Below are 144,179 nucleotides of genomic sequence, written 5' to 3'. Positions count from 1 at the left end.
TTGTTATGGGGTTGGCTACCACTCTGTTTATTGCTTGATGATGTCCAATGGTCTATGAATACAAGTCCCATGTCCGGTATTGTACCCCAAGCTTTCCATTAAATCTACAGTTACTTACTTTTCTTGTCCTAATCCATGTTTCCAGAGAATTGCATTTGTAATGTCTATCTTCCTGATCAGACTTTAGGTCATCACACTGGAAGGAGTTGACCAGCTGACCCCATTAGCACACACCCTGCATCATCCACCCACCCAGGTGCACGTTTTTTAAATGTAATGCAATCAATCAGTGATCACCCTTCTCACTAAATACAAAATCAGATTGCATAGTGTATGGCCATCTTTATAAAAGTACATAGGAGGGAGTGGACAGAAACACTCAAAACACTCAAAACACATGCATGTTTCTGTCCACTCCCTCCTATGTACTTTTATAAAGATGGCCATACACTATGCAATCTGATTTTGTATTTAGTGAGAAGGGTGATCACTGATTGATTGCATTACATTTAAAAACGTGCACCTGGGTGGGTGGATGATGCATGGTGTGTGCTAATGAGGTCAGCTGGTCAACTCCTTCCTGTGTCATGACCTACAGTCTGTAAGGAAGAAAGACATTGCTAATGGAAATGTCTGGAGACGTGGATTAGGACAAGAAAAGTAAGTGACTGTAGATTTAATGGAAAGCTTTGATATTTTTGCAAAAAACATGAATGCTATTTTGGTGCATAGGGGAGCTGAAATTTAGAAAAAAAGTGTACAAAGGTGAACTTACCCTTTAAGGAATTTACAGGTAAGTCAAAATTCCTGTTTTACTGCTTGTTCAGTGTGCATGATCTGGGCACAGGATCATTTTAAAGATTCTGCTTATATGTGATGATAATTTGACTTTTTTCTGGTCAATTCATTAAATTGAAGGTCATAGCTGGAATGCAGTAAAATAGCTGTGATGAGAGAAGTATATACACACAATAGAAAAAATCAATATACAGTTGTGCTCATAAGTTTACATACCCTGGCAGAATTTATGATTTCTTGGCCATTTTTCAGAGAATATGAATGCTAACACAAATACTTTTCTTTCACTCATGGATAGTGTTTGGCTGAAGCCATTTATTATCAATCAACTGTGTTTTAAATCATTATGAAAACAGAAAGTACCCAAATTACTCTGATCAAAAGTTTACATTCCCCAGTTCTTAATACCGTGTATTGCCCTCTTTAACATCAATGACAGCTTGAAGACTTTGTGGTATTTTTGGATGAGGCTCTTTATCTTCTCAGATGGTAAAGCTGCCCATTCCTCTTGGCAAAAAGCCTCCAGTTCCTGGAAATTCTTGGGCTATCTTGCATGAACTGCATGTTTGAGATCTCCCCAGAGTGGCCCAATGATATTGAGGTCAGGAGACTCAGATGGCCACTCCAGAACCTTCACTTTATTCTGCTGTATCCAATGACAGGTCGACTTGGCCTTGTGTTTTGAATCATTGTCATGTTGGATTGTCCAAGTATGCCCCATGCACATCTTCCTGGCTAATGAATCCAAATGTTCCTCTAGTATTTTTTGATAACATACTGCATTCATCTTGCCATCAATTTTGACCAAATTTCCTGTGCCTTTGTAGCTCACACATCCCCAAAACATCAGTGATCCACCTCCGTGTTCCACAGTAGGAATGGTGTACCTTTCATCATAAGCCTTGTTGACTTCTCTCCAAATGAAGTGTTTATGGTTGTGGCCAAAAAGCTAAATTGTGATCTCATCGCTCCAAAAGACTTTGTGGAAGAAAGTTTGAGGCTTGTCTCTGTGCTGTTTGGCGTATTGTAAGCAGAATGCTTTGTGGCATTTGCGTAGTAATGGCTTTCTTCTGGCGACTCGACCATTCGGCCCATCTTTCTTCAAGTGCCTCCTTATTATGCAACTTGAAACAGCACATGTTTTAAGAGAGCCCTGTATTTCACCTGAAGTTATTTGTGGGTTTTTCTTTGCATCCCAAACAATTTTCCTGGCAGTTATGGCTGAAGTTTTAGTTGGTCTACCTGACCGTGGTTTGGTTTCAACAGAACCCCTCATTTTCCTCTTCTTGATTAGAGTTTGAACACTGCTAATTGTTATTTTCAATTCCTTGGATATCTTTTTATATCCCTTTCTTGTTTTATACAGTTCAACTACCTTTTCCTGCAGATCCTTTAACAATTCTTTTGCTTTCCCCACGACTCAGAATCCAGAAATGTCAGTGCAGCGTGTGCGCTGCTCGCCCCCAGAGCCGATGCAAGTGCCCGGCGGTCGCGATCACTGCCGGGCTCCCGCGATCGCTGCTGACATACCGAGAACCGGATCTGTGTGTTCTCTGAAGAGAGAAGAGACTGATCGTCTGTTCATACAAAGTATGAACAGCGATCTGTCATCTCCCCTAGACAGTCCCCTCCCCCCTTCAGTTAGAACACAGAAAGGGAACACAATTAACCCCTTGATTGCCCCCCCTAGTGGTTAACCCCTTCCCTGCCAGTGACATTTTTACAGTAATCAGTGCATTTTTATAGCACCGATCGCTGTATAAATGCCAATGGTCCCAAAAATGTGTCAAAAGTGTCCGATGTGTCTGCCATAATGTCGCAGTCCCGATAAAAATCGCAGATCGCTGCCATTACTAGTAAAAAAAAAAAATAATAATAAAAATGCTATAAAACTATCCCCTATTTTGTAGACGCTATAACTTTTGCGCAAACCAATCAATATAAGCTTATTGCGATTTTTTTTACCAAAAATATGTAGAAGAATACATATCGGCCTAAACTGAGGGAAAAAATTGTTTTTTTATATATATTTTTGGGCGATATTTATTATAGGAAAAACTAAAAAATATTGTGTTTTTTTTTTCAAAATTGTCACTTTTTTTTGTTTATAGCGCAAAAAATAAAAACTGCAGAGGTGATCAAATACCACCAAAAGAAAGCTCTATTTGTGGGGAAAAAAAGGACGACAATTTTGTTTGGGTGCAACATCGCACGACCGCGCAATTGTCAGTTAAAGCGACACAGTGCCGAATCGCAAAAAGTGCTCTGGTCAGGAAGGGGGTAAAATCTTCTGGGGCTGAAGCGGTTAAACAATCTATGGGATGTCTTTTTCTGTTCAATCTTTTTTAATTTTTGTTTTTTTTTTTTAACAGAAAGTTTTTTATTTTTCATTAGAACAGAAAAAAAAACAGTTAAAGACAATAGGCAGTGGACATAAAAAACAATATAGGTGTGACAGCGCTATAAAAGTGAAATAAACAATTATGGTGATAAACACTGGTATTGTAATAATATGAAAAAAGTCCAAAAACATAAAATGAATGAATCCACGTTGTGCAAAAAAATGCAAAAAATACAAAACAAAAAAAACCCAAAAACAAGCTTGTGTGATATCTTCAGACAACCTCCATGAATGGAGTGCTCCCATCACCTCATGCAATGCTCACTCACCTCCTTTACATGACCCTGCACCCTGTGCAAATATCCGAGGCGTTAAAAATGAAACCACTCCACCCCAGCTAGTATTGAACTCACATTTAATGAAATTTTAAAAGCATTAAAAATGACATGACACTCTCACTCAGTAGTAGTAGTCCACCGCCAGGCTCCACCTCTACTAGTTTCACCACCTCCCGCGTGGCTTCATCTGGAGGGCATCCCCCCCCTCCTGAACTATACCAGGCCACATGCCCTCAACATGGGGAGGATGTCCCCATGTTGATGGGGACAAGGGTCTCATGCCCACAAGTCTTGCCCGGTGGTTGTGGGGGTCTACAGGCAGGGGGCTTATCGGAATCTGGAAGCCCCCTTTAACAAGGGGACCCCCAGATCCCACCCCCCATGTGAATTGGTAATGGGGTACAAATGTACCCCTACCATTTCACAAAAAAGTGTCAAAAATGTTAAAAAAGACAATAGGCGGTTTTTGACAATTCCTTTTTTAATGTCTTCTTCTTTACCCGCTTCTTCTTCCATCTTCTTCTGGTCTTCCTTCGGTTTTCTTCTTCTTCCTCCATCTTGTTCTTCCCCGCTTCTTCCTCTATCTTCCTCTGCTTCTTCCTTCGGTCTTCTCCTCCGGCATCTTCCTCCGGTCTTCTCGTCCGGCATCTTCCTCTGGCTTCTTCCCTGCTTCAACCTCCGGACGATCCTCCCCAATGGAAGGCTCTCGCTGTGTGACACTTCTGTTCTTGTGACAGCTCTTATATAACTGATGGTGGAGCCACCTGGTGACCCCGCCCCCCTCTGACACACGGGGACATCCCTATGGCTTCCCCCGTGGTGTCAGAGGGGGGCGGGGTCACCCGTCTACGTGACACTCTTCTCTTGGTAAAGGTAGCACAGTCTAGCTCTCACAACTGGGAACCATGAGGTGGTTTACAGAATAGTCTATTTTCTCATAGCTGATGACCTTGAGATAGCTCCAGAATAGTTAAAATCTCATAGCTGGGGGCCATAAGGCGGGTATCTCTGATTGCACTGTTTTAGGGAGTCAGTGAGGGTCTTTACTCACAAGTCCTATACAGCTATACCCGTAGACTTGATCCCTTGATAGAGAGGTCCAGCACTCAATCCATAGACGCTTCATAGTTACATAGTTAGGTTGAAAAAGTCCATCTAGTTCAACAAGAAAAGGGGAAAAAAATCCTTCCTGATCCTCTGAGAGGCAATCGGATATTCCCTGGATCAACCCAAGCAAGCAGCCCCCTAAAGCTCACAGATCCATGCCTAGCAGGGGAAAGACAATCTCCTCAAGGAAGGCAAAATTAAAGTATAACTAAAGGCAAAAATTTTATTTTGTTTTGGATAAAGTGGAGAGGGATTTGAACACATATTAGGCTTTTATTGCAGCCTGTGTCCCCGTTAGAGGGATTCACCTTCTCTGTTTGCCCTGTTTACCATTATTGAAAGTGAAAGTAAAATAAAGTCCCACATTTTGGATTGTCCCCAGAAAAGTAACAGTGGGAAAATCTTCCAATGGGGACAAACGTTCTGGTGACCTGGGGGTCCCGAAGGGAATCCCCTAATTTGAAGAGACTTTCACTTCCTGTTTTAGGTATGGAACAAGAAGTGAAGGTAAATCTCCCCAGTGAGAAACAGATTGCAAAATAAAATTCTTAAAAGGGTTAGAACCATTTCCTCATTCTGATATGACAAAAAATGTCTATAGTTCTACTTTAAGGTGGTTTTGGTGTTTTTTTTTAAGACAGCAAACAAATTAAAACAGAGATACACAAATATTAAACAAATAGACAAAAAATGGAAAAAAATTATCCAAAATGGAATTTTAATGAAATATGGGCAACAGCAAAGTTTGAAATTTTGCGGTGCGATCAATTTAGTTTAAATTACTTCTGTCATTCCTAATTATGAGTCACACTTAAATTGGGATTAAACCCAAAAGTTTTATTGCAGTTTACCAATTCTTAGATAAGATGACTGCATTTGTTTTCTTTTTTGACTTTCTTTCTTTTATTTTCACCTGGTGACCCATCGTCTGTCGTTTTTAAAAAACAAAAACAAAAAAAACAAGCTCTTCTGAAGATATAGTAGTTATAGGGATGAGATAAACCATTTAACACTAATGGGGTGTTTACAATGATCAACTTTTATTTATATATGTAAAACATTTATCCCAAAAGGAAAAAAAAGAACAGTTTGCTGTAGCTGCTTATAAAGTGTGAACTGGAGTTTGGCTTCAATGTGTTATGCCGCGTACACACGAGCGGACTTTCTATCCTACTTGGTCCGGCACACTTTCCGACGGACGAACACGCCCCCTAAAACGTCACAGTCCCAGCATGCCCAGGGACTGTGACATCATATGGGGGCGGGGTCTCCGCCTATATAAGTCACAACGCAGCCCTCAGAGACCAGTCCAGCCGGAGAGAGCGTCGTGTCAACATCTGGGGGAAGAGAAGAGAAGCCAAGAAGCCCAGAAGCCCAGAAGTCCGGACCTCCGCTCGCAATAGAGCTACATGAAGAGAGCGGAGGGGCCGGCCGAAGACCTGCGACACCGGGAGAAGAGGCCGGAGAGCGGAGAAGAACCAACCGGACGCCGGGAGAAGATGAAGCGGAGGGACCCCCGAAGCCGGAAGAAGACCCCCGAAGCCGGAGGAAGATCCCCCCCCCGGAGCTGTTTAATAAAATATTTTAAAAACCTGTGTAGTGTGTTTTATTACTTACACTTTTTTCCTAGGTAAATGGGTAGGGGTACCATGTACCCCATACTCATTTACATAGGGTGGGGGGCCGGGATCTGGGGGCCCCCTTATTAAAGGGGGCTCCCAGATTCCGATAAGCCCCCGCCCGCAGACCCCGACAACCAACGGCCAGGGTTGTCGGGAAGAGGCCCTTGTCCTCATCAACATGGGGACAAGGTGCTTTGGGGGGGGGGGCGCAGGGCGCCCCCCTCCCCCAAAGCGCCCACCCCCCATGTTGAGGGCATGCGGCCTGGTACGGTTCAGGAGGGGGGGGGCGCTCGCTCGTCCCCACCCCCTTTCCTGACCGGCCAGGCTGCGTGCTCGGATCGGGGTCTGGTATGGATTTTAGGGGGACCCCACGCCGTTTTTTCGGCGTAGCGGGGTTCCCCTTTATAATCCATACCAGACCTAAGGGCCTGGTATGCCCCGCGCTCGCCGCAATAGGAAGATTTGTTTTTCCTATTGCAGCGAGCGCGAGATGCAATACCATCCCCTCGTGTCGCATTTGGTCTGTCGGACCAGCCTACACACGAGCGGGCTTTCCGTCGGACCAGCACACACACGAGCGGACTTTCCGCCCGAAACTGAGTCCGACGGAAAGATTTCAAACATGTTTAAAATCTAGGTCCGGCGGGCTTTTGGGAAGAAGTCCGCCGGAAAAGTCCGCCGCCGCCCACACACGGGCGGATTGTCCGGCACACTCTGGTCCGCCGGACCAAGTATGCCGGAAAGTCCGACCGTGTGTACGCGGCATTAGTGTATCTAAATCTGCTAGGACATTCTACACTCTCCTTCCCCCAAAACTGACAATGCTGCTGTCCAAAGGCGCCCCTGTGCTCTTTCATCCAGCGTGGGGGCACTCTGATACAGGAGGTGTGTTACTTGACCAGATCACCAGGTGAAAACAGATGGAAAAAAATCTAGAAAAAATGACATTTTTGGCTTTGGGTTTAATACTGCTTTCATATAAAATTGTAAGATCGCAACTTGTGTTATAAATCTCTCCCTCTGCTGTTCAAATGTAGCATTAAGTTAACCAACTCTTCAACTCTAGCTGCCTATGGGTATCATTAGGTTTGCATGCAGGGTAAATTGTGCAAGTTTAATAGTACAGTTGCAGACTTTTGTAAATCTTTGACAGTTGGTTGCCCAGGACTGGAGCCACAGGGACACCAATACACATAGAAATCATTTCTGTATGCGATAAAGCTTGACTTACAGTAATTACGTGCCTGACTCTGTCAGAAACTCACTTTGATAAATATCCCTCTGAGTCTGTTGAATCGCTCTCTTCTGAGATTCTTTACATAACTGACATATATTTATCGCACAAAATACAGACAGTTGCTCATTTGGGTCGCCCCCACTAACATCCTGACTGGCACAAGCAAAGCTTAATTATGTGTATTTCATGCAAACAAAGCATTAATGAACCAGATGGCTCTATTTTAGTGATTATTTCGTTGAATTCATAATGAAGCCGAAATCAGAAAGCAACATTTCCACATAAAAAATTGAAAGTCTTACAGAAAATAGCTCATTCTTAAAGTGTCAACATAGGCATGGGGCTTATTACAGCTGAAATACTTACCTGCCAAAAAATGTTTAACAAGCTTCCTACTTTAGACACCCCTACTAGACAACATATGCCTTCCTCCCAACTTTCTGAGATGGGAAAGAGGGACACCTATTAGAAAAAGTGATGTGGGAAAAGAACACACCCCCATTACATGGAGAATAAATAAAAAAAAAAAAATTAGTTAAATGCACTTTTTTTTGTTGTTGTTGTTTTTTTTTAACCACTATTGTTCTTTCTCCTGGCTTTTGAAATTGACAAATGCAACAATTTAGAAATTGGATGAAAGGTTTAGCACTTTAAAACACTTTTTGATAAATAAATAGTGCTTTTTTAAACAGGTATATACAGTGCACCCGGAAAGTATTCACAGAGTTTCACTTTTTTCACATTTTCTTATGTTACAGCCTTATTAGAAAATTGATTAAATTAATTATTTTCCTTAGGATTCTACAAACAATACCCCATAATGACAATGTTTGAAATCTCTGCAACTTTATTAAAAAAAAAAAAAAAAAAAAACGAAAAAAATTCATGTTCATAAGTATTCAAAGCCTTTGCCACTCAGAATTGAGCTCAGGTGCATCCTGTTTCCACTGATCATCCTTGAGATGTTTCTACAACTTAATTGGAGTCCACCTGTGGTAAATTAATTTGATTGGACATGATTCAGAAAGGGAGACACCTGTCTATATAAGGTCGCACAGTTAACAGTGCATGTCAGAGCACAAACCAAGCCATGAAGTCCAAGGAATTGTCTGTAGACCTCCGAGACAGCATTGTATCGAGGCACAGATCTGGGGAAGGGTACAGAAAATTTTCGGTAGCATTGAAGGTCCCAATGAGCACAGTGGCCTCCATCATCTGTAAATGGAAGAAGTTTGGAACCACCAGGACTCTTCCTAGAGCAGGCCGCTTGGCCAAACTGAGCGATCAGGTGAGAAGGGCGTTAGTCAAGGAGGTGACCAACAACCCAATGATCACTCTGACAGCTCAACTCAAGTGTTTCTCTGTTGAGAGAGGAGAAACTTCCAGAAGAACAACCATCTCTGCAGCACTCCACCAATCAGGCCTGTATGGTAGAGTGGCCAGACGGAAGCCACTCCTCAGTAAAAGGCACATGACAGTCTGCCTGGAGTTTGCGAAAAGGCAACTGAAAGACTCTCAGACCATGACAAATACAATTCTCTGGTCTGATGAAACAAAGATTGAACTCTTTGTCCTGAATGGCAAGCATCATGTCCGGAGGAAACCAGGCATCACTCATCACCTAGTTAATACAATCCCTACAGTGAAGCATGGTAGTGGCAGCATCATGTTTTTCAGCAGCAGGAACTGGGAGACTAGTCAGGATTGAGGGAAAGATGAATGCAGCAATGTACAGAGACATCCTTGATACAAACCTGCTTCAGAGCGCTCTGGACCTCGGGAGGAAGGTTCATCTTCCAAAAGGACATCGACCCTAAGCACACAGCCAAGATAACAAAGGAGTGGCTACAGGACAACTCTGTGAATGTTTGTGACTTGTATCCAATTGAACATCTCTGGAGAGATCTGAAAATGGCTGTGCACAGACGCTCCCCATCCAACCTGATGGAGCTTGAGAGGTCCTGCAAAGAAGAATGGGAGAAACTGCTCAAAAATAGATGTGCCAAGCTTGTAGCATCATACTCAAAAAGACTTGAGGCTGTAATTGGTGCCCAAGGTGCTTCAACAAAGTATTGACCAAAGGCTGTGAATACTTATGTACAACATGTGATTTTTTTTGTTTTTTATTTTTAATACATTTGCTAAGACTTAAAACAAACTTCTTTCACATTGTCATTATGGGGTATTGTTTGTAGAATTTTGAGGAAAATAATGAATTTCATCCATTTTGGAAAAAGGCTGTAACTTAACAAAATGTGGAAAAAGTGAAGCGCTGTGAATACTTTCCAGATGCACTGTGTATCAGACAGGTGGACAAGATAATAAAAAACGTGGGAGAGAGAGAATTTGTTCCAAAAAATGGACAGTCCCTACAAATCAGGGACAGTTGAAAGCTGTGTATGAGATCCACTATACTTTTCTCCATTATAGTCAAAGCAGTTCAGCTTAGTTAAGACTGTGATTGGATAGTGAAAGAATGGCATCTCTGTGCTGTCTCCTCCAATCAGCAAGCATAATGCCTTATATTCGCATCACTGTGCAACTCAGTAAATCTTGATTGGCTTACGGTGCTGCTCCTGGTTATTTCAGTCTAAATGCTGATTTGTAGAGAACTGCAATAGCCCAGCACAAAGAATGAGTGATGAAATCTTTAACAATACTTTTAGAAAGAAAGTATATGTCAAAGAATGCATGACTGAATTAATTGCAGTTATTTATTATCTTCCTAGAGTTATGATTTAAAGTGGTTGTAAAGGCTGGATATTTTTAACCTTAATGTATTCCCTTTCATTAAGGTAAAAAATATCCCTGTATCTGTATCGCCATCTCACTCCTCTTATACTTACCTGAGCCCAATCTCAATCCAGCGCTGTGCCCATCTGCAGCGACTTTCTTCGCTCTCTCCGCTCACAGAAGCAGCAATAGGAGCCATTGGCTCCTGCTGCTGTCAATCAAATTCTGTAAGCAGAGAACAGGGGTGAGGCTGAGCCACGCTGTCTATGTCTATGGTCACAGATCAAATAAATTCTAATGGAACATTTCATTGCAAGAAAAACTGATGCATGCTTGGCCAGAATAAAAAAGCTTGCACATTAACTACAGCATAGATCAGAATGTAACATATGTGGGTAGCTTTACAAAAATATAAATTTTTTAACTGTCTGCTGCCACTTGGTGTTTTAGGATGGATGTTACTGATTTTTGAAACTTCCTACAAATAAAATCACACAATGGATGCATTCCTTGCCATCTCTCTAGTCCATGTAGTTCTTCGGAACTTCAGTTAGAGACAGGCCACCCACAAGTGAGTACTTACAGATGGGCTCTCTTATTGGAAAAACTATAGAGCTCAGCAAGCAGAGAGTCATGGAAGATTTCTTTGTTCAATGTTTGCAAAAAGATGGATTTCAAGTAATAATTAGAGTTGGGCGAACAGTTCAGGCCGAGCATAAGTTCAGCATAGCCTGCTCGCCAAACACCCGAATTTGCGGGGCGCTCGGCGGGATGTTAGCCCACCGAGCAACCCACAATGCATTGTACGCTGCACAGTGCATTCTAGGGCCCTAATTGGATGAAGCCTTGCACCTGACTGCTGGTCAGGTGCAAGGCTTTGCCAATTAGGTCACAGAGCACTGTCAGAGCTCTGTTCGGACAAAGTTATGTTGACTTTGTCCAATCACGGCTCAGTGCTAATAGTCCCACCCCACACTATAAAAGGTTCCTTCCCACAGAAAGATTTTCCAGTGTGTTGTTGGAGTGGAGATAGATAGAGCAGGGCTCAGTTTGCTACTAGCAAGTTATTGTGTTCACCTGTTGTGACTATGAGTGTATAGTGTTAGTGTAGTGTTAGTATAGTGTGAGTATAGTGTGTCAGTTTAGTATAAATATATATTTTTTTTTACCTGCCTGCCCCCTTTTTTTTTTTTAATTGTGAGCTGCAGTTTTTTTGACTGCGATGCTGGTGTTCCCCCTTTGTTATTTATTTAATTTTTTTTTTATAGTTTTTACATTTCAGTCAGTGTCAGTCCTCAATTTAAAGTGCATCAAACACCACTTTTTATTCAATAAAGTGCATCCAATCACACATTTCCCAGTTTCCATTAAATGTGAGTAATAAGCCCCCCCCCACCCATCATGTATGGGAGGCCAGTAAGGAGAGGCAGACTTTCCCATGCCACTATGAGGGGGCCAGCAGCGTCTGTGTCCTCAGGCAAAGGTGGACGTGGTCTATCCTCAGCAGGACACGTTTGTCTCTGTTTAGTGATGTTGCCCATGCTATCCAGAGCATGTAGAGGAGGTAGTGGACTGGCTTACTAAACCATCCTCATCCTCCTCATCCTCTATGATTCAAGCTGACACTAGTGCGCAATCCACCGCAGCTGCCATAGTGGCTTCTTCTGCCTCCTTGTCCACAGTTTCTCCTGCCATAGCCCAGCATTATGAATGGAAGACTCAGATGAATTATTTGAACACAGCATCAGCCACTTGCTTCTTGAGGATGTACAGACATTACTTGATTCTGATGTTGGTTCTGAGGTAAAGGAAGGGAGTAACATGAGCCTTTAGAGAGGGGAGAACACTGATAAACATCAAATTGGCAGTCATGTTCCCCAGCCACAGTTTTTTACAGCAAAGCCAATTATTGCTTTCATCAAGAGTACCTCTGTAGGGTTACGGTGTGATGGCACCACCAACACCCAAAGGCCAATTGTTCTGCACTTCTATCCAAAGATTGCAAAAGAGACACCAGACTTTAGCTAAAAAAAAAATGTTAATCTTGGCCTCAGTGTACTATAATTTGGCTTCTTCACATAAGGCTTGCTCACTGTGGTGCAAAACCTTGTTATTTCCATCCAAAGTCTTCCAAAGAGACACCTTGTTCCAAGTGCACTAAATCTTGTTCCAAGTGCACTAAATTGTGCCCTCATCATACAGACTGGCTCCCCAAGCTGTTGTTTAAAAAATAAAGAAAGCTTGCAGGAAAATCAATTTAAATGTCATTTTATTTTCTTTAGAAATATCAGTTTTGCTGCAGCAGGTTCTATACACACTACAGATGCACCACTTTACAGGCAGACTAAGGGGATCCCCCAGGAACTATACAGTATTTAAAGGACTTTTTCGTTTTTTATTGTTATACTTTAGGCATCATTAAAATCACTGCTCCTCCACTGATCTTTTTTAAAAGTTTTTTGCATTGGTACATGTCCCCCAGGGCAGTACCCAGGCCCCCATACCCTTTTTATGTCCAATAACTTGCATATAGAGTAAGCCTTAAAAATGGGCACTTTTTTTTGCAAAATTCGGGAGTTCTGACGCGAACCGAACTGGGGGGTGTTTGGCCCATCTCTAATAATAATGGAAAGGGACATAACAGATCAGATTATAAACATGTAAAAATTTAGATAAATTAACCAAAAGTGACAAACACTTTAATATGTATGTATAATATACAATATACTTGTATTTATTAAAGGAAATAGCTGCATATCCAAATAAGTCTTATGTGTAGTAGTTCTTCATTTTGCAGGTCACCTACAAGGTGGTCATGAATCTTACATAATCTCATGAATGCTTGTAAATGAGTTATACCAGAAGCATTTGTTCCAATATTAAGTAGGATATTTAATACAGTACCCTGTAACTTGTTAACAAGAATAGGCTGAAATTTAAAAAAATATATAATTTATTGATACCAAAAGCTTTTAACAGTTATGTTGGAAGCCATCTGTAGAATTTATCAGAAATAAGCACGATATATTAAAATGTCCTAAATGTTTTTATATTCCTATCATTGGAGGCCTGCATTTAATTTCAAATCTGTCATTTCTCCCTGTCATTCATCTGTCTGCTCATCTGAAAAAATATATGTGGGGAATGTGCAAAAGCACAAAGCAGATGGTCAACATTATCACACGGAAAATGCATGTGCTATACTGCCACCAGCTGGAAGAAACTCAGCACTGCAAAACACTTACTGATAAAACTTTAATATTAAAAAGAAAAGCTGCACCAGAAACGATTCACATTTAACTTGTAAATTCAGTATGTAAAATATTAAATATTTTTTATGTCTCGTGCAAAGCACTTTTCTGATCTGGAAACCACCCAGGACCCTTTAGAGTATTTTTGTGGTTTGGCAAAGTTTAGGCTTCTTGGAACAACCAGGCTTTACAGGATGAAAGCTACAGTACTCAAGGCCATACAAAAATTCTGCAGTTCTCTCAACAATCAGGCATAATAGATGATTGTTTTCATGTCACCAGCATTTTCTTCTATTACCTACAGTGAGATGAACTGTTAGGAAGGTACTGAGGAGTATATAACTATTCATCTCCCTTGTCCCAATTTTAACTACAGCGGGGACAGAAAGTATTAAGACCCCCTTAAATTTTTCACTCTTTGTTATATTGCAGTCATTTGCTAAAATCATTTAAGTTCATTTTTTCCTCATTAATGTACACACAGCACCCCATATTGACAGAAAAACACAGAGTTGTTGACATTTTTGCAGGTTTATTAAAAAGAAAAACTGAAATATCACATGGTCCTAAGTATTCAGACCCTTTGCTGTGACAATCATATATTTAACTCAGGTGCTGTACATTTCTTCTCATTATCCTTGAGATGGTTCTAAACCTTCATTTGAGTCTAGCTGTCTTTGATTATACTGATTGGACTTGATTAGGAAAGCCACACACCTGTCTATATAAGACCTCACAGCTCACAGTGCATGTCAGAGCAAATGAGAATCATGAGGTCAAAGGAACTGCCTGAAGAGCTCAGAGACAGAATTGTGGCAAGGCACAGATCTGGCCAAGGTTACAAAAAAATTTCTGCTGCACTTAAGGTTCCTAAGAGCACAGTGGACTCCATAATCCTTAAATGGAAGACGTTTGGGATGACCAGAACCCTTCCTAGAGCTGGCCGTACTGCCAAACTGAGCTAGCGGGGGAGAAGAGCCTTGGTGAGAGAGGTAAAGAAGAACCCAAAGATCACTGTGGCTGAGCTCCAGAGATGCAGTCGGGAGATGGGAGAAAGTTGTAGAAAGTCAACCATCACTGCAGCCCTCCACCAGTCAGGGCCTTATGGCAGAGTGGCCCGATGGAAGCCTCTCCTCAGTGCAAGAGACATGAAAGCCCGCATGGAGTTTGCTAAAAAACACCCAAAGGACTCCAAGATGGTGAGAAAAAAGATTCTCTGTTCTGATGAGACCAAGATAGAACTTTTTGGCCTTAATTCTAAGCGGTATGTGTGGAGAAAATCAGGCACTGCTCATCACCTGTCCAATACAGTCCCAACAGTGAAGCATGGTGGTGGCAGCATCATGTTGTGGGGGTGTGTTTCAGCTGCAGGGACAGGACGACTGGTTGCAATTGAGGGAAAGATGAATGCAGTCAAGTACAGGGATATCCTGGGTAAAAACCTTCTCCAATGACCCCAAGCACACAGATAAAATAATGAAGGAGTGGCTTCACAACAACTCCGTGACTGTTCTTGAATGGCCCAGCCAGAGCCCTGACTTAAACCCAATTGAGCATCTCTGGAGAGACCTAAAAATGTCTGTCCACCAACGTTTACCATCCAACCTGACAGAACTGGAGAGGTTCTGCAAGGAGGAATGGCAGAGGATCCCCAAATCCAGGTGTGAAAAACTTGTTGCATCTTTCCCAAAAAGACTCATGGCTGTATTAGATCAAAAGGGTGCTTCTATTAAATACTGAGCAAAGGGTCTGAATACTTAGGACCATGTGATATTTCAGTTTTTCTTTTTTAATAAATCTGCAAAAATTTCAACAATTCTGTGTTTTTCTGTCAATATGGGGTGCTGTGTGTACATTAATGAGGAAAAAAATGAACTTAAATGATTTTAGCAAATGGCTGCAATATAACAAAGAGTGAAAAAGGGGGTCTGAATACTTTCCGTCCCCACTGTATATACTGTATATAATTATAGATATAATATAATATCGCATAAGCTTCATGATTTCACAGCTACGTGTCAGGAATACTAATGCAATCAAGGACTGCCCAGAAAAATAAATGACTTTACAAGCTGAAGCAATACTAACTTTAACAATACTTTAAACGAAAAAAAAAACCTTTCCTTCTTTTAAAAGAATCTTTCACTGAAAAAAAAAAAATGCCATTGTGGCTGAGGACAGCATATATGACTTCCTCGTGAGCTGCAATCTAAGTCACTGTAACATTGTTCTAAAAGATAAATGAGGGCTGTCATTGCTGACCTCCTTCTAAAAATACTAGGTGCTGGCTGTCTCTGGGCTCCATACTTACTGAGTCACTGGCACAGAACAAGCATATGGAATAGAAAGTCAGAGTAAAGTCAAAACTCCTGCTCTGCGTACCTGATCCAGCACAATGCCGAAGAAAAGTATAAAACTGTTGAACTGGCATGACAACCAAGAAACAAGCATTTTCAGAAGCAGGTCTCAGCAATGACTGCTTCCATATTCTCTCAGTATAAATTTCAGCAAATACAATGTGTAACTGTCCACTTGTCACTTTAAACCTTTGTTCAGCACTGACTGACAGGTGGAACCTTTATTGCCTTCCTCTTGTTTCTCTGGGGAATGTTTTAATCATCAGACACTTCTTGCTTCCTTTAGTTTTGGAGAAAGGGGCTCTCATTAATTCAGCATTCACAGGCAGGTCAGCAGTACCTTGTGGGAAGGCGATTGCTTATGGAAGTTTTCTAAAGTTTAAAGTTTGCACCCCTTGGCAAACGGAGCAAGGTATACAGTAAAGGTGCATTGTCATTGTCAGTATATATATTTTTATAGACACAAATTGAGTCCATGCTGTTAGTTAAAAGATATGCTGTAGACAATCCATGTTTGAACATATAGTCATGTTTCCTTAAATGTTTAATGTTAATTTAGATATATGTGTGTAGATAATGGAACACCACTTTGTAACTCCACATTTGTGATTCTGTTGTAACCCTCTTTTGGTGATCCCTGTAAACTAATGTATTGTATGACATTTTACAGTTTTCACGGTGCTTACGGTGCTTATGGTGCTTATAGTGCTTACGGTGCTTAAAGTGTTTAAGGAGTCAAAGGGATTATCCTCTGTGGTGTTTAACCTTAATGCATGAATAAAAGTACTGCACCCGTCAGAAGCTCTCTTCTCGTTATTTACTCAAGCCAATCGGGCCGCTATAGTGAAAACTTGTCACTGGGGTGGAGACTCAACGCCACATTTCTGTCATCTACGGCTGTGTCGCTGTTTTCATCAAACTGTGAGCAAGGGATTCCCAACGCCTCGCAAGGACATGTGCGGATGCCATTTTAGCAACAGAGAATAGGCTGAAAAGGAAATGCGTCACATGGACATTTAAATATAGTGGGCTGCTTTATACATGGTCTGGAAATCGCCTTTAATTAGTATACGAACCAAATACTTTAGATTTTACTAAAGCAATTATTGTTATTATATTCGTGGTATGAGTGCCTAGTGTCTAGAGGCCTAGTGTCGAATTGTAAACAACACTATCTCCTAAGTTCCTAATGCACTAAGCCTATGCCGAAGACTTTGATACAAGAATAAAGGAGATTAAGGCCAAAGAAGCGTTAGTACACCAACAGTATAAGTCCATTTGCCGTAATCACTCCACTACCTCATACGTTGTTAAAAGAATGGATGCATGCATCACGTTAACAGCTGAAATCTGCAACCTCACCAGCAAACGACTAGAGAATGTGGAAGAAACCTTTAATGATCAACTTGAGAAGGAAAGAGTGAGGATGGTACTTAATAAAGAAGAGCACGAGTCAGTTTTTGGAAACACGGAAACAGAAACTGTCCTCTCAGAGTCATTATCAGACTCTAGCTCAAGCTTGAGAGCCACTTCCAGATCTTCTAGCAAACGCGCAGACACAGAAGCCGACCTTGCAGCCAAGATAGAACAGGCAAAGGAGATGCAACAGATGTGTGAGCAACAAGTTAAGCTGAGCAAAATGGAGGCAGAAACTAAACTTAAGTTAGATGAGGAAAAGACAAGACTGCAACAGCTACAAGCAGAAAATGAAGTCAAGGTAGCTGCAGCAAGAGTGAAAGCTTACAATGCCTATGATATTTTTGAATATTGTGAACAGAAGACAGACTACAAGGTACAAAACGTTTACAAAAAAAATGAACCACAAACCTTATTGAATCCGAAAGCTACACCGCTTGAAGTGTCAAGATCACAAGAAGAAGGTAGTCTAATTCCAGGACTCACAAGTCTGCTCCAACTGTCCCCGTATACCTGAACCAACCGTTTTTACAGGTGATCCTTTAAAGTTCATAGATTGGAAGATATCCTTTATGGTGCTTATTGATCAAAAACCAATCCCTGTGTGCGAAAAAATGCTGCACTTGAAGAGGTATCTCGGTGGTGAAGCTCATAGGGCAATGGAAGGTTTCTTCTATCCGAATTCAGAAGACGCTTATCTAGGTGCCTGGGGGATCCTACAGGACAGGTATGGAGGTCCATTCATAGTACAAAGAGCTTTCAGAGAAAGGCTGACTAAATGGCCAAGGATATCAGTAAACGACCCTGTAGCATTAAGAGAGTTTGCAGATTTCCTTCAAGGCTGTGTGGAAGGCATTCCCCATGTTAAAGGCCTAGCTATTCTAAATTATTGTGAAGAAAACCACAAGCTTCTCAAGAAACTGCCTGAATGGGTTGTGCGTAGATGGAGTCACATCGTTGTAGACGAATTAGACAAGCCTCAAGAATACCCAACCTTTGCTCGTTTCACAGAGTCCCTGCAGAAGGAAGCCAAGATAGCAGAAGAGGAGAAGCGTCACACAGCGGGAGCCTCTCATCATGCCATCATGTATGCGGAGCGGCTCGAGGAGAAGAAGGGAAGAAGACGCTGCGGAGGAAGATGCCGGACGAGAACACCGGAGGAAGAACCAGAAGAAGCAGAAGAAGAAGAAGATGGAGGAAGAAACCGAAGGAAGATAGAAGATAGAAGAAAGAAGATAGAAGAAAGAAGAAGCTTTTAAATAAAGGAATTGTCAAACTGTCTCTTGTCATTTTTAACATTCTTGACAGTTTTTTTGTGAAATGGTAGGGGTACTTTTGTACCCTCTTACCATTTTACACAGGGGGGAGGGCCGGGATCTGGGGGTCCCCTTGTTAAAGGGGTCTTCCAGATTCCGATAAGCCCCCCGCCCGCAGACCCCCACAACCACCGGGCAAGGTGATGAGGCCCTTGTCCCCATCAACACCAAAGCACCCTCCCAATGTTGAGGGCATGTGGCCTGGTACGGTTCAGGAGGGGGGGCGCTCTTTTGTCCCCCCTCTTTTCCCGCAGTCTGCCAGGTTGCGTGCTCGGATAAGGGTCTGGTATGGATTTTTGGGGGGACCCCACACCATTTTTTTTTTCATTTTTGGTTCAAGGTTCCCCTGTGGAGAATTCCCATGCCGTTTTTATCAATGAACTTTTATGTGTATTGTCGGACCGGCAATTCATTAATAGCCGCAAGTAGTTTTAAATGACTTTTTTTCCTTTGAAATGTCATTTTGCTGTCAGACTGTTCTAAACACGGGAAACATGCGCCCCTTTACAGGCATACTATAGACACCCCCCAGGTATGAAATTTAAGGGAATATTACATTTTAGACATTTTATTGTTTTACTTTAAGCATTATTAAAATCACTGCTCCCGAAAAAACGGCCGTTTTTAAGCCCGGGTTCACACCTATGCGAATTAGATGTGGCTTACACCGCATCTAATTCGCAGGACATTTTAAAATACATTCATATGAATGCATCTGGTTCACATATGTGCGTTGCATTCGCACTGCGCATTGCACAAAAAACGTGTGCGTTTTTTGGGCATTGCGGTGCGAACTACAAGCCTATTATCTCCTATGGGAACGCATCTGATTCGCAGATGCATTGCGTTCTGAACAAGGAATTTCTACTTCTCCTCACTACACCTCCTCCCTCCCCCTCTCCCTGCTCTCTAATCCTGAGCAAAAACGCAATGAATCCTTTGAACAGGAGATTTTTATCTCACCAGTGAAACCTGAGCTTCAATTCGCACCGCACAAGTGTGAAACAGGGCTAAAACTTTTTTTTGCATTGATCCATGTCCCCTGGGGCAGGACCCAGGTTCCCAAACACTTTTTATGACAATAACTTGCATATAAGCCTTTAAAATTAGCACTTTTGATTATTCATGCTCGTGTCCCATTGACTTTAACGGTGTTAGCCTGTTCGAACAAATTTTTTGCCTGTTCGCATTTTCTGGTGCGAACCAAACAGTCTGCAAAGACAAAGCGCACAGTGTCGCTAAATGTCTGACTTTTGCAGAAAGGACCATCGATGAAAGGAAGGCCTTCATTTATGAAAACCACCTCTGCTTTGGTTGCTTAAGAAAGGGCCATACTTCAAAAGACTGCAAAGGAAGACAGACATGTGGCATATGTAGTTGTTGTCATCAAACCTGTTTGCACATACAGAGAAACACTGAGCCTGTCAAAACACCAAACGATGACTCAACAGCTACGGGAGATAAGGTAAATGACAGCGTTCCCAAAGTTACGTCCCATACATTGACAAGGCATTCTCTTGCCACCTCCTGCATTGTTCCAGTTCTGTTGTCAGCTGCGGCGGAGCCTCAGAGAGAAATCCTCACTTACGCCTTACTTGACATGCAGAGTGATTCAACCTTCATTTTGGCAGACCTGGTATCTAAGCTATCTAAGGTCCCTAACTCACATTCATACATACTAGGGACAATTTAGACAGGATCCAATTAACCTACTAGCATGTCTTTGGAGTGTGGGAGGAAATCGGAGTACCTGGAGGAAACCCACGCAGGCACAGGGAGAATATGCAAACTCCAGGCAGGTAGTGTCATGGTTGGGATTCGAACCAGTGACCCTTCTTACTGCTAGGTTAAAGTGCTACCCACTACACCACTGTGCCACCCAGTTACAGTGGGACAAAAAAGTATTTAGTCAGCCACCAATTGTGCAAGTTCTCCCACTTAAAAAGATGAGAGAGGCCTGTAATTGTCATCATAGGTATACCTTAACTATGAGAGACAAAATGTGGAAACAAATCCAGACAATCACATTGTCTGATTTTTAAAAGAAATTCTTTGCAAATTATGGTGGAAAATAAGTATTTGGTCAATATCAAAAGTTCATCTCAATACTTTGTCATATATCCTTTGTTAGCAATTACAGGGGTCAAATGTTTTCTGTAAGTCTTCACAAGGTTGTCATACACTGTTGCTGGTATGTTGGCCCATTCCTCCATGCAGATCTCCTCTAGAGCAGTGATGTTTTGGGGCTGTCACTGGGCAACACGGACTTTTAACTCCCTCCAAAGGTTTTCTGTGGGGTTGAGATCTGGAGACTGGCTAGGCCACTCCAGGACCTTGAAATGCTTCTTGCAAAGCCACTCCTTCATTGCCCGGGCTGTGTGTTTGGGTTCATTGTCATGCTGAAAGACTCAGCCACGTTTCATCTTCAATGCCCTTGCTGATGGAAGGAGGTTTGCACTCAAAATCTCATGATACATGGCCCCATTCATTCTTTCATGTACACGGATAAGTCGTCCTGTTCCCCTTTCAGAGAAACAGCCCCAAAGCATGATGTTACCACCCCCATGCTTCACAGTAGGTATGGTGTTCTTTGGTTGCAACTCAGCATTCTCTCTCCTCCAAACACTACGAGTTGCGTTTCTACCAAACAGTTCTACTTTGGTTTCATCTGACCATATGACATTCTCCCAATCCTCTTCTGGATCATCCAAATGCTCTCTAGCAAACCTCAGACGGGCCTGGACATGTACTGGCTTAAGCAGGGGGACAAGTCTGGTACTGCAGGATCTGAGTCCCTTGCAGCGTAGTGTGTTACTGATGGTAGCCTTTGTTACATTGGTCCCAGCTCTCTGCAGGTCATTCACTAGGTCCCCCCGTGTGGTTCTGGGATTTTTGCTCACCGTTCTTGTGATCATTTTGACCCCACGGGGTGAGATCTTGCATGGAGCCCCAGATCGAGTGAGAGTGGTCTTGTATGTCTTCCATTTTCTAATTATTGCTCCCACAGTTGATTTCTTCACACCAAGCTGCTTACCTATTACAGATTCAGTCTTCCCAGCCTGGTGCAGGTCTATAATTTTGTTTCTGGTGTCCTTCGACAGCTCTTTGGTCTTCACCATAGTGGAGTTTAGAGTGTGCCTGTTTGAGGTTGTGGACAGGTGTCTTTTATACTGATAACAAGTTCAAACAGGTGCCATTAATACAGGTACTGAGTGGAGGACAGAGGAGCCTCTTAAAGAAGAAGATACAGGTCTGTGAGAGCCAGAAATTTTGCTTGTTTGCAGGTGACCAAATACTTATTTAATTTGCAAATAAATTCTTTCAAAAATCAGACAATGTGATTGTCTGGATTTGTTTCCACATTTTGTCTCTCATAGTTGATGTATACCTATGATGACAATTACAGGCCTCTCTCATCTTTTTAAGTGGGGGAAATTGCACAATTGTTGGCTGACTAAATACTTTTTTGCCCCACTGTATATCAAGCCAAATTGCTCACGGTCTATAAGTGCGTGGTTTCAACTCTAAAGCTATAGTCCAACTCCGTCAAGCCTATACGAGAGACTTCATTCCAGTAGATAAGTCTCACATCCCCACCAAGGAGACTGCACTTCAGTGGCCACACCTCAAGCATTTGGCAAAGAAGTTACAGCCACTTCAAGACTGCGAAGTAAGACTGCTGATCGGTTACGATTGCCCATCAGCACTGGCTCCCTTGATGAGCCCTTTGAGCAAAGATGAGCCCTTTGCTCAAAAACTATGCTCGGCTGGAGCATCATAGGATCAGCAAATCCACATCTTGATAGACAGGGTAGCCAAAGCTTCGTACACAGAGTTGCAGTAAAAGAAATGCCAATGCTTCCAGTCACTGATGTGTTGAAGGCTCTAGAAATGGACTTCTCTGAAAGAAATTATGAAGATAAGTATGTGTTACAAGATGACGTTTGTTTTGTTCAGTTTGTCTCTGAAACCATAATGAAAAGGAAAGATGGACACTGTGAGATGCCGTTACCCTTCAAAGACAACAGTCAACCAACACTACCAAACAATAAGAGGCTGGCCATTATTTGACTTCAACACCTAAAGAAAAGGTTAAAGGCCAATAAACAGTACTACGAACACTATACTGCATTCATGGAAGAAACGATCAGAAAAGGTGATGCAAAACCAGCCCTTTCATTATCAGAGGAAGAAACAGTGTGGTACATCCCACATCACGGGGTTTATCACCCCAAAAAGCCAGACAAGTTAAGAGTCATCTTTGATTGTTCAGCGAAGTTTCAAGGCAACTCCCTAAACAACACCTTAATGACAGGTCCCGACCTGATAAATTCTCTAGTGGGAGTCCTCTGTCTCTTCAGGAAGGAAGCACTTGCTGTGATATGCGACATTGAAAAGATGTTCCACTATTTCTACATCCCCCCAGAAATGCGCAATTACTTAAGGTTCCTTTGGTGGGAGAACGGCCAGTTAGAAACAGAACCAAAGGAATACAGAAAGGCAGTTCACCTCTTCTGTGCCAACTTTGGCCTCAAGTATCTTGCACAACAACAAAAGGCAGAATATCCTTCAGCATCAGCTTTCATTGAGAAGAACTTTTATGTCGACGACGGCCTAACCAGTGTTTCAACAATCAGTGGGGCTACAAATCTAATCCTCAAAGCGCAAGGATTGTGTAAAAATGCTGGCTTAAGACTGCATAAGTTCAACTCTAATAAAAGGGATGTCCTGTCTTGTGTAGCTCCATCAGAAAGAGCAACAACTAGTGAACCTCTCAAACTTAACCCAGACTCAACATCAGAAGGACAAGTACTTGGCATTCAGTGGTCAATTGAAAATGACACCTTCAGTTTCAGCATTGACATAAAGGATCGACCCTTTCGTGGTATCCTGTCAGTTGTAGCCTCTATTTATGATTAGGGATGAACTTCATGTTTGAGTCGAACCCATGTTCAACTCGAACATCGGCTGTTTGATTGTTCGCCAAAATGCGAACGATATGGGCCGTTCGCGCCAATTTGTGTGGCGCGTCACGAAACATAATTCACTGCGGCATCGCAGTGCATTGCTGGCTGATGATTAGCCAAGCATGCACTATGACCCGCATGCTTGGCCAATCACAGCGCCGTCAGTAGAGAGAGCTGTAATTGGCCAAAGCCAGGGTGGCTTTGGCCAATTATGGCTTAGGGGGTTTAGAACAAGCCCCACACTATATAAGGCCGCCTGCCCGGCGGCCCTGTGTAGTGTGTTCCAGCATGCTTAGAGAGAGATAGTGTCATTTCATTTGAGTTAGCTAGATTAGGCAGGACAGTTAGTGAGTTAGCTGCACTTACAGTGTATTGTGCATATATATATGCATCCCAGGTGTTGTGTATATATATATATATATATATATATATATATATATATATATATATATATATATACACTGTATTCAGTTTTTCAGTTTAGCTAGATCTATTCCTGTTATTTTCCTACTGGCAGGCAGGCTTGTCTTGTTACAGTATTTACAGCTACCTGAAGAAAATTGCTGGTGTTCTTTTGATCCTATTAGTACCACAGTCAAGCAGCTAGACTATTTACTATTTACAGTTAGTGTAGTGTGTCCTCCTCACAGTGTTCAGTTAAAGATACAAGTTAGTTTAGTGTGACCTCTGCACAGTGTTCAGCTAAAACTACAAGTTAGTGTAGTGCTTCCTCCTCACAGTGTTCAGCTAAAGCTACAAGTTAGTTTAGTGTGGCCTCTGCACAGTGTTCAGCTAAAGTTACAAGTTAGGGTAGTGCGTCCTCCTCACAGTGTTCAGCTAAAGCTACAAGTTAGTGTAGTGTGACTTCTGCAGTGTTCAGCTAAAGCTACAAGTTAGTGTAGTGTGTCCTCTGAACAGTGTTCAGCTAAAACTACAATTTAGTGTAGTGTGACCTCTGCACAGTGTTCAGCTAAAGCTACAAGTTAGTGTAGTGCGTCCTCTGAACAGTGTTCAGCTAAAACTACAAGTTAGTATAGTGCAACCTCTGCACAGTGTTCAGCTAAAGCTACAAGTTAGTGTAGTGCGTCCTCCTCACAGTGTTCAGCTAAAGCTACAAGTTAGTTTAGTGTGACCTCTGCACAGTGTTCAGCTAAAGCTACAAGTTAGGGTAGTGCGTCCTCCTCACAGTGTTCAGCTAAAGCTACAAGTTAGTGTAGTGCGTCCTCCTCACAGTGTTCAGCTAAAACTACAAGTTAGTGTAGTGCGACCTCTGCACAGTGTTCAGCTAAAGCTGCAAGTTAGTGTAGTGCGTCCTCCTCACAGTGTTCAGCTAAAACTACAAGTTAGTTTTTTGCGAGCTCTGCACTGTGTTCAGCTAAAGCTACCTGTAGAAGGTTGGTGGTGTTTTCCTGATCCTATCACTACCGCAGGCAGCTAAATAAGCTACAAGTTTGTTTTTTGCGAGCTCTGCACAGTGTTCACCTAAAGCTACCTGTAGAAGGTTGGTGGTGTTTTCCTGATCCTATCACTACCGCAGGCAGCTAAATAAGCTACAAGTTCGTTTTTTGCGAGCTCTGCACATTGTTCAGCTAAAACTACAAGTTAGTGTAGTGCGAGCTCTGCACAGTGTTCAGCTAAAGCTACCTGTAGAAGGTTGGTGGTGTTTTCCTGATCCTATCACTACCGCAGGCAGCTAAATAAGCTACAAGTTTGTTTTTTTGCGAGCTCTGCACAGTGTTCAGCTAAAACTACAAGTTAGTGTAGTGCGAGCTCTGCACAGTGTTCAGCTAAAGCTACCTGTATAAGGTTGGTGGTGGTTTCCTGATCCTATCACTACCGCAGGCAGCTAAATAAGCTACAAGTTTGTTTTTTGCGAGCTCTGCACAGTGTTCACCTAAAGCTACCTGTAGAAGGTTGGTGGTGTTTTCCTGATCCTATCACTACCGCAGGCAGCTAAATAAGCTACAAGTTAGTTTTTTGCAAGCTCTGCACAGTGTTCACCTAAAGCTACCTGTAAAAGGTTGGTGGTGCTTTCCTGATCCTATCACTACCGCAAGCAGCTAAATAAGCTACAAGTTATTTTTTTGCGAGCTCTGCACAGTGTTCACCTAAAGCTACCTGTAAAAGGTTGGTGGTGTTTTCCTGATCCTATCACTACTGCAGGCAGCTAAATAAGCTACAAGTTAGTTTTTTGCAAGCTCTGCACAGTGTTCACCTAAAGCTACCTGTAAAAGGTTGGTGGTGTTTTCCTGATCCTATCACTACCGCAAGCAGCTAAATAAGCTACAAGTTATTTTTTTGCCAGCTCTGCACAGTGTTCACCTAAAGCTACCTGTAAAAGGTTGGTGGTGTTTTCCTGATCCTATCACTACCGCAGGCAGCTAAATAAGCTACAAGTTATTTTTTTGCAAGCTCTGCACAGTGTTCACCTAAAGCTACCTGTAGAAGGTTGGTGGTGTTTTCCTGATCCTATCACTACCGCAGGCAGCTAAATAAGCTACAAGTTATTTTTTTGCGAGCTCTGCACAGTGTTCACCTAAAGCTACCTGTAGAAGGTTGTGTAGTGATCGGGTATATAAATGTATTGGGTGTATAGATATAGAGTGGGTATGATAATTAATATTTAGGTATTATTATAATGATGATGTAAGTACTCTTCCGCAGCAACCCAATTCTTCCAGAGAGATGCACTTTATTGACTTCCAACACAGAACAAAGTCCAAAGTCCACAGATGACAAAGAAATCCGACAGAGGAAATATAATTCAGAGACCCATATTATTCAGTCTTCCCATATAATTCAGTCTTCCCAGCCATGCACAGACAAGCCTCCCTCATACACAGACAAGCCTCACTTACCCCCCACTAAATGCCAGCTTGAATGTCCTCTATGAAATACTAGTCCACTAGGAGGGAGTTTCTGCTAGGTCAACCCAAAATACTCTTTGATCTTATTGTTACCCCCTCAAGTCTAATTACCATCAATAAATACTTCTTCTATGGTCCTTTAAACAATGTACCCTTTGAAATGTTCAATTAGGTTTCCAGACCATACCTCACCTCACACACCTAGGTAGACTTGCATAAGATCAACACATCAAAGAGTCTTCAGCTGTCCCCTTGATATGTTAAAATTCAGTTGGACAAATCAACCAGTCAATTGAATTCTGGCCTGGTCAATATTGACTGCATGTGTACATACACACAACAATGTCCCACATAAATCGGTGAACATATTACAACACATACAACATATACCCCCACTTGGGTCGGTTCTAACTACTAGAACTGACCCATAAATCAAACAACAAAAAATATCATTACGATTTAAGGTACTGGATGCTTTACAATGGCTCATATAAAATATGAAGTTGAAACTGGTTACATCTCTCTTCGCCAGCCTCTAAAATATCCCCATGAAACAGTTATTAGATAATATAACTTTTAGACCATGACTAGAAAAGGATTTGGTAAACATCAGTGGCCCATATAGCTGTTAGGCCTTATTATATCACATCAAGATCTTGAAAATTGCGCAAAGACGAGCTGATGTCACAGTCCATTCTTCGGTCTGACTTCATCACATCTCTCACCATCTCACTGAAAGTAAACTTGGTATGCTCTGGGAACTCCAATCCACAAGTCCAGGATTCTCTCATCTCCAGGCTCAAGCTTTTCATTTTTAAAGATGCTTTTACGCAAACACTCTACTTTCATCTTTATAGTAAGAAGAACCATCAATGTACCAGCACTCACTTTCAAGGTCAAAAGGTTAACTGTACTGCAAACTATTTCCTTGCACTTGACATTCATGAGTCCATCTTGCAAGCATTTTACAATTCACATCTGCTTCTTTCCATTTCCTATTTGAACAATGATGACTGGGATGTGTACCTGTCAAGTATCAGAATTTGTTGATTGCCAGCCACAATTTGCTTTTGTAGTTTGCTGTAGGCCGACCCCTCATTGCTTTCAATAGAGAAGTTACTTGGATCATTCAGTCCATAATTACACTTGAATGGTATACCAACATATACATATAGATATACCCCCACACGATGGTTCAGATAGAATCAGCTTGACATCAGTGTTTATCAGATCTTCTATCCAGACAAAGCGGCAGTGGAAATTCTTGCCAGTATCTTCACCATGAAAGGTAGAAAGGTCTTTTTCATCCATATATGTCATAGCCTTTAGCATATTATAAACAACTGAATCAACAAAGTTTCAAATCATGACTAGAGTGATGAATTTCACTCACCCCTCTTATAAATTTAGGAAAACCACCCAACATACTAAAATTTATGCTATGCCAAGCCATTGTGCAGCATCTCACCTTAGATGTCAAATATATTGATCAATACGCATTATGTAATATGTACAGATGTTATGAAAATTATTTTAGGTTAAAATGCTTCTCTTTGGTTTTAAGATAAAAGTTCAAGAAATAAAACATAAAGAAAATAAAAAAATGAAAAGCAAAATATATCAGGAAAAGGGAGAAAAATTAAAAATTAGGGCGTTGAAGAAAAAAGAAAAAAAGGTTCATTGCTTGATGAATTTCGAGAGAGTCCATGAATGCTTTATAATTCCATGTATAGTGATATATTGTCTATTCAGCATTTCTCCCATAATTCTCCCACACTAGCCAGCAATTTCAGACTGTGCTTCTGCTATTCACCGTCATTTAAATGTCAATATCTAAAAGACAAAAAAACTCTCCAACAAAACTAATTAGCAAGGTCCTTAAACATTGTTTGAAGTTAAAACAAAACACTATTTACACATATACAGTTTGAAACTAACTCACCCCCACTGCTAGAGAAGTGTCATTTGCATTCAAAAACAGATCTGGACAATATACATCTTGTACATTCATGACACCCTGTGCCCCCTTCAACTGCTGTAATAATTTATCACGTTCCCCTCTCATCTTGTCATACTCAATTTTCAGGTGGTCATATTTCTGTTTTAACTGAGAGAACGGTATCCAAGTCTTGGACTTTTTCTTATTATTATTTTGTTCAGCTCTGTTTTTCATATTAATATCACCTATGTTTGACCCGGTGTGTCCTCTCTGGGTGTTATCATAGGATATTATCTTCTGATCTTTATGTTCAGTATTTGTCCTAAACAATGTGGCTAAATCAATTTTGACAGCCTGCTCATTTGACTTTCTCCATAAATGGTCTGCTCTCAACAATATGTCTTTTAAATCATGAGGATTTGGGGTAACTAATAAAATATTTTGTTTGATATCTTCATGCAACGCATCTAGAAACATACTCATATGTATCAAGCCACCACACTCAAATGCAAGATTATTACTGACCAATAATTCCATAATAGTTGCTATCCTGTGTGACAATTCATAGGGAGATTCATTTTGCATTTGTTGGATCTTCCCATGAATAGTAACATCAGAACGTACACCATACAAAACACATAATAATTCCAGTAATATGTCCCTTGTCCTCAGAGGCTGAATACAGATTTGTTTAATTCTCATCCAAAGACCACTTCCTACGGAATGTTGCAAAACTCTTTCTAAGTCAGATGGGTTGAGATTGTACATATCTCTAACTTGCTGCACGTCACAAAACCATTTTAAAAATCTGTTTAAATCATGGTATGGAACCATTCCTATTTCTTTAAGAATTGCGTCTAATAATTTTGGTTTCAATGGCTTCATTACAAGCTGAACTTCACCTGTATTATTATTATTGTTATAAACTGTGGTAGTCACAGTGGGGGCAGCTGGTAATGAATTATCAGATTTAATATGAGGTTCTGTTTGCTGCAGATTGCTGAATCCAAGATTTGATGCATATCTGCATTCCTGAGATCTATTCTCTAATTCCATAATTCTTAATTTTAATCTCTCATTTTCCTCTGATAATTCATCACAATGTTTAGATTTTTCAAGTAAAGCTTCTCCAATGGTAACCGCATGCAATTTTAAATTTACTGTCTCAGTGTCTGATTGGTTTTGTAACCTCTCACAAACACTGTTGCTATTATCAACTGCCTTCTGTAACTGGGTAATTTCCTCAACCTTACCATTCAAAGAACTTTCCATTGTTAAACAGCAAGATAACAAGCCCTGTATAATGCAACCTTTTATTTTACTTTCTGAAATTTTGCTATCAAAAATATTTTTCTCTAAAAATTCCTTCATCATTGTCCATGTCTGCTTAAATTTTTCTGGAATTTCATAAGGACCGCCATGGCACTTAATACATTTTAATACCCATCTGTTAACTTTATCAGAACTGACACTAGCTTCACACTGAGTAAGCATTTTGACTATATTACTAATAATTAAAAAAAAGGAAATATTTTACTCACCGCATTAGTTACTCCTTCAGATTCCACTTCAGGTCTTCTGGTACACGACACAGTCCTTTTTTTGTTGTTGTTTCCAGTCTCCAGAGAATAATTCTGGGGTTCCCAACTTGTTAAATTTTGTAGACCAGACTCTTTTATGTCACAACCAGACATTAGAGTCACAGCACAGCTCTTGGTTCTTCATCAGACTTCTGTCCACCTCACAGGATTGTTGTCACCACCGACTTCTGTTACTAAGTCCGAAAATGCTCTTCTGGTCACTTGAACGGCACCAGTGTAGTGATCGAGTATATTAATATTATATTGGGTTATTATAATGATGATGATGTAAGTACTCTTCCGCAGCAACCCAATTCTTCCAGAGAGATGCACTTTATTGACTTCCAACACAGAACAAAGTCCAAAGTCCACAGATGACAAAGAAATCCGACAGAGGAAATATAATTCAGAGACCCATATTATTCAGTCTTCCCAGCCATGCACAGACAAGCCTCCCCTACACACAGACAAGCCTAACTTCCAAAACCTATAGACTGAATGCCGTGTTATATTCACCAGGCATTGAATGGCTGAGCAATTTGATTGGCCTTTCAATTCAGGACTTTGATTAGCTTTAGTCTTTCAAACAGACAACAACCCCCAGCCGTGAACAGCCGTGAACCACCCCAATTTGCACTCCCGCATATCAACATCAACAAGTCCTCTTTAGATATATGTAATTAGATTAGATTAACATACCACCTGAATACCCTTTGAAATGTTCAAATAGACTTGCATATGATTAACACATCAAAGAGTCTTCAGCTTTTCCCTTGCTATGTTAAAATTCAGTTGGACAATGCAACTGAATTTCTGGTCAGCATGGCACTCCAATACAATATTATACATAAATTGGCCAACATATTACAACATATAACATAGTGTAGTGATCGGGTATATAAATGTATTGGGTGTATAGATATAGAGTGGGTATGATAATTAATATTTAGGTATTATTAGGGGCGTGGTCTGGACATGGCCGTGTGAGGACGTGTTGCTGTGGAGCTCCCGGCCCGTCCCTGCCTTCCCGGCCCTTATTTCAGTAAAACCAACAGGAGAACAGCGGCATGTACTCTGCTGGGAGACGCAGAGGGCAGAGCGTCAAGCAGCACAAAAAATCACCGCCGAAAGCACAGCAGACCGCACAGCGGAACGGAGCCATCAGGCAGTACTTCCCTGACTCCAGAGAGACATCCCCCGCTCCAAAGATGGCGGCCGCCACGAGGACAAACGAACCTGTGAGTACCCCACAGCACTACTCACAGACAACATCCATGGCCCCCTGTACCTCAAACAGAGACATGACCACCCCTATACTGTTCAGAGATGACCTACAAGACACGCAGAATCAGCACAGTACACCCCTCACTTTACATGCAGATGAGGAATTGAGGGCACTGCTGCGGGCCTTACCGACCAGAGCAGATTTTGAATCACTGGCCAGCAGGCTAGAGGCATCTCATCGCAGGGACATAGCAGCGGTGCGCACAGACATTACTACCTTGTCAGAGCGCATGGGTGCAGGGGAAGCCACAGTAACAGATCTCTCACAGCGTTTAAAGCAGGTAGAAGATACCCAAGCAACTCAAACAAAATTAGTATTGACCCAGCAACTTCATCTGGAAGAGATTGAAGATCGCAGCAGGAGGAACAACCTGCGCATAAGGGGTCTACCTGAAGCCACGGGTACAGAAGATCTCCCAGCTACCGCTACAGCCATCTTTAGAGACATAGCGAGGGCTGACTTCCCCACTACGCTGACCTTTGATCGGATCCACAGAGCACTGGGACCGAAATCTACAGACCCGAACCGCCCAAGAGACGTGATCTGTAGAATTCACCAATATACCCACAAAGAGATCGTCTTGCGAAAAGCGTGGGAGATGAGAGATGTGGAGTTTGACGGAGCAACTCTCCAGATTATGCCTGATCTTTCAAGGGCCACCCTGCAACGAAGAGCAATGCTGAAACCAGTACTGGAGCTGGCTCAACATGCTGGTATCACATACCGCTGGGGATACCCAATATCAGTGACTTTTAAGAAGCGGTCACAATTCTTTACCCTACGATCCCATGTGGAGCTCCCTGCACTATTTGACTTCCTGGAGACTGACCCAGTGACTGTTCCAGACTGGCTGCAGCTGCTCCCAAGATCCACTCACCGCCTTGGGGGTCCGGGTCTACGAAGACCAGGTTCACCGAGACCACAACGTAGTCAACGTAGATCTCGGGTCACCTCTCCAGAAGGAGACAGAGAAGTTTAGAGATGGTCGCTGTGGTGAGAGTATATATGCTACCTCATTGATTTTGATTGTATTTTTTGTTCACCAGTGCACTTCTGACTGTTACACTTTTATTATTTTATCGGTTGAGCCCACCCAGATATGTTGTTGAATGTGTCAATTGTCCTCCCACCCCATGACAGGCAAGATATGAACCATCACATCCGCCCATCTGCCTGGTTTCCTTTGGGTCAGGTACAGTTGCTGTGGGGACGGGGATATCTGAAGGAAATACAGGTGGTGGAATATCTTAACACCTCATCTCCCCCTGGTAACTACAGACATATGGAACTTTCCGCAGCCTGTCAGTATAAAGACACTGCGTGTGTCGTAAGGTTTATGGGGACTCGTTACTAAATTACCTACAGATGGAGTTCCTTTTGGCGTTGGGACACTCCTACATTTTACCAGTATATCAACCTAGAAGAACTATCCTAGCAGAGGCCATATACCCTGGGGATCCATTGAGGGGTTCCCTCAGGGAACTACGACCCAGGATTTTGACAACTCGGAGTGGAATACTGTCTGTGACGGCAATTGCCTTCTCAAGAAGTGACCAAGCAGAAAGATCAGAATGTATCTGTCTTATTTAAGAATGCTTAGGCTGGAGGGAGGACAGAAACATTATTCAGGTTGAGGCAGGATGGGCCAGTTTGATTATTTCTGTTATTTGAATATAGAAGATAAGCACTAGGAATGAGGTAGACTATACAGGAGACGTTTATGGGAAGTTACTCATAGTAGTAATAACAAAGCTGTGTTTTATGTTTCTTTATCGGTTTATATGATAATGTTTTATACGCTCACAATGTGTACATGCCTATACTATGTCTAGGGGCGGGTGGGGGGGAGGGCCGGGGTTAGCTCCCCTGGTCGTAGTCTAACCTCATCCCCATTAGGACGAAGCACCTTCCCGGTGATAACTGGAGTGTGTTTCACTGCAAGGAATTGCACATAATTGTCCGCCGACAATTATTACTTGAAAAGACAGTCTAAAGGATTGATTGTCTACCTTTGGTTTCTTGAATTCTCTTCACTCTTCCCTCTCTTTCTTTTCTTCTTCTGGTCTATCCCTTTTAATCTATTTATTTTAAATTATTTCCTTTGATTTATCTTTAACCCCCTCTCCCCATTTATTTTGTTGTAGAATTTGGGTTTTGGCGTGGGCGCGATGGATCAAGTTACTATTTTTTCATTGAACGCCAAGGGGCTGAATGTGCCTGAGAAAAGACGCATGCTCCTGAATGATCTTAAAAGATCTAAGGCTGATATAGCGTTTATTCAGGAAACCCACTTTAAAAAGGGCGGACTGATGTGTTTGAAAAACCGTTATTTCCCTTTTGCATATCACGCTACCAACCCCTCAGCCAAATCGAAGGGAGTGTCTATACTTCTCGCAGAGAAAGTACCCTGGACATGCCGAGACACTAAAATTGACACAGAAGGGAGGTATGTGTTCCTTAAAGGAATGATAGGCGAGGTATTAGTAACTTTAGTGACGATCTACGCCCCAAATGATAGACAGGATTTTTTTATGTCTAAAACATTGACTGATCTGTTAACCTTTGCTGAAGGACAACTGATTATAGGCGGCGATTTTAATGTTACCTTGAACCCAAGGGTTGACTCGTCAACGGGAACCTCCTCACTGCGGGGAGTTGTACATAAACGTATCAATAAGACACTACATGAGGCCAGATTGATAGACGTGTGGAGACTTCTACATGCAGGGGAGAGGGACTACACGTTCTTCTCACCACCACACAAGTCATACTCCCGCATTGACTTTTTTCTTTTACCTCATAATCAACTGGAAGCGGTGAGGAGAGTGGACATAGGGACCATCACCTGGTCTGATCACGCACCAGTTACCCTACGCTACTCTCTCTCCAAGACAATGACGACAAAATCGAAATTCTGGAGACTGAATGAAAGTTTATTGCAGAACCCAACCGTATTAGCTGACGTCACAAAAGAACTTAAACAATACTTTCTGACGAATAATGTTGAGAGTTGTGACCCTGGGATACTCTGGGAAGCCCACAAGTCTGTGATTAGGGGGATTTTGATTAAGCACGGCACACATATTAAAAGGGAAAGGGAAAAACAGTTGTTGCTCCTTTTACAGAAAATCCATGATCTAGAAAAAACACACAAAAGTAATCCGACCCCAACAGTAGAAACAGAACTCCTCAATCTGCGAAGACAGACAGTTGACATATTACAATATCAAGCAAAAGCAGCACTACAATCATGCAGGAAACTCACATATGAATCGGGGAACAAATGTGGAAAGCTCCTGGCGAGAGCAGTTAGACAACAGAAATTACGGGCATATATACCTCAAATTATCTCCCCATCAGGGCAGAAAAAAGTGTTACCCACACAAATTGCTGAGGAATTCAGAAACTTTTACCACTCTCTTTATAACCTTCCGAAGGCAGGCGTCACTGACACTGCAATAGGGGATTATCTTAACCTATCTAACATATCCAAAATACCAGCAGAAGATGCAGAGGCCTTAGAAGAACCCATCACAATGGCAGAACTGCAAGATGCGCTTAAGCATATGAAACCGGGTAAAGCTCCTGGCCCTGACGGGCTAACTCTGCAGTACTATCAGACACTCTTACCGATACTAGGCCCACATATGCTGAAACTCTTTAACAATCTTACTGAGGGGGGTCACCTACAGAGAGACACCTTAAGCGCTCACATATCCCTTATACCTAAAGAAGGGAAGGATCCATCAGCATGCGGCAGCTACAGACCTATATCCCTCTTAAATATAGATCTAAAACTCCTCACCAAAATCTTAGCAAATAGACTATCCCAACATATGACAGGTCTAATACATTTGGATCAAGTGGGTTTTGTCCCTACGCGCGAAGCCAGGGACAACACCACGAAGGTGCTCAACCTGATACATAGAGCCAACACAACTAAAACGCCCTGTACCTTTCTCAGCACGGATGCCGAGAAAGCATTCGACCGGGTGAGTTGGGAATTCATGACGGCAGTACTTAAACACATAGGACTAGGTAACCATATGTTACAGTGGATTTCCAATGTCTACTCAACGCCATCCGCCCAAGTCAAAGCCAATGGAATCCTGTCTGATTCCTTTAATATTTCTAATGGTACCAGACAGGGATGCCCACTATCACCTCTTCTTTTCGCCTTAGTACTCGAGCCCTTTCTGAACACGATACGCAACAATCCAGATATCTCAGGGATTATTATAGATCGCCAGCAATACAAGATCTCAGCTTATGCCGATGATCTCCTATTCTCATTAACGAATCCGATCATATCTCTCCCAAATTTAATTAGAGAATTTCAGATATATGGGAACATTTCTAACTTAAAGATTAATTTTGACAAATCAACAGCAATAGAAATCAACATGTCGACAGAACAGTTATCCTTTTTGAAGACCAAGTTCAATTTTAAATGGTCAGACAGCCACTTTACCTATCTGGGCACTAATATACCTAGGGATCTGAAACGCACCTTTGAATTGAACTTTCCTCCAACTCTTTGCAAGGTCAAAGAGCTACTTGAAGAATGGGGCAAAGGTCTGCACTCGTGGTTTGGGAGATGCAATTTAATTAAAATGTGCATTCTCCCAAAATTCCTATACCTATTTCAAGCCTTGCCAATAAGGATACCCGCTAACTACTTTAAACAAATACACTCCTTATTTATAAAATTTGTGTGGTCACATTCGAAACCTAGAATTAAAAGACACTATATGACACTGCCGAAGAACTGTGGGGGTCTCGCCCTCCCTGACGCAAAACACTACTATCAAGCAGTACACTTAGGGAGGATCATTGACTGGCATAGACATGGAAAAGCCAAACTTTGGGTTCAAGTAGAGAACCACCAGGTTAATGTCCCCTTGAAAGGAGCTATATGGTGCTACGATCAACTACCCAGGGACATGACACTACATCCGACCATAGGGACCACGCTATATGTGGGCTCAGGCATACTTAAAACTACTTCGCTGACATCTGGACAATCTCCTTTATTTCCCATCTTGGGAAACCCAGCATTCAAACCAGGTCTAGACTACTTAGAATATGAGACACTCTGGAACACAGGTAAAGACTGTGCAACACATTATGTAGAAGATGGCCAATGGGCCTCAATTCAGTCCCTTACGAACGATAATGGGGGTTTTCAACTATCATTCTGGAAAGCGATTAGGTTACACCATTTCCTCCATTCAATTCCAGAACCTACAAGATTTAAACGAGACATGACAACTCTGGAAGAATATTGTAGAGGGGAGGGTACATTGTCTCAAGTGCTGTCCAAAACATACTCCCTACTCAACACACCAACGGAACAACCAGACTTACTATTTTTGCGAAAATGGGAAGGTGATCTTCAATGCAATTTTACAGCAGCACAAACACAGAACATAATCCATCTCACACTGAAATCATCTATCTGTACCAAAATTCAGGAGACAAATTATAAAATTCTCACCAGATGGTATTACACGCCTCAATTACTACACAAATTTTTCCCTAACACTTCGGATAGATGTTGGAGGTGCTGCTCAGATATAGGGACACTTCTACACATTTTTTGGACTTGTCCTCTACTACAAACTTTTTGGACAGCGGTTGAGACAATAGTCAAAAAATTTACAAGTCAAATAACGCGGAGAGATCCAGCAGTTTTCCTGTTACACGCTACCTCAAGCCCGATTAAAACATACAAGAAGTCAGTGGTCAGACACTTGCTTAACGCAGCCAAATCCTGCATTCCAGCTTTGTGGAAACAGAACACACCCCCCACAGTGGGAATGTGGCTGCGCAGAGTTGAGGAAATTAAAAAGATGGAAGACCTGGTACTTACTGCCCAACACAAACAAGATAAACATTCTAAAAACTGGCTGGCTTGGAATATGTATATTTTCTCAGATGAAGGACAAACTTTATTAAATTCTTGAGAAATCCCTTTGATGGGGCTCTACTGCAGGATGGTATCCTGGGTTGGTCCATCGCGCTCACGTCAAACATGTACCCCCCCCCCCCCTTTCCCCCCCCCCTTTTTTTTTTTTTTTCTCTCTCCTTCTTGTATTCTTTCTATCTACATGCTTTAGGTATTTAATTTTTTCTCTTTCAACTAGTGGTCTAATAATCAGATAATAAATGATCCCCCATTCACACAAGGGGTGTGGGAACTATGCAGAAGTAAACAATTATTTGGAATATGTTAGTTATGGTGTATAGCAATAGTGCATAGTTGTGGATATGTTCACAGATTACAAAAATAGATCTAAGAATTAAATGCAGTTCTGTGATGTTATAGATTAGTCTTTCTGCAGACAGAATGGGAACATCTTGTAGGGGAAAAAATATATGACTGTTATGTTCATCAGACGGATGTAAAAGACCACTGGTGTATTACTATACCTGTACAGTATCTTTTCTCTTTATGTTTATTTCTTTCTTTGCTGAAAACTTCCAATAAAAATTATATTTGAAAAAAAAAAAAAAAAAAAATATTTAGGTATTATTATAATGATGATGTAAGTACTCTTCCGCAGCAACCCAATTCTTCCAGAGAGATGCACTTTATTGACTTCCAACACAGAACAAAGTCCAAAGTCCACAGATGACAAAGAAATCCGACAGAGGAAATATAATTCAGAGACCCATATTATTCAGTCTTCCCATATAATTCAGTCTTCCCAGCCATGCACAGACAAGCCTCCCTCATACACAGACAAGCCTCACTTACCCCCCACTAAATGCCAGCTTGAATGTCCTCTATGAAATACTAGTCCACTAGGAGGGAGTTTCTGCTAGGTCAACCCAAAATACTCTTTGATCTTATTGTTACCCCCTCAAGTCTAATTACCATCAATAAATACTTCTTCTATGGTCCTTTAAACAATGTACCCTTTGAAATGTTCAATTAGGTTTCCAGACCATACCTCACCTCACACACCTAGGTAGACTTGCATAAGATCAACACATCAAAGAGTCTTCAGCTGTCCCCTTGATATGTTAAAATTCAGTTGGACAAATCAACCAGTCAATTGAATTCTGGCCTGGTCAATATTGACTGCATGTGTACATACACACAACAATGTCCCACATAAATCGGTGAACATATTACAACACATACAACATATACCCCCACTTGGGTCGGTTCTAACTACTAGAACTGACCCATAAATCAAACAACAAAAAATATCATTACGATTTAAGGTACTGGATGCTTTACAATGGCTCATATAAAATATGAAGTTGAAACTGGTTACATCTCTCTTCGCCAGCCTCTAAAATATCCCCATGAAACAGTTATTAGATAATATAACTTTTAGACCATGACTAGAAAAGGATTTGGTAAACATCAGTGGCCCATATAGCTGTTAGGCCTTATTATATCACATCAAGATCTTGAAAATCCGGGTCACGGCACCAGTGTAGTGATCGGGTATATAAATGTATTGGGTGTATAGATATAGAGTGGGTATGATAATTAATATTTAGGTATTATTATAATGATGATGTAAGTACTCTTCCGCAGCAACCCAATTCTTCCAGAGAGATGCACTTTATTGACTTCCAACACAGAACAAAGTCCAAAGTCCACAGATGACAAAGAAATCCGACAGAGGAAATATAATTCAGAGACCCATATTATTCAGTCTTCCCATATAATTCAGTCTTCCCAGCCATGCACAGACAAGCCTCCCTCATACACAGACAAGCCTCACTTACCCCCCACTAAATGCCAGCTTGAATGTCCTCTATGAAATACTAGTCCACTAGGAGGGAGTTTCTGCTAGGTCAACCCAAAATACTCTTTGATCTTATTGTTACCCCCTCAAGTCTAATTACCATCAATAAATACTTCTTCTATGGTCCTTTAAACAATGTACCCTTTGAAATGTTCAATTAGGTTTCCAGACCATACCTCACCTCACACACCTAGGTAGACTTGCATAAGATCAACACATCAAAGAGTCTTCAGCTGTCCCCTTGATATGTTAAAATTCAGTTGGACAAATCAACCAGTCAATTGAATTCTGGCCTGGTCAATATTGACTGCATGTGTACATACACACAACAATGTCCCACATAAATATGTGAACATATTACAACACATACAACAGGTTGGTGGTGTTTTCCTGATCCTATCACTACCGCAGGCAGCTAAATAAGCTACAAGTTCATTTTTTGCGAGCTCTGCACATTGTTCAGCTAAAACTACAAGTTAGTGTAGTGCGAGCTCTGCACAGTGTTCAGCTAAAGCTACCTGTAGAAGGTTGGTGGTGTTTTCCTGATCCTATCACTACCGCAGGCAGCTAAATAAGCTACAAGTTAGTTTTTTGCGAGCTCTGCACAGTGTTCAGCTAAAGCTACCTGTAGAAGGTTGGTGTTCTCATACTAAAGGCAGGCAGTTGATTTTGCTAGCTGCAGTATCAGTATATATATATATATATATATATATATATATATATATATATATATATATATATATATATATATATCCCAGCTTAGTGCAGCTACAGGCCATTAGAATGTCTGGAAGGCCAACAAGGAGAGGCAGACAGTCACAAGCCAATAAAAGAATAAAAGAGGGCAAGCAGGCTCTGTGTCTAGCAGGCTCTGTGTCTAGAGGCAACAGTGCTGGTCGTGGAGACGGTGCATCCTCATCAGCATGTGGCCGTGGGACACGCTTGGCCTTTTTTTCGGCAGCTGGCTGTGTTGAGCCGCAACATGTGTAAGACTTGGTCGAGTGTATGACCAAGCCATCCTCATCCTCCTCATCCTCTCTCACCCATGCTCAGGGTACTTTGTCTGGCAAAGCAGCTGCCAACACGGCCTCTTCCCTCGGCTCAATGGCATCAGTGACTCCTTCCCTAGCCCCACCATGTCCTCCTGAGGAGTCCCCCGAACTGATTGACCACAGTGTTGTGTACATGCTCCAGAGGATGCCCAGCGTTTAGAAGGCTCTGATGATGATACCGAGCTAGATGAAGGCAGTAACGTGAGCACGGACAGAGGGGGTGCCCAAGAAGGACAGCAATCTGGCATTAATGTTCCCCTTGCTGCAGCATACTGCCAGGTTTGCTCCAGTGATGAGGAGAGAGGGGATGATGAGGTCACTGACTCAACGTGGGTGCTTGATAGGAGAGAGGAGGAGGAGGCACATCACCAACGAGGCAGGATGCCCTCCTGGTGCCAGCATAAGGGGAGTACACTGACTGGATCACACCCCAAAGCTCCCCATGTGCAGGGCGCTGCTGTCTCTGCGCGTTATTCCAAAAGTTCTGTGTGGGCCTTTTTTGAGACGAGTGCATCAGATCGCACCGCTGCTATTTGCAACATATGTCTAAAGCGTATCTCGCGTGGCCAAAACATCTCCCGCTTGGGCACCACATGCTTGACCAGACATATGTTGACCTGCCATGCAGTTCGTTGGCGAGCGTATCTAAAAGACCCACACCAAAGAACAAAGAGGACCTCTCCTTGCTCCTCATCAGCTGAGATCTCCAACCCCACTATACCTTCAGTCCTCTCTGAGACCTGCACTGAGAGGAATGAAGGTGTAGAATTAGGTGTGTCACAGCCAAGTACTTGTGGGCAATCTGCTTTTGGTACACCGACATCAGATTGTACCAGGCAAATTTCCCTGCCCCAGCTGCTGCACCGCCGAAAGAAGTTCGCTTCCAGCCATCCACATGCCCAGAGGTTGAATGCTAGCTTGGCAAAATTGCTAGCACTTCAACTGCTGCCTTTTCAGTTGGTAGACTCTGCCCCCTTCCGTGAATTTGTGGAATGTGCGGTTCCTCAGTGGCAGGTACCCAAACGCCACTTTTTCTCACGAAAGGCGATTCCGGCTCTCTACTGGCATGTGGAAGGCAATGTCTTGGCCTTGCTGGACAGGGCGGTCAGTGGTAAGGTGCATATTACCACTGACTCATGGTCCAGCAGGCATGGACAGGGATGTTACCTAAGTTTCACCGCGCATTGGGTGACTCTGCTGGCAGCTGGGAAGGATGCAGGACAAGGTGCAGTAGTGTTGGAGGTTGTTCCGCCACCACGCCTCCAAAATGCCACTACTAATGATTGTGACACACCTCTCTCCTCCACCCCCTCCTCTTCTTCTTCCTCCATGGCCTCTTCCTGTGCTTTGTCCTCGGAACCAGCAGTGCTCCGTAGCCGTTCAAGGGGCTACGCAAGTATGCAGGCCAAATGATGCCATGCGGTGCTTGAGTTGGTGTGCTTGGGGGACAGGAGCCACACTGGGGCAGAGGTTCTGTCAGCTCTGCAGGGGCAGGTTCAAAGGTGGTTGACGCCACACCAACTTAAGGCAGGAATGGTGGTTTGCGACAATGGCACCAACCTCCTCTCTGCCCTCCGACAGGGACAAATGACCCATGTGCCTTGTTTGGCTCACGTCCTTAACTTGGTGGTGCAGTGGTTCTTGGACAGGTACCCAGGCTTACAGGATGTCCTGAGGCAGGCCAGGAAAGTCTGTGTGCATTTCCGCCGGTCATATAATACCAGTGCTCGGCTGGCAGACCTCCAAAAGGAGTTTAACCTGCACAAGAAACGCCTAATCTGTGACATGCCCACCAGGTGGAACTCAACGTTGGCCATGCTGCAGCGGCTGCACACACAGCAGAGGGCCATCAATGAGTACCTGGCACCAGGACAGGGTCAGGGGAGCTTGTTTTTTTTTCCCCACGCCAGTGGGCCATGATCAAGGATGCATGCACTGTCCTGTCACCATTTGAGGAGGCCACGAGGATGGTGAGCAGTGACAGTGCATGCATTAGTGACACTGTCCCCCTTGTCCACCTGTTGGAGCACATGCTGCGTGGAATAATGGACAGGGCACTTGAGGCAGAACAGAGGCAGGAAGAGGAGGACTTCCTTAGCTCTCAAGGCCCCCTTTATCCAGACAGTGTCCCTGTGTGCCTGCCGATCACACAGGAAGAGGACAAGGAGGAGGAGGATTGTGTCAGAATGGAGGTGGAGCCTGGCACTCAGCATCAGCAGCAGTCTTTAAGGGATCAGTCCCAAGAAACACATGGACTTGTACGTGGCTGGGAGAAGGTGGCTGCAGACCATGTCGTCCTTAGTGACCCAGAGGACTCCGGACCAAATGCCTCAGCAAACCTACGCTGCATGGCCTCCCTGATCCTGCAAAGCCTGCGGAAGGATCCTGGTATTCGTGGTATCAAGGAGAAGGACCAATACTGGCTGGCAACCCTCTTGATCCACGTTACAAGTGTAAGGTTGCGGACCTTATCTTGCCGTCGCAGAGGGAGCAGAGGATGAAACATCTTCGGGAGGCCTTGCAGAAAGGTCTGTGCAAGAGACTGGGAGGTTCCAAACTCCTGTTTCTGGACAACGTGTTGCTGAGGCTTCGGTCAGTCAAAGAAGGAGCGGTGGAGAAGGTGGCCGTCTGACTGATGCATTCAGACAATTTTTTAGTCCGCAGCCCCAAGGTATGATCGGTTCCAGCAACCATCGCCAGCGTCTGTTTTACATGGTGCAGGAATACCTAGGGGCAAGATCTGACTTGGACACCTTTCCCACCGAAAATCCTCTGGGTTACTGGGTCTTGAGGATGGATCACTGGCCAGAGCTTGCACAGTGTGCAATTGAGCTACTGGCCTGTCCTGCATCCAGCGTTCTTTCGGAACGCAATTCAGTGCTGCTGGAGGCTTTGTAACCGATCACAGGGTGCGTCTGTCCACCGACTCGGTCGATCGACTGACCTTCATAAAAATGAATCAGTCTTGGATCACCACCAGCTACCAAGCACCTGATGCTGATGTAACCGAATAATTTTTTTTGAAATCTCAGATCCCTTCAAAGACTGCCTGTGCTGATGCTGAGTGACTATCCTGAGTAATTATCCTCTTCCTCCTCAATGATCACGCTGATAGCTTGTAAGAACATTTTTGGTTCTGGGCGCCACCACCAGTGCCTAAGGCCCAATTTTTCAGCCTCTGTTTAACAGGGGTGTGTAATTACAATTTTTGATGCAATACTTTGCAGCAGGGCTCGTTCCTGCGTTCCAACTAGAGTATCTGTGAGAGGTTGCAGTGTTGTGGCACCAGCACCAGTGCCTAAGGCCCGATTTTTCAGCCCCTGTTCAACAGGGGCATGTAATTACAATTCTTGATCTAATATTTCACAGCAGGGCCCGTTTCTGCACCCACCAAGAGCGAGTGAGGACTTACAGTGTTGTGGCACCAGCACCACCACCACCACCAAAGGCCCAATTTTTCAGCCCCTGTTCAACAGGGGCATGTAATTACAATTCTTGATCTAATATTTCACAGCAGGGCCCTGTGAGGGCTTACAGTGTTGTGGCCACAACAACACCTAAGGCCCAAATTTCTGCTGAGTATATAGGGCAGGCCCCTTCTTTCAAACATCCAACTTACAAATGACTCCTACTTGCAAACGGAAGGAGACAACAGGAAGTGAGATGAAATCTACTCCTAGGAAGGGAAATTCTCTCCTGTAAGAGTTAATATGGGAAAAACATTTCTCCTTTCCACTGATGCTTTATCACCAATTTTTGTTTCACAAAAAACCCCAAATTTTCAAAAAACATTTGTCATTGGGACAAAAAGTGAGGTGAAATCTTCTGAGGAGCACAGACAGCAAAACAAATGTCACAGGGGTGATAACCCTTCCCTATGTTTTCCAAAAAGCTTAAAATATATTTTTTGGCTGGAGCTAAACACGTTAAAAATGTACCAAAATTCAAATTTACAAACAGATTCTACTTAACAACAAACCTACAGTCCCTGTCTTGTTTGCACCTCCTGTATACTGCTGTTCAGAGTACAGAGCCTGTATACTGCTGTTTCCTTTTTTAATTTGGGTGCGGGGTTCCCCTTAATATCCATACAAGACCCAAAGGGCCTGGTAATGGACTGGGGGGTACCCATGCCGTTTGTCTCACTGATTTTCATCCATATTGCCAGGACCCGACATTACATTAAAGCCGCAAGCAGTTTTAAATGACTTTTTTTCCTTTAAAAATGACATTTTGTGCAGGGACTGTTCTAAGCACGGGAAACACACACCACTTTACAGGCATACTATAGACACCCCCCAGGTATGATATTTAAAGGAATATTTCACTTTTTTTTTTTTTTACTTTAAGCATCATTAAAATCACTGCTCCCGAAAAAACAGCCGTTTTTAAAAGTGTTTTTTGCATTGATACATGTCCCTTGGGGCAGGACCCGGGTCCCCGAACCCTTTTTAGGACAATACTAAGCAAATTAGCCTTTAAAATTAGCACTTTTGATTTCGAACGTTCGAGTCCCATAGACGTCAATGGGGTTCTAACGTTCGTGCAAATTTTTGATCCGTTCGCAGGTTCTGGTGCAAACCGAACCGGGGGGGGTGTTCGGCTCATCCCTATTTATGATCTTCTAGGCTTCATAGCTCCCTTCATACTGACTGGCAAGTTCATTCTCTAGGAGCTTTGTCGCAGAGGCATCAGTTGGGATGAAGCACTTCCTGAGAGCTTAAGCCCATGGTGGGAGGCCTGGAAGAGTAGTCTGCAAGCTTTAAGGAAAATCAAGATACCCAGATGCTACCATCCTGACTTTGGTAACATAGTGAAGGTGGAACTACACCACTTTTCTTCTGCCAGCAAGGTAGGATATGGTGCCTGTTCTTACCTTAGGTACAAAAATGACAGAAGTCAAGTTCACTGCAGCTTCGTGATGGCTAAAGCAAGAGTCACGCCAACGAAGATCGTGAGCATCCCAAAGCTTGAACTCTCAGCTTGCAGTCAGTGCAGCAAGATTGACTGTCGTGTTGAAGGCAGAACTAGGCAGAAATAGAAATTGACGAAGAATTCTTCTGGATAGACTCCCAGGTAGTTTTGGCCTATATCAATAATGAAGCGAGAAGATGAAGCGAGAGATTACAGATACAATTCAGTGGCATTATGTGGATACAGCACAAAACCCAGCTGACCATGCATCCAAGGGTCTTCATATAGTGGATATCCCCCCTCAAGCTGGTTATCCGGCCCTAGTTTCCTATGGAAATCTGAAGTGCTCACATCTCCATCTTCAGCAGAACTGATCGTAGGTGACCACAAAGTCAAACCCATTACAACTCTTGCCTCACAAGTCAGTGGAAAAACTGACATTCTAAATCGTCTGAACAAGTTTTCCAGTTGGTTAATGCTCATCAAGGTAATTGCAAGAATCAAGAGAATACCGTTGAAGACCCATCTCTGCAGCAATCTTGTGACTGTGGAGGAATGAAAGAAGGCTGGGGAGGTAGCGATAGGTTTAGTTCAACAGCAAGTTTTTTTATCAAGAGCCAAAACTTCTTCAAAGAGGAGATAGTCTTCCAAGTTCAAGCCCTCTTAGTTACCTTGACCCCATTCTAGTTCAAGGACTTCTTCGTGTTGGTGTAAGGCTGTCAATCAACCCTTAGTCAAGAAACAAAACACCCAGTCATACTCCCAAGGGAAGGGCACATTACCCAGTTAGTCCTGTCCCATTACCATGCAGCCACTCATCACCAGGGCCGCAGCCAAACTATAACAGAACTCAGAGCAAATGGATTTTGGGTGCTTGGTGGAAGCAAGTCAGTTGCCAGTTTAGTGATACACTAGCATACCACCACGCAATTCAGTAGCCAGTCACAGAGATACCTACAAGCTACATTGTGTAAGACTCATGTTTTTATAGCGGCCATAGTTATGTTCTGCAAATAATGTATGACTCTAAGTCCTATTCGTCATAACATGATTTGGTGGGAGTGTAACTGTCCGCTTGTCACTTTAAACCTTTGTTGAGCACTGACTGACAGGTGGAACCTTTATTGCCGTCCTCTTGTTTCTCTGGGGAATGTTTTAATCATCAGACACTTCCTGCTTCCTTTAGTTTTGGAGAAAGGGGCCCTCATTAATTCAGCATTCACAGGCAAGTCAGCCCTACCTTGAGGGAAGGCGATAGCTTATGGAAGTTTTCTACAGTTTAAAGTTTGCACCCCTTGGCAAGCGGAGCAAGGTAAGCAGTAAAGGTGCATTGTCATTGTCAGTATATATGTTTTTAGACATAAATTGAGTCCACGCTGTTAGTTAAAAGATATGTTGTAGACAATCCACATGTTTGAACATATAGTCATGTTTCCTTAAATGTTTAAAGTGGATGTAAACCCGAAATTTTTTTTTTTTTTTAATATACTGTAGAGTATAAGATTTCCTATCATTTGAGCCCAGTCTTGCCACACAGAGTTAATCCATCTCTAAGCAATCCTCTTTTATTGTTCAGTGAAATAAATCTTGACAAACTGAGAAAAACTTTGTCAAATCCTCCCCCTTGCTGTGAGTGACAGGTGATTTGCATCTTGTGCACTAGCCTAAGAGACATGGATTATTTTTTAATTCCCTCCCCCACTCCTTTCTTTAGCAGCTCTGCAAGGATTGGCTGTTCCACACGTCAGCATGATTTGGCATGCTGAAGTCATGTGGTTACTTTCCTGTCTTTTCACTGGATGTTAGAGATCATAACAGAAGTTTAGTGTTAGAAATACACAGGAGAAATGCATATTGACAAGGGGAGTGTAGAGGTGGGCGGGGAGTCTACTGACATCACGACTCCACCCACCGAGCTCCAGACAACAGACCCACCCACAGAATATGCAGTTTTTCGGGTCTCATAACAGACAGAGGGGAGACATTTGACAGGTAAAGATACATGCAGGAGGCATGTATATCCTTATAGATAACCCCTATGGCAGTAGTTTAGAAAGGATGACATTGGGTTTACATCCACTTTAATGTTAAATTAGATATATGTGTGTAGATTATGGAACACCACTTTGTAACTCCACATTTGTGATTCTGTTGTAACCCTCTTTTGGTGATCTCTGTAAACTAATGTATTGTATGTCATTTTACAGTTTTCATAGTGCTTACGGTGCTTATGGTGTTTACGGTGCTTATGGTGCTTAAGGTGTTTAAGGAGTCAAAGGGATTAACCTCTGTGGTGTTCAACCTTAATGCACACCTTTGAGGCAAAAAATAAAAGTACTGCACCTATCAGAAGCCCTCTTCTCGTTATTTACTCAAGCCAATGGGGCCGCTACACAATGTGAAGGGAATGTACAGTGGTTTTGCTCATATAGTATTTGTTATATTAAAGCGGTTGTAAAGGTGTTTTTTTTTTTTTTTTAAAATAACAAACATGTTATACTTACCTTCACTGTGCAGCTCGTTCTGCACAGAGTGGCCCCGAACCTGGTCTTCTGGGGTCCCTCGGCGGCTGTTTCAGCTCCTCCCCGCAAGCATTCACCACCTTCATGCGAGCTCCCTCGCACGGTGGTGAGTGCTTGCGGGCGCGCTCCCGTGATACAGCCGGCGGCTATAGCCGCTCGCTGTATCACTCGGCCCCGCCCCCCGGCGCGTCGCGTCATCGGATGTGATTGACAGCAGCGCGAGCCAATGGCTGCGCTGCTTTCAATCCATCCACTGCAGCCAATCAGCGGCCAGGGTGAGCGGAGGAACAGATGTCGGGAACGCGAAGCTGACTTTCGAGGCGTCAGGTAAGTAAAACGGGGGGCCTGGGGGCGGCGGTTCTGTCAGAAGTTTTTTCACCTTAATGCATAGAATGCATTAAGGTGAAAAAATTTTTACCTTTACAACCCCTTTAAGACTAGATATTGAATGTTTAGGTAAATATGAATTTATTATGAATATTTTGTATTTTCATATGCAGCCACAGGTGATGCTTTAAGCTTCTGTTTACATTCTGCATATTGTCACCATCTTCTGTAGACAAAAGGATGTTGTTTGTAGAGCTCAATGGCTTAAGGTGAAATCTACACACACAAAGAAATTCCCCCTAACCTCGATCTTCAGGGCTTATATGTTTCAGAGAAAGCAAACAGTTTGGCACCTTTGAACACACAAATTATGTTACCCCATATGAATAGTAAAAATATAAGAAGTGCAGCGCAATCAAGCAATAAAACACAGTCCAAAATGCTGGTGAACAACAAGTCCTAGAAAGATGAAAAGATGACTCCACCAGTGAAGATCAGCAATTTAGATTATGGTGACAGACCCTCCACCTTCGATATAAGTTCTACGCTCACCTCAACGCATGGAATCCTGAGCTAACAGGTAGTCATGCAAGCAGGTCCCACACAAAAGGTAGGTAGCAAAACAGATCAAGTAGAACTTCTCCTCCAGATCGATTCTCTCATTGGGGGCATCAAACCGTATGTATATAAAGCAATGAATCCATGGAAATGAATCAGAGAAAATGGAGGACTTCTGATGGACCATGCATGTATCAAAAGGACCACTTTGACATCCTAACAGTCTGAAGCCCAACTCAGTAGTTACTTGGATTCCGAGTTTTTAGCATACTTCTGAGGGGGTATTAGGTCCCCTCACCAGCTCTTCTTAAAATCCCAACCTGGTCTGTAAAAATGTACAAACCGGGCGCATGCGCGGCGCCCAGTGTGATGGACGTCTGATGCTGTAGCTCCGTCTAGCTCGGGACTATAACGGCTTCCAGAGGGTCACAGTCACCCGACTAAACAGCGATTTTATCACCTCTCGAGCCCCTCAGACGTGGTGCATGCCTGCGAGGAAAAAGAAACCCCGAGGATCGTCTCAACACACTCTAACACACTATCTCCTCCGCACGCGGGAACTTGGCAGCATGTCCCAAAATGGCGCCGCAGGGAGAAGTAAGCCTCCTTCCCCTGCTTCCTCGCCACGATATTTGCCAGAGCAAGCAGCTGAACTGGACACTAATCGTGAGTACACAGCTACCCTCACTAAAACGGACCTGAAAACTAGCCTGGAAGCTATGTACTCTAGGCTGGCAACTAAGTTCCAGACAGAGCTGCATAAAACCTCCCATACGCTCTCCCAGGCAATTGCGGCCTTGGGCTCCAGAACGAAGAGGCTAGAAACCAAGCATGATGAGCTGGCGTTAGCTTACAATGACCTCACCAGAGAACATGAATCCTTAGCCTCAGCTTTTTCCCTGATTCAATCCCAAATCGAGGACCTCGACAATCGAAACCGACACAACAGTCTGCGCTTACGAGGTATCCCAGAATTGGAGACAGATCCCATTCCAACGGTGATCCGTCTATTCAAATCCCCTCTCCCAGACGTTGAGTCGGCAGCTTTCAAATGCGATCGCATACATAGAGCTCTCAGACCGAAACCACCAGATGATAAACCCCCTATGTATGTAGTTTTATGTATGAAAGATTTTCTGATTAAAGAAGATATCCTGAGAGCTGCCCGCAATAAGCAACGTATCTTACTCGATGATCATACCATTCAAATCTACCCGGACATCTCCCCCTGCCACCTTGGATAGGAGGCGGGGAATGAGAGAGGTTACTACAGCTCTTCAATCCGCTCACATTCGTTATAGATGGGGCTTTCCCTTTAAGCTGGTGATTCCCTACAACGGTACCACGTACTCAGCTACATTGATCCTAGAAGGTCAGGAGGTCTTGGTAAAATTAGGCCTTCTTGACGCCAATGTTATTCGCCGTCCACCATCTACACCCAGACCCTCACCGATTTGGCACACTCCTCCAACCAGGAGAGACAGAAGAAGGATCCGATACAACGTTGGTGATAGAAATGAGGAACACTTTCGCTGATCATCTCGGCTTCCACGCTTCTAACAAGTTTCGCAGCAACCTGCACTTCGTTCCATACTCCATTGGCTCAGATGTTGGTCCCTTGGAGTCATGACATGTTCGCCCCACACAGCCGTAGCCTCGCAGATTTTGACTTTTTCTTTATTTTTTTCAATTTTATCTCACATTTTTCACTTTTTGTTTTGCCATTACTGCCGGTAAGCTCTTCTCTGTTCATCATAGAACGGAGCTATGGATCGGCTGGGTTAGAGACCTAGTAGTCTCATTAGTTTTGTTTTCTCTTATCAGGTTTATTTCTTTTACCTGATCCAGTTCTAGGTTACAATGATTTTTACATGGTTATTAGACTTGTTCTTTTCTTTTTTCTTTTTTTTGCATATTTAGGTCAGCTTACTTACTGTTTGAGCAACTATCCTTTGCAGAAGCTCCATTTTTACAAATCGATGTCCTTTTCATTTAGAGTGGTCTACATGTTGTATATGTCAATACTCCTTGATTTCCTGTGCATGAGTATGGCGGCCCCCCTTATTAGATTTGGAAGACAGGGGTTTACTTCCCTCAATTTCATGATTATGAACTTCACTCGGTCTATAGAATTCTACAACATTCCCTATGGTGATTAACTGCGTATCACATAATGTGAAGGGTTTTAACTCCCAAGTTAAGAGGCGCAAAGCCTTTAACTTTTATAAGCAATTGGGTGCAAAAATTATCCTCTTACAGGAGACGCATTTTGCCCACTCCTCACATCCCAAATTTTTCCACAGAAACTTCCCTCAAGCTTTTTTATTCTCTGCACCAGTTGAAAAGCAGGGGCGCCGCCATACTCCTGCACTCCACCTTCCCTATGGAAGTAAAACAAGTGTATAAAGATAAGGACAGTAGGTATGTTATTATTAAGGGTCTTATTCACAATAGAGAACTGACCATTGCTAGTATTTACGACCCTAATGACTCCCCAGTCTCTTTCTTTAAATCTTTCTTTGACCGCCTATCTCTTTACACATCATCCCATATAATAATAGGGGGGGATTTTAATTTGGTGGCTAATTCCACTCTAGATAGATCTACCATGGCACCTACCTCTAAAACCTTTCTTCGAACATTCTCCAATGGTCTGCTGGAACATCAACTGGTAGACACCTGAAGAGCGCATAACATTGGAGCTAAGGAGTATACCTTTTACTCCCACCCCCATAATAGTTATGCGAGATTGGATTACATTTATACCACCCCCATTATTCTTGCTAACTCCACGGATGCGATTATTCATCCTTGTACCTGGTCGGACCATCATGTAACTGCCTTTGCTACTGAGTTTATCAGACTAGCTCCCACCACTCACTCATGGAGATTGAATGAGGCACTCCTCTCAGATAGAAACTGAGGTAGCACAAACTATAGAGGAATATTTTACCATCAATGCCATTCCAGAAACTCCCCTCTCCACGGTCTGAACTGCACATAAGGCGGTTGTAAGAGGAAAACTTATTAGTATAGCCTCTCTCCGGAACAAGAATGACAGACATAAAATTTTAGTCCTCACAAAAGAGCTGGATAGTCTTTATAAGAACACTAACTCCCTACATTTAGAATCCACTAGACGTTCGATAGATCAAAAAAGACTGGAATTAGACTCCATCCTATCGAAAAAAGTAGAAAAGGCTCTTCGATGGTCTAAAGCCAAATTTTTGCTCCACGAGGGCACCTCTTCTACTCTTTTCGCCCGCAAGCTGAATCAATCTACCCGTCCGCCCCATGTTTATAGAATAATGACTCTCCCTGGCCATATTACTTCTCATCCCCAGGAGGTCCTTAAAATATTTGAATAATTTTACTCGACCCTGCTGGCACAATCTCAATTCGGACCCTCACAGAGTGATGAAGCCTGGTTTCAAAATATCTCTATACCGAGTCTCACCCCCACACAACTGGAAATGTTGAATGCACCCATTACACCTTCGGAGGTCATGAATGTAATAAAATCTTTAAAATCAGGATCCGCTCCTGGCCCGGACGGATTCTCTTCTTTATACTATAAGAAATTTTCTGCCCCCCTTACTGTTAGATTGGTTCATCTCTTCAACTGGGTATTGCAAGGAGGTAGTTTCCCCGAAGAGATGTTATTGGCCAATATGTCCTTAATACCGAAACCGAATAAAAATCATACACTTCCCCAAAATTACAGACCCATATCTGTCATAAACAATGATCTAAAAATATTTAGTAGAATCCTAGCAGACAGATTGGCAAGTATAATTCCCTCACTTATATCCCCCTACCAGTCAGGTTTCATTCCCCACAGACTCATCACTGATAACATACGCTTAGCTACTAATATAATTCAGGATGCCAATTTGTTCTCGCGGAAGCTCTTTATGCTTAGCTTAGATATACAAAAGGCATTTGATAGTGTCTCTTGGGCCTATAATTTCCATACCAAACTTACTGCAGACCCTATCGAAGTTTGCAGGGATCTCTGGCCTCTCGATCAGTATGGCGAAGTCGGTAGCCTTGCCGGTGGGTTTTTCACCTGAGGAATTACACCACCTTAAACTATCCTATTCTTTCACATGGGCTGCATCTCACCTCTCATACTTAGGTATTAACCTGACCGGAGATTTCTGCAAACTTTTTGATGTTAATTTCCCCCCGATGATATCTAAACTGAAAGGGATTCTCAAACTATGGTCACACCTGCACATTTCATTTCTAGGCAGGGTTACCGCATTCTCCCCAAACTACTCTACCTTTTTAGATCCCTTCCAATCAGACTTTCCAAAAATTACCTGCACACTATCCAGACCCTTTTCAACAGATTTATTTGGCGTGACAGACCTCCACGATTTGCCAAGGAAGTTCTGTACCGCTCCTCTGAGAGGGGTGGTCTGGGTGTCCCTCAGATCTGGTTCTACTATTTAGCCAGCAGATATACGCAACAGGCCCAATGGAACATTAAAAACTCCTGAGTCCCCTGGGTCCAATTTGAACAAGACTCTATCACACCCCAATATCTCCCGAGTTTGATGTGGTCTAATAACTCTTCCAAGCCAGATCTGGGCTCTAAGAACTTGATCACCCAGGTAGGGCTACGGCTCTGGGATCAATATAAGAAAATGTATAACCTCATATCACCAACACCCTTAGGAGCCTCATTCCTGGGAGACCCTAGATTCCCCTCGGCATATGATAAACCTACTTCCTTCCAACTTTGGATTGATCTAAATCTAACCACGTTAGATAAGTTTCTTCTGAACTTAAAATTTACCTCTTTTTCACATTTACAAACGATCTATCATATCCCGGCTAGGGAATTTTACCACTTTTTGCAAATTCGACATTTTTTCCAACAGCACTATCCGGGTCCTGACTCACACTGTAATACACTGTATGAGCACCTATGCCACACATCCCCTCGTCAAAAAGGACTCATTTCAGTGGTCTATAAATTTTTAGAAGCAACAACAGAGAGGCCCGCTCTAAAGTATAGAATACAGTGGGAACGGGAACTCTGCCTTGAAGACGGTGATCTAGATTGGACAAAAGGCTGGCAGAATTTGCGCAGCTGTAACAAATCCACAATGGTGCGAGGGACTGCCATTAAGTTGGTGACTCGTTGGTACTATACCCCCGTACGCCTGAATAAAATTTTTCCACAATCCTCCCACTTATGCTTTAGGGGTTGTACCCACCAAGGCTCCTTTTTGCACCTTTTTTGGGAAAGCGAAAAATTACAGCCCACTTGGAATGAAATCCTGAAATTAATAGATAAGTTAGCAGGTAAACCCATTAGTTTGACTTACCAACACTGTATTTTATTTCAATCCCCGCCAGACTCTTCCAAACCTTTTGTAAAATTGATTCATTCAATCTGTATTGCTATGCACTGGGCGATTGCTCTACATTGGAAGACACCTTCGGTTCCATTTACACAGGTAGTCGCAAGAATTCACATGATGTTAGCAGACAAAATTTATCATACACTACATGACTCTATCCCTCATTATGATGCTAAATGGAACCCATGGTTCTTGTTTAGACTTCAAGTCTGACTGTTTTATTTAGGATATTATATTTGTTACAATTTTATTTTTATTTATTTATTTTATTTCTCTTTTCTTGTCTTTCCTCGCTGTATTTTTTTTTTGTTCTGTTAATGTAAGACATTCAAATTCCTTCTATAATGTCAATATGTATATCTGACTTGATGAATTTTTCTTTATGAACCTGACATCCATAAATACTGCGTATTACCTGTATTCTCTTACTCATTTTGATTTGATTGTCTTCATTTACCTATGTATACTTTTATTGCTTAATAAAAGCTTTTTGAAAAAAAAAAAAAAAAAATTGCGACCCTCGCACGCTCTGAACTTTGTTCTCTAGACTGTCCTCTTCTGGCCTAGCCAGTGCTGGTCCTGAGATAGGACCTCAACTTGCCAACTGTGGCCCGGGTTCCGGTGCTATCCGGCTTGCCAAAAGATGAAGCTCCCTAAAAGGGAATGCTACACTACACCTATCAGAGGTGGGCACAGCAAGCCCAGGCCCTAGCACTCACTTTGCCGTAACTGACGAGAGCATCACCCATGCCACTATGCGGCTGATGTCATTTGAAGCCTTAGCATAGAAACTGACACCAGCTCCGACTCCTGAACTACAGAGTCTCTGAAAATGCTCCTTAATACTGCGTCCACATTCTCCATTTACATTTTCATCCTTTTCGATATGGTCAAAAGAGCCCAGGCCGACTTTCGGGCTTTTCGCTGCATCTTCCAGGGAAGAGCGACATGCTTGCTCACCTGATCAATACCTCAGCCATTTAGAGAGGCAGCCTTTAGATGCTTCACATCTTTATCTCTGAATGGATAGAGCTTGGCCATCTTGCTCAGAAGGAAAGGATGTCTCGCGACCTTGCTCCGCTTATCCAAAATTATGTCCCCTAGTTCTGCTAAGAATGAGAATTTAGAACACTCTCTCTACGGCTATGTCTACAAGTCGTGCGATTCAGAGTGGGACCCCGATCCGACTCTGAGTGCAGCCCTGATCCTTCTTTACAGTCTCTTACATTAAAGTAACGCAGGAAACCCCTCAAAGTTGCTGCAACTCTAAGTTGCATAGATTGGAAAGGATGCCATTGAACTCAATGGACTGTGACCCGCCATGCGACCCCAAGTGTCCAAAGTCGCATGACAAGTCGTACTAGTGAAAACAGAGCCCAAAGGTGCTTACAGAACTTCCGCTTGCTTTGCAGGAGACTCTACCTTGGTTGGGACAGTTCCAGTTCTTCCTGGTCATTCTAGTGGGAGAACACTTTCCCGCACTGGCTGTTGGACTTCGTGTGTGGCTTGTATCCCACTCTTGAAGGGATTATTGCACCACGTGCCTCATTAGGGATTCCATTTGCTGGAAAACACCACCGCCTGGGCTTAGCATGGCTCACACAGAGACTTGCCCTCTTGGACCGGAGTCCCACATCCCCAGCAGGCTCCCTCCTTGGAGCAGCTGACATAGCGGTGGGTGCATAAAGGAGGATTCAGAGCTTCTGCTATGAAGTCTGGACCTTGACAGCGACCTATGACAAATACATCTGAAGAAAAATGTTGTGAGCTAATGATGTCTTTATCATCTTGTGCCGTGTATTGTCAACCTGACCTAGAAAGACTCACAAAAGCAAAATAGGATAGAAAGGAAATGGTTAGAGAACCCAAAAGAGCAGCAAGGAAAGGAAAGAGTTAAACCCACCCTCTCATACCTGCTACACCAGGGCTGGCCACACGGGGGGGCGGGGGGGGCGGGGAAACATCCAGTGTGCATGTGCTGGGCCCCTGGGCAGGAGCAACCCAGGGACACCCAGCCAGAAGAAAAAGGAGCTGCTTGGAACGCAAATGCTCTCCAGCTGCCATATACTGGAAGAAACTAGAGCCAGAGAAGAAACAGACAAACAGAAACACACAAACTGCTGCCATGGAATATCCAATATAAAAGTATACATCACCGCACATGGCAACTTCAATCCTGCTTCCATGATCAGACCAGGCCAAGTAGGTTGATAACACCAGACTTGGGGCAGATAGGGCCACCCGCTAACAGCTGGGCTATCTGGCCATTGCATCGCTTGTCTGCCAATGGCCAGGCTTTAGCTCTTCCAGCGCCATCTTCGTTTGCCTGCTCCATACCCTGTTAACAGCCAAGGCTTATCAGAGTATCTTCCGTTTAGCTCACTCTATACCCTGCTAATAGCCAGGGCTTATCGGAGTATCGCGACCTGTCTTCCCAGTGCTCGCCACCGGCTGGTCTTGATCGCAGAGAGGAAAAACTTCAGGTAGACTAATAACCAAACTGGTCCATAGGAGGAGGACAAAAAAGGAACACGGCCCCTGGCTTGGAGCATAGATTTATGGTAGAGGGGTCCTATAGGGGAGGAGTGGGGGCAGGGTTAACCCACACGTATGCTGCCATGGAGTCTGTCAGGAAATTCTTTTTTACATTTTGTTGGGGATATTTATTATAGCAAAAAGTAAAAAATATTATTTTTTTTTTCAAAATTGCTGCTCTTTTTTTGTTTATAGCGTAAAAAATAAAAAACGCAGAGGTGATAAAATACCAACCAAAAGAAACCTCTATTTGTGGGGAAAAAAGGACATAAATTTTGTTTGGGTACAATGTCGCACGACCGCACAGTTGTCAGTTAAAGCGGCTCAGTGCCGTATCGCAAAAAATGGCCTGTTAATTAAGGGGGCAAATCCTTCTGATCCTTAAGTGGTTAATCAATGGAAAGTGGTGTCACTTTAACTTGAGTACTCACTACACAGGCATACTCCACAGTATACTGCAGTAAAACTGTGCTGACACACTTCAATATACTGCAGTAAAACTGCACTGATGCACTTCAGCATACTGCAGTAAAAGTGCACTAATGCACTTCAATGTACTGCAGTAAAAGTGCACTAACGCACTTCAATATACTGCAGTAAAAGTGCACTAACGCACTTCAATATACTGCAATAAAAGTGCACTTACGCACTTCAATATACTGCCGTTCTGTCATTTTTCTGTCACAATTCTAAACTTGGAAGATATATATATAAGCAGCTGAGTAAAAAAAATATATATAAGTATCTATGTAATTGCTTGGGATCATAGAACACTGCATAGAATCAACTGCTTTTCAATTCTTTAATATCGGCATAACCTTCGTTACACATTTTTGAAGATTTATGCCTTTTTCTTTGCAGGATATGTATGCTTTAAGCGTGACCTTTTACCCTACACAAACATTTGTGCCTATAAATAGTGAGATGGAAACAGCTAGAGAAAAAGATAAAAAAAAATCTCCATATAAAAAAAGATTAAATATCTCGGCTTCTTTTCATTAAACTAAAGTACACTTTTCCTATGATGAAGAGCCATTGTGTTACTCCTGCATGAATTTTCCTAAGGTTAATTTCACCAATATGAATATGAGAACTCACAGATGTCCCTAAAGTGGTTCCTCCTCTATGCCTGTAAAGATGGAACCCCTGTAGAATATATCAAACATTCAATCCCAGTGTTCACAGAGAAACAGTATAGCTTTTTCAAAAAGCTGCACCCTCCTTATTCAAACACAGAATAATAAAAGCAATGGAAATGTTAAGACGTACATCAAGAAAAATGCAGCAGAAAAGAGACGGCAGTGGAGAAAGTCTGATACAGACAATATTATTTCTCACTAGCTCTTCATGGATTTGGTTTCTTCTTAACGTAAATGGAATTTTGCAGCTTTAAAATACTATAGATCTGTATTTTTGCATTACTCACAACTTATATCTTCTCGCTCAGTGATTAGAGATATGAATTTGCATTCTTTGAATAGACAGTGGTATGGAAAAGTTGGCTTCTGAGTTGGAGAGAAAATATCAACTTTGTTTTTAGCGCAAGTATGGTCATTGATCTAGACAGGTCTAAAAGAGGAGCTGCATGCTGACGTAACTTTAGTCCACTTACAACAACTAATATAGATAAATTTCTCTTTAGTTTCTGTATGTGTTCCTTTAAAAGTTATGAAAACCTTTTTTTAGTTTGGCTACTCATGAAGCTGGATATAGAAAGGTAGCTTGGTCTTTGCCACAGAGCATATTGAGAAACAATGGGTTACAGTAAACCAGTGTTTTTTTATTTATTACAGGTTCTTATATAGCGCCGTCAATTTACAAAGCACTTTACATATACTGTACAGCGGGTAAAATAAGTATTGAACACATCACCAATTTTCCAGGTAAATATATTTCTAAAGGTGCTATTGACAGGAAATTTTCATGACATGTCGGTAACAACCCATGCAATACATGCGAAGAAACCATGACATGTCGGTAACAACCCATGCAATACATGCAAAGAAACCAAAACAAATAAGTTCAGAATTTAAGTTATGTGTAATAAAATGGAATGACACAGGGAAAAAGTATTGAACACGTGAAGAAAAGGAGGTGCAAAAAGGCATAGAAAGCCAAGACACCAGCTGAACTCTAATGCCCTGTACACACGGTCGGATTTTCCGACGAAAAATGTGCGATCGGAGCTTGTTGTCGGGAATTCCGACCGTGTGTGGGCTCCATCGGACTTTTTCCATCGGATTTTCCGACACACAAAGTTTGAGAGCAGGCTATAAAATTTTCCGACAGCAAAATCCGATCGCGTCAATTCCGACCGTGTGTGGACAATTCCGACGCACAAAGTGCCACGCATGCTCGGAGTAAATTCCAAGACGGAACTGCTCGGTCTGGTAAAATTAGCGTTCGGAATGGATATAGCACTTTCGTCACGGTGCAATGTTTGAAATTGTTTAATGCAGCACACTCTCTTCTTCTTTATAATGCGAGAAGAATGAAGTTGTTTTGCTGCTCATATTCACACAGACTTCTCACAAACTTCTTTCTTTATTATTTATCGTGATTTCATCAATATATTTTGATTTGTCACATCTGACTAAAAAATTATCTGTTTTTTTTTTGTTTGTATTTTTTTCAAGCCTGATCTTTTTTTTTTTTTTATTTATTTTTTTTGTTTGTATTTTTGCCAAGCCTGATCTTTTGTTTTTTTTATTTTTTTTGTTTGTATTTTTTTCAAGCCTGATCTTTTGTTTTTTGGGGTTTTTTTTTCCCCAGAATAGTTTTGGGTGTGTTTTGTGTGTTAAGTTACCACAACACCATTATTATCTTGTATTATTTACTCTCAAGGAGGTTGCTTGGTGTTGGTGTCTCTTGTTAATTTCACATAGTATTTTTGAAATGTACCTGCCTCCTCACAAACAAACTGTCCTTTTTGAAGGAAAACACACATAGGCGAGTATAATTGAAACAAAAATTCCTCATAATTGGCTCATAACCAAAGAGGAAGGCAACGCTGGATAAACATCAGAAATTGGCGAAGCCTTTGGCCCCCAGGGCACACATCAATTGTTTTACTGCAAAATTGGTGGCCTGAGGAGTCCATATATAAGGGAGTACAGTCTGGTCCAGAAGTCCAAGAGATCATGAACAGCTGCAGATGACATGTATGTCCCCAGGCTGTGGTCATACAAGAGCCTGCATCTTTTGCCAGACCAGACTGAGCCCAGGGCCATCACTCTCTGGTCTTCCATACACGCTTCCTTCCTGGCTGTGGCTCTGGTGTTGGAGGTGTGGCAGGAGGAGGAGTAGGACCTGGAGAAGGAGGAGGAGGAGGACCTGGAGGAGGAGGACCATGGGTGAGCTCACAAATGTGGCTTTCGCATGTGAGTTGGCTCCTCAACCCCTTCTGTAGAGCTTCTAAAATGACACACTCACATAAGAGGCGTTGGCCCTCCTCCATTTGCAGCATTTTGCAGGCTGTTATGGCAGCAAAATCCTCTTCCACACTGTGGGGGGTTCTGAGGGCCTCAGTAGCCTTCCAAAATAGGCCTATTGCAGCCTCCTCCAGGTTACTCCTCTTCCTGCCACTTTTTCTTTGAAGGCGGAGGGGAGGGACCTGGGTATCAGGCAGCCTACTTGGCCAGGTCACCTCCTGGCTGAGACTTCCCTGTTTATGAAAAAGGGACATCGTTTTAGAAATTAGTACTCCAAAGTAACATATATTTAACATCATTAATTTGACAACCAGAAATATTTAGAAGAATGCTATACCTGGCTCAAGCTGGGCTCCTCCACATGCTGCTGCCTGGAAGGCCCAGGTTGGAGGTCAGAAGCCTCAGCTGAGGTGGAAGGAAGCGTGGAAGAAAGACTGGAGAGTGCTGGCCTGGGTTCAGTCTGACCTGCCAGAAAATGCAGTCTGTCATAGTACCACAGCCTGGGGACATAAATGTCATCTACAGCTCCTGATCTCAGGGAATCCTGGACCTTCTTGTGCTCCCTTAGATAAGTGCTCCTTATGCCACCAATTAGGATCCTCAAATAGGTGATGTCTGCCATGGGGATGACCGGCTTCACAATTTCCATCAATTTATCCAGCACTGCCTTCCTCTTTGTTTGGTTCTTATAATCATGGTGGTTTACCTACCACAGACAGGGCAGCTCCCTGAACATATCTATGAATATGCTGAGAAACTCCTGATCCTTCAAGATATCCACTTTCTCTGCAAGACACAACACAAGACAAACCCTAATGTCAGGCTAAAGTCTCATAATCTTGTCCCAATAGAGGCCTCACTCTAGAAGCAGTATAGGCCCAATTTTAAATCTTACCTTCGTTATCACAATCGACGCCTCCGATACTCCTTCCTCCACTCACAGACAGGCCTGGATTTACTCCCTTTGCCGCCCCAAGGCCGGGTCCTTCAATGCCGCCTCCCCCCCACATACACACACACACACACACCTCGTCCTTTATCGATGACTTCTACAATAGATCAATTAAAAACATATCTCCACACACGAGAACACTGAAAATAACTGGCTTTAATTGTACAGACTAAAAATACTTCAGGGTAAGCGCGCGAGGGGTAAGGATTTTTCGCAGGCAAATTTTCAAGGCAATGGCTGGTGTTAGTGCTTCAATCATCCCCGGCACCATGGTTGTTATGGTGTCAGGATGATTGAAACACATTATTTCTATCATTACATTGTAATATAAACTGAAATAGTTCAACTCACCATAATGCAGAATCATTGGGAGCCCTGAGCGTGTCACTTGCCACCATCTCTTGTCACTTGCTACGCTGCCTGCCACCAGATGGGGATGTCACTTGCTACGCTGCCTGCCACCAGATGGGGATATCACTTGCCACGCTGCCTGCCACCAGATGGGGATATCACTTGCTACGCTGCCTGCCAGCAGATGGGGATATCACTTGCCACGCTGCCTGCCACCAGATGGGGATATCACTTGCCACGCTGCCTGCCACCAGATGGGGATGTCACTTGCCACGCTGCCTGCCACCAGATGGGGATGTCACTTGCTACGCTGCCTGCCACCAGATGGGGATATCACTTACCACGCTGCCTGCCACCAGATGGGGATATCACTTGCTACGCTGCCTGCCACCAGATGGGGATATCACTTGCCACGCTGCCTGCCACCAGATGGGGATGTCACTTGCCACGCTGCCTGCCACCAGATGGGGATGTCACTTGCCACCATGCCTGCCACCAGATGGGGATGTCACTTGCCACCATGCCTGCCACCAGATGGGGATGTCACTTGCCACCAGATGAAGATGTCACTTGCCACCAGATTGGGATGTCACTTGCCACCAGATGGGGATGTCACTTGCCACCAGATTGGGATGTCACTTGCCACCAGATGGGGATGTCACTTGCCACCAGATGGGGATGTCACTTGCCACCAGATTGGGATGTCACTTGCCACCAGATTGGGATGTCACTTGCCACCAGATTGGGATGTCACTTGCCACCAGATGGGGATGTCACTTGCCACCAGATTGGGATGTCCCTTGCCACCAGATTGGGATGTCCCTTGCCATGCTGCCTGCCACCAGAAGGAGGAGGGCGGAAAGAGCGGTGCGGGCAATGAGAGATGTCATCTTTCTCCCCCGCCGCCGCACCGCTGACATTACTTGTTACTCTCAATTTTTTCAAAAATGGCGCCAGGCGGCGCAATCACGCTACTGCGCATGCGCCGCCCGGCCGATCGCTTACGAGCTTTCCCGAGCCCAGCCGGCTTCGGAACGGCGCATGCGCAGTTTCGTGTTCGGCTCGCGGCCATCTTTTCTATGGGCACTGGTGCCCATAATAGACTGTAATCGGCAGCACGAAAGGGGGGGCGGCCGCGAAGTCGCTGCAGGAGCGGCGCCGCCCCTACACCACTGCCGCCCCGAGGCCTGGCCTCGGTGGCCTTGTGGCTAATCCGGCCCTGCTCACAGATCGTACGTACTACACACACGTGTTACGCTTTATATACACTGCACATGCATGAAACTCCGCCGGCCCCTGACGTTCTTTCTAGTCTATTTCCCGCCCCTTATCGTTCTGCACAGTGGGGGAAGAGCACATTGCGGAGACACAGCAGGTGCGTGCTAATTACACCAATGAGGAGGAAAGTCTGGAGCCAGAAACGTCCCGATCCCGGAGAAGACGATTTAAGGCCTCAAATATGTCCTTTGGAGAGATGTTGGAGATGTCCGACATCCTGAAGAGGGCCGACTATGACGGGAAGTATGGACCTTACTTCAACCCCAATGTCAGAAAGGCCAAGATCATGGCGAAAGTTGTCAAGAGTCTGCAGAAGAATTTTGGGGTACGACGATCGAAAGATCAACTCAGGAAGCGGTGGTCAGACCTCAAATTAAGGGAGCACGAGCAGTACAGAAGGATCAGGAGAGTGCTGCAAAAAAGTAAGTAGTTGTCCTGTGTTCCTATTCTTTATTTTTCGAACGTTCGTGCTGCTCCATGTTTTTTTGTTTTTTTTTTAATTTTTTTTAACATTAAAGTTTATTTAAGCATTAAACTTGTTTACATGCATACATGAAGAAATTAAAATTGAAAATGAAATGAAAAGTACAATAGAGTACATTTAGATTACAACAAATGGTATTAGAGAGTAACAAGCATATAATGAAACCAAGTTACCCTTTATAACAAATGGTGACGATTATAGGGCGTACACACGGTCGGACTTTGTTCGGACATTCCAACAACAAAATCCTAGGATTTTTTCCGACGGATGTTGGCTCAAACTTGTTTTGCATACACACGGTCACACAAAGTTGTCGGAAAATCCGATCGTTCTGAACGCGGTGACGTAAAACACGTACGTCGGGACTATAAACGGGGCAGTGGCCAATAGCTTTCATCTCTTTATTTATTCTGAGCATGCGTGGCACTTTGTCCGTCGGATTTGTGTACACATGATCGGAATTTCCGGCAACGGATTTTGTTGTCGGAAAATTTTATCTCCTGCTCTCCAACTTTGTGTGTCGGAAAATCCGATGGAAAATGTCCGATGGAGCCCACACACGCTCGGAATTTCCGACAACACGCTCCGATCGGACATTTTCCATCGGAAAATCCGACCGTGTGTATGGGGCATTAAGGCAGGATTCTCAAAATGATTATAATAATGAACGTGTCCTACCGTTATTGTAAGTATTGTTAAATTAGAATATGATCTACCATTCTTACCAATAAGCACTTCATTTATTATTGATAGTGGAGTGGATAGGAAAAGAGTGGAAAGAGAAGAATAAAAGAAAACGTAAAGAGAGAATAAAGTATTTGAGAGGAAGTGATAGGCGAAGTTACCTTACTAGGGAGGTCCTGTAAGTTTGATCAATGGTGTGAAGGTTAAACCTTTTGTATATAACACGATATGTTGGTATATATAAAAGCTTATAAAAAAAAAAAAAAGGGGGAAAAAAGAAAGACCAGAGTTATACCTCAGCGTAACTAGATCACTAAGGATTTATCAGTAGGCTTGCATATCAGCATATCAATGTAGATATCGGAACCTTAATCTAAGCCGTTAACTGTTCATAAGCCTGGGAGTGTTTGAATACAAACCAGGGAGACCAAGTTTTATGATATCTATCAATAATCTCAGATGATTGTGCTGCTGTATCTTCCATCTCACAGATGTATGCGACTTTATGTAGCCATTCTTTTAGTGTGGGAGCATGCGTGGATTTCCAGTAAACTGGAAAAAGTGAATTGGCTGCATTTATCAGATGTTTAGAGAGAGAGGCTTTATATTTCTTGTAAGAGAAATTTGTCACATGTAGCAAGCAACAAGCCGCATCTAATTTTAGTTTGGTCTCCGTGATCTGCTGAACAACACTCTTGACACCATGCCAGAATGCTTGTATCATATCACATTGCCACCAAATGTGTAGCAATGTACCTCTGACCTTATTACATCTCCAGCATAAATCAGATGTCTGAGGGTACCACTTATGTAGTTTGTCTGGAGTGGCGTACCAGTGGGTCAAAATCTTATAAGCTGTTTCCTGTATTCGTGTGCTGATTGAGCCTTTATGGGTCAATACACAAGCTGTTTCCCATTGTTTATCAGTGAACTGTGTGTCCAGGTCCTTTGACCATCTCTCTCTGAATCTGTCCATGTCATTAGTCTTCAAATTTTGCAACCAGGTATAAGAAGTAGATGTAGATTTCTTTACCTGTTCCCCTTTCATGCATATCTGTTCGAATTCAGTAAGATCTCTCGAAAAGTTGTTCCTGTGTACAGCATTGTTAACAAAGCTACGTACCTGAAAGTATGTCCACATGGGCAGGTGGGGCAGTTTGTTATCCCTTTTGAATTGGGAAAGATCTTTCATTATCTTGTTCGAGAAGCAATGCCATGCAAGAAGAGGCATTTTTGTGTCTGTTGTTGTAAGTAGGTGATTACCTAGGCCTGGTGGGAAGTCTGGGTTATCTTGTAGCGGAGTGAGAGGGCTTAGTGGTGTGGAAAGTTTAGTCTGTTTTGCTAGGTTGTGGAAAATGTCCAAAGAGGTACCTATGAGCGGGTGTGTCTTCACTGCACGGGGGTAATTCAATTTGGATACCCATGGAGAGAATTGAAGTGGAATTGAGCTCATGTCATGGTGACCCAATCTTTACTTTTTGAGTGGCAGTGCCAGTCAATGATACGGGCAAGATGTGTAGCGTAATAATAATTTTTAAAATCAGGTACCCCCAATCCCCCCAAACTCTTGGGTCTAGTGAGAAGAGAGGCTTTTATGCGGGGTGATTTATGAGCCCAGATGAATTTCATTTGTAGTGCGTGCAATTTTTTGAAAAAGTTGTGGGGTATTTTTATGGGCAGGGTACGGAGTAGGTATAGAATTTTTGGCAATACTGTCATCTTGCATACGGCAGCCCTGCCAAACCATGAAAAATATGAAGTGTGCCAATTTTGTAGGTCTTTTTCGATAGTTTTAAGAAGAGGCGGAAAATTACGCTAGAAAATCGAGGAAAGTTTAGGGGTTAGCCAAGTACCTAGATATTTTATAGCGGAATTCACCCATGTGAAGGGGCTATTGCTCTGTGCTCTAGTCAATGTGTCATCTGGCAACGTGATGTTCATAGCTTCAGATTTTGAAAAATTTATTCTAAGGTTGGAAATGTAGCCATACAGGGAGAACTCTTTCATTAAAGAGGGGATAGATATATGTGGGTCTGTCAAAAAAAATAAAAGGTCGTCTGCATAAGCTGCGACCTTGAATTCTTTCCCAGTCATTTGGAAACCACTAATAGATTTATTCGAGAGTAGTACTGTTATGTGTGTTGCCAGGAAATCAGGAGGAATGGTTCTCTGTTTAGATAGGGAATTCAGTGCACTTGTTAAAGGAGAGGTCAGAATGTCCGTAAATGTTTTATAATAGATGCGCTAAAGCCATCTGGGCCTGGGCTCTTACCTGTTTTCAAATCTTTGATAGCGTTTTGAATTTCTGAAGCTTCTATGTGTTTTCTAACTGTGTAATGTCATCTGCTGTTAGGGGCGGAAGTTTAGATGCTTTTAGATAGTCTTTAATTGCACTAGTCCTGTCTCTTGATATGTTTGTTGGTTTATGTTGGGGTGGGAGATTGTACAGTATAATATTCATGAAAGTGGTTTGCAATTTTGTCCTTTGCTCTGTCGATTTTGCCTGATTTATTTTTGATGCCTAAGATTATGTGTTGGGTTACTTGACCTCTCAATGCCCTCGCTAAAATTTTGCCCGTTTTGTCCCCATGTTCGTAATAAATCTTCTTTTTAAAAAAGAGAAATCTCCTGGATTTGGTTTCCAAGATTTCTTTAAGGGATTTCCTTGTTTCCAATAATAACGCCGCTGATTGGGTTGTGAGTGATTGCTTATGGAGGGTCTCTAGTTCACGAATTGTATTGGTTAATTTGACTATTTCTTTCTCTGTTTCTTTTTTCTTGAGTGTTCCCATTTGGATAAATTCCCCTCTAATATAGCATTTGTGTGCCTGCCAAACCATTAAAGGATCTGCTTCTGGGGTGATGTTATGTGTAAAGTATTCTTTTAGTGATGACGTTAGTTTCAGAAGTAGAATTGGATCTGTCAATAGTGATGAGTTTAATCTCCATGTATTGGGTCTAACTGTGGGTTCTGAAATGTTCAAGGTTATGGCTATTGGGGCATGATCTGAGATGGTCTGTAAACCTATGTTCGCACCGAGTAGCGTGTGTAGGTCCCTTTGCGCGACGAATAAAAAATCTATTCTCGCATGACGATTGTGTGGGATCGAGTAAAAGGTATAGTCTCGAACATCTGGGTGTAAGTAACGCCATGTGTCAATCAAGGACAATGAGTGCAACAAATTTTTGACCCTTTTGAGGATTTTATACGTAAGGTATGTTTTCCCTGAGGAAGTGTCTTCGGAGGGGTTAAGAGGGACATTGAAGTCCCCTCCTAGAATCAAACGACCTTTATGAAAACTTGTCAGTTCTGTGATCATTTTTTGGCAAAATGAAAATTGTTCTGTATTTGGGAAGTACACATTGGCCAAAGTTATGGTGGTCCCATGACATGACCCTGTCAGAAAGATAAATCTACCTTCTGGGTCCACTAATTTATCTGTTAATTCGAATTTTGCATCCTTACTGACCAAAATTGAGACCCCTTTAGATTTGGAGGTGTTGTTTGTGGCATGATGTACCTCTGTGAAGTGGTGGTCAGTAAGTCTTGGGATATGGTTCATCTTAAAGTGTGTTTCCTGGAGGAAAACAAAATTGGGCCTACCTTTTTTAATTCTCTGAGGAGAGTGGATCTTTTCTCAGGGATGTTCAGACCCCTAACGTTGTGCGAGATGATGGTGGGGTTGTGTCCCAAACCTGAGTAAGCCATGGTAGATGTTCAGAGAGAGATGCTCAGATGCTCCCGTATGCACTACTTTGAGAAATAAGTAAAAGGAAGGAAAAAAAAACGTGTATATATAGGGGAGAAATTAAAAGGTATCAATTAAATAGTTAATACCTGATGATTCTATCACTTTATACAGATAAGTATGTATGAAAGAAAGGTTTAAGGTTGTAAATAAGAAGTAGATAAAAGAAGTAAGAATGGAGAAAATATAGGTACTTCTTCCGTGAACGAATAACACGTCCTGGAAGATCAAGTTTAGTGTGTACGGATGAGTTCAAAAGTGACCCACCGTAGACACTATTGTGGGGTCAGGGAAGACGCCCAATGAGTGGAACCCTCTGAGAATATATACTTCACTATGAATACACGTGTGTATCTAAATACGTGCAAAAATTAAGTTTCTATTCAACAGTGGGTAATCCAAGCTTGGCCAGACTACGGCCTGAGTATTCTTATTCTATGTGCTAAAAGATCTAATCTGCACTAACAATACTGAGTGTGCATTAGACAAGGATGGTCAAACATCTACAAGCACCTTATTACTACCTTGTCAATCAGATAAGTTCAACAACGTAAAGGAACATTAATAGTTATAATATAATTGCTATAACTGAGTTCTTGGTTGCTCCTGGGAACATGTAGGCTAAAGAAGAAACTATCCCTTCTTCCCAGATATAATCGGAGACAGGTGTTTTAGCTTCTAAAAAACATTATATGAATTGTGCTTTGTTACCCTGACTGTCTCATGTCGAGAAGGAAAAACGAAGAAACCAAGAGCTCAAAAAAAAAAGAGAAACAAAAATGAACAAAAATGAGGCATAGTGTTCTGGGTGTAGAGTTACAGCTGGTGTATGTTGTTCAGCTGACGTTTAACCTACTCCTGAAGACTGTATTGAAGCCTTGAAGTATGCCAAGTGATCGGTATTTGGACAGTCTTACCCATGTTCCTTAAGGATCTATAGATTGTGGGTATATATCAACTTAACGTAGATCGTGTGGGGTTAAAATATAAAAAGGAACCAAACCGTTTGTAGGTATGCTGTCTAAAAGACATTCACAGATCACTTTATCGTCAAACATGTCTAAACGAGGATGAGGCTGTTGCTGTTACTCCCGGTCCTCCATCATGCTTCTGGCAGAGTGTGAGCGACTGCGTGGCATGCCCGCTGACTGTGCCTCTTGGCGAAATTGCTTCTGTTTTTTGGAGTGGTGTTTCTCTGGTGTATTCAGAGGGGAGCGAGATGGGCTCCGTTCCTGGGGTGGTAGGGTGAACTCCTGGTACCAGTCCGGTAGTTCAATCAATCCAAGTTGAAGTGCGTCACAGAAGTCTGGAAGGTCCTCTGGTGTGCGGAGCGTGTGCTGTCTGCCATCAAAAGTGAGCAATAGGGCGAAAGGAAATCGCCACGTGTATCTTATCTCTTTCTCCCTTAGTTTGTCCAATAAAGGTTGCAGGGCCCTGCGTTTTTTCAAGGTGATCTGAGATAAGTCTTGAAATAGTTTAATGCATTCTCCATTAAATATTATCTGATAATTTCTGCGGGCTTTGAACATTATTTCTTCTTTAAGTGCAAAATTTTGCAGGCAGCAGAATGTCTCTAGGGGGCAAGGTGTCCGGACCCCTAGCTCTCAGAGCTCTATGCGCCCGTATAAATTCAATTTCTGTATCTTCTGGTTTTTCTAAGAGGCTATTGAAGACTCTTTGCAAAACTGAGGGGATTTGATCAGCCAGGACGGATTCTGGGATACCGCAGACTCTAATATTATTGCGTCTTCCCCTATTGTCAAGATCTTCTAAATGCCTGTTCATTTCAATGAAATGGCGCGCATGAGAAGAGGTAACTTTATCCAGCCTGTTGTTCTAGTGTCTCTCTGCTTCCCTGCTGTTTCTGCTGTGGCCATCTTTTCTTGTAATACCAGGAGCCTAGTTTTGAGATCTTTAATGGCAGCAGAGAAAGAGGCTTTGATGTCAGCTGCAAAGCCTGACATGTCCTCATATGTAAGTGGGTGATCAGCACGGGAGCTTCTCATACCGCTGTCCTCTGCTGCTGACTGTGAATCTTCACTGAATTCATCGTCCGCATGGGCCGGCGCCATCTTACCTCCCTCCGCGTCTCTCAGAGCCGCGGCCTGGTTCTTAAATATGTCGGAGATATTTCTCCCAGCACTTGTAGCCATAGATCGACGTGATCGTGTATGATTAGGTTGCTTGGTTTGTCTGCTCATCCTCTGAGATAAGTGCAGAAAAGACGGGCTCGGGCTGTGTGTCTGACGGAGCTCTTAAGCTAAGCTGCCATCCTCACTGCGCGCTAAGCCACGCCCTCTCCATGTGTTTTTCTTAACTGTTGTACATTTTAAAATGGCTACTTTCATGTTCATGGGCACAATATTCGTTCGTATGAAACACTGTTAGTTTGGCATAGAAAACACAATGTTTTGGACCTATGCATTTTTGCTAGCCTACTTCTTGTCAAATAATTTTGGTGTCTAGATGGGTTGGTAACTAGAATGAAATGCAAACTAGATTCTGTGTAAGGAGAGGACACTCAGCAGCTTTTTACACATCTGGACACTGGAGCACTAGTGTGGGACACAAGAACACCCTTTTTATTAGGGGGCCCACACAGGTGCTCCAGTGTATACTATAGGGGTGTCTCCATCTATGAAGCTTGTACAAAACAGGTAAGTATTCAAGCTTGACAAAGGAAAAAAATATTTGTTCATCTTGCAACTCTGCCAAAATAGACAATTGTACCCCACTTCCAAGCAATGTTTCATATTCCTATTTCTGCCATCAAATATCTGTATGCTAAGTATACCTATTTTTTTTTACATAGGAGAGAAAAGACTCGGAGGACACCACTCATCCGAGGAGACCACAGACCCCCCACCTCATGAGAAAGTGGAAATCCCCCAAAGTCAACAGGAGGAGGAGGAGGAGGGAGACGTGGTGGAAATTGTCACCACAACAGGTGAGTGTCTGCGACCACAGGCTCAGGTAAGAGATGGATGCCGGCATATTTATAATACATGGTGTGTTTTTTTTATATATTTTTAGGTGATCGTGATGTTGTGGATGAAGGACATTTCACCAGTGAGAGTGCCCAGATCCTGATCGGGGAGATCATGGGGTGTAATAGGGACTTGGAAAACATCCAGAAAAACATCAATGATATTAAAAACAAAATGAAGAACATCATTGATGTTTTAGGGAGAGTTTAAAACCCCTTGAAATCCCTAACGTAGTTTGCATTTTTTCCACAAAAAATTGTTGCACCTTTTTTTACATAGTGTCAAAAAGCCAAATTTTGAAGATGCACACAGTGTGTCAACATGTGCTATCTGCCATCACGGGAGATAAATGTCTGCGTTTTGTGGGTGCAACCCCTTCCTCAATAATAAAATAGCTGAGAGGAAGGGGTTGCACCCAGAAAACACGTCCCTTGATCCCCCATGATGGCAGCGAGCACATGTTGACATTCGACAATTTGTGTGCATCTTCAAAATTTGACTTTTCCAGGGGTGACTTCACCCCATCTGAACGCAATATCAAACACAGTTTATAAATACTCATGTCTGATATTGCCTTCAATTTCTAACAAAGTTGAACTTTGTAAGTTCCAGATCTGTGTATTTCTTGTTGGTTTTAAACATGCCTGTTTTACCTTAAATGGACATTTCTATTTTTATTAATGTGACCCAAAAAATTGTTATACAACAAACATGTTGGTTTGTTTTAAAAACCTTTGATAAATGCACATATTAAAAAGATTGTTAATCAAGAATGTGTGGATTCTTCTTTCAATGCTTGAAAACATTTTTTGTGGTAAAATTGGTGGTTTCTGTGACAATGGGGGTTAGTTCCTAAGGGCAAATCCACTTTGCACTACAAGTGCAGTTTCAGTGCAGTCTCAAGTACACTTGTAGTGCAAAGTGTCTTTGCCTTTAGTAAATAACACACAACAATGCTTTCTAATGTTACCCAATCACGCCATTTTCAGGACTCCCCAAATTTCAGTCAGGGTCAGCTAAAAGAAAGACAAGCAGTAAATGTCAGCAAATATTTTAGTAGTTAAAATTTGTTTTTTATTTAAAAAATGTCTCAGACATTGTCTGGCATATCGATGACCCCTCTACCCGCAAAGTATTCCATGTATCTTAGACAGACTTCGCGGGCACTCAGGGGGGGCAAGCCAGGACAGCCAGCTTCAAGCGCCGTCAGGGTTGGTTCATTTACATGAATTCCGGATTCAGGCCCAACTGAGCCAGCATAGTTCACAGAATTTCTCCTTAAAAAGTTGTGGAGAACACAGCATGCCAGGATGATATGAATGAGTTTATACTCCACCATATGTATGGGTGTAAGAAATAAGCGGAACCAGCTGGCCATTATTCCAAACGTGTTCTCCACCACTCTTCTGGCTCTGGCCAGCCGGTAATTAAAAACCCTCTGGTCTGGGGCGAGGGTCCTCATAGGGAATGGCCGCATAAGATGGTCCCCCAGCGCAAATGCTTCATCCGCAACAAAGACGAATGGGAGTCCTTCCGCATTGTCTTCTGGAGGTGGCAAGTCCAAGCTGCCATTCTAGAGATGCCTGTAGAACTCCGTCTGGGCAATGACTCCACCATCTGGCATCCGGCCATTCTTCCCCAGGTCCACATACAGGAACTCATAAGTAGCCGACACCACTGCCAACATCACAATACTATTGAACCCCTTGTAGTTGTAATAGTATGACCCCGAGTTGGGAGGTGGGATGATGTGAACGTGTTTCCCATAAATTGCCCCTCCACAGTTAGGAAAGTCCCACCGCTGGGCAAAGTGGGAGGCCACAATCTGCCATTCCTGTGGGTTGGAAGGAAACTGTGGAGTCAAACAAGAAAATAAAATTAATCATTTTGCACATAAACATGGAAAGCAGATTAGACACAAACATTCTTGGCCAACATCAGTATTACATTTATTTTAAGGAGTATTTAAAGATAAAGGTATAAGGTCCACCTATCAGATTCCCCCCCATGGGCCATTTTGTGAATTTCACGAGGGGGGGAGATGTTTTGGACAGGTAACCCTCTCCACTTCATTGAGAGATGAATGCCTAAATAATGTGGATTACTTTGGCCAGCCCCTCCTTACTTACACTATTGGCAGCCCAGTGGACAGGTAAGAAGTGTCATAATACAAAGAGATAAATACACACTGTACACATTTTTAGAACATTTTTACATTCTGCAATTACCTATCAAGATAATAATAGGATACAAACACCTCTGAGGTGAATGGCAGTTTAGACTGTGAGCTCCCGCTGAAACGGAGGAAAAGAAGCACTGCACGGAGGTACACTTAACCGAACACTGCACACAACAACATGGGAACATCATCCCGCGGCTCCTCCACATCCCGATCGAGGTCTCCCCGAGATCTGACAGGCAGAGTGAGCCAGAGCATCCCTGAAATGTTCCGGTCCCAGACCGGCAACATGGCACCCACACGAGGCTCTCCCCCGTCATCCAGCTCTGCAGCTCCTGCGCGGCTCTCTCAGAATAGCGGCGAGATAATCCTTACACTGCAACACCAGCCAAGCTCCAGTGATCTAAGATCCGTGGCTGTGGACATAAAAGATACCCTGACGGCAGCAGAACAAACTGTGACTCCTATCCCCAGTTATATGGACCATCCGGGACTCCAACTGCAATGGATGCTATGCAGCATGGCGACTACAACCGACTCGCCCATCCACTATTTAGTTTTTTTTTTTGACAAGTCCTCCCCTCTTGCTTGATATGTTTTCCTATACAGGAGATTATAACTGTCTGGAATGATAACTATGTGACCGCCCATCAGCTCCCTTGGAGGCCCTTGGCCCTGAGGATGATCTGCACGGACCTGACACTCTAATCATACCTCAGCACCCCCATAAGGAGGCTGTACATAGCCATACCAAGACAGCTTATGCCATAATAAATACACTCATCCCAATATGGCACATGAAAAGCCGAAATGAAACACCCAAAACATAGTAGAATAATACCTGTAAGTGGTATCTCCCGACATGAATTTATTGAACCCACAGCCCCCTGCCAGTAGGGGTTTGGGGAAGCGGTCCGTGCAGGTCATCCTCTACCTAATATATGGGTAACACACATGAGAAATGCTTAACTAACAGCCTCACCGATAAAGCGGAAAAGCTGGTTTCCTGCCACATGCGCAGTTTGGCTGCCCCGTGGAGGACTAAGCTCTAGTTATAAATGAAGATGGGCCTGTCACTCTACGGGGCTAACTACTATGACCAGTGGGGCACAGATACCAATTTATAAATGGAAGAAATGCAGTATTCATTAGGCTTGACGGATCCCAACCCCTCCTTCAGAACACTACATTCGTTCTCTCACAATATACATCTGGTAAGGCAACATTTGTGCCTGCTCATAGATGTAGTGGTCTCATGGGGGTTCCCTACTGGTCTGAAAATCATGCAGCAATAGCCTTTCTCTACGTGAGATATGTTTAAGAACTATGTCTATTCCTATGAATGGACTATCTATACGACCAAGCTGCACACAAACAGAACATAGCATCGACAACATATCAAGAATTGACCCGAGTAAGAAAGCTTCTTCTAGAAGAACTAAATATGAAGACCAAAAGACAATTTATATTGACACACAAAATCTACTACGAGTAGGGAAACAAATCTGGTAGATTACTAGCTAGGGCGGTTCAAAACAAAAAACATAACACTACCATACACCATATAAACGATAAACACGGAATCACACATACCTCCAACGAGGCTATAGCCCAACAGTTCGAAAAGTATTATCAAACACTGTACAACATACCATCCAACTCCAATTGCCCCCGTAACTCGGACACAAAGAAACTCATTATACAAGATTTCCTTTCCAAGTATGGCCCAATGCCTATATTTACAGAAACTGCCCAAAAATTAAACACTCCATTGTCCGGAGAGGAATTTGAAAAAGCTATAAAGGAGATGAAAGTAGGGAAAGCCCCGGGCCCGGACTGCTTCTCTTTACAATACTTTAAAACATTCAAAGATATACTTAAACCTTACTTCCTTGCAGCATTCCGATCCTTTGATTCCAACTCGCAGGCCCCTCCACAAATGCTAGAAGCACATATAGCGGCCATTCCAAAAGATGGCAAAGACGCCTCTCTAGTAACAAACTATCGACCCATTTCGCTCATTAATGTCGATGTGAAAATCTATGCCAAAATTCTTGCGAACCGCTTGCTGCCCCTTCTTCCTTCCCTGATCTCCCTAGATCAGGTAGGATTTATACCTGGAAGAGAGGGTAGGGGCAATACCACCAAAGCACTAAACATTCATCATTGGCTCAATTCAAATGATAAAAAAGGCTTCTTTCTATCTCTGGATGCAGAAAAGGCATTTGACAGAGTGGCCTGGGATTATATTGAGGCAGTCCTCTCAGCTATCGGTATACCAAACATATTGCTGTCATATATAAGGGCATTATACACCTCACCTACTGCTAGAGTCCGAGTCAATGGCCACCTGTCAAATGCCTTTCAACTCCACAATGGCACCAGACAAGGCTGCCCCCTCTTGCTGCTACTCTTTGTACTTACACTTGAACCCCTACTCAACAAAATACGACTTAACCCCAACATCAAAGGCATTACAATAAAACAACACACTTATAAACTTGCAGCCTTTGCCGATGATCTCCTACTCTTTTTAACTGACCCACACATCTCAATACCAAATCTTCTAGAAGACTTAAAGCTTTTCCTATCGATCTCAAATCTTAAAATAAACTACTCAAAATCCAATGCTTTGAATATTACTTTACCACCAGTCTCACAATACCAAGCCAACTTCCCCTTTAACTGGGCCAAACATTCAATTACATATTTAGGAATTCAAATACCAAAGTCCCTCTCAAATCTCTTCCATGATAATTTTGCTCCAGCCTTAAAAGAAACCAGGGAAGAATTAAAAAGATGGGACGCCCTCAATGTGTCCTGGTTTGGCAGGGCCTCACTCATCAAGATGACGATTCACCCACGGTTTCTTTACTTACTACAAACCATCCCAATACAAATTCCCAGGTCTTTTTTTAGCTCCTTTAGACAAGCCTGCTCCTCCTTAATTTGGAGACACAAATCATCAAGAATTAAATTTGACCACCTTACCCTCCCAAAAGGGAAGGGTGGAATAGCCCTCCCCGATCTACGCCGTTACTACTGGGCGATACATTTAACCAGAATAGTCGACTGGAACATCCATCAGGATGTTAAAGATTGGGTCACACTAGAGCACTTCATTTCTTCACAGTCCTTGAGATCCCTACCATGGCTAAACCCACGACACATACATACCCAAAACAAACAACACCCGTTAATAGGCCCCACTCTGACAACATTCCAAAACGTAACCAAAACCCCAAACCCCAACCCTTGGTTAAGCCTTTTACTCCACTACGTTGAAACCCTGAGTTCCCCCCCCGGAACAAACGACAACTTCCTTATCCACATTTGGCCACACAAAGACATACGAACCCACCAATTTTTCAATAGAGGAGGAACTTTATTATCACTGGAAGATCTGAATGCTACAATATCTCCCAATCACATTCCAAGCTGGACATACACACAACTGAAACACTTCCTGAATAGAAGAAATACCATTCATCATTGGACGAGAGACTTAACCACCCTAGAGGAACTATGTTTCAAAAAAACTCCCCAAAGACATCTCATATCAGCCCTCTATATATCTCTCTTCAAGGATAGATCAGCTTTCTCCAACAAGGTGTTCTCTTCATGGGAACATGATCTTGATATCAAAATTACTGACTCTGAATGGGAAACTATCTGTACATACATCCACAAGGGCTCCCTCAATATAGCCACCTAAGAATGCGGATACAAGATCCTTTCAAAATGGTATAGGACCCCATCACTGTTCCACAAATTCTCATGCTATAACACAAATAGGTGTTGGCGATGTGATTTTGAAGAAGGTACCTTGCTCCATATTTGGTGGTCGTGACCTGTCATCCAGACTTTTTGGAGGGCAGTTCATGACACCATTACCTTAGTCACATCTCATATCAACGACTTCTCCCCTGCAACCTACCTAATTCACCACACCAAGATCCCCAAAAGACAATACCTCAAATCACTCAACATGTTTATGATAAACGCAGTGAGACAATGTATCCCTTGCCATTGGCGTTCTCCAGCTGCTCCGACAAGAAAGGAATGCTACCGTAGACTGAACATTATTGAACATATTGAAGAACTTATTAACATCTCTCATGAAACATTATCCAAATTCACAGCGATATGGTACAGTTGGCAACGTTTCAAATCCACAGAAGCTTACTCCATAGATAATGGATGACAAACTCACTTTTCTACAACCAAAAATCCAAATACTATCCTCCCCGATAAACACAAATCAGGTCCCTAATGAAATCCACATAGGTTAACGGGACCCTCAAACCCGCATCACAAAGAAATATTACCTCCCCAAATAGAATAATAACTAACACCACACCCAGATGAATGTAAGGATACTCTGAGAAGCCCCCCCCCCACACTTTATTCTTATTTTACCCCCTTCTATACCCATATCTCATGTGTCTTGCAAAGATTCTCCTTTTACATATCTCTGTTGTGAACACAGCTCTATGTAATTCGTGTTTATTGCATATTTTTATCATACTTTGTTATTTGTTGTACTTATACCAATTTCAGTTCTGAAATATCTCATATGATTCAATGTTCTACCAATTATTTTCTAATCAATCTTTTGTCATGATCTGTGAGAATGTACACCTGTATGTTTTATTCACTTCAATAAAATTTTGTGGAAAAAAAAAAGGATACAAAAACTTCAAACAGTACCATTTAAAAGTATTCAGGCAGGCCCTTGCACTACATGCTTTGGGGAATTCATCCATAAATCTGACCACAAAAGAGGTGGGTATAGTGTGTATGGGTTTGGCAAAGTCAGCAGATAGAGGATTGGTATCAGCCGAGTTAGCAGTTGGGGGGAGGGAGGGTTCCAAATGATTTTGGGACCCTAAAAAAAAAAAGCCTCTGGCACTCTGCCTGAATTTCAAACACACATCACAATTTTTAACATTTTAGGGGACATGAAGGCAAATATATATGAAGGACAAAAAAAAAAAAATTAACTAAAAATCCAGCATGCATGAGGACAAAGGGGACATTCACAGCATATTACAATCATGGTAATTAGGGAATGAGGAAAGAAATACAATACATTAGCAAACATTCTATACAATAAAATGTGATGTAAAAGGTGAAAAATCTTACCTTAATATACTCCTTCTGCAGCACCTGGATGATGGCAGAACAGGTCTCTGGGATAATGATCCCCAGAGCCTGGGGGAGATGCCTGTCGAGAACTTGAGGTCCTGCAGGCTTCTCCCCATCGCCAAGTACCGCAGGGTGGCGACTAGCCTCTGCTCCGGAGTGATGGCTTGCCTCGTGCAGGTATCCTGCCTGCTGATATAGGGGGTCAGCAAAGCCAACAAACGGTGAAATACGGGGTCTGTCATCCGGAGAAAGTTCCCAAAATCATCAGGATTATTCTCACGGATCTCACGGAGCACAGGCATATGATAGAACTGGTCATGCTGGAGTAACCAATTCTTGGTCCATGAACTCCTCCCCACCCTGTTCATGGACTGGACTTGTGTCAAGGTAAGGACCCCAACACCAAGCCCCCGCACAGCACGAACTCTACGAGGAGTACGTATACGCAACATGGCTAGAAAACGGTTGGCTGCTCAGAACGAAGTAACAGAAGGCACTGAAGAACAGCAAGGCCTGTGAAGAGTTGAAGACAATGTCAAGTCAATTGTACTCGCTACACGCACTGAAGACCAGATACAAACCCACAAGCACAAACTGAACAGCAGAAAACGATCTGAAAGCCACGAGTCTGAAAAAAGCACGAATCGTCTCTCACCAAACTTTTACTAACACGAGATTAGCAAAAGGAGCCCAAAAGGTGCCGCGCTTGGTTCTGAACTGCCCTTTTATAGTCTCATCGCACGTGGTGTACGTGACCGCGTTCTTGGCGATTGGAAATTCCGACAACTTTGTGCAACCGTGTGTATGTAAAACAAGTTTGAGCCAACATTTGTCGGAAAAAATCCATGGATTTTGTTGTCGGAATGTCCGATCAATGTCCGATCATGTGCACGGGGCATAACAGTAATAAGAGGGCAAGCATTTTGTCAGTGCAAATTAATATCAGCTGTTTCAGTCTCAACTGATGGACTATAAAAAGGTGACTAAAGTGTCACACAAGAAAACACTTCATGATGGGTAAAAGCAAAGAGCTCTCTCAAGACCTTCACAACCTTATTGTTGCAAAAGGTACTGATGGCATTGGTTACAGAAGGATTTCTAAATGTCTGAATGTTCCAGTGAGCACTGTTGAGGCCATAATCCAGAAGTGGAAAGAACATCATTTCACCATAAACCGGCCACAACCAGGTGCTCCTCGCAAGATTTCTGACAGAGGAGTGAAAATAATTATAAGAAGAGTTGTCCAAGAGCCAAGGACCACTTGTGGAGAGCCTCAGAAAGACCTGGAATTAGCAGGTACTGGTCATGTGGACACACTCACCACACAAGACTCCGTTGCTGAAAAAAAGTAATTTTAAAGCTCGTTTAAAGGAAAAATGTACCAAGACATTCTTGATAAAAAATCTGCTGCCACCTACAGGATGATGAGGATGAAACGAGGGTGGACATTTTAGCAAGACAATGATCCCAAACAAAAAGCCAAGGAAACTCTCAATTGGTTTCAAAGAAAGAAAATAAAGCTGCTAGAATGCCCAGCCAATCACCTGACTTGAATCCGATATAAAATCTAGGAAAAGAACTAAAGATCAGAGTTCACAGAAGAGGCCCACGGAACCTTCAAGGCTTGAAGACTCTTTTTGTGGAAGTATGGGCCAAATTAACACCCGAGCAATGCTTGCGACTTGTTTCTCCATACAGGAGGTGTCTTGAATCTGTCATTACCAACAAAGCATTTTGTACGAAGTATCATTACTTCCCTACCAGTGCACTGTAAAATGACCCCAGCAGGAACCTTTTATCCCTCCGGGTGGTCATCATATGACGTCAGCCTGTTCTCACATGCCCTCGGGGGGCGCGAAGAGCTGTGATCGGGGATGAGGCGTGTCCCACAGGACACAGCCCGTCCCTGATCAAGGTAAAGAGCCAATGAAAATGGCTCTTTACCACATGACTGGCTGTGTCCAATCACAGGCAGTCACATGCACTGTCTTTGGGCACGACACTCGTGCGTGCCACCAGGGGCGCGCAGCGTTGACATCGAGGATGAGGCGTGTCACCCTGACACAGCCCATCCCTGATCAGAGTAAAGAACCAATGAAATTGGCTCTCTACCATGTTACTGGCTGTGTCCAAGCACAGCCAGTCACAAATGTCAACAGACCGCGGTAACACAGGATCGGTGTGTGAGGAGGAGATTGCGGTAACAGCTAGTTACCGCTTACAGTGTAAAGTAAAACACACAGCTTGCCCAGTAATAAAGAACACCTGTCACAAGCCCATCAGAATACCTGTCACCAGCCCAGAGTACCTGAGTACCTATCTGCAGCCCATCGGAGTACCCGAGTACCTGACACCAGCCCATCAGAGTACCCGAGTACCTGTCTCCAGCTCAGAGTACCCAAGTACCCGTCTCCGGCCCAGAGTACCCAAGTACCTATCACCAGCCCATCAGAGTACCCAAGTACCTATCTGTAGCCCATCGGAGTACCCGGGTACTTGTCTCCAGCCCATCAGAATACCTGAGTACCTGTCTCCAGCCCATTAGAGTACCAAAGTACCTCTCTGCAGCCCATCAGAGTACCCAAGTACCTATCTGCAGCCCATCAAAGTATCCGAGTACCTTTCTGCAGCCCATCAGAGTATCGGAGTACCTATCTGCAGCCCATGCCTCAAAGAATATATGTTGGGATGTTTGCTTTCTGAAATGGGGTCATTTTGTGGGCGTTTCCATTGTCCTGCTGCTCCAGAGCCTTCAAAAATGTGAAAGGTTGTCAGAAAATTAGATATGTAATTTATGCTCCTAGAACACCTGACGGTGCTCCCTGCTTGTTGGGTTTCTGTATGTGGCCAGGCTGTGTAAAAGTCTCACACATGTGGTGACGCCATACTTAGGAGGAGTAGCAGAGTGTATTTTGAGGTATAATTTTGCTATGTACATGCTATGTTCTAGAAAAATCTTATAAATTGTGCAACTTTGTGTAAAAAAAAAATAAATAATCATAAACATTTTTCAAAAACTTGTGGAAAAAAATGACAAAAAGACTCATTATTCCTCATAGAATATACGTTGGGTGCTTCCCAAAATGGGGTAATTTTGTGGGTAATTCTATTGTTCTGGTGCTCCAGGGCCATGTGTAATGTATGCTTCTAGAATGTCTGACGGTGCTCCTTGCATGTTGGACCTCTCTATGTGGCTAGGCTGTGAAAAAGTCTCACACATGTGGTATCGCCATACCGTACCCCCCCAACTGTCCCAGATTCGCCGGGACCGTCCTGGGATTTCACATAAATCCCGGTGTCCCGCGAACTTAGTCCCGCAGCGGATCCAAGTACTGGAACCAGTTACGGCACTTGACTCCACTAACTCCCAGTCAGGTGCATGCAGCGCGCCACACCACGCTGCAGCTGGCAAGGCTGAGACTTGCCCAGTGCTTAGCCAGCACAACGCCACCAGCTCCCCCACCCACCCGCTCCACTGTACATCTGGAACGAATGGAGGAGCAGGGAGGCTAGTTCTCCTTCCCTTCCTCCCCATGTCTCCCTGTACAGCCAATGCTGTGCCTGGGAAAGGATTGTGTAGGCAGGATCTTTAAAGCAGTTCACACAATGTCTGAATGAGCTTCGGGTGAGTAAACTCACCCCTTTCTCCTCCTTTCTATTCCACAGTGTTGTTGCCTTCTGTACATCCATATAGTATTCCTGCCTTCTCTACATCCATATAAGTGTTGCTGCCTTCTGTCCCACAGCATTCCTGTCTTCCTGTACATCCACATGTACATCCATATAGTGTTCTTGCCTTCTGTACGGCCATATAGTGTTCCTGCCTTCTGTACATCCATATAGTGTTCCTGCCTTCTCTACATCAATATAAGTGCTGCTGCCTTCTGTTCCACAGCATTCCTGTCTTCCTGTACCTCCACATGTACATCCATATAGTGTTTCTGCCTTCCTGGTCCCACAGTGTTCCTGCCTTCCTGGTCCCACATTGTTCCTGCCTTCCTGTTCCACAGTGCTCCTGCCTTCCTGGTCCCACAGTGTTTCTGCCTTCCTGTCCCACAATGTTCCTGCCTTCCTGGTCCCACAGTGTTTCTGCCCTCCTGTCCCACATTGTTCCTGCCTTCCTGGTCCCACATTGTTCCTGCCTTCCTGTCCCACAGTGTTCCTGCCTTCCTGGTCCCACACTGTTCCTGCCTTCCTGTCCCACAGTGTTCCTGCCTTCCTGTCCCATAGTGTTCCTGCCTTCCTGGTCCCACAATGTTCCTACCTTCCTGGTCCCACAGCGTTCCTGCCCTCCTGTCCCATAGCATTCCTGCCTTCTTGGTCCCACAGTGTTCCTGCTTTCCTGGTCCCACAGTGTTCCTGCCTTCCATGTCACATAGTGTTCCTGCCTTCCTGGTCCCATAGTGTTCCTGCCTTCCTGGTCCCATAGTGTTCCTGCCTTCCTGGTCCCATAGTGTTCCTGCCTTCCATGTGCCACAGTGTTCCTGCCTTCCATGTCTTATAGTGTTCCTGCCTTCCATGTGCCATAGTGTTTCTGCCTTCCTGAACCCATAGTGTTCCTGCCTTCCATATGCCATAGTGATCAATCCTTCCTGCCTTCCATATGCCATAGTGATCCTTCCTGCCCTCCATGTGCCATAGTGATCTTTATTTCCTGCCTTCCATGTGCCATAGTGACCCTTCCTGCCATTCATATAGCATAGTGATCCTTCCTTCCTGCTTTTGATATGGCATAGTGATCCTTCCTTCCTGCCTTCCATGTACCATAGTGATCCTTCCTGCCTTCCTTATGCCATAGTTATCCTTCCTGCCCTTCATATGCCATAGTGATCCTTCCTGCCTTCCAGGTACCATAGTGATCCTTCCTTTCCTCCATGTACGATAGTGATCCTTCCTTACCTCCATGTACCATAGTGATCCTTCCTGCTTTCCATGTACCATAGTGATCCTTTCTTTCTGCCTTCATATACCATAGTGATCCTTCCCTCTCTCTTTCCCTAAGGGTTGGTTCAGACTGGAACACAGTGCCGTAAAGGTGCATTCCGTGAGCATTTCCCCCACCACATGCAACCATGCTGCCCTTGTGAGACACATGTGGGTGCCATTCATTGTTAATAGCAGCCTGTTTTCAGCCACCAAACAACATGGTACCGCAATACTATGCAGTTTGGCATGACAAGTGGTGCTTTGGATAGGGTCCCCACACTTCACTTGAATGGGTCACAGTTGGGCAGTAGTGCCCACCACTGCATCAGGGGATAAAACTCTTGACAACTCTTGAAAACTCTTGTATACAGCAACAAGGGTCAGCCTCTGTTTAACCACTTGCTGACCAGCCGCCGTCATTATACTGCGGCAGGTTGGCACGATCCTTCGTAGTTGTATGTCGGCTCCTTTAAGCGGGATAACAGGCGTACGACTGCGCAATTGTGAGTTAAATCGACGCAGTGCCGTATTGCAAAAAATGGCCTGGTCATTGAGCAGCCAAATCTTCTGGGGCTGAAGTGGTTAATCATCCCTCTTTAAGCCACTCCCACTGTTATACCTTCATTTGCTACTATGTGCTACACATACTGCAGTACTTATTCTCTTGCTCCATCCCAGGTTCCTCAGGTCTTTCATAATACTCTCTTTTAAGCTCTCTGTCTTTTCAGTATATACAAAACCAGATGTATTGGAAGGAGTTTTTAAATGATTGTGTTGAGGGTTATATGTATCCCTGAGACTCCAGCTTGTGGCACAGCCATCAAAGCATATTTTATAGGTACAAGGAAACCCAGGTTTTGTTTAACCATGGCCTTTAAGCCCCTCCCACTATCATGTTTGGCCACATCCACTTTTATGTCGCGGCACAATACGCGCACTGCAGGTCAATATGTACCTAAATTGTCCCTCATTCTGAAGTTCAAAAGTTGGGAGTTATGGTCATACTCAGGAAGAGTAGCTGAATGTATTTTGGGGTGTAATTGCAAGTATGGATATGATGTGTGTGAGAAATAACTTGTTATTATGACAATTTTGTGTAAAACAAAATGAATTTCTTAATTTTCCCATGAATTGTGGGAAAAAAGTAAAACTTCAAAAAACTCACCATGCCTCTTACTAAATACCTTTGACTGTCTACTTTCCAAAAGGGGTAATTTGGGGGGTATTTGTACTGTCCTGACATTTCAGGGCCTCTAGAAATGAGATCGGCCGTCGTCAGTGAATCAGGTGTGATCAGTTTCTTATAATTTGCACCATAGCTTCTAGACTCTACAACTTTCACACAGACTTATGCCGCGTGCACACGAGCGGACTTTCCGGCATACTTGGTCCGCCGGACAATCCAATCGTGTGTAGGCTTTGGCTGACTTTTTTTTCCCAAAAATCTGCCGGACCTAGATTTGAAACATGTTTTAAATCTTTCTGTCAGACTCAGTTCCTGACGGAAAGCCCGTTCGTCTGTATGCTGGTCCGACGAAAAGCCCGTTCGTCTGTATGCTGGTCCGACGGACCAGATACGACGCAAGGATGGTATTGCATCTCGCACTCGCTGCAATAGGAAAAACAAATTTTCCTATTGCAGCGAGAGCGGGGCATACCAGGCCCTTAAGTCTGGTATGGATTTTAAGGGGAACCCCTACGCCGAAAAAACGGCATGGGGTCCCCCCTAGAATCCATACCAGACCCCGATCCGAGCACGCAGCCCGGCCGGTCAGGAAAGGGGGTGGGGACAAGCGAGCGCCCCCCGTGAACTGTACCAGGCCGCATGCCCTCAACATGGGGGGTGGGTGCTTTGGGGGAGGGGGGGGCGCCCTGCAGGGCCCCCCCCACCCCAAAGCACCTTGTCCCCATGTTGATGAGGACAAGGGCCTCTTCCCAACAACCCTGGCCGTTGGTTGTCGGGGTCTGCAGGCGGGGGGCTTATCGGAATCCGGGAGCCCCCTATAATAAGAGGGCCCCCAGATCCCGGCCCCTCACCCTATGTGAATAAGTATGGGGTACATGGTACCCCTACCCATTTACCTAGGGAAAGTGTCAATAATAAAACACACTACACAGCTTTTTAAAATAATTTATTAGACAGCTCCGGGGGGGTCTTCCTCCGGCTTCGGGGGTCTTCCTCCGGCTTTGGGGGTCTTCTTCCGGCTTCAGGGGTCCCTCCAGTTCCTCTTCTCCCGGCATCCGGTTGGTTCTTCTCCGTTCTCTCTGGCCTCTTCTCCCGGTGTTCCAGTTCTTCTGCCGGCTCCTCCGCTGTCTTCATGCCGCTCTTTTGCCAGTGGAGGCCCGGACTTTTGGCTTCTTGTCTTCTTCCCTCTTCTCTTCTCCAGATGTTGACATGACGGTCTGTCCAGCTGGACTGCTCTCTGAGCGCTCCGCTGTGACTTATATAGGCGGAGACCCCGCCCCCTTATGCCGTCACAGTCCCTGGGCATGCTGGGACTGTGATGTTTTAGGGGGCGTGGTCAACATCACCCGGTGACCACGCCCCCTAAAACATCACAGTCCCAGCATGCCCAGGGACTGTGACGGCATAAGGGGGCGGGGTCTCCGCCTATATAAGTCACAGTGGAGCGCTCAGAGAGCAGTCCAGCCAGAGAGACCGTCGTGTCAACATCTGGAGAAGAGAAGAGGGAAGAAGCCAAGAAGACAAGAAGCCAGAAGTCCGGGCCTCCGCTGGTGAAAGAGCGGCATGAAGACAGCGGAGGAGCCGGCAGAAGAACTGGAACACCGGGAGAAGAGGCCAGAGAGAGCGGAGAAGAACCAACTGGACGCCGAGAGAAGAGGAACCGGAGGGACCCCCGAAGCTGGAAGAAGACCCCCGAAGCCGGAGGAAGACCCCCCGGAGCTGTCTAATAAATTATTTTAAAAACCTGTGTAGTGTGTTTTATTATTGACACTTTTTCCCTAGGTGAATGGGTAGGGGTACCATGTACCCCATACACATTCACATAGGGTGGGGGGCCAGGATCTGGGGGCCCTCTTATTATAGGGGGCTCCCGGATTCCGATAAGCCCCCCGCCCGCAGACCCCGACAACCAACGGCCAGGGTTGTTGGGAAGAGGCCCTTGTCCTCATCAACATGGGGACAAGGTGCTTTGGGGTGGGGGGGCCCCGCAGGGGCACCCACCCCCCATGTTGAGGGCATGTGGCCTGGCACGGTTCAGGGGGGGGGGCGCTCGCTCGTCCCCACCCCCTTTCCTGACCGGACGGGCTGCATGCTCGGATCGGGGTCTGGTATGGATTCTAGGGGGGACCCCACGCCGTTTTTTCGGCGTAGGGGGTTCCCTTTATAAGCCATACCAGATTTAAGGGCCTGATATCCCGCAACGGGGCTCGCAAGGTGTCAATCTCGCAAGTGGCGAGATTCACTTCCTTTTCTAGTCCCGTCGTACCCGAGTCACGTTCAAAATGAACGGACTTGGCCGTGTGTGGGCAAGTTCGTTCATTCTGAAAGTCCACCGTAACTCCGGCGAAAGTCCGTCGGAAAGACAGGCAGACCTAGCCTGCTGGAAAGTCCGGTCGTGTGTAGGCAAGTCCGTCCGTTCAGGTAGTCCGCCGGAAAGTCTGGTGGAAAGACCGTCGGACCAAGTCTGCTGGAAAGTCCGCTCGTCTGTACGAGGCATTAGGCCCCTTTCACTCGGTCAGACCGTTCAGGTCCTCCTGTCAGTTTTGACGGCGGACCTGAACGGGCACTCCATGCTTTTCTATGGAGCAACAGATGTCAGAGGTGACATGTCCGCTGACATCTGACCTGGTCCGATCCGCTAAAAGCAGACGGATGCCTCTACGTTCAGATCCGTCGCCATCGGATCGGGTGAGATCTGATGAAAATGGACATGCTGTCTGTTTTCATCCGATCTCTCCATAGAAACCAGCGGCGCTCGACAAGCCAGTGAGCAGAGAGGGACCTGTCATCTGCCGGCTCAGCGGAGATCAACGGAGAGAAAATTACTTATTTGCAAAACTTCATAACAGAAACTTAAAAAAAAGTTTTTTTTTAATCAAGATTTTCGCTCTTTTTTTCACTTATATCGCAAAAAATAAAAAACCCAGTGGTGATTAAATACCACCAAAAGAAAGTTGTACTTGTGTGAAAAAAATGTTAAAAAATTTGTTTGGGTACAATGTAGCGTGACTGAGTAATTGTCATTCAAAGTGTGTGAGCACCGAAAGCTGAAAATTGGTCTGGGGAGGAAGGGGGTGAAAGTGCCCTGTATTGAAGTGGTTAAATAAATTTTAGTAAGCATACTCAATACTTTTTCCATGTGTCATTCCATTTTATTACACATAACTTAATTTCTGAACCTATTTGTTTTGTTTTCTTTGTATGTATGGATTGTATGGTTTGTTACTGACAAGTGGTGAAAATTTCATGTCAATAGCACCTTTAGAAATATACACTATATTACCAAAAGTATTGGGACGCCTGCCTCTACATGCACATGAACTTTATTGGCATCCCTGTCTTAGTCCGTAGGATTCAATATTGAGTTGGCCCACCCTTTGCAGCTATAACAGCTTCAACTCTTCTGGGAAGGTTGTCCACAAGGTTTTGGAGTGTGTCTATGTGAATGTTTAACCATTCTTCCAAAAGTACATTTGTAAGGTCAGGCACTGATGTGGACAAGAAGGTCTGGCTTGCAGTCTCTGCTCTAATTCATTCCAAAGAGGTATTGTATCGGGTTTAGGTCAGGACTCTGTGCAGGCCAATCAAGTTCCTCCACCCAAACTCGTTGATCATGTCTTTATGAGCCTTGCTTTGTGCACTGGTGCGCAGTCATGTTGGAACAGGAAAGGGCGATTGCCAAACTGTTTTCACAAAGTTGGGAGCATGAAATCGCCCAAAATGTCTTGGTATGCTGATGCTGGACTCTATTGGCGAAGCCCAGCGAGTCTGTGGTGGGGTTGCTTGGTTTCACTATGCCGAGCAATTTTGTCAGCGCATGGCCCTCTTTACAGTGGGACCACAAAAAAGTCATTCTCTGGATGAAACTAATGTCATCTACACAGAGTTTGGTTCCTCCCTTTCAGTATGGGGCCAAGGGTGCGGCAGCCTCTTCACAAATGGCCGCAAATCGCAGAGGGTTATTTCGGGAATTCAGTGCTGGATCTTGCAAGTTTGGCACCGCGTGCTGTTTCCGTCATGACTGTTCAGGGTGAGGAGGGTCTCATGCCCTGTCCAGATGCTTCAAGTATGGAAAAGGAGGTGACGCTGGAAATAGGGAAGTAAAGGGAGAAAAGATGCCGCCTTTCCTAAAGCGTTATTCTAACAGGAAGGCAGCTCGTGTGTTGCAGCTGGGTTTCTCGTAGGGTTTTTCTGATACCCTGTCAGTTGCTGGTTGTTCCTTCTATGGCTGATAGCTTGCAGTCATCTCGTTTACATCTAGAACTGCTCACTGACGCAGCAGGCACTGCTGGTTATGGAACCTGCTGTCAGGATCGTTGAAGTGCTGAGAGTTTGTTGGCCAGTGGAATGGAGGGAGGTTGGTTTAGTGTGTAATTTGGCTGTTCGGGAACTGTTTTCCCATTGTACTCTCCATGGAATTGTGCACGTTCCAGGAGTTGATAACTCCTGGCTGATGCTTTGTCTCGTTTCCAGTGGGACAGATTCCATCAGTTGGCACTGGAAGCGGAGCAGCGTGGAATTCCATGCCTTAAGCAGCTGTGGAGCATTGCATAGCCCCTTCCAAGTTCTCAATTCGTCATTCAGTATGCGCGTCAACTTGGTTCTCATACTGCGGAGTGTGTCAGGAATGGAGCGATCTGGTGAATGAGGATGGGGAGTGTTCTCATAAGGATGATGATGTACACGTGGTTTTTCTGCCTATGAGGTTGCCTTGTTCTGGGCCGTCTTTGTGTTGGCCATTTTTTTGGGGGCTTTTAGGGTGGGGAAACTGGTAAACCATAACAAAGGTGGTGAGGGTGGTTTGAGCGTACAGGATGTGTGCTTTCGGGACACTACATTGGGTATTCTGTTAACAAAATCTAACACTGATCAGTCAGGGAGGGGTTCTTGGATTGAGTTGTAGGGTTCCCTTTTCTCCAGTTGCCCGCCCTGTCCGCGTTGTGGGTTTTTTTTCACAGTTTTGTGCAAATCTCCTGGGAGTTTTCTTTATGCATGTGGAAGGAACAACAATGTCTCGATTCCAGTTTAGGGCGATGTTCAGGAAATGCATGTTGTCCACTGGTTGGAGTGCAGACATCTGTTGTTCTCATTACTTTCGGATTTGGGTGGCAATGGAAGCGAGACTTAATGACCAGGTCATTCAGCAATTTGTGCGGTGGGGATTGGTCAGATTTTGGTAATATGTACGCTCTCATTTATTGTAACGTATTGTGCTGTCTGTTGGGTCGGGCTGAGTTGTATGGTCCAATATAGTTACCATCCGCCCCTTTGAGAAAAGCATCCGCCCGTTATAATAACCAGCCCCGAGCATCGTGTTGATTGTGTTCAATTTATAACCATACATCCACCCCTTTGAGAAAAGCATCCGCCCCTTGCTGTCTTTATAACCATACATCCGCCCCTTTGAGAAAAGCATCCGCCCCTTGCTGTATTAAATGACTAACCAGCCCCGAGCATCGGAAGCGAGCGGCGTGTTGATTGCGCTTATGCAGTCCAGGCCGGGCACTATGCTCTCTGCTGACTGATGTCAGTTCCGGTTGCTAACGTCAGTTCCGATATCGGTGCCATTTGCGTTCCACGCTTGTTCCGTGGTTCCGACGGGGAGATCCGGAAAATCGAGCTAATCCAGCCTGGAGATCGCGCGGGGGGGTGTGAATCATGATCGCAATCTTTATACGATTATTCGTGCAGCTCTAATTTGTAGTGGGTTTTCGGGTTTTAAGTGGTTAGCTTGCCATTCAGTTTCTTGGTCCTTTTATTTTCTTGTCATAGCAGCAGGAAGGGGGTCTATTGGGTCTTTGAAGGCGGCGCTGGTTAAATAATTGTGGAAAATTGTGGGTTGGGCCCATCTGAGGTAGGGGTGTCCCTTCCTAACAATACAGTAGTAACATTGGGGTATTAATTAGGTTGTATCTGGTAGTACATAAGTGGTTAATTGTCCCTGAGCCGGTGTAGTTGTGGCTGGGGGCCTTTGATTTGGTGGCAGATACAACCGGTTAATCGTGAGTATATAGGCCTTCAAAGACCTTAGACCGGGCATAGGCTGAGGTTGGTTTATTTGTTATGCATTGACTGTATTATATGCATTAAACTTGTTTTCTTGTGAATGTTTTGTAATAAAAGGCTGCTATGGCCATTCGACTCCAAATTTAAATGTGTCGTCTGGTCATTTTGGAAGGGGGATTGGTCAAGTGTTTAATGTTTTATAGATAATCGGAGCCTCTACACTTTGCAGGTCCCTCAGTCATGCAAATACAAGGAAAATGCAAATACAAGGAACACAACCTAAGTACAACCTAATGTACCCTAAATACATAAAATCACATCCTTTAAATAATAATACTTTGACATTTTGTCTCTTAGAACATTTATCTGCCTATATTCAGGCTAGCCACACACATAAAAGATTGCTGAATATAGTGCTGTTATTGATCTATTACTGATCTGTTTTTGTAAAGCTTACGTCTGGCCGAAGTTTACTCTCCACACGGCCCCTTTAGCTAATCACCTGTCAAAATAAAAGAAAAACGACTCTAAATGCCCATAATCAGTGGTCGTGTGGCATGCAGAGTAGCAGAGTCCCTCTAAAGGCGTCCACGTCTCAGCTCAATTGACATGGACCCATTTAATTGGCTGTCCAATGGTGGGATTCTCCTATAGGATCCAAAAGACTACCGCAGCTTGATGAAGATATGCTGGAAAGGTAAAAACTTAACAAATTCTTGCAGAATGGTGTGAGTGAGACGGGGAAAGCAACGTAAGGAGATCTCCCAAAATATTTTCATGTATAAAAAGATACATTTATGTTTGAAATGTTAATGATTTTCACAGCTGATTTCTCTTCTTTGTTTAAAGGGTTAGTTCACCTTTACAGAAGAAATGTGATGGTGCTGACCAATCACAATCCTGAATAAATAAGATGATGTTCTAAAATTCCAACAATAATTTTCCTGAACATAGTTGGCTGTAGTGCATGTGATTGGTAACATAATGTGTGCACTGAAAAAAAAATCCTGTCTAATTAAATCTGATCTTTGGCAATTTGAAAAAAAAAGTTTAGACATTATTCATCAGATTGGAAAAAAAAAAGCCAAATCTACAACCAATCTAAAAGAAACTTTATTTTTTTTATTATTATTACAAATAACATATTGCTAATGGCAAGGGTGTGCATGCAATCTGAGGCCATTTTGAAATGATATAATTTAGAAGGAGGTGTATAGATTTGCTGCCTAAATCAATAAAGCAGAACACAGAGCAATAATACAAGATGCCATAACCATCACAGCCAATAAGATTTGAGGCCAGATTCTGATTGGTCACATTGGGGTACATTGCATCTTGTACTGAACAGGTCTTTCAAGCTTGGCCATACTACTCATTCATTTCACGCTTAGTGATCTCCACAGAGGAAATGTTAATGTCATTCAGAATACGCAGTTTGGTTATGCCAGAGAAGTGCTTCATTCGGTGGCGATATTGGATGCTCATGCTGTCATTTATGAACACCTGGAAATGTTCCCTGTCTGAGTGGATTTCAATCTGAAATGAATGAATTACAGATTATTGAGCTTGACGGCAACTAATAGTATCAATATTATATATTACTAAGTATTACACAGAGAAAAGGGAGAAAGGAGGAATTAATTATTAATGAAAGAGAAGAATGGAAGATAGTAAGGGAGGAAGGAAAGGTAGAAGAAAAGAATGGACAAGAATGATTGGGAGGAAAAACGTAAGGAAGGAAAAAGAGAAAAAGGATAAAAAGAAGATATGAAGTTAGGAAAGAAAAGTGGAAGAAGAGAAAGGAAGGAAGGAAGGAAGGAAGGAAGGAAGGAAGGAAGGAAGGAAGGAAGGAAGGAAGGAAGGAAGGAAGGAAGGAAGGAAGAAAAACATAAAAGTAACTCAATTATGGGTATAGGTTGCCACCATCCCTTATAAATACAGGTTGTACCAATGTTCCTCTAATAGGACTTTAAGGCAGTGGTCATCAACCCTGTCCTCAGGGCCCACTAACAGGCCAGGTTTGCAAGATAACTGAAACACATCACAGGTGATATCATTTGCTGTTCAGTGATTGCAGTATTCTAGTCTACATTTCCCCAAGGTAATACATAAAACCTGGCCTGTTAGTGGGCCCTGAGGACAGGGTTGATGACCACTGCTTTAAGGGGAACCGAAAGACTTGTAAAAAGATTATAAATTTTTTTTAAAAAAAGTATTATTACAATCCTTAAAAGATATATGTAGCAGAAGTTGTTGTTTCCCTTACAGGAACATTGGAGGTGTCCTACAGATCTTGAATACGTATTTTGGAAACCTCTGATAGACTTTGGATTCTATCAACAGCTGGCCTGGCCCGTGCAGTCTTAGTGTGTGCTTGGGTTCCCTTTGAGCAATCTGCCTTTGTGTGATGATATAGAAGGATGTTTGGTATGAAAGATGGTGTTGTACATATGCTAGTGGTACATTATCTCTGAAGAAGAATGTTGAATATAACAAATTTGAAATGCGTTGGAGTTCCCAGTACATGGACTAGCTGCTAAATCAGAAAAAGTTTGGTTGTACAGTAGGAACCAGCCTGGGTGTACTACTTAAAATTTCAAGCATATTGTTTTCAATACCAATATGGTGATATTAATTTTTGTAACTACTGTATGGATTTTATTGCTGGACATATATCTTTTAAAGATTGCAATAAAACTTTTTTTTTTTAAATAATCTTGTTACAAGTCTTTTGGTTGCCCTTAAAGTCCCATTCGAGAAAAATTGGTACAACCAGGAAGGAAGGAAAGAAGAAAGTGAGGAAGGAAAGGTGGTAGCAAAGATAGGTAAGGATAATAGGAAGGAAAGAGAAAAAAATCAGATAGGAAAAGAAGAAGGAATGGAGGAAGAAGAGAAGGGTAAAGAGGATAGGGAGGAAGAAAAGAAAGAAGGAGGGAAGAAAAGAAATAGAAGAAGCGAAGATAGGAAGGGAGGAAAGATAGAGAGAAGAAAAAAAGGGTAAGAAGTGTAGCACCCTTAAGTGTGTTACTACTAGTGCTAGTGTAGGTAAATGTATGCTTATGACTCATGGTAAGCTATTTGAGTCTCAAATTGGGTCAGGTTACTGCAGGTCAGGCTGGATGGAGATCTCTGGTACCTCCCCCTGAATCTAGAAGCTTGTAGATGCTTCTGGAAGCCAGTGGGCGGAGGCCAGGAGGTCCTGATCTGCATATTTAGAGTAATCTGACCAATCCCCAGGCAAAATGTCCTGGCAAGGTAAATGAGTGAGTAGAGATGGGCCAAACACCCCCCTGTTCGGTTTGCAGCAGAACTCCCGAACAGGGGAAAAATTCTAACCCTAACGGTGAGCCTCACTGAAATCTATGGGAGCCGAACAGGAAAAATCAAAAGGCCCCATTTTGAAGGCTTATGTGCAAGTAATTGGCCATAAAAGGGGTATGGGGGTTCGGGTACTGCCCTGGGGGACATGTAACAATGGCAAAAAGAAAAATTAAAACAATTGTTTTTTCAGGAGCAGTGATTTTAATGATGTTTAAAATGCAACAATAAAAAAAAACAACGTGGGGCCCCCTCCAGTCCATTTTTTACAGTTTCTTTTTACCAGCAAATGTTTTTTTTTTATTCAGCTGTCAGTGGGGGAAGCCCATTGGCAGCTGATGACTCATCGGTTGTTAAGGACACAACGGCTAGCTTCCTGGCTCGCTCCTTAACAACCAGCTTTTACTGCGCTCTGATTGGGCGCAGAATGCACTGTGCTGTGCGCAGTGCATTGCAGGGCGTTCAGTGGGGCGAACACCCACCGAACACCCTGCAAATTTGGGTGTTCCTCAAACAGGGCGAACAGCCAATGTTTGGCCCAAACTCATGCTCGGGCCGAGCCGTTCGCTCAACACTAATGCCCCGTACACACGGTCGGACTTTGTTCGGACATTCCGACAACAAAATCCTAGGATTTTTTCCGACCGATGTTGGCTCAAACTTGTCTTGCATACACACGGTCACACAAAGTTGTCGGAAAATCCGATCATTCTGAACGCAGTGACGTAAAACACGTACGTCGGGACTATAAATGGGGCAGTGGCCAATAGCTTTCATCTCTTTATTTATTCTGAGCATGCGTGGCACTTTGTCCGTCGAATTTGTGTACACACGATCGGAATTTCCGACAATGGATTTTGTTGTCGGAAAATTTTATAGCTTGCTCTCAAACTTTGTGTCGGAAAATCCGATGGAAAATGTGTGATGGAGCCTACACATGGTCGGAATTTCCGACAACAAGGTCCTATCACACATTTTCCGTTGGAAAATCCGACCGTGTGTACAGGGCATAAGAGTGTCAGCACAAACAGGGATTCACGGGGATTCACAAAGGAAAAGACTGCCACATGTAGCAAGCTTTCAGGAGGACAGCGCTGTGCTTAACTCTCTCTATCCCTTGCCCTGGGAAATCTTTGAAGCAGCCAGGTGGGCTGGTAGCTCCTGCAGGCAGTGGAACTGGGAGCAGTTCACAAAGGAGAGGAGATACTCCTGCATGCAGTTTACAACATGTTGTGCTATTTGCTAAAAGGAACCAAGAGCTCCTATTCCTCAAGGGACTTTTGCTGCTGATTCTTAGGGACTGAGGGTGTCTAGGAAGGAGAACAGTCTAGGATCCTTGTTTTGTACAGAGGAAGGAAGAGGTCCCCAATAATTTTTTTGTCAAGTTGGGCATCCCATAACCCCTCTGCCCTATCCAAGATATTATCCCTAATTAAAACAACAAAAAAAGCCCAGAGACTGATCCCAGAGACTGACTTCTTATGTCCGGTTGCAAGTGAAAAAATGCAACGTGCCTAGCTGTGCAGGGATTGAGAAGACCGTTACCAGCAGCCCCTGCAGGGGGTAGTGCTACAGAAGCATAGGAAAAAAGGAAAGTAGGAAAGAAAGCAAAAGATGAGAAGGGAGGAAAGAAGAAAAGAAGGGTAAGAAGGATAGGGATGAAAAAAAGATAGAAATAAGGAATGAGAAAATGGAAGAAGGGAGAAGGAAATATGGAAGAAAAATAGGGTAAGGATAGGTAGAGGAAGGGAGGAAGGAAAATAGGTGTAGCACCCTCTAGTGTGGTAGTGCAGGCAAATTTATGTTTTGGCTCATGGTAAAATGAGTCTTTGAATCTGGGTCAAAAGTTTATTGCAGTTCAGTGCTGGATGACCCATACAGGCAGGTGTCTGGTGCCTCACAGCGCCTAATGTATCAATGTTAAGAGAAAACAAAAAAATAAAATCTAAAAGTGTTCAGGTGCTTCAGTGAAAAGTGCAACGATGCTCCAAAACTTTTGAATCAGTGAAGCGGCTCCCCCTTTGGTGTCCCCACTCACCAAAATTATTGGATCCTCAGCTTCGCAGTCTGGGATCAAAAAAGCATTAATCAAATGATCTAGGGATATGCTGGATGGTTCCTAAAATCTTGCAGGGAGACGTTTTAAGACAGGAAGAATATACCACCTTGACAGGGGCACAGAGGAACAAAGAGTGATTTCTTCAGAATAACAAAAGGGGTTTGGGACAAGGAGTTCTGATCACCAAAACGTGTAGTGTAGAAGCAACCAGGTGGGCTGATAGTTCCTGCAGTCAGTGGAACTGGGATCAGTGTCTACAATGGAGAGACTGAGAGTTCTTATTCCTTTTGCTTTTCTATCAAAGACTGTCAGTGTTCGGGAAGAAAGACAGTTCTGGAAGCATGTACATGGGGAGGAAGTTGTCCCTGGTTTTGTTGCTATAAAGTCGGACATCCCATAATTCTTATTCCTGATTCAAGTTGTTACCCCTAATAAAACATACAAACAAAAGCTCAAAGACTGTTCATTGTGTCTGGAGAAAGTGTGGAGAATACTTGTTGCCTGGCTGTGCAGGAGTGAGGAACCCAATTACCAGCTGCTCCTTCGAGAGTGAGCACGAGGAAGGAAGGAAGGAAGGAAGGATGGAAGGAAGGAAGGAAGGAAGGAAGGAAGGAAGGAAGGAAGGAAGGAAGGAAGGAAGGAAGGAAGGAAGGAAGGAAGGAAGGAAGGAAGGAAGGAAGGAAGGAAGGAAGGAAAAGGAAGATAGGAAGGAAGGAAACTGATGAAAAAAAGGGCAAGGAAAATAGGAAAAAAAGGGCAAGGAAAATAGGAAGGGAGGAAGAAATATGACAGGGAGGAAAGAGAAATAGAAAGAAATAAAAGTAAGGAAGGATAGAGGTCTACGTGACTTTGAAGTCCACTTTCACTGTGTATGCTACTTTGTAAGCAACTCATATCGGTGTAATGTCAAAATCATTTTCATGTTCTACCAACACTAATTGACAGCTTATATAAGTAAATTGCAAAAACTGTTATTTTTCAACCCATTAAAATTAAAATATGCCAATCATATCAGTATAAACTGAGGGCATTATAAGGTATTTAAAAATGAAAGACACTAAGCTATTAGCATTTTGCCATTATCAGAAGCATGAAAACTGGATCAGTATTCTGTATAGACACAGGCTATAAGGTTTATAACAAGCTCCACTGCTAATATATGAAGAATCCTTGTAATGGGACATTGACTGTCATTGTGACTCATGACCAGTTCATACCTGGAAAGGCTCATTAGCTTCCAAAGGGGAAGGGTCAATTTGTTCCTCATGTCCCCAGCCACCTGACAAAAAGGAGTTGCAGATAATGGTGTCTTCGGCAAAACAGGGTTTTAAATGGAAAGCGGTCTGGTCTTCTGAATCGGTGAGGAAGTTGATTTCAAAGCTGTTAGATCATAAAGGGGACAAGACATGTAAATCTAGATTTGTGGTGTTTCATGTTACCTAGTTAGAAATCTGTAATGAACCACCTTAGTTCTTAGGACAGAGCTCTAGTATGGTTGACTTTGTATTCACTGAAGTGAATGACTCAGTGTTCCCTGGTTTAGCCAGATCTACAGAATAAGAGAGAAGAGCTGATATTCACTGGAGCATGTAATATGGTCAGTAGGGATAAGTGGAAACATTTTGTCAAACCAAAAACTATCAATTTGACTCTTTCTTTTCCAAATTTTTCTAAAATAAAACTAGCTACTTTTAATTTTTTCTTTATTTAGTAGGGTTTTTTTTAGTATATTTATGAAATGAAACAGATGGATTGTTGAAAGGTCCACCCCTTCCATTCATAGATTGTGTTTCATTCATAGAAACTGTGGTAATGGCTTCTATGAATGAAGGAACTGGGTGGAAAGGGTAGTCGTAATTTCTACTGAACCAGATGTCCAAGGCGCAAAGGACGCTTCATACTAAAGGTAAGTATTGACCCTTGTGCTTACCTTCCATTTTGTTTTATGTTTTGTTTTTAATAGTCACTTAGGCTTTAGCAAAAATGCTTTCATCGTACATTAAATTAATCCTGACCTGGCCAGAAACACACTGAAGTAGCTACATTAGTCTTCAAGTTAATTCTTGGTACAACTTGTACTGCTGTGGGACTCCTTGGATCCTCGGTCGAGTCTTTACATTAGGCCTAAGTTGTGGTTAAAGAGACTTTGTTGTTTTGCCCATTCAGGCCGAAGGAACTGAGTCATTTTAAAACCCATCACTAGAAAAAAAACACGGCAATTGTTTATGATATTATATCATATATATATACCAAATTTAGTGGCTCAACCCTGTATTATATTTAATTGGAACAGTATTGAGCCACCAAGTTTGGTATATACTTGATATAACACAATATTTGGGATAATTTATTTTTAATATGTACAGTGACTTAGGAAAATAAGTCTACCATTTATGGTTTATATCCACCTTAAAGAGACCCTGTCATGGAAGCAAAAACCTAAAAGGTCTAATAGGTCATACCTGTAAAAAAAAGACTGATACTTATGTTTCCCTCTGCCCATGCTGTCAGAACACCATGAGCTCCATTCACAGGAAATCTTGAAGTGAAAACATCGCTTCCAGGAATGTCGATCTCCGGGGTACTGATTCCCCCTGCTGACCTTGACATCACTGTTGTCTCCTGTAATGGGCAAAGCTCAGAGGGAAGACTGTGGTAAGTATTTACAGTCTTCTTTTAGGCATCATGCACATGAGACCATATCTGCATATTTCCCTACTAGGGATGCACAGCTGCTGCATACAAATAAATTGTTTACAGTAGGTGTGTTTGCTCCAATATTGAATTAGCCTACATAACAACATATGCCCTTGGATGCAGACTATCTGGATCCAGGACGTATGTCAGTACGCAATCTTGCAAGTACTAATGTATGCCCACATGCTAGTATGACAGAACTGCATGCTGATATATTTATACTGCTTCTAGTGTGGGTTCAGCACTCCTCATGGCTGGAGGCCAAACTACTTCACCAGGCCCCACACACGCAATTAAAACATTCTTTACCTAGCCAGTGACACCTGTTCTGGTACTGACTATGGAGTCATTTTGAGGGAAATAGAGTTGAGTGCTGACATTCTTCCACCAGCTTCTCTCACAATATACACATTACACAATGTGCTCAGCCTGAAATAAAGAAAGGAGCCATCACAAATACTTTGCAGGGCCTTGCATACTGTGGTTTCAGATCCAGTCTCTAGAAGGGTTCCGTTCTGCAGTGGACCCTAAGATAGGGACCCACCTGCTTAGTAGGTTGTGCCATGTGCCAGGCCACCCAATCTATAATACCACCATCAACAGCGCTACCTCTCCCAAATTGGCTGCTCCTCCTTTTTGATACTCCATACTGCGCAACTAACTTATAATTGAACTCTTCATTACCCAGACCATGTTCCCCAATAGACTGTGGAAGCACACTTTGTCTTCAAGTAAATCAGACCAGACATTGTGCTGCACAGCTAGAGATGGGCCAAACACCCCTCTGTTTGTTTTGCAGCAGAACTGCCAAACAGGGGAAAAGTTCTAACCCGGACGGTGAACCCCACTGAAGTCTATGGGAGCCGTACAGAAAAAAAATCAAAAGTGCCCATTTTAAAGGCTTATATGCAAGTAATTGGCCATAAAAAGGGTATGAGGGTCCGGGTACCGCCCTGGGGGACATGTATCAATGCAAAAATTTTTTTTAAAACATCTTTTTTTAGGAGCAGTGATGGGTGTACCCTTAGTCTGCCTGTAAAGTGGCGCATCTGCAGCATACTGTATGTAGAACATGCTACAGCAAAAATTACATTTCTAAAGAAAAAAAAAAGCAAGTCAAATCACATTTAAATTGACTCGCAGATGCAATTGCCAGCACCCGGCTATTGAAAGAAAAAAAGAAAGAAAAATACAACGCCCCCCCCCCCCCCCTCTATCCTTTGGGTCTGATATGAATTTTAAGAGGAACCCCCAAAGCACCTTGTCCCCATCACTCATCCCCATCGCAGCCAGCTTCCCAGCCTCGCTCCTTAACAACCAGGTTTTACTGCGCCCTGATTGGGCAAAGTTTTGCCCAATCAAGGGGCAGAATGCACTGCTCTAAAAAAAAACAGATGACGCATCAGCCTTGCGCATTACCTTTGCAACAAAAGATTATTTTTATTGAATAAAATATTAATAAAATATTATACTCACAAACGAGTGATAAAATCAAGCAAGAAATTTGCAAAGTCCATCAGGGTCTGCTGGCCAGTAAACTTGAGTGGGATGAGAATAGTTCAAGGTAAGCTGACACAATTTCGAGGGTGACCCCTCTTCCTCAGAGCCAGCCAGAATACCCTGGCAGAATTTATGATTTCTTGGCCATTTTTCAGAAAATATGAATGATAACACAAAAACTTTTCTTTCACTCATGGTTAGTGTTTGGCTGAAGCCATTTATTATCAACTGTGTTTACTCTTTTAAAATCATAATCACAACAGAAAGTACCCAAATGACCCTGATCAAAAGTTTACAGACCCCAGTTCTTAATACCGTGTATTGCCCCCTTTAACATCAATGACAACTTGAAGTCTTTTGTGGTATTTGTGGATGAGGCTCTTTATCTTCTCAGATGGTAAAGCGGCCCATTCCTCTGGGCAAAAAGCCTCCAGTTCCTGTAAATTCTTGGGCTGTCTTGCATGAACTGCACGTTTGAGATCTCCCCAGAGTGGCTCAATGATATTGAGGTCAGCAAACTGAGATGGCCACTCCAGAACCTTCACTTTATTCTGCTGTAGCCAATGACAGGTCGACACTTGGTCTTGTGTTTTGGATCATTGTCATGTTGGAATGTCCAAGTACTTCCCATGCGCAAGTTCCTGGCTGATGAATGCAAATGTTCCTCCAGTATTTTTTGATAACATACTGCATTCATGTTGCTATCAATTTTGACCAAATTTCCTGTGCCTTTGTAGCTCACAAATCCCCAAAACACCAGTGATCCACCTCTGTGTTTCACAGTAGGAATGGTGTACCTTTCACCATAGGCCTTGTTGACTCTCCAAATGTAGTGTTTATGGTTGTGGCTAAAAAGCTCAATTTTGGTCTCATCACTCCAAATGACTTTGTGCCAGAAGGTTTGAGTCTTGTATCTGTGCTGTTTGGCATATTGTAAGCAGGATACTTGTTGGCATTTGCATAGTAATGGCTTTCTTCTGGCGACTCGACCATGTAGCCCATCTTTCTTCAAGTGCCTCCTTATTGTGCATCTTGAAACAGCCACACCATGTTTTCAGAGAGTCCTGTATTTCACCTGAAGTTATTTGTGGGTTTTTCTTTGCATCCCGAACAATTTTCCTGGTAGTTGTGACTGAAATTTTGGTTGGTCTACCTGACTGTGGATTGGTTTCAACAGAACACCTAATTTTCCACTTCTTGATTATAGTTTGAACACTGCTGATTGGCATTCTCAATTCCTTGGATATCTTTTTATATCCCTTTCCTGTTTTATACAGTTCAACTACCTTTTCCTGCAGATCCTTTGACAATTCTTTTGCTTTCCCCATGACTCAGAATCCAGAAACGTCAGTACAGCACTGGATGAAAGATGCAAGGGTCTGTCAGGAGTCCAGAAACTCCTTGACCCTTTTATACACACTAATTACAAGCAAACAGATCACAGGTGAGGATGGTTACCTTTAATAGCCATTCAAACCCCTTTGTGTCAACTTGTGTGCATGAAGTATACACAGTTGATTGATAAAAAATGGCTTCAGCCAAACACTAACCATGAGTGAAAGAAATGATTGTATTATTGTTCATATTCTCTGAAAAATGGCCAAGAAATCATGAATTGCACAACTGTATTTTATTCAATAAAAATAATCTTTTGTTGCAAAGGTAATGCGCAAGGCTGGTGCGCCCTCTGTCCTTGTTTTTTTAGAATTTCTCCTGGGTTCTCCCTGACCTGTTGAGAGTGGGAGCACAATCGATGCAGTGGTGTGGTTTGTGAAGAATCTTCCTCCTACTTCTTGAGTTTGCCCGCAGCAACCTCTTGAGCGCAGGAGCATTTGTTTTCTCTTGGCAGAATGCACCGTGCAGCACACAGTGCATTGCAGGGCGTTTGGTTGGGCAAACACCTGCTGAAGACCCTGCAAATTTGGGTGTTCCCCAAACGGGACGAACAGCCAATGTAAGGCCCGAAATCATGCTCGGGCCGAAATGTTTGCCCAACACTATGCACAGCTATAAGCACAATACAGGGCTGTGGCTGTGCTGTACTGTCCATGCCTTAAGGACTGGTTCACATTAGAGCCCAACAGCTGGTGTGCAGTGCGATCCGACTGAGCTCAGTGCAGTGATGAAGCGCTGAGATCGGTGGATCGCACTGTTTCCTTTTTTTTTTAAACAAACTTTATTGAGATGTCACACAGACATCTTATAAAGTTCAATTGATGGCTGTGAGGTGTGAGGCAGTGGATTGCCACACACTGTGCTGCACTGAGCACTGTGCCCACACACCATTGCAACACAGTGGTGTGAACCGGCACATAGGAGACAAGGCATTTTGCCTTGTCCATGCAGTGGGACTGCGCTGGAATAGCCGTCCAACGCAGTTCCACCACATCTGGTGTAAATATAAGCTAAAATAAATTGTTATAAACCCACTCCCAGCTTCCATCAGCTAGAAGATCACAAGGTCCAACCTCCTACTGCATGTATCCCTTCAGAAAGAAAGTGACACGTGAAGGGGGAAATTACACCACAGTACACATTGCATCCCAGTCATCCCGTAGGGTTCAATATTGAGTTGGCCCACCCTTTGCAACTATAACAGTTTTAACTCTTCTGGGAAGGCTGTCCACAAGGTTTAGGAGTGTGTCCATGGGAATGTGTGACCATTCTTCCAGAAGAGCATTTGTGAGGTCAGGCACTTATGTGGATGAGAAGGCCTGGCTCACAGTTTCCACTCTAATTCATCCCAAAGATGTTCTATCGGGTTGAGGTCAGGACTCTTTGCAGCCCAGTCAAGTTCCTCCACCCCAAACTCACTCATTCATGTCTTTATGGACCTTGCTTTGTGCACTGGCCCAAATTATTTGGTGGAGGGGAGCGTTATGGTGTGGGGTTGTTTTTCAGTGGTTTGCCTTGGCCTCGAAGTTCCAGTGGGAACTCTTAAGGCGTCAGCATACCAAGACATTTTGGACAATTTCATGCTTCCAACTTTGTGAGAACAGCTTGGGGATGGCCCCTTCCTGTTCCAATATGACCAGTGCACAAAGCACAAAGCAAGGTCCATAAAGAAATGGATAAGCGAGTTTGGGGTGGACAATTGACTGGCCTGCACAGAGTCCTGACCTCAACCTGACAGAATACCTTTGGTATGAATTAGAACTGTGAGCCAGGCCTTTTCGTGCCTGACCTCACAAACGTTCTTCTGGAAGAATAGTCGAACATTCCCATAGACACACTCCTAAACATTGTGAACAGCCTTCCCAGAAGAGTTGAAGTTGTTATAGCTATAAAGGTGGGCCAACTCAATATTGAACCTGATGGACTAAGGCTGGATTAACACCTATGCATTTTTAGTGCTTTTTGCATTTTGCTGATTTGCACTACAGAACGTGTTCCATGGGAAACCATGTTAAATGGACTGCAGTGCAAATCTGCAAAATGCAAAAAGCACTAAAACTGTATAGGTGTGAATCCAGTCTAATGCCGCGTACACACGGTCGGACTTTTCGGCTACAAAAGTCCGACAGACTTTCGACGGACTTTTGGCGGACTTGCGGCGGACTTGCGGCAGACTTTCTAACGAACGGACTTGCCTACATACGATCACACAAAAGTCCGACTAATTCGTACGTGATGACGTACACCGGACTAAAATAAGGAAGTTGATAGCCAGTAGCCAATAGCTGCCCTAGCGTGGGTTTTTGTCCGTCGGACTAGCACACAGACGAGCGGATTTCTGGGTCCGGTGTAGTTGCGACGTAAAGATTTGAAGCATGTTTCAAATCTAAAGTCCGTCAGATTTGCGGCTGGAAAAGTCCGCTGAAAGTCCGGGGAAGCCCACACACGATCGGATTGTCAGCCGGCTTTAGTCCGTCGGCGTCCGTCGGACTTTTGTAGGCGAAAAGTCTGACCGCTTGTACGCGGCATAAGACTTGGGTGCCATTAAAGTTCATGTGCATGTAAAGGCAGAGGCCCCAATACTTTTGGTAATATAGTGTAGTTGTAATGGATTTCTGTAGGAGGCTACATGCAGCAGCTTTGGCTCTCCAAGGTGGGGAAATGTGGAAATATTTGGACTTGATACGCCATTTAGGTTTTTGTTTTTCATTACAGTTTCCCTTTACTTATAGGATTAAAATATAATAGGAAGTGGAAACATAATTAGTTCATAGTTAGCAAATGCTGAGTACACATTTCTACTTAGATAAAGGGCAAAGGAGAATAGGTTTGATTTCTGGTAGTTGCCCTTTATTGCTCTGGAGGTGTGAGGGAACTGATGTACGTCAATTACAGACAAATGTGGGGTTTCTCTTCAAACTGGAAATCCCCTCAGTAGCTTCTCTACTGTAAACATCATTATGTTCCAAATGCTAATCAGTTCATTATCTTACTTCTTTCCACCGAAGTCTCTCTCGCCCTTTATAATTACGCTCCATCCAGGACAGATCCCCTGTGGACACGATGCTTCAAACTATAATGACAACAATAAACAAAGTATAATCAGAGATGTCCAAGCCATGGACAGTTCCCACAAATGCTTTTTTTAGCTTATAATGTTTTTTAACTCCATCCTTACCTTTGGTTCTGTATAGTTGTACTGGCTTCTCTCATTACTCTGATTTTACTACACACTGCAAGCTTCTCACAGTGTGCATTACAAAGTGCAACGCATGAGCTAGAGCTTGCCTAATTTTCTGGCTGGTGAGGACATCAAGCATTATCTCGGTCCTTCTCCCTAGCCTTACTGTCTCTGGTCCACCCCTTTCATTAATTGGATTTCAGTAAATTGACTTATTCCAACCGGGGGGGGGGGGGGGGGGGCAGTAAAAAAAAGGCAGTTGAGCCTTGGTTCTACCACCTCTAGCCATAACATTACATGTATGTATGTGACTGCTGCAATCACTCCCTACAATTTTTACTTGAGCTGCAGGAGTTTGAGAGGTGGCACTGCATGTGAAACTTACCCATTGAAATTACAGGGTCCGCACTGCAACCACGAACCAAAGGTTTGGGCTGCAGTTGTGGCTCAGTCCTGCCAGCCACCAATTAAAAAGTGAAGAACAAAGAAAACAGGCTTCAGGAGGCAGCAGTAGTACCCCCTGAATGCCTGTCAGTCATTGCTATACCGTCTCCTGAAGAGCAATCCACTGCGGATCACTTTTCAGAGGGCGGTAGGCTTTCTATCTGTCTGAAAAAACCCATAGGGGCTTTGCGTCACATGTGGGCATTATCTAGAGCAGGGATCTCCAAACTACGGCCCTCCAGCTGTTGCAGAACTACACATCCTGTGAGGCATTGTAAAATCCTGACATTCACAGACATGACTAGGAATTGTAGTCCCTGAACAACTGGAGGGCCGTAGTTTGGAGACCCCTGTTCTAGAGCAGTCTGAATGTAAATGTATACCCTCACCTTGTACAACAACCCATTCAGATTATAATAGAGATAGAAGGGAAAACATTTGTGCATAGATATAAAAAAGATAACTTTTTCCCTTTTTTATAAGTGATCACATAATTTCCACTCACAGCAACATAAGGAGCTCAGGGAGGAGACACAGCAGCACACTGAACGTCCCAGTGAATGGCTGTGGGGGGGGGGGGGGGGGCGTGTCAGCAAGTCTGATCATTGGAGGAGTGCAGGCTGTGTTCCCAGCATAAATAGAACTGACCACAGTGTGCTCTCTTGCTTAGTGTGGTCAGTTTTCTAAAGGTAAGCAGAGGGACTGGCATGAACACCAAGGAGTTTACATAAAGGAAGCATTGCAAAGAGAACAGGATACTTTCATGGCAGGCACATATCAGGAATATGAAATGTTGGGGTAACATGTTCTTTAAGTCTTCTTAGGCAAACTCACTCCTACAGACTAAAATCTACCCATCTCAGAATTTGTTATATTGGCAGAGATCCTCCTGAGCCAGCCAACTGCTTGCATCAGGCCTGTGGTCTTGGAAGGAGTACTGAGCGGGGTGCTTTGATGTTTTCAGGGAGCTATTACATCACCCTGCTAGCCCCTCCCACCAGCCATGATCTGCCTATATTGCATAGAGAAGCACAAAGATCCAGTGATGATGTCACTGGGTCTAAATACAGTAATGAAAACAAAAGGGTTTTATTTAACAATTTCAATAGCACAAAGATGAGAGCGGAAAGGAGGGACCAGGGATGGAAAAATCATGAGCAGAATAAACTTCATCTTTAAAGTATAACCTGCAAGTTTAGGAAATATTTACAGTACCTACAGGCCTTATTATAGGCTTACTTGTAGGTACAAGTGATGTAACAGAGTTTACAACCACTTTAACCTATAAATGTTTCAAAAAGACCTTTCAGTGCTAGATAATTTTGTATTAGGTTCTCCTCACCCTCCCCTGAGTTCGGCACATCCATATGACATGCAGTAGGACCATTTTGGTTGACTAAGGCCAGAAGTGGATAAAACTTTCCTAGCATTGATGTCACTTTTTTTTATCCTGACATGCATTAAACATACCTCCCAACTTTTTGAGATGGGAATGAGGGACACCTATCAGCAAAAGTATGCAGGCATAGGACACACCCCCTGGCACACCCACTTAAAGGAGAGTTGTACAAAAAAAGCAAGATTGGTTAAACCCACAAGTACTTTTTTTACCACTACTATTCCTTTATATTGGCTTTTGGAATTTACAAATGCAGCAATTTAGAAATCAGATGAAAGGTTTAATGCTGGAAAACACTTTTTGATAGATAAAAAGTGCATTTTATATACAACTATATAGATCAGACCAGAATGAGGGACGAATGAGGAGGAATGAGGGACGGAGGGACATTGTTCCAAATCAGGGACAGTCCCTCCAAATCAGGGACAGTTGGGGAGTTATGATTATATAAATGCTACATTTGGATCAAGAATGTGTGCTAGCTCTTTTTCAACAGGTCCCGACTCCCAAGTGCTACTTTTTGATCTGTCTCGCGTGTGTATCTCTCTCTATTCCTCCTCCTCCGTTTCTAGTTTTTTTTTTTTTTTTTATTTTTTAGGACGGTTCCAAGGGCAATTAAAGAGTGGGTTTGCTTTTTAAAAATATATACAGATTTGCTTTTCGTTGTCATATACAGATTCTGCAAAAAGGTGTGTTCTATAAGAAGGAAAAGTACTTTCTGAATACTATTATTAGGCTCTGTGAGCTTTTATTGCATTCCCCTACTAATACAGTATATGCTGTAAACGATGACCTCAGCAAGAATGAAGCTCATACATTGTAATGGGCTGGAAATGAAGTTCCTGACAGTAAGGGAGGAACATTTTTCTAATCTGTCACGGAAATAGAACACCTGTGAACTGCTGAACGCTTCCTCCACTTTCCTGACTCTAAAGCAGTCATGTGTAGAAAATCCGCTGTCAGCTCACAGTCGGCTTCTTTGCAGTCTAAGTCCCTCCATTTGCTAATGAGAGTGAACCCTGCAGATCAGAGGAGCGTCTCAGTGCTATGGAAAAAGGCATTTCTGCTATCCTTCCCTATGCTTTAGTTGTGTTTCTTATCTTTCATTCCAACAATTCACACGGCCTCATTTTTTTTCAGCACTCTGCAAAGCATGTGTTCCTTAATAGGAAAATTTGATTATTTTGTCTGCGCATGCATGTCGGTGTGCCGCGAAAAATCAATGACAACGCATGACATTGCGTTCTACCATACATTAAGGGCTCTTTCACAAGTGCAGCAGGCACTGCTGCTCCTCTAAAAAGCGATCCACCCTCTAATCTTTTTTAAAGGTGTTTGACTAGTGATAAGGAGGCAATATTTCAGCTCCCCACCATCTGATTTAAGCGTACATTTTCCGTCCTAACGTTCTTTCAATCAGGGAGTCTCAGTATCCCATGTGGGTTTTACCTAGGGCACCATGAATGCAAATGCAGTGTGCCTAGGCACACCCACTTCTGCGATTGAACTCCACCTATCATGGCATATTTACAGTTGTGCTCAAAAGTTTACATACCCTGGCAGAATTCATAATTTCTTGGCCATTTTTCAGAGAATATGAATGATAACACAAAAACTTTTCTTTCACTCGAGGTGGCCACTCCAGAACCTTCACTTTATTCTGCTGTAGCCTATGAAAGGTCGACTTGGACTTGTGTTTTGGATCATTGTTAGGGATGAGCTTCGCGTTCGAGTCGAACCCATGTTCAACTCGAACATCGTCTGTTCGATCGATTAAACAGCCTGCACAGCGGCCCTGTGCAGTGTGTTCCGGCGTGCTTAGAGAGAGAGAGAGACAGTGTCATTTCATTTGAGTTAGCTAGATTAGGCAGGACAGTCATAGAGTTAGCTGCACTTACAGTGTATTGTGTATATATATGCATCCCAGATGTTGTGTGTATATATATATATATATATATATATATATATATATATATATATATATATATATACACTGTATTCAGTTTAGCTAGATCCGTTCCTGTTATCTTCCTACTGACAGGCAGGCTTGTCTTGTTACAGTATTTACAGCTACCTGAAGAAAATTGCTGGTGTTCTTTTGATCCTATTAGTACCACAGTCAGGCAGCTAGACTATTTACAGTTAGTGTAGTGCGTCCTCCTCACAGTGTTCAGCTAAAGCTACAAGTTAGTTTAGTGTGACCTCTGCACAGTGTTCAGCTAAAGCTACAAGTTAGGGTAGTGCGTCCTCCTCACAGTGTTCAGCTAAAGCTACAAGTTAGTGTAGTGTGACCTCTGCACAGTGTTCAGCTAAAGCTACAAGTTAGTGTGGTGCGTACTCCTCACAGTGTTCAGCTAAAACTACAAGTTAGTGTAGTGCGACCTCTGCACAGTGTTCAGCTAAAGCTACAAGTTAGTGTAGTGCGTCCTCTGAACAGTGTTCAGCTAAAGCTACACAGTAGTTTAGTGTGACCTCTGCACCGTGTTCAGCTAAAGCTACAAGTTAGGGTAGTGCGTCCTCCTCATAGTGTTCAACTAAAGCTACAAGTTAGTGTAGTGTGTCCTCCTCACAGTGTTCAGCTAAAATTACAAGTTAGTGTAGTGCGACCTCTGCACCGTGTTCAGCTAAAGCTACAAGTTAGTGTAGTGCGTCCTCCTCACAGTGTTCAGTTAAAACTACAAGTTAGTTTTTTGCGAGCTCTGCACAGTGTTCAGCTAAAGCTACCTGTAGAAGGTTGGTGGTGTTTTCCTGATCCTATCACTACCACAGGCAGCTAAATAAGCTACAAGTTATTTTTTTGCAAGCTCTGCACAGTGTTCAGCTAAAACTACAAGTTAGTGTAGTGCGAGCTCTGCACAGTGTTCAGCTAAAGCTACCTGTAGAAGGTTGGTGGTGTTTTCCTGATCCTATCACTACCGCAGGCAGCTAAATAAGCTACAAGTTATTTTTTTGCGAGCTGTGCACAGTGTTCAGCTAAAGCTACCTGTAGAAGGTTGGTGGTGTTTTCCTGATCCTATTATTACCGCAGGCAGCTAAATAAGCTACAAGTTAGTTTTTTTGCGAGCTCTGCACAGTGTTCAGCTAAAGCTACCTGTAGAAGGTTGGTGGTGTTCTCATACTACAGGCAGGCAGTTGATTTTGCTAGCTGCAGTATCAGTATATATATATATCCATATATATCCATCCATATATATATATATATATATATATATATCCCAGCTTAGTGCAGCTACAGGCCATTAGTATGTCTGGAAGGCCAACAAGAAGAGGCAGACAGTCACAAGCCAATAAAAGAGGGGAAGCAGGCTCTGTGTGTAGAGGCAACATTGCTGGTCGTGGAGACGGTGCATCCTCATCATCACGTGGCCGTGGGACATGCTTGGCCTTTTTTTCGGCAGCTGGCCGTGTTGAGCCGCAACATGCGGAAGACTTGGTCGAGTGGATGACCAAGCCGTCCTCATCCTCCTCATCCTCTCTCACCCATGCTCAGGGTACTTTGTCTGGCAAAGCAGCTGCCAACGCGGCCTCTTCCCTCGGCTCAATGGCATCAGTGACTCCTTCCCTAGCCCCACCATGTCCTCCTGAGGAGTCCCTCGAACTGTTTGACCACAGTGTTGGGTATATGCTCTAGGAGTATGCCAAGCGTTTAGAAGGCTCTGATGATGATACTGAGCTAGATGAAGGCAGTAACGTGAGCATGGACAGAGGGGGTGCCCAAGAAGGACAGCAATCTGGCAGTCATACTCCTCCTGCTGCAGCATACTGCCAGGTTTGCTCCAGTGATGAGGAGGGAGGGGATGATGAGGTCACTGACTCAACATGGGTGCCTGATAGGAGAGAGGAGGAGGAGGAGGAGGAGGCACATCACCAACGAGGCAGGATGTCCTCCAGGGGCCACCCTAAGGGCAGCACACTGACTGCATCATACCCCAAAGCTCCGCATGTGCAGGGAGCTGCTGTCTCTGTGCGTTATTCCAAAAGTTCTTTGGTGTGGGCCTTTTTTGAGACGAGTGCATCAGATCGCACCGCTGCTATTTACAACATATGTCTCGAGCGTATCTCCCGTGGCCAAAACATCTCCCGCTTGGGCACCACATGCTTGACCAGACATATGTTGACCTGCCATGCAGTTCGTTGGCAAGCGTATCTAAAAGACCCACACCAAAGAACAAAGAGGACCTCTCCTTGCTCCTCATCAGCTGAGATCTCCAACCCCACTATACCTTCAGTCCTCTCTGAGACCTGCACTGAGAGGAATGAAGGTGTAGAATTAGGTGTGTCACAGCCAAGTACTTGTGGGCAATCTGCTTTCGGTACACCGACGTCAGATTGTGCCAGGCAAATTTCCCTGCCCCAGCTGCTGCACCGCCGAAAGAAGTTTGCTCCCAGCCATCCACATGCCCAGCGGTTGAATGCTAGTTTGACAAAATTGCTAGCACTTCAACTGCTGCCTTTTTTAGTTGGTAGACTCTGCCCCCTTTCGTGAGTTTGTGGAATGTGCGGTTCCTCAGTGGCAGGTACCCAAACGCCACTTTTTCTCACGGAAGGCGATTACGGGTCTCTCCCGGCATGCGGAAGGCAATGTCCACGCCTCCAAAATGTCACTACTAATGATTGTGACACACCTCTCTCCTCCACCCCCTCCTCTTCTTCTTCCTCCATGGCCTCTTCCTGTGCTTTGTCCTCGGAACCAGCGTTGCTCCGTAGCCGTTCAAGGGGCTACGCAAGTATGCAGGCCAAAAGATGCCATGCGGTGCTTGAGCTGGTGTGCTTGGGGGACAGGAGCCACACTGGGGCAGAGGTTCTGTCAGCTCTGCAGGGGCAGGTTCAGAGGTGGTTGACGCCATGCCAAATTAAGGCAGGAATGGTGGTTTGCGACAATGGCACCAACCTCCTCTCTACCCTCCGACAGGGACAAATGACCCATGTGCCCTGTTTGGCTCACGTCCTTAACTTGTTGGTGCAGCGGTTCTTGGGCAGGTACCCGGGCTTACAGGATGTCCTGAGGCAGGCCAGGAAAGTCTGTGTGCATTTCCGCCGGTCATATAATGCCAGTGCTCGGCTGGCAGACCTCCAAAAGTAGTTTAACCTGTCCAAGAACCGCTTAATCTGTGACATGCCCACCAGGTGGAACTCAATATTGGCCATGCTGCAGCGGCTGCACATGCAGCAGAGGGCCATCAATGAGTACCTGTGCGACTATGGCACCAGGACAGGGTCAGGGGAGCTTGTTTTTTTTTTCCCCACGCCAGTGGGCCATGATTAGGTATGCATGCACTGTCCTGTCACCATTTGAGGAGGCCACGAGGATGGTGAGCAGTGACAGTGCATGCATCAGTGACACTGTCCCCCTTGTCCACCTGTTGGAGCACACGCTGCGTGGAATAATGGACAGGGCACTTGAGGCAGAACAGTGGCAGGAAGAGGAGGACTTCCTTAGCTCTCAAGGCCCCCTTTATGCAGACAGTGTTCTTGCGTGCCCGCCGATCACAAAGGAAGAGGACGAGGAGGAAGATTGTGTCAGTATGGAGGTGGAGCCTGGCACTCAGCATCAGCAGCAGTCTTTAAGGGATCAGTCCCAAGAAACACATGGACTTGTATGTGGCTGGGAGGAGGTGGCTGCGGACCATGTCGTCCTTAGTGACCCAGAGGACTCTGGACCGAATTTAAAATATAAAAAAATATATCAGCGCACATATGACACAAAAATGAAAATAACTGAAGCAGCTGAACACCAGGGTAAACGATCAAATCCCTCCAGAAAAATAAATAAAAAAGGTGCAGCGCTAAATCAATAAATGACCATAAAGAAAAATATATTAACACAGGGAGCAAAAAGAAATGTCCAATAATAAATGTCCAAATAAGCTGGCATAAATCCACCAGGAGTGTGATGATAACAGCAAACAATTGTGACTGATACTGGAACCCTTCACCATGAATCGAGTGGCCTCTCACCTGGTCCTAAAGGTAATCAGGCAATCATACAAACAGCAGGTAGCAGGAGATCTTTATAACAAGGGACTCCTCCGGGTGATCAGGTGGCAGGTGGGTATCATTAGCATGAAATCACAAAAGGGACAGACATAGTGCTCTCCGTATGCAACAATTTATTATAAAACGAATAAAATCAGACTTACATAGCAAGCACTTCTCAAGTGCCAGGGAACGAACATGGACACACAGTGCAGTGTGTGAGCAGTAGAGCATGCGCAGTAGCCGCGGATGACGTCACGACGTCACGTTCTAGACGCGTTGCGTCCCAGTGGGCGGGGACTTCCTCAGCAGATGTCTGGACCGAATGCCTCAGCAAACCTACGCTGCATGGCCTCCCTGATCCTGCAAAGCCTGCGTAAGGATCCTCTTATTCGAGGTATCAAGGAGAAGGACCAATACTGGCTGGCAACCCTCCTTGATCCACGTTACAAATGTAAGGTTGCGGACCTTATCTTGCCATCGCAGAGGGAGCAGAGGATGAAACATCTTTGGGAGGCCTTGCAGAAAGGTCTGTGCAACGTGTTCCCAGAGACTGGGAGGTTACAAACTCCTGTTTCTGGACAACGTGTTGCTGAGGCTTCGGTCAGTCAAAGAAGGAGCGGTGGAGAAGGTGGCCGTCTGACCAATGCGTTCAGACAATTTTTTAGTCCGCAGCCCCAAGGTATGATTGGTTCCAGCAACCATCGCCAGCGTCTGTTTTACATGGTGCAGGAATACCTAGGGGCAAGATCTGACTTGGACACCTTTCCCACCGAAAATCCTCTGGGTTACTGGGTCTTGAGGATGGATCACTGGCCAGAGCTTGGACAGTATGCAATTGAGCTACTGGCCTGTCCTGCCTCTAGCGTTCTTTTGGAACACACATTCAGTGCTGCTGGAGGCTTTGTAACCGATCACAGGGTGCGTCTGTCCACCGACTCGGTCGATCGACTGACCTTCATAAAAATGAATCGGTCTTGGATCACCACCAGCTACCAAGCACCTGATGCTGATGTAACCGAATAATTTTTTTTGAAGTCTCAGATCCCTTCAAAGACTGTCTATGCTGATGCTGAGTGACTATCCTGAGTAATTATCCTCTTCCTCCTCAATGATCATGCTGATAGCTTGTAAGAACATTTTTGGTTCTGGGCACCGCCACCAGTGCCTAAGGCCCAATTTTTCAGCCCCTGTTTAACAAGGGCGTGTAATTACAATTTTTCATGCAATACTTTGCAGCAGGGCTCGTTCCTGCATTCCAACTAGAGTATCTGTGAGGGGTTGCAGTGTTGTGGCACCAGCACCAGTGCTTAAGGCCCAATTTTTCAGCCCCTGTCTAACAGGGGCGTGTAATTACAATTTTTGATGCAATACTTTGCAGCAGGGCTCGTTCCTGCGTTCCAACTAGAGTATCTGTGAGGGGTTGCAGTGTTGAGGCACCAGCACCAGTGCCTAAGGCCCAATTTTTCAGCCCCTGTTCAACAGGGGCATGTAATTACAATTCTTGATCTAATATTTCTCAGCAGGGCCCGTTTCTGCGCCCACCAAGAGCGAGTGAGGACTTACAGTGTTGTGGCACCAGCACCACCACCACCACCAAAGGCCCAATTTTTCTGCCCCTGTTGGGCATGTAATTACAATTCTTGATCTAATATTTCACAGCAGGGCCCTGTGAGGGCTTACAGTGTTGTGGCCACAACAACACCTAAGGCCCAAATTTCTGCAGAGTATATAGGGCAGGCCCCTACTTTCAAACATCCAACTTACAAATGACTCCAACTTGCAAACAGAAGGAGACAACAGGAAGTGAGATGAAATCTACCCCTAGGAAGGGAAATTCTCTCCTGTAAGAGTTAATATGGGAAAAACTTTTCTCCTTTCCACTGATGCTTTATCACCAATCCTTGTTTCACAAAAAAAAACAAATTTTCAAAAAACATTTGTCATTGGGACAAAAAGTGAGGTGAAATCTTCTGAAGAGGAACACAGACAGCAAAACAAATGTCACAGGGGTGATAACCCTTCCCTAGGTTTTCCAGAAAGCTTAAAATAGATTTTTTGACTGGAGCTAAACACGTTAAAAATGTACCAGTTCAAAATTACAAACAGATTCTACTTAACAACAAACCTGCTGTTCAGAGTACAGAGCCTGTATACTGCTGTTTCCTTTTTTAATTTGGGTGCGGGGTTCCCCTTAATATCCATACAAGACCCAAAGGACCTGGTAATGGACTGGGGGGTACCCATGCCATTTGTCTCACTGATTTTTCATCCATATTGCCAGGACCCAACATTACATTAAACCCGCAAGCAGTTTTAAATGACTTTTTTTCCTTTAAAAATGACATTTTGTGTAGAGACTGTTCTAAGCACGGGAAACACGTGTCACTTTACAGGCATTCTATAGACACCCCCAGGTACGATATTTAAAGGAATATTTCACTTTTTTTTTTTTTTTAACTTTAAGCATCATTAAAATCACTGCTCCCGAAAAAATGGCCGTTTTAAAAATTTTTTTTTGCATTGATACATGTCCCCTGGGGCAGGACCCGGGTCCCCAAACCCTTTTTAGGACAATACCATGCAAATTAGCCTTTAAAATGAGCACTTTTGATTTTGAATGTTCGAGTCCCATAGACGTCAATGGGGTTCTAACGTTCGTGCAAATTTTTGGTCCGTTCACAGGTTCTGGTGCGAACCGAACCGGGGGGTGTTCGGCTCATCCCTAATCATTGTCATGTTGGAATGTCCAAGTACGTTCCATACACAGCTTCCTGACTGATGAATGCATATGTTCCTCCAGTATTTTTTTGATAACATACTGCATTCATCTTGCCATCAATTTTGACCAAATTTCCTGTGCCTTTGTAGCTCACATATCCCCAAAACATCAGCGATCCACCTCCGTGTTTCACAGTAGGAATGGTGTACCTTTCATCATAGGCCTTGTTTACTCCTCTCCAAATGTAATGTTTATGGTTGTGGCCAAAAAGCTAAATTCTGGTCTCATCACTTCAAATGACTTTGTGCCAGAAGGTTTGAGACTTGTCTCTGTGCTGTTTGGCATATTGTAAGCAGGATACTTTGTGGCATTTGCGTAGTAATGGCTTTTTTCTGGCAACTCGACCATGCAGTCCATCTTTCTTCAAGTGCCTCCTTATCTTGAAACAGCCACACAATTTTTACAATTCTTTTGCTTTCCCCATGACTCAGAATTCAGAAACGTCAGTGCAGCACTGGATGAAAGATGCAAGGGTCTGTCAGGAGTCCAGAAACTCATTGACTCATTATACATACACACTAATTACAAGCAAACAGATCACAGGTGAGGATGGTTACCTTTAATAGCCATTCAAACCCCTCTGTGTCAACTTGTGTGCATGTTATCAGGCCAAAATCACCAGGGTATGTAAACTTTTGATCAGGGTCATTTGGGTAGTTTCTGTCGCCATTATGATTTAAAAAGAGTAAACACAGTTGCTTGATAATAAATGGCTGCAGCCAAACACTAACCATGAGTGAAAGAAATGTTTTTGTGTTATCATTCATATTCTATAAAAAATGGCCAAGAAATCATACATTTTGCCAGGGTATGTAAACTTATGAGCACAACTGTACATACTTCTTCCCAGTTGTCAACTAACTGCTTGCATCAACTGGCTCATAAATGGAGAACAGACAAAGATTGCTGTGGTGCTTACAGGAAGCTATGTACTGCACCCTGCAGGTCTCTCCCACCAGCTATGATCTAGCTGCATTGCATAGAGAAGCAAAAAGAGACATTGATGATGTCTCTGGCTCTAAAATGAGGTTTGAATGATAAAAACAATTTCATTAGCTGCTTGATTGGGGCTGGAAGGCAGGGAAGAAAATCTGATTAAACATACGTTTTAAAGAATAGCCAGGCACCATCCAACCACCTCAGAATATCTTCTGGGCCAGTTTGTTTCCTAGTCAAAAGGTTTTCAAACCTGCTCAATCATATAGTTCTCCATAAGGATTTAGGTTCTTTTTTTATTGGGTATAAAATTAGAAAACATAACAGTACAGATAACTTTGGGAAGAAGAAATAAAGACATATGGGACATTGGTACATCTTATAAGTATACGGTTCATAAAGGCATGTATAGAGTACAAAATGTCAGGATTTCGTTTTTTTGTGAGCTGCCTTACATACATTAGATCAACACCCAATTCAGTCTTTAAAAAAAAAAAAACAGACCAGGAGACTGTCATCTATTGTCTATGGGGACATTTAGGGAGGTCATAGATGGTGTGAGACAATCAGATTGGCTTGGGTACAATCAGCCTGCCCACAGATGGTTCTATTTTCAACTGGTCACTACTGAGCCAGGTGACATTCGAACCATCTATGGCCTAATGCTTTCAGAAATTAGCTCTTTATGTCTCACAGTAGAGTAAAAAGTAGGAAAATATGCTCGTCATCAGTTCACTAGGGAAATACACCTTGATCAGACCATATGCCAGGAGCTACTTCACAATACTCTTTAGCAGTCAATCCCCAAGGATCCTGCTAATGAATGAGATTGGACGTTTATATCAACTGCTTTCATTTTTGTCATCACAGTGACCTACTGCTTCATTGATGGTTCCAGGTAGGAGAATTGTGGCGTCAAACCTCCAATACCACTAAATAAACACTCTATTAAAATCCATTGATGGCTGTAAAGGCACTAAATGTAACAGACAGATGTGTTGTGGGAAATCTCTGACTTTGATGGCTTCAGTTAGTGGTAATTTTCTCTACTGCTTATGGGAGTTGGATTGCCTTGTTCTTCTTACCCATTATAATTTATTAGCCAGATGTTGATGGCCCCAGTTTTTTTTTTTTTATATCAAACAAGGTTTTATTGAATATTTAGTGCATACAGAAAGAAAAAAAAAAGGAAAAGGTTACGTTGTCATGTTTACACTATAGCAGTATTACAATTATTATCTTTGAAATAAAAACAAATATCATTAGATTCAATCATATCTGGCTTATCTTGTCATTCAAGGTGTACATATTTGGTTGTTAATACTGTCCATCCATACTTATATCTATTTTATCTCTTTACGGTCATACAAACATACTAGACACAGGTAGAAGATTCCTGAAGCCATCTATCCCAGATCTTGTTGTACTTTGCTGGGCAACCTCTATTGATATATATACATTTCTTGTATGGTAGGTTATTATTTATCTCCACCTTCCATTCCACAATTTTGGGGGTCTCTTGTCTCATCCACTTTTTAGCTATAACCTTTCTTGCTGCAAAGAGTGTTTCGTGTAAAAAGTTTTTAGTGTATTTATCAGTTGTGTCTGGAACTATACCCCAGAGGCACTGTTTGGGGTCTAGGGCTAGAGGTGAACCCATTGTGTCGTGTAAAAAAACTAATTTGTTCCCAGAAGCCTTTTATCTTAGGGCATGCCCATATAAGATGGAAAAAGGTACCTGTCTCTCTCCCACACATCTGACATGTGGTGGTTTGTGTGCGTTTGTATCTCGCCACTCTGAGGGGTGTGAGGTATGCTCTATGAAGAATATAAAGCTGCGTCAAACGATCTGAAAGTTTAGGGGATACAGTTTTACATGCTTCCAATGCTTCCCCCCACTCCTCATCCTCCACCGATCCCACCTCCCTCTCCCATCGTGGTTTAAGGCCATATGCTATTTTAGCAGCTACAGGGGTTAAGAGCAAGTTATAAAATGCCTAGATCAATTTTTGAGAATCTGTGCCCTTAATTATGGCAATGAGTACATTAGGTGCAGGATTAGGGCAGGAGTCAGGGAATTGTGCTTGTATTGCGTGACGGATTTGTAAGAATCTATAGAACATCTGGTCCTGAATTGTAAATTCTTCTTTAAGTAAGTCGAAGGTTTTAAGTTGCCCATCTTTTAATATATGATGCAGGTAGAATATTCCCTGTGTGGACCATATAGATGTGTCCTGTATTTTATTAAACTCTTGAAGGTTTTTGTTATGCCATAACGGCGTATAATCGTTAAACTGTGAGATGTCAAGTCTAGAGGCCGCTAAATTCCATATTTTCCTGTAGTGGTATAGTATGGTGTGTCTTCTGTCTCCTAGTTCCATCCCTCCCTTGTCTGCCGCTATTGCATATATTGGGTCTTTGGTGTACTGCGCCCATTTAGGACATATGAGCGTAAGAAATCTCTCGCTGTCGGTTTTGTCTAGGTGAAAAAGCTGTGATAGCTGTGCTGCAATGTAGTATAGAATAAAATCGGGTAGAGCAGTGCCGCCCAGATCGGTCGGATTTTTGAGGGCTTGCCATGCCAATTTATGCCTATTATTACCCCACACTAATGTCTTTAAAAGGGACTCTAGAGATTTAAAATGTTTTAAGGGTAAATAAACTGGGGTTTGCCATAAGACATAAAGTATTTTGGGTAGTAGAATCATTTTAATTAAATTTATACATCCCCAGACTCCTAATGGTAATTTGGACCAAACCCGTATTTTATTTTTAACTAGGGAAGTAAGAGGGGTTATATTCAGAGATATGTAGTCTGTAGGGGATCTGGTTATATAAATCCCCAAGTATTTAATGACATCTACTCTCTGCAGTGGGAGCCTGGTTTGGGATTCTGAGGGTGGGAAACTATCAATTGGCAGAATTTGGGATTTATCCCAATTAATTTTTAGACCTGAAAATATTCCAAATTGTTCTATCGTGTGAAGTGCATTGCATAGTGATGGGCCCGAGTCTGCCAGGTACAATAGTGTGTCATCTGCATACATGCTAATCTTTTCAGTCAGAGAGCCCATCCTAAGTCCCCTGATCTCTGGATTTGCTCGGATGGACATGGCCAGTGGTTCTGCCGCCAGGGCATATAGTAGTGGGGATAGGGGGCAGCCCTGTCTCGTGCCTCTACTGAGATCAAATAGCTGAGACGACCATCCATTGGCCACCACTCTGGCCCTGGGTGCCTGGTATAGAAGTTGGACCCATTTAATAAATTTTGGGCCAAATCCATATCCCTCCAAGCATCTCCAGAGATACCTCCACTCTACCGAGTCGAAGGCTTTCGCTGTGTCTAAGGTCACAACAACCCGTGTACCAACTTCCTCGTGTGTAGCTTGTAGGTTCATATAAAGTTTCCTGAGATTAAACGAGGTATTACGTCCAGGCATAAAACCAGCCTGGTCTGCGTGTATTAATGTTAATATTACCTGATTGAGCCTAATCGATAGAACTTTGGCAAGTATTTTGATATCCACCTGTAGGAGTGATATCGGCCGATAAGATTCCGGGAACCCCAGATCCTTGCCGGGTTTAGGGATGAGGACTATTGTAGCCTCTGTCATAGATGGAGGTAAGGTCCCAGTTTCAAATAGGTAATTATACAATTTTAATAGTTTAGGGGTTAGTATTTCGCTGAATTGGGAGTAGAACTCTATTGGAAGTCCATCTGAACCAGGGGATTTGGACCTAGCGAAGCTAGCCATGGCAGTTGATATTTCATCTAACGTAAGTGGTGCTTCCAACAGTTCCACTTGTTCTTCTGTTAGCTGTGGGAAGGACACTTTTGTAAGAAAAAGAGACATATGATGGGTCTCAGTGGGGGCTGTCGTTGTGTATAGATCTGCGAAGAAGTCTCTAAACATTGAGGTTACTGTAGGTGGGTCTGTGACTTTTTGTCCTCCAGGGCCATGCAGTGTGATGACCACTGGGGGCCTATCCTCATGGTGGACCAGGTATGCAAGTAATTTACCTGCCTTTTCCCCATGTTCAAACATTTTCTGCTTAGAAAAAAACATTTTTTGTTTGGCTTTCTGGTACTGTAGCTGATTAACCATTCTAGTCTGTAGTTTAAGTTGGTCTACTGTTACTGCTGTCGGGGTGTTGGCATACTCTCTTTCTGCAAAGGACAAGTCCTCCAGCGCCTTACCGAGGGCACCAGAAGAGTCCATCTTGATTTTATTAATCGCCGTTATCAATGTATGCCTAGCGAATAGTTTAAATGAGTCCCAGACTGCAGGTGGTGATGCTGACTCATCATTTTCAATAAAATACAATTTCCATTTGTCTATGAGCTCATCATCTTCTGGTAGAAGAGATAGTCAGAATGGATTCAGACGCCATGTTCGTGGTGGTTTTGCCACTGGAATACTTAATGTAATCCAATAAGGACTATGGTCCGACAGTACTCTAGGACAAAACATTACCTCTGATAATCTTGGGGTCAATCTGCGGGAAATAAGTATAAAGTCTATACGGGACATAGAGCCCCGAGATGACGAGAAACATGAATATGACTTAACCAGTGGGAATTTATGTCTCCATGTATCTATCAGATGGAAGGCGGAGATAAACTTATAGAATTTAGTCTCAGTGGGAGCATCGGGGGTTGTTGCTGTCAACTGTAGCCTATCTAGAGCCAGGTTCATAGTAGCATTAAAATCCCCTAGCCAGACCGCTGCTATGTTTGGATGACGAGTCATATATGATATACCTTCCTTGACCATGGATACATTAAATGGAGGTGGTATATAAAAAGCCATTATAAGCAAGGGCTCTCCATATACTTTGGCATGAATAAATACATATCGGCCATTCTGGTCGGTAATTAGCTCGCATAGTTCAAAATGTACTGATTTAGCTATTAATACAGAAACTCCCCTGGAGTGTGATGTGTGGGTAGAGTGGTACGCCCAACCAACCCATGGCCTGCGGAGTGCCATCTGAACACTTCCCTCGATATGTGTTTCCACTAGTGCTACTATATCCGCATGTTGCTTCTTCAGGAATGTGAAGACTGCCGCGCGCTTAAATTTCCCCTCACATTCCATGTCAGAAATTTCAAAGATGCCATAGGCCAGATTTTTTAACCATTAATATAGCATTTATATAAAACAATTTGCTCTTTCTGTATAAGGCACATAGATTTTTTACTTTCAGCAATATCTGTCTCAAACTCCTGTGATACAACACATATGTACTTTCCCATAGAACTGGCACATGTAACGTTACCTGTTTTCTATTATAAGTATGCACATTCAAGTTTAACCAAACCAAAAACATTTGAACCCCCTCCCCCCTCCCTGCCCTACTCTGACCCAAACTTGTGCAGGCATAATCCCTAAACTGGTTGTTATCTGGGAAACATTCAAGCTTCTTTGTGAGCAATGTAATGCAGAACAATTGGATCAGACACCGGACACTAAATAAAGTAAGTAGAGTCATCCATATCACTTGCAAAGAGTGTGGTACGGCCTCTCGATCCTCTCGCTCCCATTTAACTGCAACTATTAAGTTCCGTATAGGATTCCAATGCACATGGTGCTGCTTCCCAGAACTGTGTGGGGTAAAGTCTCGCTGCACGATGCATGTTAACTGTAGGACTTTTCTTCACTCCGGAGCCCCGGAGGGTAATTTGACTCTTGTGCTGTCAATAATCAGGATTTGTGCTTTAAACTTGCACTGGTTGGAGGCATTTCCTGGTCGCAGATACTTAATCGATGGGACTTAATCAATCAGCTTGTTGAGGGTTAACTCGTCTTTCCAACCAAGAAATCACTTCCTCTGGGTCCTCGAAGAAGACCGCACGCCCCTCATGTTCCACCCTAAGACGGGCTGGGAAAAGCATGAAGTATTTATATTGCAGACCTCTAAGCTTACGTTTGGCCTCTGCAAAGCTCTGCTGGCGGCGTTGTACCTCTGCCGAGAAGTCTGGGAAAATGGCCACCTTAACATTCCCAACTGGGATGTTGCCCTTCTCTCTTGCCATTCTCAAAGCAGTGTCTCGATCCTTATAGTTAAGGAGTTTGGCTATGAACGTGCAGGGAGGAGCTCCTTGTGGAGGTGGTCTTGCTGGCATGCGATGTGCCCGCTCCACCGCAAACATAGGGGAAAAAACCTCTCTTTCATAAGTATTGATCAGTAGTTGTTCCAAAAAAGTGGAGGTGTCCTTGCCCTCAGACCCCTCCGGCAAACCTATCAAGCGTATATTACATCTTCTCAGCCTATTCTCCATATCATCTTGCTTTATAAGGAGTTGCTGTATTTGCCTTTGCACGCGGTCCGAGGATGTTTGTAAGGGTGGAATAGCATCCTCCACCTCGCTCAATCTGGTCTCAGTTTCTTTCACTCTTTCCCTGAGCTTTTGAAAGTCTTGTCTGATAAGGGAAATATCCATCTTGACCTCCTCAATTTGTGCTGTAAGAGAGGTTCTACAGAAGGTGATTGCTTCAAGGAGCTTGTCGGTATCGGACGCTGTTCGCTCCCCCGCCCCAGCTTTCTCAATTGTTCCCTCCTCCCTCATGTCTTCTTTTTCTAGGCGACGGTACTGATCTAGTTTTGCTGCCGCTGCCTTTTGTGCCTTAGTTGGTGACATTTGGGACGGTCTCAGGTGACACCCAAAGAGCCTCCAAACTTAGTGTGGCAAACTGACTTGCTGTTTGGTTAAAGACGCTTGCTGCCCTGGGCCCCGTAGCCCTCAGAGTTTCCAAGGATAAAAGTTATTTTTGCAGAGTATGTGCGTGCAATCCCTCCTCTCCTCTTAAGCTGATGGCAATCTGGGGTTGTGACAAGGTATAGGGAATCTCAGTGGAGGTTATTAAAGAGGGGACATCAGGGCTATGTCTCATGCATAGAACACATGCAGGGAGGGGAGGTGTGCCAAGATGGCCGCCACTCACCTCATGTATATCTAGGCCGCAATCCGGACCGGGTATATTCGTCGGTTTACTAGGGGTCTCCGTTGGCCCAATGGGCTGTGTATGTAGGGGTTAGTGTGTCCCGCTCCCCAGAGGGATTGTCCAGCATCCAGGTGCCTTTGTTAGGCAGATGTCTCAATGCAGGGGCGGAGGAATGGAGGACCAAGATGGCCGCGGCCTCCAGACATAGGCCGAAGCCGCGGTCTTGCTTAAAGTTGGCCGCCGTGCGGGAGATCGCCGCTTCGTTCAGGTTCCCCCGCCGCCAGACAGGCTAGGAAGGAGCACAGGGTAGTGTCAGAGCCGGCATCCAGGTACCTTTGTTAGGTAGAAGTCCCAATGCAGGGCCGGAGGAGCGGAGGACCAAGATGGCCGCGGCCTCCAGACATAGGCCGAAGCCGCGGTCTTGCTTGAATTTGGCCGCCGCGAGGGAGAGCGCCGCTCTGTTCGGGTTCCCACGCCACCAGACGAACCAGGAAGAAGCCCAGGGTGTTGTCAGAGCCTCAGGGAGGTGATCCAGCCAGCTGGGCAGCACAAAGAGTCCAGGATTAATTACTTTTAAGGAGTAATAGACGGAGCTCTAGAGGTAAGCGTCCTACTCCATGCTGTGTCAGGCCACGCCCCCCCGATGGCCCCAGTTTTAGATCCATCCCTTTGCTATTTGTGAGAGAATATTACATTTTTGGTGAATAGAGCTATTCTTGTGTCATATGCCCCGTACACACGATTGGAAATTCCGCCAGCAAAAGTCCGATGTGAGCTTTTGGTCAGAAATTCCGACCGTGTGTATGCTCCATCGGACTTTTGCTGGCGGAATTCCCGCCAGCAAAAGATTGAGAGCAGGTTCTCTATTTGGGTCGGTAAAAGTTCCTATCCGAAAATGCGTACGTCTGTATGCAATTCGGACGCGAAAAAAACGACGCATGCTTGGAAACAATTCAACGCATGCTCGGAAGCATTAAACTTAATTTTCTCGGCTCATCATAGTGTTGTATGTCACCGCGTTCTGTTGAAAGTTCAGAGAGCTTTTGTGTGAACATGTGTAGGCAAGCCAAGCTTGAGCGGAATTCCGTCGGAAAAACCATCCAAGATTTTTCCAACGGAAATTCCGCTCGTGTGTACGGGGCATTACATTTTACATTCTGGTGGATTGACAGAACATTAAAACCTGCCAGATTGGCTGGAAAGTACCTATCACTATTCACTCATCTCTTTTAACTTTACATTCCTTCAAGAGAGCCAATCGCAAATGGGTGCTTGTAATAGTCTAAATCTCAACTCTAGGTCTATTAAAGCAGCCTTAGTGTGTCTGTGTCAAGACTATAGACATTAAACTATTACATATTCTCAACAAACAGAAAAATCACTTGATTTTATAGCTACTTGTATTGTGCAGTAAGAACCTAAAAAAAATCACAACAAAAACTATGTGCAGTTTTATTCAGTTTCTAACAGCTTATAACACCTGCCGTGTGCTTGAGGGCTAGCTGCCAAGATTATGTTCTCAAAAAAGGACAATTCTGTGCCTCTGTTATGAATTTAAATTTGAATTTCTCCACCATGCCTACAGCTACAGAGGTGAATGGTGTTATTGTTTTGAAAAGCTTTTACTACTTGTTCAGGATACGTTTAGATTCGTTAATCTGATGTAGCAATATGGACTACAAGCATAAAGCTCCACACCTTCCAGTGTCTCAAAGTATCGCCTGTCCCTCTAGTGATCAGTGTATCAGGTGACATCATATTTGTGTGGCAAACAAAAGGATTGTGGGATGAATAGTCCTCCCGTCAGAAAATTACTTTGCACGATTATGTGTCAGGACTACATATCCCAGGGATCTTTGTTGTCATCGGGAGATTGCTGGGAGTAGCTATAAAAGAAGCAAAAGCCAGTGCGGAGCACTCTTCCTCCTGGGCCTGACGCAAGACAGACCTCTCTGTGCAACAGAGAGAGAGAGAGAGGTTGCGGCCTACCACAAAGAGTACCACCTTCCAACCCATAACCTGAGAGGCCTTGCTCTGCCGTTTGCTGTCGGACATCTTTCCAGCACCACTCCGGTCTCCTGCCAGTCAGTGTGTGTCAAGCTTCACGTTGGCAGATTAAGACAGCGGATCTGCTGCACGGGTGTCGCTACACGAGTTTCTGTCCAGAAGACATCGGATCGATCTGGTCATTGGTGAGAGGGCAAATCGCTCGACCTTTACCCATTCTTTGTCACAGTTACATTAAGACACTTTGCACAGACATCTTTACTCCAGGAATACTTTACTGGATTTATTTGAACACTGTGCTTAGACATCTTTAGCCTTCTTCATTACAAGATATTTACTGTTCCCACTACTGTTCCCACTACACCTAATCGGATTACAGTTAACGAGCGCCAACAAACCGGTGAAAAACATCAGATCTGCAACGTGGACTTTATTGCCATTACTGGAAAAAAAGGGCACCTACATTATCACTTTTAGGAAAGCATTATAGGCTGGCTAGGATCCATCTTTTACATTGTGGTAGTATAAGCAGTTGGCTGAAATATCTGTCTAGGGAGTAACATTATCTCTCAAGGAAGTGTATATATATATATATATATATATATATATATATATATATATATATATATATATATATATATATATATATATATACTATTGTCATTGTCTTGTCGTTCGGAGGGGTTCTTCTGCTGAGTTGGCGCTGTTGCCTAGAACTCAGCAGATCTATTACCTCCTCTTTGTGACAACGTTCCCCATTATTGGTTCAAGTAAAATATTCATAGAACCTAAATACACTGAGTTGTCTGATTATTACTCTACAGTGAAACAAGGATGTCTGAACCCAGAGTATCAGGTGAGTTGGAAAGTTCACCAGGTCATGGCCGTGCAGATGAGCGGGTAATTTTAAGCAGTCCTCTAGTTGGCCGTGCTACACTAGGGATTTCGTTTAGTTAAATTTGGTTGATTCGTTCAATTCATATTCGGGATTCGTATTCGTAATTAGTTTTGTCTTTTTTTAAATTTTCTTCAAATTCACACATTTTTTTTCGATTTGAAACATTCAAATCGATAAATTTTGAATCAGTCGAAACGAAAATGTTATATTATTTTCGATTTTAATGCTGCAAAGTGAATAAACAAAAGGAAAATCTTCATCAAATGATTACAATGACTCTTTAAATCACCTTTGGCTTAACAAAAACAGCATTATTTCGAAATGGTACTCTAATAACACACAGTCTTTGATTTCAGAAATATGTTTACAGTTCGAATTCAAATGGAATGCGATGTAAAATTTGATTCCAATTTCAATTTGAATTTCGGAAATTCAAACGAATTTTGTTTTGTTATTCGGAGCATTTGGTAAACTTCGTAATTCGGGTAGTTGGATATATCCAAATCTCAGAATAATGAAAAAATTTGTCTGAATATTAATTCTGATCTCAATGAACATGTCTAGAAGAGACAGAAGCAGCACAGGATTCAATGCAAGTCCTCCCCTCCCCATCTGTACTGACCACAGACATCAGGACATTCTTCCTCCCATGAACACTACCACCAAACATCTTTTCTATTTTCTTCCCACTGACTACTGACTCCAGGCATGTTTTTCACTGACCACAGACTAAAGGTGTTTCTCCTCCCACTGACCACAAACATTTTGCCTCCAAATGACCATTGACGTTGGCATTTTTTCCTCCCATTGAACCAGGTTTTTTTTTTCTTTTTCCTTACCTCCAACAGTGGGCATTCTTCCTTAAACTGATCCCAGGGCATTCTTTTCCTCCCAGCAACCACTAACTCCAGGACATCCCCCAACTAACCATAGACCTTTTTTACCCTACAACTGCCACTGGGGCATTTTTCCTCCCACTGACCAGCAATGTATGGACCTGTGTCAGCAGGCTTTGGGCTTGTGTCAATGACAGCTTGAGACACAACTGACATCACTTATAGTTCCTTGTCAGGTGTAGTTGACATCTCTCTTTACTTGCATTTGATCTGGTTCAAACGAGTTTTGCATTCATGTAGGCTTGTATACAGACGCAAAAGCCCATCGACACAAAAATGAATGAATTAATGAGTGAATGAATTGGGCCTAACAGCCAGGGGTGTACCTAGAGCATTTGGCACCCGGGGCAGATCCTATATCTAGCACCCCACCGCGCATTAAAATGTGAAAACACCCCACTGTGCCCCCTGCATACCTCTGCATCCCCCAATATCTCTTTGCCACTACTGTGTACCCCCTCCCCACAACTGCATCTCTGGACCCCTTTACATTACACAGCACCCTGCACCTCTGGACCCCTTTACATTACACAGCACCCTGCACCTCTGGACCCCTTTACATTACACAGCACCCTGCACCTCTGGACCCCTTTACATTACACAGCCCCCCGCAGCTCTGGACACTTTTACATTACACAGAACCCTGCACCGCTGGACCCTTTTACATTACACAGCACCCTGCACCTCTGGGCTCCTTTACACAGCACCCTGCACCTCTGGACCCCTTTACATTACACAGCACCCTGCACCTCTGGACCCCTTTACATTACACAGCACCCTGCACCTTTGGACCCCTTTACATTACACAGCACCCTGCACCTCTGGACCCATTTACACGGCACCCTGCACCTCTGGACCCCTTTACATTACACAGCACCCTGCACCTTTGGACCCCTTTACATTACACAGCACCCTGCACCTCTGGACCCCTTTACATTACACAGCACTCTGCACCTCTGGACCCCTTTACATTACACAGCAATCTGCACCTCTGGACCCCTTTACATTACACAGCACCCTGCACCTCTGGACCCTTTTACATTAAACAGCACCCTGCACCTCTGGACCCCTTTACATTACACAGCACCCTGCATCTCTGGACCCCTTTACATTACACAGCATCCTGCAACTCTGGACCCAGTTACACAGCACCCTGTACCTCTGGGCCCCTTTACATTACACAGAGGACCCCCCCCCACAGCTCTGGACCCCCTGCATGTTGCATAGACACCCCCCACAGCTCTGGATGGACCCCCTGCATGTTACATAGACACCCCCCACAGCTCTGGATGGACCCCTGCATGTTATACAGACCCCCCCAGCTCTTTTCCTACCTTAATCATGCAGCCAGGGGAGAGACACAGCAGCGCTGAACAGAGGGCGGGAACTGCTTTAGTTAGTTTTTCATATTAACAAGCTAATGATTGGTTGCTAGGATCACCTAGCAACCAATCACCTGCTGGTTAACTTAAAAAGTTAACTCCAGCAGTTCCTCTATTAAGCGCTGCTCACTGTTTCTCTCTCTCACCCTGCGGTATAGGAGGAGAGAGAGTGTCTTCTTTATCCTGTACCACTTGGCCGTCTCTGGGTGTCACCCGGGTAGTGGTATGTTCCACACCCTGTCACAGCTTGGCTCTCCTGGCTGCCCTGTCACAGCGCCTCTGCACTGTCTGAGCCCACCCCGCTGTCACTGCTTCACTCGCAGGGGGGTGGGGGCCTGTTACCCCCCGCAGTGTGTGGCACCCGGGGCGGACCACCGCCCCCCAGTTGGTACGCCATTGCTAACAGCTTAGAAACACTTTAGAAAGCTGGCAAGTTGTCAAGATTCTCTTGCAATAGAAAGCATTAGAAAAAAACTCTGATGCTACAGACTAATCACCAGTGGCAGAATCACTAAAGAGTTTGCCTGCTGCCCCTATAGAGTAGCTCTCTCTGTAGGCAGATGCAGTGAGATGTCTCTCTGTTGCTGGTCCAAATGCTGTTGAATGGGAGTGATCTCCAACTGCCTTGGCTATGGAGGTAGAAATTCCATAGGGACAACAGGAGGCCTCTTAGCAATCCTGCCATTAGCAATTTAGACAAATCCCCAGCAGCAGAATCAATACTATGCAAAGTCTGGGTACAGGTTCACTTTAAGAGTGAAAATTCACAATTCTTGCCAACTCTTGGTTTGCCTTCAGAAACAAAACTCATTGTAAACAGTATCATGTTCTCTGTAAAACGTCATACAAATGAAGGCAATTCAAAGAAAAAATGTTTAATAAAATAAATAGTCAAATAACTTTAGCAACTGCTTGACATAGCTTAGATATGAAGTGTATGCATGAAAAAATAGATTGTGTTTCTGACCAAAAAAATTGAATGCACTGAATAATTAATTTGTGTTTTATTAAAACTGTCACAAGGAGTTTAATCGAAAATGAGCAGCGGAAGAGATAAAGTGCTACCTATAAGGCTGAATTTCAATTGCATGTAAAGAGAGCGATGAATTAGTCGATTTTTTTGGACGTCAAATGAGAATTATTGAAGAGTATTTCCAGTCAAGGACAAGTGCAAAATCTTTAGAGAAAGCAATTAAAAAAAACAATGAATACTTTAAAAAAAAAAAATGTATCTAATATTTGCCCATAAAGGAATTTAAAGGGGAAGCTCTACCTGAAACTGTGATGCCAGTTTTGTATTGAACACCTCTAGGAGATCTTGTTTGAACTGCAAACTAAGGAAACATAGAAGCTGAAAAAGACCCCCAAAAATGTACACACTCTTTAAACTCGAAAGGGAAAGCACTATTATAATATATATATATATATATATATATATATATATATATATATATATATATATATATATATATATATATATATATATATATATATATTATATGCTGTGAAAAAGTATTTGACCCCTTCCTCATTTTTTTTTTTTTTTCCGTATTTATTACACTTAAACGATTCAGATCATCAAATACATTTTAATATTACACAAAGATAACCTGAGTAAATCCAAGATGCAGTTTATAAATTATTTTTTCATTTATTAAGGGAAAAAAGCTGTTCAAACCTACCTGGCCCTATGTGAAAAAGTAATTGTCCCCTCCCATGCTGAATCATGAATGAACTGTGGTTAAAGGGGGAGTCCACCTACATCAACTAAAAAAAAAAATATTAAAAGCCAGCAGCTACAAATACTGCAGCTGCTGACTTTTAATACATGGCCACTTACCTGTCCCAGGGTCCAGCGATGCCGGCAGCCGACGCCGATAACCCGCTCGATTTTCGGCAGCTGCCGCCGCCATCCTAGGTCAGGGAATCAGGAAGTGAAGCATTGCGGCTTCACTTCCCGGTTCCCTACTGCGCATGCGCGAGTCGCGCTGCGCATCGTAACTGGTCCCCGCTATCTCCTGGGACCTGTGTGTTTCCCAGGAGACAGCGTGGAGGGACAGGAAGAGGCATAGACTCCCGTGGGAGTCTATGCCGGAAGTGGATGCAAATACCTGTCTTAGACAGGTATCTGAACCCCCTGAAAGGTGCCAAATGTGACACCGGAGGGGGGGAGGGTTCCGAAAAGCGGAAGTTCCATTTTTGTGTGGAACTCCGCTTTAACCACAATTTTTTGGAAAGCTGAGTTAAATTTCACTTGCTACACCCAGGCCTGATTACTGTCAGACCTGTTGAATCAAGAAATCACATAAATAGAAGCTGTCTGACAAAGTGAAGCAGACTAACAGATCACAAGAAGCCACACATCATGCCACAATCTAAAAAAATTCAAGAACCGATTAGAAACAAAGTAATGTACATGTATCAGTCTAGGAAGGGTTTCAAAGCCATTTCTAAGGCTTTGGAACGCCAGTGAACCAGGAGGAGTGCCATTATCCACAAATGGAGATAACTTGGAACAGTGGTGAACCTTCCCAGGAGTGGCCGGCCTGCTAAAATTACTCCAAGAGCATGATGATGACTCATCCAGGAGGTCATCATGTACTGTTGTAGGTCATAAAAGAACCCAGAACAACATCTAAAGAACTGCAGGCCTCACTTGCCTCAGTTAAGATCAGTGTTCATGATTCAACAATAAGAAAGAGACTGAGAAAAAATGGCATCCATGGGAGAACTCCAAGGCCAAAGCCACTGCTGACCAAAAATAACACAAAGGCTCATCTCACATTTACCAAAAAAAAATCTTGATTATCCCCAAGACTATTAGGCAAATATTCTGTGGACTGATGAGAAAAAATGTAACTTTTTGGAAGGTGTGCGTTCCGTTACATCTGGCATAAAACGAATACAGCATTTCATAACAAGAACATCATACCAACAGTCAGACATGGTGGTGGTAGCGTGATGGTCTGGGGCTGCTTTGCAACTTCAGGACCTGGACGACTTACCATAATTGATGGAACCATAAATATATATATAATATGTATATATAAAATGGGACAGCCGTAGTTGCTTATTACATATTGAAGCAGGTTTCACATGCAGAAGGAGGCAATGTCTCCCCAAAATGAATTGTATGCCCCCTACATGTCCTTATATAGCATTTCTATTTGTTTATTTGTTTCAAAGAGGGTGCCTGCCCATTAGAGATGAACGACAGGCACAAATTAATTCAGCTTTTTATGATTATTTCATCATTACATTTTTTTTTTAATACAGGAACTGTCAACTAAAATGATTCACAGAGGTGCTGTATAAATCTCATGCCTGGATGGATAGAAATACAAACTCTATGGCAGATTAAACTCTTCTCTTATATTAATTTTATCTGTGTGTTTCAAGTTTTTTATTTTATTGTTAAAGGTCTAATGATATAAGAAACATTAAAAACAATGGGCTTACTATATGTCCTCCTTTAAGATTCTCTGTTACAGTAAGTCATACCACAGTTGTTATTTGCTAGAGCGAAGTAATCATTTTTTTCAGCTCTCAATGGCCCTCCTTGATGAGAATAATGATCTTTATGGCAAACAATGATCAGTATAGTATAGGGAAATGAGCGTTTGGAATAAGATGTCAATTCAAAAGGAGTATCACACAGACTATCATTCTTTAAAATGTCACTGGCTTCTTTTTAATTTAAAAAGAAATAAAGTACTCTAATACAGGAGAAAATTAAAGTGTATGTAAACCCTAACAATGAACTTCGTTACTCCCTTTGGTTTGATTAAATATACCACAGAAAGCTTTTTCTTTTATCTGTTAAATAAGTGCAGAATGAAACCTGTTCTTGCCAGAAATCTTGTGTGCTGATAACATTCTATGCACTCTGCACTATTATCATTTACATTGCTCCCAATTATTTATGTGCACTACAATCCCCCCCCCCCCATGCTATGAAGAGGAGGAGTGGGGGAGACATAGTAAAAAAAAAAAAAAAAAGAAAATGAATGCAGCCACCATATCTAAGGACTAGTAAGCTTGCCATATATTACATTTGTGTTCTTGGATTTATAGACTGTACACTTTAATATATCTTGGAACCAATTACAAATATACCATGGCTTACATTCTTTAGACAAGTACAGACTGACAATTATTATTCTAATAATATTAATTATTATTAAGTGTACCACTTACCCTCAAAGCCATCTTTTCTACCACTGCAGAAGGTGCCCACACTACAGGCTCTCATATACCGTCGGGTCAGTCATACAGCCACATGCAGAAGATTAACTTGCACACAATAGGGGGTAGGCTGTGCTGAGTTGATGTGCTTGGCGATAGGGCAAATAATGGGTAATCTCATTTGTATTTGTTGATACCCAGGCATTACCACAGCCGGTAACTTTCCATGGGTGCAACTTTTCAAATAGTACAGGGATTAAGCGATGTCTCGTCGTGATTTCTAAACTGCAGAGATCAGCAGTCAATGCCTCGGAGCTGGAAGCCAGTGTGTTTATTTAGCACCCAATCTAGTAAAACTGGCCTGACATTCCAACACAGAACCATGCTGTTGTCTTTGTACACGTGTTGGTTTAATATATATTATAAAGGGATGTTTATATCTGTACCATCTTACATTCTCAAATCAGCCTCAAAAGTACACTGTCAAAAGTTTTTTTTCCTATTGGACACAATTGGTTACTGCGCCCAGTGCTGTGTCTATGCTGTGTTCAAAAAAAGTTTTAAGGGTCTATCCTCCAAAAAAATGTATTATTCCACAACAGGCCTTTTACATCTCTTGGAGATGAGACTAGCCTCCAACTGTTTTGTAGTTATTTATTACAGGTATTTTTTTAAGTACAGACAAATTACACAGCCTTTTGCAATCATATCAGTCCCTGCCCTTGAGGAGCTTACAACCAAAAGTCTCTATCTGACATGCATTACACATTAGGGCCAAATTAGACAAGGAGGCAACAACCTACCTGCATCCTGCATGTCTTTGGAATGTGGTAGGAAACCCATGTAAGCACAGGAAGAACATGCAAACTCCATGCAGGCAGCATTTTTAGCAGTGATTCAAACCAAGGTTTCCAGTGCTACATAGCAGGAGTGCTAACCACTATGTTCTTGCTTAGTTGGAGATGTTCTCCTACTACAAAGTTGGTGTTTCCACTCATCCTATTCCAAGGCCGGATTGGTCAAAATATTTAAAGGATATGTTCATGTTAATAAATAAATAAATAAATGCACTTCTTTTTGCAGGTGTAGCAGTGTAGTTGCCACTAGTAACAGACATCCACCAAATCACCCCGCTGCCAGACTCCCATACATCACTTGCAGAGACAATGAATAGTCTTTTGCTGCTTTTGTTTTTGTTTATTGGGGGGTACAACTTGGTTGGGGAAAAGGGTATATGGGATGCCCATAGGATAGTTGATTTTCCATCATACTTTAAAGATTTTAAAAAGTTAGCACATAGTTAGAGCCAGAAGATATGATGTGCATGTATTTATGGCTATGATTTTTCCTCCTGCATCACCATGCAGACTGTTGCTCCTCCTCTGCTTAACTCCCGCAGACTATTGCTTCCAGGCGTTCCCCATCCATTACCGTGTAAGGACATCACTCTTGACCGTGTAAAGGTGATGTTCCCAGAACTTCTCTCCTCCTGCACAAATCTTATCAGCTCTCCTTTCCTCCTGCACAATTCTTATATTGAAGTAAAGTAATTTCACATCCTCTTCTGAAGCTAGAAGAACACACTCTGAATAAATCTTTTAAGCTGGCTCTGGTTGCTCGCAGCTACTAGGCCAGAGGCCTGCAGCACCTCTCCCCGGAGGCCTAGTAGTTTAAAAGCACATTGTTGAATGGTGGACTACTGTTCCCAGCCAGCCCAGCTTGCAAATCCTGTGCCCTCAGGCCACATCAATTTGACACATATCTGTCCTCTGATCCAGGACTCCCCATCATTAACCGTGTAATGATGAGGACTTTGCCGATGACTGTGTAAAAGCAAAGTTCCCTCACAGATTTCCTGGCACCTCCAGCCCTCCACTGTGGTACACTCACCCACCTTTCTCTGCCCTGAGTCCTTGATGGAGAACTTGATCGGACCATACGTTCCAACAGCTTCACCTGCCCCTCTGCTCCAGTTGTTTTTTATCAACGACTGTGTGATGATAAAGACATTGCCAATGACCTTGTAATGGCAAAGTTCCTTCACAGCTCTCCCTGGGCCTCCTCCTGCGATTGGTGCCCCCCCCCCGATGGGGGTGTCCTCCTGCTGCTGTCTAGTATTCCATCCTCCACTTCACTAAGCCGACAACTTCCCCCAATGGCATGTTACCTCAGCTTATATAGGAGGCCCGCCCCCTGTCAATTCCAGTTGGGGATTGGTCAGGGCTCCCACACAAGCTGCCTGCCACTCCAGTGCCAGGCCCTGCCCCTCTTCCAAAACATTCTCCCTGGAAGCAGGGGAGGCACCTCAGAACTAGAGCACAGGTGGCCACACCCACTGCTACTCTGACCACTCCCAGTACCCAGATCAAAACAGACAGGCCTAGCCTACAGCATAGGCCTGCCTAAATTTGCCTCTGCTGACAGTTTCCTAGTAAACCCCTATTACTAGCACCTACCTAATGGTAGAGGGTGCTACATTGGTAAAAAATGTTCACTTTTTTATTTTATTTTTATTAGGAGCTTGTAAAGCACCCGCCACGATCATCAGATCGTGGGTGCAATGCAGGGCTCTTGCAGAATGTCTGTGTGAGCTGTCTGCTCATACTTTGTACGGGCAGGCAGTTACGCACTGACAGGAAGACTCGAAGAACTACCTAAAGTGCTCAACAGCTCCCTGGTAGTACATTGAGAACTACAAGTCGGCTGTCGGTACTTGTCGTTTTCCAATTCACAGAATTCTGTGACTGAATGACGTGGCCAGGCAGGCGGAGCCCTGTGCTGCCACGTTTTTTTTTTTTAATTGTGGTGAACTTATCCTTTAGAAAAATAAGTCCACAGCATTATAAATAAGCAGAGCATTGCAGTAGCTAAGGCTTTAAAATAATTCCACAAATGGCAGAACAACTGAGAGATACAAGAAAAAAGCAGGTGATTTTAAGTGGTTCTAAAGCCTTCAGGTTTTTTTACCTTAAAGTGGAAGTAAACCAATCGATTTATTCGTTCCAAAAACCAATTACATTCCCGGCATGCCAGGAATGCTTTCTGTCACATTGGTTGTGCTCTCAACCAAACTGTCAAACCATCCAATGGCTGGTGTCATAACTGATCACATGTGCTGCATCATGGCAGTTGAAGATCAAACAGAGGCCAAGATGTCAGCTTCCTTAGATGAAACGGGCTGCTCTTTTTCAAAACCATTGCACAGAGCAGGTAAGTATAACATGTTTAACCACTTAAGCCCCGGAAGGATTTGCCCCCTTAATGACCAGGCCATTTTTTGTGATACAGCACTGTGTCATTTTAACTGACAATTGTGCGGTCATGCGACGCTGTACCCAAAGAAAATGTATGTCTTTTTTTCCCCACAAATAGAGTTTTGTTTTGGTGGTATTTGATCACCTCAACGGGTTTTATGTCTTGCACTATAAACAAAGAGTGACAAAATTTTGAAAAAAAAACAATTTTTTTTTACTTTTGCTATAATATATATCCAAAAAAAATATAAAAAAACAAATTTATTCATCAGTTTAGGCCGATATATATTCTTCTACATATTTTTGTTAAAAAAAAATCTCAATAGGCACATATAGTTTGGTTTGCACAATAGTTATCTCGTCTAGAAAATAGGGGATAGATTTAGGGACTTTTATTTTTTTTTTAATTGTTTTTACTACTAATGGCGGCGATCTGGGATTTTTTGCAGGACTGCAACATTGAGGCAGACTGGACACCTTTGACACTTTTTTGGGACCAGTGACATTTATACAGCGATCAGTGCTATAAATAGCCACTGAATACTGTAAATGTCACTGGAAGGTAAGGGGTTAACACTAGGGGGCGATCAAGGGGTCAACTGTGTTCCCTCAGCGTGTTCTAACTGTAGGGGGGATGGGCTACCAGTGAAATGACAGAGATCACTGTTCCCGATCACTGAGAACAATAGATCTGTCATGTCACTAGGCAGAACAGGGAACAGAACAGGGAAATGCCTTGTTTACATAAGCAGTCCCCTGTTCTGCCTGTGCACAAGGCCATCGCAGGTCACCAGCGGAGATCTAGTGTGCCCGACCCACAGGCACGCTCCTGCAGCGGGAGCGAGCGTGCATCGACGCCCGCCCGCAACAGTGTTTGCGCGAGCCACAGTACAACTACGGTGATTCCCACAGGAGAGCCATACTGTCGCCGTATAGAGACGGCGGGCGGTTGGGAAGTTGTTAATATTGTAATTAAAAATAAGGGTTAATGTTACTTTACTCTCCAGAATCTACCAAAAATAAAATATCAGCTTTGAATTGAACCTAAAATTAAAATAAATTTGCTTTGTGCACCACAAAAAAAATGTATTTTTGGAAATAAATAAATGTTTTCATCTTTCGTTAACTTACTAACTTGTAAGTGCTGGTTATTTCCGTAGCTATTTTCAGATACTTCTCTGCACTCCAGGATAGGGTATATGATCATTTTAGGACTGGGTTTTCTGGAGTGAGAATGTGGTCCAAACCTAATGTGCATGGAAAAAGCCACGTGTAGATTCCATCTGAGGCCCAATGGTGGAGCAGAGCTGGGAGTCAAAGACATAGGTACAGAGGCGGCTCTAGGCTTTGTGAGGCCTTAGGCAAAACTTGGACATGAGGCCCCACTCACGCCCATAATGGGAAAAATAATTCAAGCGATAAAAAATAACGGTGTGCCCCCCCACAGCGCTGCTGACTTCCCTCCTCTGCTCTCCCGCTGACTGCTGTGGGGGATATTCAGGATGGAGGCGGAAAAAAGGGGCTGGTAAGTGTCATTTACCAGCCCCTATCTTTACTAAAAGAACAGTGAGTGATCGATACTGATCACTTACTGTGTTCATTCATAACTGAAGCACAGTAAACTGTGTTTACTATGCTTTAGTTTATCGATTAACAGGAGCCTCTGTCTCCTGTTCATTCATCTGCAGTGCAGCTGAGGTTACAGAGAAAGGAACTGGGGAATGTGTTTCCTCAGTCCCTTTCTCTGTCTTAATAGTGAGACTTCAGAGGTCCATTTAGACCCCTGATATCTCACTAAAGAAACCAAAAGCGGTGCGGAGTGTATGAGGTGGGTGGTATGTACATGAGAGGGGTGCGGAGTGTATGGAGGTGGGTGGTATGTACATGAAAGGGGTGCGGAGTGTATGGAGGTGGGTGGTATGTACATGAAAGGGGTGCGGAGTGTAAGGAGGTGGGTGGTATGTACATGAGAGGGGTGCGGAGTGTATGGAGGTGGGTGGTATGTACATGAGAGGGGTGCGGAGTGTATGGAGGTGGGTGCTATGTACATGAGAGGGGTGCAGAGTGTATGGAGGTGGGTGGTATGTACATGAAAGGGGTGCGAAGTGTAAGGAGGTGGGTGGTATGTACATGAGAGGGGTGCGGAGTGTATGGAGGTGGGTGGTATGTACATGAGAGGGGTGCGGAGTGTATGGAGGTGGGTGGTATGTACATGAGAGGGGTGCGGAGTGTATGGAGGTGGGTGGTATGTACATGAAAGGGGTGCGGAGTGTAAGGAGGTGGGTGGTATGTACATGAGAGGGGTGCGGAGTGTATGGAGGTGGGTGGTATGTACATGAGAGGGGTGCGGAGTGTATGGAGGTGGGTGGTATGTACATGAGAGGGGTGCGGAGTGTACGGAGGTGGGTGGTATGTACATGAGAGGGGTGCGGAGTGTATGGAGGTGGGTGGTATGTACATGAGAGGGGTGCGGAGTGTATGGAGGTGGGAGGTATATACATGAGAGGGGTGCGGAGTGTATGGAGGTGGGAGGTATATACATGAGAGGGGTGCGGAGTGTATGGAGGTGGGCGGTATGTACATGAGAGGGGTGCGGAGTGTATGGAGGTGGGCGGTATGTACATGAGAGGGGTGCGGAGTGTATGGAGGTGGGTGATATGTACATGAGAGGGGTGCGGAGTGTATGGAGGTGAGCTGTATCAAATACACCACTGGTCACTGATGCATTAGTGACCAGTAGAGTATTGGTAACTGTAAGCGCAAACCAGTGGCAACTGACCAGTGGCAGTTAATTAACCCCTTTGTGCTGCATTAGTGACACCTGTATCAGTGTTTACGAACCCTTTCATGCTGTACCAAATAGGGGTCAATTATGCTGGTGTCACTAATGCAGCACAAAGGGGTTAATTAACTGCCACTGATCACTAATGCATCAGTGACCAGTGGCAGTACATTAACCCCCTCCATGCTGCATATTAAAAATACCATTGTAAATTAACCCCCCCCCCCCAAAGAGTTACTCACTTCAGGCAGTTTACACAGCAAAGCCACTGTGACAACACTGCCTTAGGTTAGGTTTTTAGCCTCTGAAAACTTACTTGCTTTTGCAGGCGTTTCACTGGCTCCTCACAGGTCTTTGCAGCAGCACTCTCCCACCTCCCGGTCTGTGAATGACATCACGCTGGGCGGAACTAGGAAACTCCTATCGGGCGGAGATCACTCCGCCTGACAGGGAAGACAGTGAATGCATCGGTTCGTTTGGACTCATGTCATATCACTAAGCTGCTTACTCGCACGGTCGCACCACTGTGTGCTGAAAATATAACCCAGACAGTGTAGCGGCAGCCGGCGGGTGTCACGGAGTACACGCATTTTTACGAGGCCTCCCCTGCCCCCCAGCCAAGTCCGCCCCTACCTCCTGGCGTGTTCAGCAGCGGCCGGCAGCTCCGCCTCCACCTCCTCGGCGATCCTTTACCAGTCCGGCCCGCTCACCCTGCTAGCTTGAAGACACTGACCGGGGACATTCCCTCCCATTCTCCCACGCACAAATCAGGCAAATTAGGCGGCCGCGAGGCCCCTGGAAGTGCGAGGCCTTAGGCGACCGCCTTTTTTGCCTAATTAGAGAGCCGCCTCTGCATAGGTAGTCACCCTAGGACAATGACAATGTCTTGTTAGGTTTGCAGTTGTGGCATACTCTTTCCACTTTCGGGTGATGGATTGAACAGTGCTCCGTGAGATATTCAAAGCTTGGGATATTTTTTTTATAACCCAACCACTTAAGGACCAGCCTCGTTTTGGTGTTTACATGTTTAAACAGTTTTTTTTGCTAGAAAATTACTTAGAACCCCCAAACATTGTATATTGTTTTTTTTTCTAACACCCTAGAGAATAAAATGGCGGTCATTGCAATACTTTTTTTCACACCATATTTACGCAGCGGTCTTACAAGCGTACTTTTTTGGAAAAAATTCACTTTTTTGAATAAAAAAATTAGACAACAGTAAAGTTAGCCCAATTTTTTTAGATTGTGAAAGATAATGTTACGCCGAGTAAATTGATACTCAACATGTCACGCTTCAAAATTGCGCCCGCTCGTGGAATGGCGTCAAACTTTTATCCTCAAAAATCTCCATAGGCGACGTTTAAAAAATTCTACAGGTTGCATGTTTTGAGCTACAGATGAAGTCTAGGGCTATAATTATTGCTCTCACTCTAACGATTGTGGCGATACCTCACATGTATGGTTTGACCACCGTTTTCATATGCGGGCACTACTCACGTATGCGATCGCTTCTGCGCGCGAGCTCGTCGGGGCGGCGTTTTAAAAAAAAAATTTTTTCTTATTTATTTTACTTGATTTTATTTATTTTTACACTGTTTTTTAAAAAAAAATTGGGTGACTTTTATTCCTATTACAAGGAATGTAAACATCCATGTAAACAAATAGAAAAAAGTATAACAGGTCCTCTTAAATATGAGATCTGGGGTCAAAAAGTCCTCAGATCTCATATTTGGACTTAAATGCAATAAAAAAAATAAAATAAAAATTGTCATTTGAAAAAATGACAACAGAAAAATGTGCCTTTAAGACATATGGGCGGAAGTGACGTTTTGACGTCGCTTCCGCCCTGCTATGGTATGGAGACGGGTGGGGGCCATCTTCCCCTCACTCGTCTCCATACCCAGCAAGGGGACAGACACGATCGCCTCCACCGCTACCGACGGCACTGGATCGCGGCGGGAGGGGGGGCCCTTTCCCGCCACCGATCAAAGTGATCTTGCGGCGAATCCGCCGCAGAGACCACTTTTATTTTGTAGCCAACCGCCGGCCAAACACAGGGATACTGGGGTTATGGCAGCTAGCTGCTGCCATAACAACGATATCCGTCCCCAAAGTAGGGACATACATCGGCGTGCGGCGGTCGGCAAGTGGCTAACCCTGCTTTAAACTTCTCCACAACTTTATCCCTGACTTGTCTGATGTGTTCCTTGGCCTCCATGATGCTGCTTGCTCTCTAAAAAAACCTCTGAGAGGTTCACAGAATAGCTGTATTTATACTGAGATTAAATCACACACGTGGACTATTTACTAATTAGGTGACTACTGAAGGCAATTGGTTCCACTAGATCTTAGTTAGGGGTATCAGAGTAAAGGGGGCTGAATACAAATGCACACCACACTTTTCAGATATTTATTTGTAAAACATTTTGAAAACCATTTCTCATTTTTCTTCCACTTCACAATTATGTGCCACTTTGTGTTCTTCTATCACATAATGTGGAAATTTTCAAGGGGTATGAATACTTTTTTCAAGGCACTGTAGATGTAAAAAAAGACATGGTGTCCCGCTCTTACATAATTCAAGCCTGAAAAGAGACCATAGTTTGGCGTGGTGAGTCTGTGGGAGACAACGACAACAGAGCGGAGGTAAGTACAGTATTCCAGCCAGAGCTGCTTATTAATATTCGGTAGACATGTGCACTGCCTAAAAATTTGTTCGTTTTCGTTTCATTCATTTTTGTAAATTTGTAATTTCTTCAATTCGAAAATTCATAAATTTGAAAATTCGGAAATGTGGAAATTCGTAAATTCGGAATTCATAAATTTGGAATTTTGAATTCAAAAATTCAAAAATTCAGAAATTCAAAAATCTGAAAATTCGAAAATCTGAAAATAAGAAAGAAAAATTAGAAAATTAGAAAGAACGAAAATCCAAAAATTCTAAATAATAACTAGCTAACTAATAATAACTAACTATTAAATTATAGGTATTGGAATTTCCTTTCAAATTTGGCTGTTAGTGAACTTAACAATTTCAAATTTATCCGAAGTTACGAATTATCAGAAATAAAGAATGCCACATCTAAACAAATGGAACGAAACAAAATAATAATAAATAATAATTGTTTTTATTATTATTATTTATTATTATTAATTTGTTACGTTCCCTTCGTTTAGATATGCCATTCGTTATTACGGATAATTCATAACTTTGGATAAATTCGTATTCGTTACATTCACTAACAGCCAAATTTGAAAGGAAATTCCAATACCTATAATTTAATAGTTCGTAATAGTTAAGTAATTATTAGTTAGTTATTATTTCAGATTATCGAGTTTTAGGGTTTATGAATTTTAAGATTTTTGTTCTTATTTTCTGATTTTTGTTCTTTTGAATTTTCGGATTTTCATTCTTATTTTTGGATTTCCGAATTTTTGAATTTCCGGATTTTCGAATTTTGAATTTCCAAATCTTCGAATTCTGAATTACCGAATTTTCGAAATTTCGGATTTTCGAATTTTCAGATTTTTGAATTTTGAATTTCTGAATTTAAAATTTCCTAAATTTCATGTTTTCGAACTTCTGAATATTTGGAAATTCGGATATTTGGAAAAATTTGGAAATTCGAAAATTAGGATATTTCCAAATTAACGAATTTGTCTAAATTCGTTAAGAAACTAATTTGGAACTGCACAGAATTGCATATGTCTAATATTCGGGTGATTTTAATTTTTTTTATTTTCCTGAACCTGGCATTAGACTTTAAACTCTGTTAGCTGAATCCTCTTCTTCTATTAATCAGCATCTTAGTAGTTTTAGGATGCAATGACAATGTCGCATTTGTTGACATACAATTCTTGGACTGCCGGTGCTTTTAATAGCCGAGGGATATGAAGTGTCAGGAAGATCGGAAAAGACGTGACAGGACGGCACATTATACCTATCACAACAGGAAATTAGAGTCAGACAAGTTCATTCAGCAAAACAAATCTAATAATAGACTTACAGGAAACTTCAAGAGATGGAAGAAAAATCAAAAGGGTGCAACAAATTGTTAGAAACGAGCCACTTTGGGGATTTGCACATTAATCCTAGCCAATTAAAAACCGGCCCGGTGACCTTTTGCCCCAGAGAGACATCTTGCGATCGGAGGCAGACCTGATCTGACATCGGTATTTGCTGTGTACAGACTTGGGCAAGATGAAGCCAAATGTCATTGTGGCTTTTCCGCATGGAAGCATCCAGTGCTATTTCGGATATGCGGACCTAACCGAATCCCCCTGTAACAATGACGGATTACCTTGTGAGCGCGCTTTTTTTTTTTGGAATAGGATTGAAAGCTCTTTGTATATAATCAGCATATAGTATACAGAGTACACCACAGTACTGAACAAGGGTTGTAACTAGAGGTGCCTATAGACAGGGGGGAGTACTAGTCTCCTTGGGGAAAAAAGTAAATATAATTATATAAACCTGTAACCTTCCATCTAAGGCTTTACTATTTTCTATGATAAAGTTATAAAATTAGTTGATTTACTAAAGGAATAGTGAATCTTCACGTTCCAAAGAATACCCAAGAAAATGAAAAAGAAAAAAAAACTTTTGTTTGCATATAATCAGAGAACTGGAGTCAGCACAGCTTCGCCTCATTTGCTAAGCTAAAGATAAATGCACTTTGCAAATGAAAATGTATCCTATCTATACTATGCGGTCTACAGTGGAACCTTGGTTTACGAGTAACGCGATTAACGAGCATTTTGAAAGACGAGCAACTTTTTTTTTTTTTTGAAATCCTGACTCAGTTTGTGAGGGTTGTCTCGCAACACGAGCAGAATTCAAGCTAATGGGGTGTGCAGTACCGCATTTGGCCAGAGGTGCTGGGGCACCAGTGACACTCGGAACGGTTTGGAGCCATTCGGAAATACTCAGAAACACTCGGAAATACTCCGTTCCCGAGTGTTTGCGAGCCCTTCTGAGGGTTTCCGAGTTCAGCCATCCCTGAGTATTTCCGAGGCTCTCCGGTGCCCCCCACCTCTGGTCACATGCGGTATTGCATGCAATAGAAGTCAATGCGGAACAAATTATCTTCGTTTTTGATTGACTTCTATGGGGAAACTTGCTTTGATATGCGAGTACTTTGGATTACAAGCATTCTCCTGGAACGGATTATGCTCGTAATCCAAGGTTCCACTGTATTTATAAAACATTCATTGACTGAATTTCAAAAGCATTTGTGCAAGCCGAACAAGAATTTCCCTTATTTTCTCTCATAGATTATTCTTGTATCATTAGCGCCATCAAGTGGCCAAAATGAGGTATATTTCCTCATTAAGGTATTTTTAGAAAACCATAACACATAAAAACTTTTTTTTGCATTAATACATGTCCCCTGGGGCAGGACCCAGGTCCCCAGACACTCTTTATGGCAATAAATTGCATATAAGCCTTTAAAATTAGCACTTTTGATTTTTCACGTTCGTGTCCCATAGACTTTAACGGTGTTCGCGTGTTCGAACAAATTTTTTGTCTGTTCGCATGTTCTGTTTGCGAACCGAACCGGAGGGGGGGGGGAATTGTTCGGCTCATCCTTACCGATCGCCCCTGTGTCCTGTAATTATTGAGCAGAGTAACCTGTGTAATACTCTGCTTCAGTTTATGAATGAACAGGAGCCACTGTCTCCTATCCATTCATCTTCAATGCTGAGACAGCAGAGAAAGGGACTGCGGAATATCTGTGTCCTCAGTCCCTTTCTCTGTATCAAAGGTGAGATGTCAGGGGGACACCTGATATCTCACCAAAGCCCACCAACAGGGCTGATTAAAGATAAAAAAAAATTGTAAAACAATTACAAGGAAAGAATAAAATTAAAAACAAATTAAATTGTAAAAAAAAAAATAAAAATATTAAAAACTGACACCATCCACTGCTCTGCTGACACCAACATTTGCCCTACTGACACTGTCCACTGCCTCCCCCTCCCCCCCCCCCCCTTCCCCAGAAGCACTGTGGAAAAAAAATATTAAAATGAATATCTAAAAAAAAAAAAAAAAAAACAACAAAACTGTAAAAAATAATAGATAATAAGATAATAAAAACAAAAAACTACTGACACCGTCCACTGCCCTACTGACACTGTCCAAATCCCCCGCCCCCCCCCCCCCCCCCCAATTCAAAAACTTTTTTTTGGGAGCAGTGACTTTAATAATGCTTAAAGTAAAACAATGAGTCACCCTGCCTTTAGCCAATTATGCCTCTCTTAGCAGAGGGCGCTGAGATTGACCAAAGCATGCAGGTCAGGTGAATGCTTTGGCCAATCATCATACAGCAATGCACTGTGATCTCGCAGTGATCTCGCAGTGCATTATGGGGCGTTCCGCGGCACTCAAATTTGCCACGAACACCCCATAATGTTCGCTCTTCAGCAAACAGGCGAACACCCGATGTTTGAGTCAAACTTACAGTATATTCGACCTGAACATCAAGCTCATCCCTAGCGATCGGTAACGAATGCTCTCAATGTCCAATTCAGACAAGGAAGGGGCTGGTAAATGACATATTTACCGGCCCCTTCC

General features: G+C 43.3%; 1 protein-coding gene across 1 annotated transcript; it reads right to left on the bottom strand.

The window, feature by feature from the left end:
• Window positions 1-90,658: 90,658 nt before the first annotated feature.
• GRIFIN (galectin-related inter-fiber protein) lies at window positions 90,659-131,814 on the bottom strand. The gene is made up of 4 exons (XM_073636716.1): window positions 131,582-131,814; window positions 103,530-103,609; window positions 96,162-96,324; window positions 90,659-91,103 (listed from the first exon to the last, which is right to left on the bottom strand). Exons 1-4 carry the CDS (start codon window positions 131,591-131,593, stop codon window positions 90,936-90,938), a joined length of 423 nt encoding a protein of 140 aa, XP_073492817.1. The 5' UTR covers window positions 131,594-131,814; the 3' UTR covers window positions 90,659-90,935.
• Between the last annotated feature and the right edge of the window lie 12,365 nt (window positions 131,815-144,179).

Source organism: Aquarana catesbeiana, linkage group LG06 (genome assembly GCF_042186555.1).
Source record: "Aquarana catesbeiana isolate 2022-GZ linkage group LG06, ASM4218655v1, whole genome shotgun sequence".
NCBI lineage: Eukaryota > Metazoa > Chordata > Amphibia > Anura > Ranidae > Aquarana > Aquarana catesbeiana.
This window is presented reverse-complemented; position numbering and strand designations above follow the sequence as displayed.

Bases quoted from the DNA above. Each gene is read 5' to 3' on its own strand.
- GRIFIN (XM_073636716.1), bottom strand. The intron at 96,325-103,529 runs GTAAGATAATGA...ATGATCTAACAG, and splicing joins AGAGACTTCGGTGGAAAGAA to CTTTGAAATCAACTTCCTCA. The intron at 91,104-96,161 runs GTATGAACTGGT...CATTCATTTCAG, and splicing joins AAGCTAATGAGCCTTTCCAG to ATTGAAATCCACTCAGACAG.